Below are 138,475 nucleotides of genomic sequence, written 5' to 3'. Positions count from 1 at the left end.
ATTTTTCTACCTTCGTAATAGAAAATCAGGAAGGAGCAAAAATAAGAAACCTGAGAAGAAAAAAAAGGGAAATCTAATTGAACATATCATCTTGACATAACCCATGTCTTTCCAGAACTGTCCTGGTTCCAGGCTATTGAGAGATCTGTGTGAATATCGACTATAATGCTGATTGTTTTTATTTATACGGTAAACAACAGCTGGACCAGATCTCTATTAGAACCTTTTTTGGTGTCAGGAAGGTTTCCGCAAAAGAAAGTCTTTAAACGTTTTAAATAACTCCTCGTACCTGTGGCAGCCCTGCGACCGGTACAATGGTAAAAATTGATTGGTTTTTCCCTTGGCATCGATTGGTTTTAGCGCTGGCGATTTTTCCGGTTTTATTACGGCTCTGATTGACTTGTCTTTCGTCCGAGCAAAAATCAGCAAATAATTTTGAAATTGGCAGTATAAATTGTAAACTTCCCAAAAGTACGAGATTTGTGATTCTTGTTTAGAACCACCTGTTTTTACTAGACACGAATCAATCTCTCTATGCAGCTAACAAGAGAAAGAAAACTCTTTTCAAGAAACAGTCTTTGAGCTAAATTGTGAGCCACAAAAAAGCGGCTATAGGTACCTATAAAAAGTGCGTATTTCAGGAACAATCTTGTACCTATTCTTTGGATACTTTTTCTTCTGTATTGATTAGTTCTTTTCAAAAATTTTCCACTGCGTTTGAACCAGCCTTTAATACAAATGGCGAGGTTTGTCCATAAAGTTGAGGTCCCCTGGACTAGTGTTATTTTTATAATATTTGTAGTGGAAGTGTATTTAAATTTTTGTGCTTTTCTTTCTTTTTCTTTTATATACTCCGTCTTTTCCGTTTTTGACGGGTAATGAATTAACAATAATAATGAGTGTTTCTTTTATCTATATCTTAGCATTTTAAAATCAAATAACATGATTAGGATACTGGCATAGCCAGAGATAGGGTTTGCGAGGGAGGAGGGGGACAGGAAACCCAACATTAAATTATGGAAAAAAAAGTATTGTGGCTTGGTTTCAAGGTGCAATACAACGTTAATCTCGGCCTATCAAAGACGGACGAATCAAAAGAGTAAAACATAGGCAAGATGTTATAGCAAATATTTATATAATGAATGATGTATGACATTAAGACAAGAATAAAATTATTTTCTGATTTTTATCTTATTGCTTTCGCTGGTTTTCTGCTAGCTAAGGAAAACAGTAAGTACTATGCCTTTACGTTTTATGCATATCGACATTCCGTCTTAAGTGCGGGTGGAATTTAAAAAAGAACCGTCAATACGTATCTTTTTTATTTACATTTTTAATATTATTAAATGCTCATCAATTTTGGTTGCTTATCTTAATCATTCTAGTTCTGAAGTTTTATCAATAGATCAACCACTTCACCTTTTTCCTAAACATTTCCTTGTTTTATTTTTCATGCAAATATATCTTTTTGATTTGCCTAAAATAAGAGACGTGGCCCTTATTCCTAATGACCAGATTTTTACTTTCAGTACTAAGTTCTTATTTTTGCTTTACGCAAAACACAGCATACATCTTAAAAGGTTATTCTTTATAGTTGTAATAAAAGATACGTTTGAAAAATACGACAAAATAGAAATACAGTGAAAGGAGTCTTCGATCCTAAATTACTAGTTTAAGGTAGGGTGGTGCCAATTCATGAAAATTTGGGAGGGGGCAACGTACTTGACAAAATCCTGGGCATAATTTTGTTGTTGTTTCGACCTTTTCAATGGAAATACAAAAAAAAGTATTTCGATAAAAATGACACTAAGTTATTTTTACAAATTTAGAGCAGGTTAACATCCGAGTGATAAGCACGAGAGATTTCAGACCCTTTGTCCATGAGGACAAGAATTCGATTCCTGGTGTCGTTCATTATTTGGTTTGAACGGGGGTCATTGGTTAGACTGTGTAGGAACCAGAGTTGACCCAGCTTTAAATGGGTACCCGGGGAAGGCAAATAGGAAGGGTATGGGAAAGCACAGGATGACTGGTTCCCAACCTTCCATTACACTTCCCGGCGGAAGGGCCATGAAATGGAGATCAGCGCCACTGGTAGGGATTGTAAAATCCAATGACATCCTATACATTTTATTTTACGAAGCTATGTAGACATGGGTAAAACCAATATAATTATTCAACATACAAAAAGAAGACGAAAAACAGGTATAAAACTAGCACAAACCAGCTTGGTTATAAAGAACCACCAACCGTTTTTTAATAAATTCGTTTGAGCATCATCATAGTTGTTAAATCCTATAGTGATGTAGTGGGTTTGATCTTAGCGGCAACGCAGTAGACCCAGAAAGATAAGAACGAAAAAATTGGCAAAACCTGATGAATGGTACAAGAAAATTGGCAAAAGATTGAGCTGTCCAAGACGAATGGTTAGAGCGCTAGACTTGATACCGTTGTTGCATGTCTTCTAACCGCATATTTCGGTTTGTTTCATCTTTGTTCATGATTACTTAATGCATTTTTTCCGTGTCTTTTTCTTTAGCTGATCAGGTTTTTTTGTCATCTTGTACAGTTAAAAAAAAAAAAAAAAAACATCCCATAGTCATGTCTAATCTAGGTCATATTTTCAAGCCAAAAAATTGCATTGTTTTAATTTCTCAAAAAAATTATGCGGCCATTTGCAATGACAAGAAAACATATTTTCAATAAAAATATGTAGCCATTTTCGAAAAAACAAAACAAACAAAAATGCAACTTTATTTCTCGCTTAAAGAGGGTAGATGTAGTAAGACTATACGATGATGTCAGTTGCAACTGGGGTTATTTACAATATCTAGTTCAAAAATAGCTTACGTCTTTTTCCAAACCAAGGTCCAAAGTAATTTTTATATGGAAATAGGCTGCAAAATCTGTCCTTTAATGACAAAACTGCTTTTAAAAATCAAGAATTATAATCCGCTCATTCAAATTATAACTCTTTGGTCACTGGTCATGCAAAAATAAAAAACTTCCCCATTGAACTCTGAATGAAAATCAGGGCTGCAACCCGGTGACAAAAGAAATCACTAGATTTTAGTGAATTTCTTCAATAATCTAGTGATTTTTGTACAAATTTAGGGTTTTTTGTTTAGGCAATATAAAAACTCACTAGAAATATTGATAAACCACTAGGGGAGGAAACTCTGATCAAGACTGAACTTAGCACAAAACAAGCTTCAGTTCTAACTTAACGAAACCGCAAGCTAAGGTCGAGCTGTAAAATGAGAAGGTGCTCCAAAAAGTGGTAACTCTTTACTCGGAGCAAAAACAAGCTAATTTCACACTGTTGGAAATGCTACTAAAGTCCAAACTTAAATTTTGTGCAGTTTTTTTTTATATGAAAAGTCTAGACATAGAAAAAGGCTAAAACTCCAACAAACTTGATTTTGCTTTATTTTTGAAGATCGATTTTTAAAAAGAGGGAAGTACCTAGCAATCTTAGGAAAACTTTAATTAAAGAGCGGGACGTTGAGGAGGGGACAGCCCCTTTCAAATACAGAATAACTTCTTTTCGTTGTAAGTTTTAATGTCACTCCTTACTTTCAGTTGAAAAAACTTGTCTTTTTTATTTCATAGCTATAAATGACTCAATGACTATCACCATCAAGTCTTCTTGACACTTCCAAATAATCACTTAGTTCCAGGGGTCCAGTTTGGGTTTTGCGTTTAGGGGGGGGGGGGGTATAAAGAACGTACCGACAAAATCGTCCAGTGTAACAAAATCACCAAATGTCGTTTTTGTTCTGCATAAACTCTAACATGTGTATCGCTATAAATGAGGCCTTGACTATCACCATTGAGTCTTCTTGAAACTTCTTCAAAATAATCACTTGGTTTTTGTTCTTTGTGCGCATCCTCTAATTTTAGTGTATTAATTTAATGTTTATAGTAAAATTAGTGTATTAAGTCATGCATGGCCCTAACCTACGATTATAGCCTCATTCGTCATGTTGGACACAAAGATTATCTCTTTAGTTTTGCAAAAAAAGGATTTCATTTAAATATTGTGGTTTTTAAAACACTTGGATGCAGCAATTTTCCTTAAATGAGCTCTTTATGAGATTAAATTTTAAAAGAAGTTTTTTCAACTAAAAGTAAGCAGCAACATTAAAACTTAAAACGAAAGAAATTACTACATATGTGAGGGGGTTCACCCTTGTCAATATCTTGTTCTTTACACTAAAGTTCGAATTTTGCTCCAATTCTTTTAGGATGACCCCTGAATCACAAAGGCCGTTTAATTAGAATAAATAGTTCTTTGAAAGCACTAAAAAACTTTAGCTTAAAGAGTGAGGTATTGACGGGGGGATGAACCCCCCTTAAATAGGGCACTAGAACTTTTAATTTCCGTTCAAATGAGCTCTTTCACAGCGCTATAGGACCTCTGGATCGATACGATCACCCCTGGAAAAAAACTTTCTTCTGATCCTTCTTCTGGCAAAAAATACAAATTCCACTCTACAGTAAGGTGCTCTGATATGCTGAATCTGACGGTATGATTTTCATTAAGGTTTTATGACTTTTACGGGGTGTTTCCCCTTTTTTCGAAAATAGGGCAAACTTTCTCAGGCTCGTAACTTTTGATGAGTAGGGATAAACTTGATGAAACTTATATATTTAAAACAAGCATAAAAACCTGATTCTTTTGATGTATCTATTGGTGTCAAAATTCCGTTTTTTAGAGTTTCGGTTACTATTGAGCCGGTTCGCTTCTTATTTACAGTTTGTTACTACGATATGTTTAATTCCACTATCCCACAAGCAGTGGAGGAGAAAAAACGACAAATCAGTACTGCCTACGATTTTCCTTGTTGGCCAAACCAGACGACTGTTTCTTATAAATAGTATAGGCTTTCAGCCATAATGACTCTAATGGTGTACTTTTTTCTGATCCGACGCCATTTTGAAAGGCTTCAGGTATTTTTCGATATTCTCTTAAATTTGTGATTAAAATATTGTTTCACTATCAAGAATAATTTTGATAAAAGTTACTTTTCCTGAATCAAATAGAAAAGGTCATTCACTGGCCAGTATTTCCAGCACACTTTTAGTTTTTGGTTACTAAGGGCCAAAGTTCTCTCTTTACTAGGTTGCAGCAACCGACGCAATCATAATAATTTGAAGAAGGCTGTCAGAGCTGATTTTGACAGATTGGCTGAAAACTTTTCTCTGATAGTGGAAGAATACCTGCGAATTAAATATTATTCGTCGACTTTTGGCCAGGTCCATTACAGTAACTGGTTTGAGTCAAGTTCATAATTACCAAATTAATCATAGATTCCTTCACTAGGGTCACTTTACTGTCGTCTGGTAATAATATCGAGCCGAGGTACCCACATTGGTAGCAGTGGTCTCCCCACCTCTGATGCTAATATTGTGCAAAGCAATATAAACACAAAACAAAATTTGGGAAGAGTTTTCACTACACAAGGATCTAGAAATAGTTATCTGATTTTAAGCCAAACTTTCTCTGCAATTTCTTTACCGATGTTCAAGTATGGTTTAAACGATCCAATGATTATGTGGCAAACATGTTCACGTATACCCAAGTTTTCTTCCCTGAAAAAACGTCCAACGAAAAATGCAAGAACGACGAATGTTATGCTTGGGATATAACACCAAAATATAATAATCAGCACGCTAATAAGAATACCAAACAGTAAACCTTGTAGAAACGCAGTATCTGTGAAACGAGCCATGGCTTCATCCTTTATGAACGAATAATCCTCGACGAACTCATAATTATCGTTGAAATATCCTATGAAACCTGCAAGTAAACACAAAACGAGATTTAATGCCAACATGTTAATCACAACATGATAATATCACAAGATAAAGTAATGTATCTTCCCCAGTGACCATAAACCTAAACCTAAAAACAATTTTTCTAGAACTATGATAACTTAAAAACTGATGATTCCGATTCATTTATCTTTTAAAATAATTTTAATATTCATAAAATTAAAACCTCTTCATATTGCAGACTAATGCATATGCAAACATTTTACCAGCATTTGGTACGAAAAAAAAAATCGTCAATGGTTCTTATTCTTCAATCATTTGGAGGTTATACTGGTGTTTCAGAAGCGACAAATTGAAATAGTGGGAACTCGATTTAGAAAGACTACATCAGTACCAACTTCTTCCTGTTTGACCATATTTTTCTGCTCTTTCTGAGTCAGAAATCTATTTCTGGATCAAACTCACAGACATCAACCAGTTCCCATGGTGTAGGTTTTTTTTATCGGGGTTGCCCCTTAAGGGTAACCTAGTAAAGAATAAACTTTAACCCTTTGTTGACGAAAATTCAAGATGCCTTCAAGAAAATGTCAAGATAGGAATAATTTCCATTTGAAGTGGATTCATTATCCGTAGCTATTATTTTTATTAATCTTAATGATAACAGTTTGCAGCTACAATAAATTTATGAGAATTTAAAAAACAACCCGAAGTCGTAGATAGATTTCGAAGGGCTTATTTGAAAGCTAATTATTATATCTACCTGCTTTTTGTAAGTAACCTAAGAATAAAAAAAAAATGCAATTTTGTCAAAAGGTTCACATACAAGATGATTTAACAAACGTTTCTTTGACAAGAGTATATAAAATACTATTAAAGAGTTCCTTCGCTGGGGTATGATGTCAAACTTGAGCGACTTCTTTACCTAATTCCCTGTGGTTCTAATTCTCTGTATGTGATTTAAGTTTCACCCCATAGGGACAATCTAGCAAAGAGAGAAGATTAGCCAATAGTAACGAAAAATTAAAAACCCTTTAAAATGGTTTTCAAGCAAGGAAGAATCATCCGATTATAGAGAAATGTATCGTAGGGAAATGTAACCCAGGTTCATTGGTTGGATCACTTAAATTTGAAATGAAGGAGCTTTATAGTAGCAACAGGTCCCCCCCCCCTCTTCATGCCATTTTTTCACCAAATGCATCCGATCAAAACTTGAGATAGCAAATTGGTTCAAAGTACTCCCAAGGTAAAATAACTAAGCCTCCATGTTTGACAATCGCCTCCCCAGCCCTAGGGGAAAGGGTTCTAAGCTATGCAAGTTGTTCATTGTTAAAACGTAATGTTTTTTATGGAACATACTTTAAAAAAGATTTTCGGAGGAGGATTATTAGATTAGAAATTGAAAGTTCTAGTTCCCTCTTAGGGCGAAAAGTGACCGGAGGGGTCCCTACGTTCCGTTCCTTAATTATTTCGATCAAAATTTTGAGTTAGTCATTTTATTCAAAATGGTCCAAAGGTCAAATGACCGTGCTTCAAGAATTGACCCCCCCTGCACTGCTCCAGGGGCAAGGACCGTAAGTTATGAAAATTGCCCATTGTTAACAATAAGATTTCTATGGAATGGGTGGTCGTATAACTTCGGAGAGAGCTCATTTGATTGGAAGTCTAAAATTACAGTTCCCTTTTTAATGGTTACGAAGTGATGAAATGGCAACCAGCCCCGCCCCCCAACCGCCTTTTCCCCAAACACATCCAATCAAACTTTTGAAATAGTTAATTTGCTTAAGAAACTTCAAAGATCAAATAAATAAAGGTCAATCACCCCTCCCCCCTTTTTTCAAAACCCGCGGGACAAGGACTTTGAATTATGGAAGTTGCCTATTGGTAACATATAATGTATTTATGGAACAGACGACAGTAAAAAAGAGGGGGGAGTAGCTGACGCTCCACGTGTTGCTGGGGCGTGCAGCGCCGCAGCAACGCGGACAGGGGTCAACTAGTATCTAATAAAATTAAATCAAGTATTTAATATATAATTATATTAATTTCTGAAGGCTCAGGAGTTCAAGATTTTATTTCACTGAAACTCTTATTTAGATTTTCAATGTTATGTTCAGGAAAATATAGTTTTAAATTGTTTAGTTTTCAGTGAAGCAAACGACGCAGTAGACCTTAGGTTTTTGCAGTTAGTGATGGGGGGGGCAGTTACCAAGCTCTTGTTTGTAGTAATTTTTGTCCGTTTTCAGTTTGATTTTTGTCTGTTTTTGTTAATTTAAGTTTTACTCGTTCTAAGATATATTTTTTCATTTAGATTAGCATCTGTTCTCTGTTTATTTGCTATGATAGTTTATTTAATTTCTATTTATTTTTGTTCCCATTTATTCTTTAACAATAATTTCTGGTCGTTTTGAGTTTAAATTATTATTCTAGTTTACTTCTGCTGGTCTCAATGTATCTTATTACTTTTTTTTTCAAAGACTTCTATTTTGAAAAGTTTTTGTTTAATTTCTGTTCAAGTCGTTTAACATTAAAGTTTCACCACTCAACAACCCTTTTAAGTAGATGTAATAGAAGATGCATGCAGTCGCAGTCACAGTTGCAAGTTGTCACAGATGTAAGCAGTCACGTTTGCAGTCGTAATCAGTCTCGATTGCATCCGTAATTGTAGTAGTAGTAGCAGAAGTGGCTCTGAAAGTTCCAAGTTAACGCCTCTAATTTCCTCAAGATATTGCAGATACGCCTTTTTTGGATACATTTTTTTTTAAACTTGGATACAGATAGTTTCTTCTGATTTAGCTCAACAATGAGATATCAGAGCGGCTATCGCTTGGTCAAGTTATTTGGAGAGTGTAGATGGGGAATCCATAGAATTAAGTAAGGAACATTGGAGCGATTTTGTGTTATTCCCTATGAGAGAAAATGATTAGGATTCGGTAAGAGAAGTTTTGTCAGAAAAAATTAGGAAAGATGTTAAGAATATGAAAGGAAGATCTGGGCCAGGAACAGGTGGAATACCAGCAGTTTTAATAAAGAGGTCACTTAGTGTGATATTGCCTGTGTTAGTTCACATATTTAATAGAATTATTAGTAATGGAGTATGGCCTATTATATGGAGGGCATCGATAATGGTACCTATATTTAAAAGAGGGAGTCCCAGGGATCATGGGAGTTATAGGCTAATAGCCTTAGCTCCTATTTTTGGCAAAATTTTAGAGACAATTTTAGATAACCGGTTAATGATTGGCTAGAGGGTTTTGAAACTATGCCAGAAGAACAGGGAGGTTTGTGAAAAAGATTATAGTAGGGGAGAGGGGGGCGAAACCGTACGGGGGCGAAACCATCCGTTGGACCTCTCATCCAAAGTCTTTGAACTAATCCATTCAGAAAATCGCCACTAGATGGCATTCATGTAGCGCACATTAGGCGGATATTTTGAATATTTGATGCCAAAGACCACTGAGATAAGAGGTAAAGAAGTTTTTATATACTCTCTGTAAATTTTGACACCTCTAGTCCTCGTCGAATATTTTTCAAGTTATTGTAGCTATAGGGTCGTAAGTTAGATGAATCATAAGAGGTATGTTTCCGGTATTTTCCTCGTAATTTTCATCAATAAATGTCTGGCGGTTTCCAAAAAAAGGTGAATTTTCAAAATGGCGTCAATAAGGGGTGACTCCGGACAGTTTTTAGGGGGCGACTCCGGACACATTTCGAGGTGTCCGGTTTCGCCCCATGCTGATGGAAGGATCTCCGAGTCTGGAATTGGAATTAGCTAGAGCTAGGAAATTACCAAGTATTTCAACTTTATTATAGACTAGGAATAGGAATTTATTAAATTCAACTTTCAAAAAACAAAAACAATATTATACCCCAACAGAGAGCAGAGCTCGTAATGATGCATTTGTAAACAGTACAAATGCATAAGAAAACACAACATCTCATCATAAAAAAAACATACAAGATAGGAGATAACAGAGGAGTTCATCTCAGCGCAAGAATACCACAACAAAATATATACTAAAATCTATTATTGATCAATCCAGACATCCGGGCAAAGAACTATTTTTGAAATATATTTTTTCAAAGAAAATCAGCTCACGAAACTTTGGGGCGTTTCTGCTAAATTAAGTTTATTTACAATATGAGGACATATAGGCTTCTCTCCATCTTTGCCATTTTAGATTTTTCTTTTACTTATGGTTCGCACGTATATTCGAAAAGGGGGTGGCCCCCCAGATCCAGAATTACTGAAGCGTGCTGTGAGACAAGTCGTAAATGAGAATTCATCTTTCCGATCAGCCGTGGAAGAATTTTCTTTGAAGAAGTCTACCCTTGTGGATGCCGTGAAACGCTACAAGAGTAAAATGCAAGATCTTGAAAAGGGTAGCCCAAGTGCAAACAGTGATAATGATAGTTTTCAGGAGAGTTCTAAGCTCGTTTTTACTCCCAAACAAGAGAGAGAACTCACTATATACCTCGAAAACTGCTCAATATTGAACCACGGACTAACTCCAAATGCAACGAGAAAGTTAGCCTACCAATGGGCAACAACTCTGAAGCTCAAATTCCCACCAAGTTGGGAGCTGAATGAAAGAGCAGGAGTCGACTGGTTCAAAGGATTTATGAAGCGTAACGCCAGTTTGCCCATTAGAAAGCCGGAAAACACAAGCCAGGCTCGTGCTGCCGGCTTCAATGCCACTGTAATTGGTGCCTTCTTCCGTAATCTTCAGGGACTGTATAGCAAGTTCCATTTTCCTCCTGGTAGGATTTGGAACTACGACGAAACAGGAGTGCCCACAGTTGTTCAGGCTCCAAAGGTGATTGCTAAAAAGGGGGCAAAACAGGTGGCACAGACCGTGTCGGCAGAAAGAGGGGAATATACCACAATGCTGTGCTTTGTGTCTGCAACTGGTCAGACTATTCAAACAGTGTTTGTTTTTCCAAGAGTCAAGGTTCCCGAGAGAATGTATCGAGATGGACCACCAGGATGTATTGGCTTAGCCCATCCCGGTGGATGGATGACCTCGGAGAATTTCCTTTGTTCATTGCAGCACTTCCAGAAAGAAGTTAAACCCAGCAAAGAGGATCCTGTTTTGCTCTTGTTCGACAATCATGAAAGCCATATTTCAATTGAAGTAGTTTCCTTGTGCAAAGATAATGGCATTCATCTTCTGACCTTTCCTCCCCATTACTCTCATCACATCCAGCCCCTTGATGTTTCGGCTTATGCACAATTCAAACATGCCACCAGGGAGTCCTTCGACACTTGGTTGCAGATAAATCCAGGTCGGAGGATTTCAATACACGAAATAGCAAAGTTGTGCAAGCAGCCTTATCTAGAAAAGCTGAACCCTCATAACATCACAGCTGGTTTCGAAAAGGCAGGAATTTGGCCTTTGAATCTGAATATCTTCACAGAAGCCAATTTTCTACCTGCTGAAGTGACAAACCGCCCTGACCCAGCAGAACAGAATCACACAGATTCTACTAAGGATGATCCTCACCCTGGTTCAGTTCATTCTTCTGCTCCTGTCTTGGTGGATCAACCAAAGGACACACCAAACCTGCCTATAACTCCTGAAAGCATAAGACCATATCCAAAAGCAAGAATGCAAATGGGTTCCCGCAAAAAGCACAAGATAGGGAAAACTAGGATTTTGACAGATACTCCAGAGAAGGAATCCCTTGAAGCAGAGGCTCAGGCAAAGCTTGACAAGAAAACTAAAAAAAGGGTTCCTAAACGTAAACCAGATGAGTCCTTGAAATCGGAGTCATTGAAGAAGTCCAAGGTTTCTTCCATTGACGAGGAGGCTGAAGATAGCATTTCAGACAAAGATATGCAGCTAATAGACGATTCGGATGATGAGTCTTTGCACATTGGAAGTGTCAGTGAACTTCAGACTAACGAAGAATTTTCTTCAGGAAATTTTGTGCTTGTGAGGTTTATGATGGGAAAGAAACCAAACTCCGCTGTTTACTATGTTGGTCAGATTGAAGAAGTGAGTGGCAGATTAGCTAAAATAAACTACCTCCGCAAATCAAGTGAAAAGTTCATCTTCCCAGAATGTCTCGATTGTGTTGAAACTGATTTTGATGATATTATTATGAGGTTGCCTACTCCTTTTACTGCAGGAGGGACAGGGCGAGCAGTCAAAGGCCTTGTATTTGGGTGTGACTTGTCTCGCTATGCCATAAAATAATGATGTGAAATGCCTTTTGAGTTCTTTTGATATTCCAGTTAATTCTGCTACTTTTATATTTTCTGAATACACTGTTTGGATCGTTAAATATAGATGTCCAAAACGCCCCTTATGTGTCCGAAGTCGCCCCACGGTAGGGGCGACTTTGGACACTTTAAGAGGTCATATGTTTTAGGGTCTCACTGAGAAACGACTTGATGGAAGTCATTGAAAAAAAAATCCTAAGAGAGATGAATAAATAAGCTTTCTGTACATGTAAGAACAAAGTTTGTATCTTTAGAAGAACATCTTATAGGGGTCAAAAACCTAAAACCGTACGGTTTCGCCCCCCTCTCCCCTACTTACGGATAGGTTTTATTTTAAGTGGATTAATTAAAAAATATGGATCAGGAAAGAATACCCTATATGTTGCATTTTTGGATTTAAGAAATGCGTTTGATAATGTTAATAGAATTCTGCTTAAAAAAGCCTCTAAATATGTATTTTGAAACTAATGCGACAGTAAGAGTACCGGGTTGGTACTTCCGAGGCCTTTTAAAGTTAAGAAAGGTGTAAGACCGGGAAGCGCCCCTTGTCACCTCGACTTTTTTGTCTTTTTATTAATGGCCCCAAAATAGGGCAGTGAATGCTACTTTTCTTCTCCCTCGGCTTTACCCTTCCTCTGGTCTTTATAATGATACTGGAATAGCTCCGCTGGCTCCTATTGTGGGTAAGAGTAATCTTTATTTAGCGCATTCTGCTTTTCTAGGTACACTTCCACCACCTCTTCAGCAATTTTTTTCACGAACAGGCTCAGGTAGGTACTCATCTTTTCTACGTAGTTCTTCTCACAGATTGACTTTACCCAAACGATCATTTACAGCAGCCCAGAGGTCTCTTGTTTATCAATCAATTGTATTATGGAACTCCATCCCTCAGGATATCCCTCTATGTCTTTAAGCAAAGGCAGTTTTTCGTCGGGTCTTTCCAGTTTAGTAATTTCTCTCTCTCTCCTTTGTTTTTATTTTCCCGGTTTTCTCTTTTCCTATTGTTTTTCCTTTTTGGAATTCTTTCCCAACTGATATATATCTCCCCTATTCTTTTTAGAATTATTTTCAGGGACCTTCTTATCTTTTAAAGTCCATTTTTATTTGTCTTTTTTCGGTTTTTTTTTCTCTGATGTTCTAGTGTCAACTTGGTCTTTCCTGTTTCTGTACTTTCTTGGTTTCTATTTGTTTCTATATGGTAATTACTACCAGTTTTTTTCTACTGTATTCTAGTGTTTATTCTCCTTCATATTTATTTCACGTGTATTGTTTGTTTTAGGGCATTATTTATGGTTCTTTTAGTGCTCTATTATTGTGGTGTATGGCCCATAACAAGCAGAGCTTCTTGGGCCGGATAACTTTTTTACGTTTGAAATAGTGTTTTAATATTAATGGAATGATTGATTGATTGATTGACATTGCTGAATTTTTAGAAAATAAAAAATGGGCTCCAACAGTGAGATTGGTAATAAAACTTTTCAGTTTTTTGGTTTGCGGATGATGACAATGCTCAAATAGCGAATTCGGCTCATGATTTACAGAAATTACTAGATCCAACAGAGGATTATCTAAAGATGCAGTGCCCCAAGTTCATTTATCCTCAGGGAAGCGATAGTGAGAATTACATTGGAATGCAAACGAAAATTTTACACAGCAAAATCTGTAGTTAGAAGCTGGAGAATAATGATTTTTATATCGATGACGGTATACGAAGTTATATATGATAATGAATAAATTCAAAGAGCTGAAGAAAATGCATCGAAAAAATATCTGAGCTAATGAAGAACTAAAATGAACAACGAAATCTGCGGTTAGAAGATATCCTAAAAACAAGGATCACAAAGAACGAAACCTATGGTTAGAAGAGAAGCAACAGTGAGAATCACAATGAATCAGCAGGAAAGTAAAAATCTATAAAATGAATAATCTTGTGATGGGTAAACAGGAAGAAGGAATTGAATTCTCGACAGATTTTCTCAGTTCAATTTTGAAAACAGATTATTCAATTTTATTTAGTTCGTTCTTCTATTAAGAATTCAATTTCTAACTCAATTTTGTTTTGAAAAAATTTTTAATTTTCTAGATCGAACATTTTAGCAGGCACATCCAGAAACACGTAAACGCAATTTCTAAGACGTTTGACTCGTGAAAGATCAAAATGTAGTGAAAGATATTTTTATAGTGAAAGATCAAACTTCGCTAGCTATTGATCTTTACACAAAGAGCAATTCCTGAGCAATTTGCTCCTTCCTTCACAGACCAATTCTAGTAAATCAAGCCATCAACCATCATATAATGTCAATTAACTGAAGTTAGCTGGATTTCAAGAGCACCAAAGTTGAAAAGTGGCACGGGTATATTTAAAATCGGTGGCAGTGGGGCCCGTTTGGCTCTGATGAGAAAGAAGAAATCAATTAAAACTTGCTTATCGGTCTCCAGTTAATAAAACTAGCTTATTGTTTATCAGTTGCATGGTAGTTTTCAAATATGAGCATAGTCAATCGATCAGTTTTAATATGGTTGGTTTCAAATGTGAAGGGATGGAATGAATGACACATGCAGGTTTTAAATGACTTGCGTGAAGAAGACATGGTTCGTTTCTCTGATCTAGCGTTTCTGCAAAGTTTACTATTTGGCATTCTCATTAGTAGTCTGGTTCTTGTATTTTTGCGCTTAATCCCGAAATCAACAGTCGTTCTGCTTGCATTTTTCATATGACGTAATACCAAAAAAACTTGAATATGCTCCAAAAAGCTGTTTTCCAAGTGGTCATTGAGTCCTTTCAGAAACACTTGAACATCGCGAAAGAAATTGCTGAAAACGCGTATTTAAAACAAAATAATTATTTCTAGATCCTTGTGCAGTGAAAACTTCATCAGATTATTCCTTTGCGTTAACCACCATTGTTTTTCTCAATACTGTTCAATAGATAGTGAAATCATAAAATCCATTCTAAATGTGCATGATTTTGCGATATCTCACATTTTCTCGGGTTGAACATCGTTAAACTCTCAATATTAACATCTGTGACGGACGGATAAGAATCAAGAGTTGAAGCAAATTTCTCAAAGATTAGAAAAGGTATAAGCATGGAATAGTCCGTTTTCGGTATATAAAAGGAGCATGGTAAAACACATAAAGGGATACCATGTAGTATATATAATTTCTAGTTTTGTAGTACAATTACATCCTATGGTAACACAGTGGACTGATGCCCTTCTAGGGTGTATTTGGATCCGATCTCCACTCAGCAAGGTTGGGCGACAGGAATGCTGCTTTTTCTTGTAAAAACAAAACAACGGGGATTCGACCCCCCTATGCGTCAGCAATGGCACTGGAAAGCCTTTATTCTGTCCTTTTTTCTTAGTGAAAATGTGATTATGAAATTAAGAAAACTCCATGTCGTTCATAAAAATTGACTTTTATTGAAAGGTATGACAATGTGTATGGCTCTTACTGAACTCTGGAAGTATGAGTGAATCTGGCAGTCATACTCTGAACCAACTCTGGCCAATTTCTACTAAGAACAATACTTCCTGCCAGCTAGTTAAAGCTTTCATAAGTGATATTAAGAAATTTAATTGAAGAATTCATAGCTTAATACACCTTAAATAACTATAAAGTCGTCTTTAATAAACCATATTCAAAATTTTTCTCTGATAAATTTGCAAAAGGAAACATCTTTCTGCCATCTAACATATATTTACAAATTTAATGTGAAGCATATAACTGAAGAAGTTGTAACTTATGCACCTTAAAACCAATATCCAAACTTTTCTGTGATATATAAACAATATATTCGACTTCGCAGGATTACGAGATGGCAGAGCGATCGTCAAATGAAAATTATCAATATTACTAGTTTAGGCTTTTAGGCTAGGTGAATGTGTAACTACCGTAGTGGTATAGTTAAGATAGTCTCTTCTAGACTCTGGAGGTATGAGTTCAAACCGCATTACTTTATGGGTTACTGACCACATACTTTTTATGCAAAGCTAATAGGAATTCACTTTATGCTCAGACCGCATTATCAAAGTTACACAAGAATATAGCATCCATTATATATGGTGTTCGTAATTTCTCAAATTGAACATTGCTCAACTTTAAAGCCTGAAATTTCTGATTGACAAGGCTCTGTCAAGATATTAGGCAAAATCAAGGCTCTAGGTAAAAAATTTTTTTACCAAGAATGTCTAAACGCTTATAATAAGCCTACCAGAGTTCAAAAGTAAGATTAAAAGCTTTTTAATGGAAAATATTGAATTAGATCCTAATTTCTTTTACCGATAGTTCTCTATGTTTTGTTTTATTAATTTACGTGTTTTTCTTTTCTTTTCCCTTCTTCTTCTTTTTTTTTCTTACCTTATATTTCTATTCTTGATGATTGAATGAATACTGTCACCCGTTACGGGCAGTGCTCTCTTAGGGTCTAGTTAGTTTATAGTGTGTGATTTTTTTTTGTTAATAAAAGAATTGAATTGAAAAAAATTGAATTAATGGTAGTTTTTGTATATGAAGTAGGAATCTGGCAAAAACACAAAGAAATAGTATTATTAATAGTTATTATTAGCTTTTCCAAAAAAATTCTAAAAAAAATTGTAGGTATTTTAATTTGTCATTTCTAAAGTACAAGCTTGACGTTAAAATCAAAGAACTTGTGTCATTCATAAAAACTTACTTTTTCGACAGATGTAACTATGATGTGACTATAGAATAAATAAGAGGCATGTTAAAGTGAACTAGGGAACGTAGGGAGACACTTTGACACGCAAATAACGTTAAAGACAAGGAAAAACAAGAGCTAAGAGCTCATATGGCACTGTGACGAGGCAAGAAGAGCTAAGAGCTAAGAGCTCATATGGCATGAGCTCTAACAAAATTCTAAGCATCAATAGATTGATTTAAAAGAAAAATCAGAGGCTTAATGCCGGTCAGGATTTAAAATAAGAGCTCTGAGTCACGATGTCCTTCTAAATATCAAAATTCATTAAGATCCGATCACCCACTCGTAAGTTATAAATACCTCATTTTTTTCTAATTTCCCCCCCCTTTAGCCCCCAGATGTTCGAATCTGGGAAAACGATTTTATCAAGTCAATTTGTGCAGTTCACTGACACGCCTACCAATTTTCATCGTCCTAGCACGTCCAGAAGCACCAATCTCGCCAAATCACTGAACCCCTTCCCCCAACACCCCCAAAGAGAGTGAATCCAGTACGGTTACGTCAATCACGTATCAAGGACATTTTCTTATTCTATCCACCAAGCATCATCCCGATTCCTCCACTCCAAGTGTTTTCCAAGATTTCCCCTTCCGATTCCCCCCAATGTCAAAAGACCTGGTCGGCTTTGAAATAAGAGCTCTGAGACATGAATTCCTTCTAAATATCAAATATCACTAAGATCCGATCACCTATTCGTAAGATAAAAATACCCCAATTTTCACATTTTCCGAGAATTCCGGTTTCCGCCTCCAACTCCCCCCAATGTCACAGGGTCTGGTCGGAATTTAAAATTAGAGCTTTAAAGCACAAGATCCTTCTAAATATCAAAATTCATTAAGATCTGATCACCCTTTCGTAAGTTACAATTACCTCCTTTTTCCAAATTACCCCCCCCCCCAACTCCACTCAAGAGAGCAGATCCGGTCCGGTTACATCAGTCGCGTATCTTAGGCAGGTTTTTATTCTTCCCATCCAGTTTCATCCTGATCTCTCCGCTTTAAGTATTTTCTAAGATTTCCGGTCCCCCCCCCCCAATGACGCTGGGTCCGGTTGAGATTTAAAACGAGAGATCTGAGTTACGAGGTCCTTCTAAATATGAAGTTTCTTGAAGATCCGATCACTCCTTCGTAAGTTAAAATTACGTTTTTTTTTAATTTTTCAGAATTAACGCCCCCCCCCCCCAATAGAGCGGATCCGTTCCAATTATATAAATCACGTATCTAAAACTTTTGCTTATTTTTCCCACCAAGTTTCATCCCGATTCCTCCAATCTAAGCGTTTTCCATGATTTTAGGTCCCCCCCAAACTCCCCCCAGTGTCACCAGATCCGGTCGGGATTTAAAATAAGAGCTTTGAGACACGATATCCTTCTAAATATTAAATTTCATTGAGATCCAATCACCCGTTCGCAAGTTAAAAATACCTCTTTTTTTCTAATTTTTCAGAATTACCCCCCCCCCCCAACTACCCCAAAGAGAGCGGATCCGTTTTGGTTATGCTAATCATGCATCTAGGACTTGTGCTTATTTTTCCCACCAAGTTTCATCCCGATCCCTCCGCTCTAAGTGTTTTCCAAGATTTTAGGTTTCCTCCTCCCAACTGCCCCCCCCCCCAATGTCACCAAATAGGGTCGGGATTTAAAATATCAAGTCTGAGACACGATATCCTTACAAACATCAAATTTCATTAAATCTGATCAACCGTTCGTAAGTTGAAAATACTTGATTTTTTCCGAATTAACGGGCCCACCACTCCCCCCCCCCCCAGATGGTCAAATCGGGAAAAAGACTATTTCTAATTCAATCTAGTCCGGTCCCAGATACGCCTGCCAAATTTCATCGTCCTAGCTTATCTGGAAGTGCCTAAAGTAGCAAAACCGGGACCGACAGACCGACAGAATTTGCAATTGCTATATGTCACTTGGTTAATACCAAGGGCCATAAAAAGGTAGAGAACTTAGATTTAGATTATAGGATAAAAGACCAGTTTCAAGAGTTATATAAAATTTGATTTCGTCATTTCTGCCGCCAAAGGATTTCGTTAAGCAATACAAACCTAGTTTTATGAATTGTCCTAATTTGTTGGTGTTATACAACGCCGTAAACAGGATTTTTCTTCGTGGGGGTGTGATTTTTTCGGGAGGGGGGAAACAAAAAAACTCTAGAAAACGCATAAAAAATTTGTTTTTGTGCATTTATAGTACGTTTTTACGAGTTTGTACAAATATTTCCAGGGGGCAAATCCCCTACCCCCTGGATACAGTTTTGGTGTCATGCAAGACAAAAAAGAGCCCCATAGCATAGTCATAAGGAAAAGTGGGAATTGTCTCTGTTTGAATGAAAAAGTATTTAACAATACTTGACAGAAAAGACGATAGAAAAGATGACATTTGACCGTTTTTTCTAATACAGAAAGGACGACCAAATGCACGCTTCGAGGAGGTGGTTAGTATTTAAAAAAAAAACAAAAGGTAATTTAAAATATGAATTAAGAAAATCAGAAAGACCAGTTAGAATCCCTACAATTAAGAGAGTGACAGGAGGCTTGAGTCCTCTTCTTATGTTACTTTAGTTCACCCCAAGATAATTGAGCATTAACAATTTGAAATCTGCAAGTTTCAAATTATTAATTCTCTTTATAGGCATTCCAAAGACCTAAGAGTCTTCGCCAACTAAGTCCAAAATGGTGTTGGGTTTAGTAGAGTATTCAAAGCTCCTCCATAAATGCATGGACTCTTTAATACATAGCATGAGTATAAATTTACAAAAATAAAACTCAAATTTTAATTCACAGCATGAAACTTGTCAATTGGGTTGAACCATTAGCAGCTCGCGTGGCAGTGATCAGTGCCGAAGCTTTCTCTTTGAGACAGGACTTGAGTTCCTATAATAAAATAAACACATTTTGTATAAATATAACAATTATTATACAATGAAATTTGCATATTATATATATTTTATATAATAAATTTATAAAATATGTTGCTGAAATTTAATCAAATATTTTTGTTACATAAATTTCATCAAATATTTTCCTAAAGTATTTTTTTTTTACTCACAACTTATTAGAACCCATTAAATAACCTTAATATAAATGCAACAAAACATCGGTCGGATATAAAAAGGCCGTATTTTCATAATTGTAAATTTTCAGAAGAGCAAAAAAAACTCAATTTTTTTATCTCCCCTCCAATAACCGTAAAACAAAGACAGCTCGATATGTAAAATCAATTCATTTCAATCCGTTTTTATTTTACAGTTATCAGAGGGGAGATAAAACACTTGTGAGGCTTTTCCGATTCTTCTGAAAATTAAATAAAAAAAACAAGTTTTTTAAAATGAAAGTAAGGAGCAACATTAAAACTTAAAACGAACAGAAATTACTCCGTATATGAAAGGGGCTTTTCCTCCTCAACGCCCCGCTCTTTACCCTAAAGTGTCTTACTGTTTTAAAAATAGAGTAAAGAGAAAGAGTCAAACTATTAAAAATAGAGTTAAGAGAAAGAGTCAAACTTTAGCGTAAAGAGCGAGGCGTTGAGGAGGAAAAGCTCCTTTCATATACGGAGTAATTTCTGTTCGTTTTAAGTTTTAATGTTGCTCCTTACTTTCATTTTAAAAAACTTGTTTTTTTTTATTTAATTTCTGGACGTTTTTGAATTAATAATTAAAATACATAAATAATTAAAACGAAATTTGCATATTAATTAATTGCAATTAATCGGAATATTTTGAGAAAAAAGGAGCGAGGGGGGAGACCTAGTTGCCCTCCAAGTTTTTGACTACTTAAAAAAGAAACTAGAACTTTTGATTTTTACAAACGTTTTCAATGGTAAAAAATATACGTAACTTACGAATTAACTTACGTAACGAACTTCTATATTCGTATGTTTTTATTGCGTATATGAGGGGGTTCAACCTTCGTCACTCTTTAACACTAAAGCTTAGATTTTAGTCTCAATTCCTTAAGAATGACCTCTGAATCACAAAGGCCGTAGAATAAATAGTTGAAATTACTAAAAATACTTCAGCGTAAAAAGTGAGGTATAACGAGGAGGTAAACCCCTCATATGCGTAAAAATTTTTGTTTGTTTTAAGTTTTAATAATGCTCCTTACTCTCAGTACAAAAAACTTTTCATATTTATTTTTTCATTGTTTTTTCAAATAATGCTAGAAAATCCTGCGCCCCTTCATTGAAATTCTCTTCCCCCATGAGAAGTTTCTCCATGGAAATATCCTCCCACGTAACCCCCCCTCAACTCTCCCCCTTAAACCAAAAAAATCCCCCTGAAAACGTCTGTACTCTTCCTAGTAACCATTACTATATGTAAACACAGGTCAAAGTTTGCAACTTGCAGCCCCTCACACGGGGACTGTGGGGGAGTAAGTCGTTCCCAAAGACATAGTTATTAGGTTTTTCGACTATGGTGAATAAAATGGCTATCTCAGAATTTTCATCTGCTGACTTTTGGGAAAAAATGAGCGTGGGAGGGGGCCTAGATGCCCTCCAATTTTTTTGGTCACTTAAAAAGGGCACTAGAACTTTTAATTTCCGTTAGAGTGAGCGCTCTCGCGACATTCTAGGACTACTCAGTCGATACGATCACCCCTGGAAAAAAGACAAATAAACACGCATCTGTGATCTGTCTTCTGGCAAAAAATGCGAAATTCCACATTTTTGTAGATAGGAGCTTGAAACTTCTACAATAAGGTTTTCTGATACGCTGAATCTGATGGTGTGATTTTCGATAAGATTGTATGACTTTTAGGGGGTGTTTTCCCCTATTTTCCAAAATGAGGCAAATTTTCTCAGGCTCGTAACTTTTGATGGGTATAACTGATCTTGATGAAACTTATATATTTAAAATCAGCATTAAAATACGATTCTTTTGATGGAACTATTGGTATCAAAATTCCATTTTTAGAGTTTCGGTTACTATTGAGCCGGGTCGCTCCTTACTACAGTTCGTTACCACGAACTGTTTGATTTACAATTATGGAGATGCGTCCTGTTGATACCCAACTGACAAAAATAACGATGCTGATCCATTACAGAAAGCATTATTCATATTGATGTTCTATTTCCTTTCAACTTTTTGTGGAGGCAAATCACATGGAAAACACCTTTCAGGGGAAAATAACAACAAATTTAAGCCAAATTTTAAAGTTTAAAAATGATTATCTGAGATATCTTCCTTGAGTTTCTATACCTCTGACATTTCCAAGTATAGCGTTTTCACGGATACCAAGGGCTACTGCAGCGAACATGGAACTACGTTGGTTTACTAATCATAAAGACCGATAATTTGAGAGTGATTTTCTTCAAACAATGTGCAACATGCAAACCTTTCACTGAAAATGTTTGAGGCCAAATGAGCTGAAGTTTTAGAGAGGTCATTGACCAAGTTTATGCTTCCAATAATACATATTCAAAATCCTTGCATGATTCCGCTTTAAATAAGGTGCAAAGAGTTTATCTTTACCTAAAATTTGGCAATTGGAGGGAGGTAGTGCTATTACAAGCACCAATAGCCCACTTCGCTTTTTTTAATATACAGATTATTATACGAATTGTTTGATGGCCTGATCCTAAGAAACAGGGCAAAGGCAATAGAAGAGTAGGGAAGGGAAGGTAAAGCCCAAAGGTATACCCAAAGATGAAAACGTATTACGGACATGTGCAAAATGTTGATCTTGGAGGCACAACAAAATATTCCAATCCTGGAATTTGGTGTATTCAATCTATGCGACATACCTGCTATAGGTGAGGCAGTTTGTTCAACCTTAGTTATCAATGAACTTTCTAGAAAAATAAACAGTTTTACCATAGGCGCAAGTTACCCTCCAATTACCTCCAAGACACGTCCCAACTCACTCAAGTTACACACCCAATACCCTCATATTCTGTTGTAATAAAAAAAATCCAAAAGACTGAAAGGGCCCAACTGACCGTAAAACCTCTATTAGTAGCTTGTACCCATGCCCCGACGGCGATATAGCCGAATTACGTCAGCCTAAAACTGAATGTAAACTTCGTTCAGTTGCAAATAAATTGTAGGCCAGACACTTGAGAGTGCAAACCGCTCTGAACTATCGTAGGGTGTTTCACTGAAGGAGCCGGACTTTGTTACCATAGTTAACCAAGTTCCGGATAACCTTAAACAATTCTCCCTGAAACTAATAATCCCTGAATGCAGTAAAACTGCTCAGTGTGGTAAGTTACGAACATTCAAAGTAGATTTCCAGACATGGAACGACCAAGAAACGTTCCTTAGAGATTCAATAAAAATTTTGTAAAAAAAAACCCTTAAAATTGAAGAATTGGTATTTTTTTTACCACGTCGCTGCTTTAACTACGACATTATTGATCAAATTGTTGCCAACTATAAGAACGATACACTGTGCTCGAAACGTGGCGCAACTGATTATATATCGACTTTTGATTCCCTGTGTCTAAGGAATGTCTTCAGTGTTGATTGTGACACTCTGGGTTTAAAATGCTTTAGCATAAAGTGCACAAACAATCACAAACCTCTAAATCCATAAGTTCAACAATTAGCCTTTACTCATGGAATATATTGGCTCATTTGTTAATAAACTCCCAGTTTTGGAGAGCCTCGACGCCAAGTTTGATTTGATGTGCCGTCAAAAATGTGGATATTTTGCCACTTGATGATACATCTTACTCTGTGCCTGTTAGGCAGCTCTGCTAGGCTAATTTTGAGCTTATCAATAACATAAGGATTTCCACAAAAAGAAAATTCTCCAAGCCTCTTGCTGCGTATCATAAAGATCTTATCAAATAATTACTCTGATCGCACAAAACCAGATTAGAATATAATTTTCATTTTTTTCCTTGTTCAGAAACGGTTTTTCCTTTGCCTTTTCTGCCGAAATTCCCGAGAATGAGTAGCATTCATATTACAACCCTATGTTCTCCGCTCCTAATCCCTTCATAGAGCGATCCTATAAAGACACCCTAGACAAGTTCCTGGCCTCTCATCTAGACGACGACTTAGCTGTTAGTACTCGTTCCATTGAAGATGCTGTTGAAAATTTTTAAATGGAAATCCCCATCCAATGATAGATCGATTTAGTGCAATCCATCAGTAACACGGTGGTAAACTCCTTAAGATTCATCTCTGCCTCCATACACGGATGATATTTACCCAGGGGATAATTCCCTTCTCGTTCTACATTGACGATCTCCCCTTCATTCCAAAAAGAAAGTAAAATCCAAGCATCCATATTCATTATTTTGTCCAATCACTGCCAATACATCCCTGAGAAAGATCTTCAAGCTGCTGCATTTCAGATAAGTCGGTAAAATCTGTTATATACCTCCACATCAGTTTTGTTTAAAGAAAGTATCAGGATATGCTGAATCTTTAAGTGTAACCGGTAATATTTTGATCAACGCTGATCCTTCTGAAAAAAGCGTTGTTCCTACTGGACATGACATTAAACGTACTTTCGAATCTCTTGTTCGTGTAGTAAAGGCTCTGTAAGCATCTAAACATTGAATAAATCCAGTTGTCATCTCTTCTCTTTGGAATTTCTGTTCCACATTATGCATCTAACCGGAGCTACTGCCTTATAAGGGCATGCCATTTGTTCCTTGTAACAGATTTGTTCCGGTTAAGAGAAGAGCCCATCAAGGGGTAGTCACAACTGCGGGATATTTAGAAATAATTAGGATGATTAGAAATTTTGAATGCATTTTCAAATTTCGTGTTAAGTTTAGATTGCAACCAATCTGTTAGCTCTTCACAAAAAAAGCAACGTAGGATGTTCCTGTTGTTAGCATGGAATAAAACTATGTCAGTTAAAGAAGGAACTAAAATTGATAAAAGCAAATAGGAAAGAAAAATCATTCAAAAATTATTTTTTGAAAAAAGTGAAATGTGCTTAAACCCTAAAAAAAAAATAGAAATAAAATCATAATAAGTCAAAATCCAAATGAACAGAAAAGGCTATGGAAGATTAAATGAAACCCGAAAACAAAGAAAAATTTACCATAAATAATGGTTGGGCTAAATTGTCCGCACTAATCAAGTTAGCTGGAAAACAAATAATAAGTTCTTAAAATAAACACGTTGATGACAATCAATTCATTTTTTTACGTTTTAGAAGGATATTTTGATCCAATTTTTTTTGAATTTTAATTATATTTCATCACATATGTAGGCTGCCCTACATATGTGATTGCTTCCATTCATAATAATTCCCATTGGCGTGAGACAGAATATTTTCAGCAGCAAACTCATTATCAGCTAAAGACGACCCAATTAGCATTAAAAAGCACATCACTCGTAAACAAGCACCATAAATAATATTTGGGCTATAATGTCCACACTAATCAAGTTTTCTGGAAAACAAATAATAATTTCTTAGAAAAAATACATTGATGACAATCAATTCATTTTCTTATGTTTTAGAAGAACTATTTTGGTCCAAGTTTTTTTTAATCATATTAAATCACATATGTAAGCTGCCCTACACATATGATTACTTCCATTCATAATAATTACCATTGGTGTGAGACTGAATAATTTCAGCAGCAAACTCATTATCAGTTAAAGACGATCTCATTAACATTAAAAAGCACATCACTCGTAAACGAGTACCATAAACGATATTTGAGAACTAATCCAGTTAGCTAGAAAACAAATAATAAGTTCTTAAAATAAATACGTTGATGACAATCAATTAATTTTTTTATGTTTTAGAAGGACTATTTTGATCCAAGGTTTTTTTTAAATCTTAATTATATTTCATCACATATGTAGGCTGCCCTACATATGTGATTGCTTCCATTCAAAATAATTACCATTGGTGTGAGACTGAATATTTTTAGCACTCTTGATGATGTCTTCATTTCTCCAATCTTCTGGCACTCATCAGCAAACTCATTATCAGTTAAAGACGACCCCATTAACATTAAAAAGCACATCACTCGTAAACGAGATATAACAGCTAAATTATCCCTTAAAATCTTTTCCCACTTGGGATCTCTAAGATTGATGCAAATAATCAGTCCATTCTCTAACGAATTTGGTAAAAATTCTGAAACTATATCTTCCAGTTTATCATTTGGTTCGACCACTTCAACTAATGTTTTTAGATGGTTATAGTTTTCTGATAGAGTTTGATTCAAAGCTAATGTCAATTCTTCTGTTACTGAAATATGACCAAGAACCTAGAATAAAAAAAAACATTGAATTATTTCAGAAATACTTGAAAAGAGACAATAGTGTGCCAATGAATTGGGTAGACCCTTCTCCTCCCCATGAACAATGTGCTAGAAGAACCCTCTTTTATGTATATTTCTGGTAAAATAAGAAGTCTTGGAAAGACTTGAGCTATGGCAATTTAAAATAAATTTAATTGGATTAATCAATAGTCTGCTAGCAACAAAACAGTTTAGGATTGGTGAGCTCATTAAGAAGTTGACAAACCTCAAAACCTGAGCCACAAACAGTCGAGCAGACATTGAGCAAATAAAAAGAAAAGTACATAAAGAATTATAGAGAAACTAAGCGTCTGATTTCTAGTTTATCAAGTTTTCTTATGGCCATCGGCAAATTATAAACTCATAAATTAGTAATAGTGTTAATTTCATAAGCTAATTTACATTCACACACAAATATTTCTAAAAAAGACAAGCACATATAGGGACTGGGACAAGTGTTCACAAATTTAGCGTTTAGAACCACTAACTTGAGTATTGTATTATTTTCAAGCTTTGGTGTCTGTGTTCAAAAAAGCACCAACACCTATAATAGAAATAGTATTCCCCAAACTTTAATAGTTGCATACATGTAGGGGCCTATAATCAGACCATGGTTGTTGCATTACTGCAGCAAGACAAACAGCAAACCACAGCGCAAAGTAACGAAAATTTTAAAAACGCCTCTTGAAAAAAAGCTGCCTATTGAGAAATTATTTTAATTAAATGCAATTCAGGAATAACGATCATTATGAAGAAATTAAAAAAAATTGTTTCCATTATTTGAATCTCATTATGCATTATAGGTTCTTTGTTAAATCATTTCAGCAGTATTGACATGGGCACCAGCAGGAGGGGGGCTAGGGAACCATTGCCCTACAAGCTGACTCTCTTTTGGCCCCTGAAGCCAAAAAAAGGAGAGCCAAAACTTATGGAATTACTTAACAAAACTGAATTCAAGGGTTTCTTTCTTATATTTGTTAAGTAGGCTATTCTTTTTTGTATTTTTTTTTTGCAATTAATTTTCTATTCCATTTTCATATAATTTTTTTTTTGCTTCACACAGCCTACTTTTTTCTTTACCTAAAAAAAAAAAAAAAAAAAAAAAAAAAAAAAAAAAAAAAAAAAAAAAAAAAAAAAAATTCTCAATGCTTTAGTATCCATCCAGGCAGAAGGCATTGAAATATTTACTATGTTTTCTGTGTTAGCAAAAGTATTGTGCTTATGAAACCATACTGTTTTACAAATGTAATTAAATAAAAAAATAAACCAGTTTGTTCAAATGAAAATACGAAGCAGCTTTAAAAATGAAGTTACTCCATACATAAGGAGACTGTCCCTTCCTCAGCTCCTTGCTCAAAAACTGTTTTTTCTAATTTAATAGGCCTTGTGTTTCAGCCAATTTTATTAACAAATTTGGAGATACTTTAGAGTAAAGAGCAAGAATTGAGAATGAAAAAGGCTCCCACACATAAAGTAGGATTTCTTTTTTATTTAAGTTTTAAAGTCGCCCCTTAGTTTCAGTAAAAAAATTATCTTTTTTTAATTTAGTTTCTGATCATTTTTCAAATCACACCCAGGCCTAATCAAGATACAATACAGGGTACTGGCCCCTAGAAAGTATGTGTTCTGAAACCCCTCTGTTAAATCGTAATTATCAATAATTATAAATTAATTAGTAGCCCTGCTTTTTCAGTTTTTCTGCTTGAAAATGAAAAAGTTGGAGCTGGTTTAATATTTGAACTTATGATTACCAGTAGTTTTGTTGAATAAGTAGCCTACTTAGTAATATTCTTACTACGGAATTTCAGGTGGACAAACAGAGGTGTTACTATTCATGTGGATGAAAATAATGTGCTCCTTCTGATCAAACAGTTACAAAAAATAAGTTACAAACAGTTACAAATACACAGTTGCAAATAAATATGCAAATTTCGTTTTAATTATTCATCTGCGGAGAGCCAAAATCAAAACATGTATTGATTCAAAAACGTTCAGAAATTAAATAACAAAAAAAGATTTTTTAACGGAAAGTAAGGAGCGACATTAAAACTTAAAACGAACAGAAATTACTTCGTATGTGAAAGAGGCTGCTTCTTCATCAACGCCCCGCTCTTTACGCTGAAGCTTTTTACTGTTTTAAAAAGTAGAGTTAAGAGAAAGAGTCAAACTTTAGCATAAAGAGCGGGGCGTTGATGAGGAAGCAGCCCCTTTCACATACGAAGTAATTTCTGTTCGTTTTAAGTTTTAATCTCGCTCCTTACTTTCCGTTAAAAAAAACTTGTTTTTATGGCACTTGGTATTAACCAATATCAAATCTTGGAAAACACTTAGAGTGGAGGGATCGGGATGAAACTTGGTGGGAAAAATAAGCACAAGTCCTAGATACATGATTGGCATAACCGGAACGGATCCGCTCTCTTTGGGGTAGTTGGGGGGGGGGGGTAATTATGAAAAATTAAAAAATGAGTATTTTTAACTTACGAATGGGTGATCGGATCTCAATGAAATTTGACATTTAGAAGGATATCGTGTATCAAAGCTCTTATTTTAAATTCCGATCAGATCTGGTGACATTGGGGGGAGTTTGGGGGGAATCTAAAATCATGGAAAACGCTTAGAGTGGAGGGATCGGGATGAAACTTGGTGGGAAAAAATAAACAGAAGTCTTAGACACGTGATCGACATAATCGGAATGGATCCGATCTATTGGGGGGGGGGTTAATTCTGAAAACTAGAAAAATGACGTATTTTTAACTTACGAAGGAGTGATCGGATCTTCATAAAACTTAATTAGAAGGACCTCGTAACTCAGATCTCTTATTTTAAATCTCAACCAGATCCAGCGTCATTGGGGGGGGGGGCAGTTGGGGGCCGGAAATCTTAGAAAATACTTAAAGCAGAGAGATCAGGATGAAACTGGACGGGAAGAATAAAAACAAGTCTAAGACACGTGACTGACATAACCGGACCGGATCCACTCTCTTTGGTGGAGTTGGGGGGGGGGGGTTGGTAATTCGGAAAAATGAGGTATTTGTAGCTTACGAACGGGTGAACAGATCTTAATGAAATTTGAAATTTAGAAGGATCTTGTGCTTTAAAGCTCTTATTTTAAATTCCGACCAGATCCTGTGACATTGGGGGGAGCTGGAGGGGGGAACCGGAATTCTTAGAAAACGTGAAAATTTGGGTATTTTTATCTCACAAATAGGTGATCGGATCTTAATGAAACTTGATATATAGAAGAATCTTATGTCCCAGATGTCCAATTTTCGACTCGAATTGGATCCGGGGACATAGGGGGTTGGAGGAGGGAAACAGAAATCTTGGAAAACGCTTATAGTGAAGAGATCGGGATGAAACTTGATGGGAAGAATAAGCATAAATTCTACATACGTGATTGAAATAATTTGAACGGATCCGTTCTCTTTGGAGGAGCTGGGGGGGGGGGGGCGGGTTAATTTGGAAGAATCAGAAAAATTGAGGTATTTTTAACTTAAGAACGGATGACCGGATCTTAATTAAATTTGATATTTAGAAGGAATTCATGTCTCAGAGCTCTTTATTTCAAATCCCGACCAGATCTTTTGACACTGGGGAGAATTGGAGGGGGAAATCGGAAATCTTGGAAAACGCTTAGAGTGGAGGAATCGGGATGAAGCTTGGTGGATAGAATAAGCAAATGTCGTAGATACGTGATTGCCGTAACCGTACTGGATTCGCTCTCTTTGGGGGACCTGGGGGGAGGGGTTCAGTGCTTTGGCGAGTTTGGTGCTTCTGGACGTGCTAAAACGATGAAAATTGGTAGGCGTGTCAGGGAGCTGCACAAATTGACTTGATAAAGTCGTTTTCCCAGACTCGACCATCTTGGGGGCTAAAGGGAGAGGAAAAATTAGAAAAAATGAGGTATTTATAACTTAAGAGTGGGTGATCGGATCTTAATGAATTTTGATATTTAGAAGGACATCATGACTCAGAGCTCTTATTTTAAATCCCGACCGGCATTAAGCCTCTGATTTTCCTTTTAAATCAATCTATTGGTTCTTAGAATTTTGTTAGAGCTCATACCATATGAGCTCTTGGCTCTCAGCTCTTCCTGCCTCGTCACAAGTGTCATATGAGCTCTTAGCTCTTGTTTTTATTTAATCTTGTACATGGCTGCCATCATAACCCCTACAATATGATTGTCTAATGACTTTAATCAACGGACCGCAGCTAAGTCAGCAAATGAAATATCCACTTAATTTATAATCCATAATTCGACCTGTTGCCATATATAGTTAAAATGTATTCAACCTGGTAAATTTGATCAGTGGTGCTGAACTGTGCTTCAGTTCAAAAATAATATAATTATATATAATTATATATATATTATTATTATATATATTATTATATATATTATATATAAAATATAATTATAAGATGACACTACAGACCGGGAAACCGGGACAAAAATGACGACCGGGACACAGGGAATATAAACGACAACCGGGACACTCAAAGAGAAATTACAGACCGGGACACTGGGACACAAATGATGACGGGACACCGAGACACAGGGAATATAAATGACGACCGGGATACTCAAAGAGAAATTACAGACTGGGAATTTAATCCTTTTGAGAGCTATAAGGTCTTCCAGACCTGTAGTGCTCTTGAGTTGATGACTACCAGTCGAACCTTCACTGCTTCTTCTCCCACTCTTTGTCAAGTTGGTTTTTGAAGGACTGGATGGAAGGAGCACTGACAGTTGAATCTTTCAGTCGATTCCAATGGTTTATGACTCTTCTCGAAAAGAATGTTTGGCGAGTTTTCGATTGGGAGCTTGACTTGGGTAGTTTCTTGGAATGTCTTCTTGTGTTGTGCTGGTTGGTACTGAGATTGCCGCCAAATATTGCTGACTTTTCGTTCTGCAGCCTGTAAGTAAGCATCATAGCGCTGCGCAAGCGTCTGTAAACCAGAGTGGGTAGTTTAAAGTGCCTGAGGGGGTCCTCATATGAGGTTTATGCTGGACTTCGTATGCATTTTGTTACTCGTCTCTGTACGTTTTCGATGAGCCTCACATCATGTCAATAAGAAGGACCAGCAAGACACATGCCAAAATAGAGATGGGGTCTGACGAGAGCCTTTTTTTAGTTTTATAAATATAGATGCCTGTCTGCTGTTGATAGTTCTTTTGAGTAGTCCAAGACTGGAGCTTGCACGGGAAACAACATGCTGGACATGGCTGTGAAATTTAAGTTTATCATCAATGATGACACCAAATCCCTTTCTTCTGCTCTGTCTTCTAGTTGCTCTCTTACTTTGGTGGTGGGGTTGTAAATCGTGTAGTTGCCATTGGTTCATTGGGCCCTAGGTGTAATACACAGCATTTTGCTACATTAAATTGGAGAAGCCAGTCTTGGGTTCAAATTTGTAAACTCCATTTCCAAACTTGTAATCCCTTGCCCTGAGGCTTCAGAGGGGAAGGGCTGACTGAACCTTTCAACAATGCTGAAAAACTTGATGTCTCGAAACTTTGTTTGGATGTTTGATTTGGGAAATAATAGGCGTGGAGGGGAGGTGTTGAACTCAAATCACTTTTTAAAAAGACCATTATAACTTCCAATTTCAATTCAAATGTAACCCATTTTAATTTTATATGACCGCCCGCTCCATAAAAACCTTACATACCTCCAGGACACAGCTTAAGCCCCTTTCCCCGGGGCTCTAGGGGGAGGGGTTTTTCATACCCTGGAGGCATTGTTATATGTTCTTTGGACTACTTTAAACAAAATAGCCATTGCACAATTTTAATCAGATACGTTTGATGAAAAGAAGGGTAGTTGGGGGAGGGAAGGGGATAGTTGACCTTCATTCCTTTTGAATCTTAAAAGGGAACTACAACTTCCAATTTCAACCAAATCAGCCACCTCTAAAGTCTAATTAACCATTCCTTCCATAAGAACCTTTAATTCCCCAGGGACACAACTTACAACCATTGTCCCAAGGTTCTGGTGGTATGTATTACCCCCTAAAACCCCTGTTACATTATCTTTGGACTATTTTGAGTAAAATGAGTGTCTCAAAATTTATATTGGATGGATCTTGGAAGAATATAATGTGTGTTTCTGAGGGGGGGGGGGTAGCTGTGCTCTCATCACTTTGACTCTTAAAAAATGGCACTAGAACTTCTCAGAACCAACCCAATTGGTTCTGTCCAAAGCATATATGACTACCCTTTCTATAAAAACCTCATGTCCCCTCAGGGTATAACTTAAAACTCTTACCCTGAGAGCTGTGGGAGGGATAGGGGTGTCTTCCTCACGAACATGGTTTCCAGACCCTTCAACTACAATGAATAGAATTGCCATCTCCAAATTTTGATTGGAGGTGTTTGAGGAAATAATGGGTGAGGGGGTTAGATATTCTCAAATCACTTTTGACTCTTAAAAAAAAAAAAACACTATAACTTCCAATTTCAAATCAAATGGGCTGGAGTTTATACAACAGCCCATTCCATAAAAACCCTATATGCCCCAAGGGCAAATACAACTGTATCTCCAGGGCTATGGGGTGCTATGTCAGCCCTAGAGGCATTGTTGTACATTTTTTGGACTATTTTGAACGAAATCGCTTTCTCAAAATTCAATGAAATGTGTTTGGTGAAAAGAGGTGTTGTCAGGGGAGGGGCTAGTTACCTTCCACCACTTTTGACTCTTGAAAGGGAACTAGAACTTCTAATCTTCAACCAAATGAGCCTCCTCTAAAGTTAAGCAGCCGTCTCTCCCATAAAAACCTTAAATGTCCATGGGCATAACTTACAACCCTCGCCCTTAGGTTCTAGTAGTTTGTTTCAACCCCAATAGCATGCTTGATGATCTTTGGAGTATTTTGAATAAAATGACTGTGACAAAATTTCTATTGGATGCATTTCGGGAAAACACAACGTGTGGGGGGGGGGAGTAGCTGCTCTTTGATTACTTTTACTCTTAATAAAGGCACTATAAATTCTGATCACCAATCCAATGAGTTCCCTTAAAAGTACATATGAACAGTCTTTCTACAAAAGTCTTAAATGCCCCCAGGGCATAACCTACAACCCTTGCCCTGAGGGCTGTAGGTGTGGGGTTTTTTCCTCAAGGACATAATTTCCAAACCCTTCAACTACGATGAACAAAACTGTTATCTCCAAATGTTGATGGGATGTCTTTGGGAAAATGATGGGTATATGGGGGGGATGGTTGCTCTCAAATCACTTTTGACTCTTAAAAAACGCACTATAGCTTCCTATTTCAAATCAAATGAGCACATCTGAAGTTTATACGACCACCCATTCAAATAAAAACCTTATATGTCCCCAGGACATGACTCATAACCCTATCCCCAGGGCACTATGGAGTTGTTTCAATTCAGGGGCAGGAGGGTTCTAGTTGCCCTCTATCACTTTTGACCCTTAAAAGGGAACTAGAACTTCCAGTTATCAACTGAATGAGCCTCTTCTATGGTTTATACAACCATCTCTTCCACAATAACCTTAAATGTCCCCAGGGCATAATTTACAAACCTTGCCTGCAGATTCTTGGGGTTTGTTTTAACCCAAACACCTTTTTTCATGATATTTGGACTATTTTGAATAAAACGGCTGCCTCAAAACTTCTATCAGATGCATTTCAGGAAAATATGAGGTATGGGTGGGGGGTATCTGCCCTCCAGTCACTTTGAATCTTAAAAAGAACACTAAAACTTCTGATTACCAATCCAATGAGACCCCTCCAAAGTTTATATATCCAATCTTTCTATAAAAACCCTATAGTTCCCCAAGGCAAAACTTACAACCCTTGCCCTCAGGGCTGTGTATGTGGGAAGGGGGTCGTCATTCTCCAAGACATAGTTTCCAGACTTTTAAACTAAATTGAACAAAATAGGTACCTCAAAATTTTGATTGGGTATTTTTGGGGGAATGGTGGGTGTGGGAGGGGGGTTAGTTGCCCTCTAATCACTTTTGACTGTTAAAAAGGCTACCAGCCACTTTAATTTCAAATCAAATGAGCATTTTTCGAAGTTTTTTAAGACAGCTCCTTCTATACAAAGTGCGCTAGTCTGAAACCAATAAATGAAAATAAATTATCCCATTATTTTTTGTTACTTAGGCAGCAATTCAATGGCTGTCTCAGAATTGCTACTGTAATCAATAGCATCTTGGTTTTCTTTGGGTCAAAATTGTAGTTCTTCCACAAAATAGAAGAAAACAACATTGTTTTACAGCACCATCTTTATGGCCACTTAAAAAGGGTCCTAACTTTTAATTTGTATTCAAATGAGCTCTCTTCTGATTTTCTAGGGCCATCAGTTTGATAAAATCACAACTGTAAAAACAAACAGAAACAATTAAACATGCATTCATGATCTTTCTTCTTGAAAAAAAATGCGAAATTCCACATTTTTGCTTGAAATTTCTACAGCAGTTTTCTCTGATATGACAAAACTAATAATTTCATTTTCACTGGTAACACTTTCTTTTTGGGGGTTTGTTTTCCCCTTTTTTTTTTACAAAATCGGGCCAAACCCTTTGCTCTCAGGCTTGTTGCTTTTAATGGAGCAAATTTAATGAATTTTATATGTTTGGAATCAGCACAAAAAGTCAATTCTGATAAACTAGCAATTCACATCAAATTCTATTTATAGAGTTATGGTTAATATCAGTCTGAGTTGCATCTTATTTACAGCTTCTTACCACAAACTCTTTTATAAAATTTTCTTATGATAAACAATTTTATTTGAACCTGTTCATTATTTTTCAGATGAATTTGAGCATTGAATGAAAGAGGGTCAATATGACAGCTAGATTATAAGTTTAGATTTAGTTTTTCTTTTAGTCTTTGGTATTTTTTTTAAGGTCTTAAAATAGAAGGGATTTCAGTTCGAGGTAGGGGGGAGATTGTCCTGTTATGAAAAAGGTATATTCTTTAGGGGCCTTAGAGGCATTTGAAAGCTGTTAATTTTAGGACAGTTAGACAAGGCTTCCAGTAATGAAATCAGAGCCTGAAATATCCCTTTGGAAGCTGCTTTTAAGTCTCTACTCCTTCTGCTGCCCACTTTATGGCTTAGGAAATTGCATAAAGGTAAGTCTACAAGTGTTTTAATCATGGGAAAAAATAATTATTTCCATAATTTTGGTATGAGCCTGATTTCCTTTTACTCTAAGTTTTTGACATAATAGATACTAAATAAATAACAGTTAAGTATATAATAGAGTAAATGGGTTGATTGCTTTGCCAGGAATCCTCATCATTTAAAATTTTGCTGAATTATGTTTCATTTTGCATTTAAAACTAAAATTCTTTCTATTTGAGAACTTTTTTTTCAAAATTAATTTTTATAAGACTTAATCCTAAGAAAAAGTATTCTAAAATATATTCCCCTACCCCACTCATCATTACTATTCTGGTGTCTGTCCCTTTCCCCTGGAAAATTTTCTGTGGGTGCCCATGAGTCTTGACAAAATCTAATTTTATCTGCGAGTGATTGCATTTATGAACAAAAACATTATTTGAAATGATTTTAAAACTGGAAAAACAATGGAAGGACAGATAATAGCATAATTTGATTTATAGAAATATCAAGCCCATTTTAGAAAAAATTTCATTGTTTCAGTATTTTCTTCGGGGTTTTTAAATATTCTAGGCCAATATATAGGACATACTGGGGGTGTGGTGCATTACAGAAAAGCAACCATGACATTTGTAAAGAACATGAAGTAATGAATCTAATTGTAACAGTTATTTTATTAGCATGTTTCCTTCATAATTCACCAACCTTTAAATATTTACCAGGGCTGCATCTGATATCATGAGAGGGGGAGGGAGTGCATTGTCAGAAAAATAGTCATGATATGTCCATTTTGAATGAATTTGGTATAAGCATAGTATTGGGGCTGTTAAGAAGGGAACATGTTAAGAAAACCACTCTATATGCAGAATAATTCTAGTTGAAACATTTTGTATGCAATTCTACTATACTTTACCCCTAACCTCCCCCCCCCCACTAATGTGCGAACATAAAGCCCAACTTATGTATTTCTATGTGTTTTTCCATTTCTTGATTTTTTCACAGTTGATTCAATTTATGGCTACACAGCTTGAAAAAAGAGTGACGCATAACAAAATTAGTGGCAGGGGGAGGGTAGCATACAGTAGAGGGTGATGTGAAGTCAAAATGTATTAGCTGCAATATTTATGCATATTATAAAGTAAGAATTGTTTTCTCAACATTTCCTTCTCAACAGCACCAATTCTAGGCTTATATAATGAGCTTAAAATGAAAAATTTAAAGGTGCTGCTTTAACTAGTTTACATATTTTCTTTATGTATGGTTATATACTTGACATTAGTTAAAAAATAAAGCAAACCCATAAAATCAGCCCTTGTGTATGTAGCCTAGGATTATAGCAGCCTGGTAAATTCAGAGCAGTTCATATTATTGACCTACAAATAAAGTGAACATACCACTTGGTGCCATGTTTAATACTCTTTCTGAAATAATAATTGCTTTTCTTGCAAATTCAATTTTAACCCTTTTTTAGACCCTTGGAAATGATAATTTCTTTCTATGGTTTTTGGGTGTAAAAAGGGTTAAAACATTGATTTAAAAAACCTGTTATTTCATTATGAAATCCATCTTGCAAAAGTTATATAATCTGCAAACACTGATTTGTCAAAATTAAGTAAGACAAAAAAAAATTGAAAACAATTTAACTAGTTTTCCATCCCTTGTATTTCTTCTGCTGGCTTTGATATTTTTCAACATAGAGGAGAAATGGCAGTTGGTATAAGCTTAGGAATCTAGCTGAACATAAGGAAATATGTTAAGAAAACAATTCTTCCTTTATAATATGCAGAGTAATCAGAGTTAACACATTTTGAAAAGGGAGAACCTTTATCTTCACTTCTTTCATTGTTGTACAATTTTTTTTTTGATAAATTTCTGAAAAATAGACATTTATCTGACCACATGTTCCATTTGTAAATACTCTATCTATGTAATTAAGCACAATCAGTGCCATATAATTATGTTCTCACATCACATGTCAATAGAATTAGCTCTGATTATTCTGCATATTATGAAGTAAGAATTTTTTGCCAACATGTTTCCATGTTTGGCTAGTGTCCAAGGCTTACACCAGCAGTTTTTAAGTTGCTTAACAGAATAATAAGAAAACTTGGAAGAATTGTTTTGTTTTTATTCAACCTAAATCTTGAAAAATCAATGTTTGTGAATTAGGTACTTCCATATTATATGGTACACATGCAAGAATTTGGATTGCAAAGATGAGAAAATAGCCAATTTTCATGGTCTTTGTACCAGACAATTAGCTTCAGCTCTGTGGAAGACTACATTGTAGCTATATTTTAATTAAATATTTAATTGGTATTTTGGTTAGGTATTTGATACAATCTATATTGTGTGGCTAATCTACCATAATTCTTTTACTTGTAGTTTTCATAATTTTGTTACTGAAGTATTATATTTTCACCATATTTTGTTTTATTTCATAAGCATTCACCAAACTTCACTTCTTGAGTGTCAACCCATTTTAATATTGAAAAGATATAGGGAAGTTATTATTTTCAAAGGCCCTAAAAGGGGCTTAAAATTGAATTTGCAAGAAAAGTAATTATTATATTCAGATAGAGCATAAAAATGGCATCAAGTGACATATTAACTTCATTTGTAGGTCAATTATATGAACTGCTCCATATTTGCTGCTAGCCCAGTCAGGGGGCTCTGGGATGGAATTACCTTAATTTGCACTTCAGAGCAAAATAAGGTCCAATCTTGGATCTTCTGTTGAGATAGCAGTTAAACATTTTACACAAAATATAAAAGAACAGGTTTGTGACTGTGTTTATGGCCCTGTGATATACCTTATGACTAAGACTGTGCTAGGGCAGTTGAAATTTAAGCCCACTTGGTAGCAGTGACCCCAGATAGGTGTGAGCAAGGGGACTATTCTTCTGAAGGTTAGATTGGACACACCCTCACAACATCTATCTCTGATAGAGTATGTGAGTTGGTTGGGTATGACAAGCAGCATCAGCATCCTAGCACAACTCTTTTATATGCATATATATTAATCACTATTTATGACACAAAGATGATGGGCAGCTCTAGTTGTATCTTGAAGTTTTGGCTTCATATTCTTTGTTGAGTCTCCTTTTAAAAACTTCAGCTGATGGTGAAGACACTGTCTCCTTACTTAAACAGTTCTAATCATTGATGAGTTTAAGAAGTCTTGTCTGATTCTACTGTTAACTCTGGGCTTATGAAGCTTCTCATTTGTACACCTTCAATCAACTGTATATCACCTTTGTAGAAAGGACCAGCAAGGCAGGTTCAAAAATCAAAAAGTAGCATCACAATCACTAGCTTCAAGAAGATTCCATGTGATTGCCTAGTAAGTGTCCTTTTAATAAGTCCAAGGCTAGAGTTTGCATTGGAAACAGTTTGCAGATAGTGTTAATGGAACTTCAAAAGATTATCTTTAGCAACTCCCAGGTTTTCCCACTGGTGCAAGTCTGGAGAGGAATGGGGGATGATGTCTAATTATTATTTGTAGTGTATTGGAGCAGAGGATTATTGTGACCAAAGAAATGGTGATGCATTTTGATGTTGAAAGAGAGAAGCCACCTATCTGCTCAGCCTGAGTGTAGTAAAGGTCAGATTGTAAATTGATGATTTATCAGGTATAGCAAATAGTTTTGAGTCATCAGCATAAAGGGTTAAGTGGTTGCTAATAGTGATGAAGACCACACTGCCTTTCCATAATAGAAATACAGAAGAGAGAATAATGAGGACTTTTTTCCTAAGACAGTGTCACTGTCTTGGGAAAAAAGTCCTCATTATTCTCTCTTCTATATTTCTAAGTGGTTGCTGACTTCAGTAATGTCATTTATGCAAGGAGAAAACAGTATGGGTCCCAAAACTATTCCCTGGGGAACATTGCTTAGAACATTACAGGGCTGAGAGAAGGTACATTTGCTATCTGTCATGAAGAGCTGTACAGTCTGAGATCTAGCCTACCCATCAGGAAGTCCATTAGCCAGTCTACTAGTTTATGCTGGATTCCTGCTGCTATTAATTTAAAACAAAGCTGATTATGTGGGAAATTGTTGAATGTTGAGAAGAATCAAATCAATAAGAAGGCTGGTAAACATATCACAGTTCATATTATTGACTTACCAATAAACTGAACATATTGCTTAATGCCTGTTTTTATGTTCTTTACAAATATTATAATCACTTCTATTGCAAATTCAAATTTAAGCACTTTATGAGCTCTTCAAAATGACAAATTTTCAATTAAAGTATGAGTTATCAGTCATTTTTGAGAAAATAATAATATGTTTTTTCAGTGCTGTTTTCTTGGCAGTTTTTGACAAAATTTTCTCAGTGCCAAAATTATTTATAGTTAGGTTAGGTCAAAAAGTGCTTAAAAAAGGCATAAATTGGTATGTTCACTTTATTGGTAAGTCAATAATATGAACTGTGATACATTTACTGGAAGGCCTTTGGGTAAAATTCTAGTTAATTGACTTCTTGCTATCTCAGAAAGGGTTTAGGTTAGGAAATAAAATTTTCAGGAATGGGTCTACAGGCTAAAGTATATCCCAGGAAGGTATTTTAAAGTACCCACCTCTACTCCTTCTCCCTCTAGAAGGCCCTAAAATATGCCTACATGACAAGTCTGAAAAAACAACATTTTACCTTAATTTTCAGTTACTTGTTGCTTTTTTGCTGCCTTTAGTTCAGAAAATGCAATTCTAGTAAAATTCTAGTTGGTTGACTTTGGGCTATCTCAGAAAGGGGTTAGGTTAAGAAACTGAAATTTTCAGGGATGGGTCTAAAGGCTAAAGTATGTCCCAGAAAGGTATTTTGAAGTTGTCTTTTCTCTGCCTTTAGTTCTGAAAATGCTATTCTTGTTATTTGAGTAGAATTTCAAGCCATATCAATGTTTTTTTTTTCAAAATTTAGGAAATGTATTTGCATATCTTTAAAACCTCACAAATTGGGATTGAGCAAAGTTGTGAAGATGAAAAAAACTTTGTTGTACTTGATTCAAACAGAAGATCTATTTTGCAAGGTTTCATTTTTATAACACACTTATTTTTAAGGTCATCAAAGGTCAGGGCCCTCTAGAGGGAGGAGTGGAGGTGGGTACCTCAAAATACCTTTCCAGGACATACTTTAGCCTTTAGACTCATCCCTGACAGTTTCATTTTCCTAACCTAACCCCCTTTCAAGATAGCCAAAAGTCAATCAACTAGAATTTTACTGGCCTTTGTCCAGTAACTGAGTAAGCCAACCTTTTTGTAAGTGTCTAGAAGGCTGGTTTCTACAGATTGTCATAGGAGAAAGCCATAATGGTAGTTTATAATCTTTTGGGACTAAGTTTAATTAGAAATCTAATGTTATATTTCTTTCTATCTATCTGATTTAGCCCATATCCTAGCCAGTGCTATATGTTTACTCAATATAGGCTAGCCTAAACATGCACTCTCCTAACCCGTTAATCCTACAATATTGTCTAAGATAATGCAGAACTAGGTATCAACTTGCATACCAGAAAACCCAAGTCTTTCATATCTTCAAAAGTAAGAAATTTCTAGACAATTGGCCTTGTTTTAAACTTTTAAATGTTTGAATATGTGTACAAACTTAGCTGCCAGGTTTTCAGCAGAAAGAATAACCCAGATAAATACAATGACTGGCCAGAAAATAGCCCAGACTAGCCCAAAGATAGTGAATGCTATTACATCCTTATTGAAGACTATTATAGCGTTATTAGCATATATAGCGTATATAGCCGAAACGAGAAAAAAAATACAATGGGCGTATAAGATATCAGGTCTTGTGAAACGAAAATTTGATGCATATTTTACTTTTGTTCAAAACTTTATATATATATATTACTGATAAAATGTAGTAATTTAATATGATTTAATATTTAGTGGATAGTTCGATATCAATATCTAAGTATTTGTTACTCTTTTCTTCCGATAACCTTTAAAATCATATCTATATCTAATTTTCTTAGATGTGAAATTTCAAATGAAATGAGAATATTGATTCTGCTTTTGCCCTCCACATTGTTGAAAATCCAGATCATATAGTTTATGAAGCAGCTTTAATATTTGAAGCAAATGGCATCCCACATTCTCTTAGAAAGGCAATTGAAAAAAAAAATCCACAAGTAGAGACCTTGCTTTAAATACAGATGTTGGAGATGTTCCTGTAAACCTAATTTCAAATAACTAAAAAGTAAAGGATTCAAATAACATTTTTCTTCAATTTAAATCATCTCTCCACATTTTAATAAAAATTCAGTCATTAGACAAGCTAAGTCAATCGCTAAGTAGAGAATTTTAGCCAATTGGAATTGATGAATAGTCTTTCATTATTCTGGCCTGGTTTTTTGGTTTGTGTGATTTAGTCTTTTTTTCTGCACAGCTGGAGCTACTTCGAAAAGTCTGGTTTATTTAGCACTCCGGGCCGAAGCCCCTGACAAAATACCTGCCTCTATCATTTTTGCTTTTTTTTCTGCTGGCTGATATTACCACCATTTTTCTCAGCTATATAATTTTTTTCGTCATATGTCAATTGTCCTTGTAGCCCTCTTTATCCTTAACAATTCACAGAACTACTATAATTTTATTTCAGCTAATATTTCAACATTTTGAAATTATGATTATCTGTAAAATTGATAAATTAAAGGAAAACTTACCAAGTTTGAAGTTTGATTGTAATTCTACTCCAAAGAAGGAGCGCCAGCGTAGCTGAGAGTTCAACTGAGATAGACGCGTGCAATCGCCTCAATTGACCAAAACCAAAACGAGTATTTTAAAGTCGTTGTAGTATGCGGTGGTTAAGCTTATGATGAAACGCTGAGAGTTCAACGGGAAGGGAAATTGGGAGGGCAGTTGAACTCTCAGCAACGCTGGTGCTCCTTCTTTGGAGTAAAATTACAATCAAACTTGGTAAGTTTTCGTTTAATTTATCAATTCTACTCAAAAAGGAGCGCCTTAGCTTCGCCTCGAGTTAAACTGAGATTTTAAAGTTCAGCTTGAGCTAAACCAACACTAATGACCAATAATAGCCCTATTCAATAAAAAAAGAGGCCGCTGTACAAAAATTCATTTATAGTAAGATAATTCCAATTTAACAGAATGCGATGAGTAACTTTAAAAGAGAGATAACTGTTTTCCACTTTCAATTGGTTTATTGTAGAACCTTGCAAACGTTTGGCATTTGTCCAGCCTGCATATCTTATGATCTGGTCCACATCAACTCCTCTTTCTTTTATATGGGACGTTGAGGCAGACCGTGTGCTATGAGCACTATAAACACTGGTATCTATACCTTCAAGAAATAACACTTCTTTTATCCATCTAGAAATAGATGACTTAGACGCAGCGGTATAAGGCTTACGATATGTAAGAAAAAGTGCGTCGTCTCTATTCAGGTATGACGTTATTCTAATATACCCAGCTAGGTGCGTCACCGGACAAAGGGACGACTCTTGAAAAGGTGGAAATTTAATTACTGATTTGTGGTTACCCGGTTTCGTTGTTTTTAATAATGCATTAATTTGAAAATCGAAACTCCCATTGCCATTATGTATCATATTATGTAGTGACAAACTGGCCAAAAACTGAACTCTTTCACAAGCCGATAAAATCAATAAAACTGCTAATTTTTGTGTTAGTGTCTTTAATTTAAGATTCTCGATATCCCAAGCTGGCAATCTAAATAAATCGAATACACATTTTACATTTCAAACACTAGAAATCTTGGGTAGACTAGGCCTTCTATTAAAGACACCTCTCATGTATTTCTTGATGATGTGATTACTGCGTAACGGAAGGCTTGGTAAAATTGCGGATAAAGCACTCTTCGCAGTATTAATAGCACTATATCCAACACCTGAGTGAAACAGTTCCATAAGAAAGGTCAAAGTCTCCGGTACAGTTGCCTCCAAGGCCTGGATTGTGTTTCTTCCACAAAATTCGATCCATTTTTCAATTTGAACCCTGTACTTGCGCTTAGTTGAATCCCGTCATCCATCTATGATAATATCGACTGTGGAAGGAGATTATCCTTGGTGGTGAAGCCCTTGCTGGAGACGACACAAGCCACTAGGCGTAACGTTTTGGACAATGGATGGTGTAAGGTCGGTTTCTGTGGAAGAGACAAAGTAAAAGTATCATTTGGTAAAAGTAGAGGACTTCCTATTAAGAGCTTTAATAGTAAGTGATACCAAACTTGTGTGGTCCAGTTTGGGAAAATCAAAATACCAGTTGCCTGATCTGTCTCTACCTTCTGAAGGGTCCTCAGAAGTAAGCTAAATGGGGGGAAAGCATAAAAGAAATGAAGCTCCCAACTCATTGCAAATGCATCTACGAAAAAAAATTCTGGATCTGGTTTCCAAAAAACAAATGGTTTAATCTGAAAATTTAATATAGTTGCAAACAGATCAATATCTATCGACTGACATACCAACGAATGCAAAATAATGAATATTCTAGAATCCAATTTCATTTTTTTTTCATCTTCAAATTTTCGAGATGCTTTGTCCGCGATATTAGCAACTCCTGGCACATGCTCTGCAGATATCCACCCTTTGCCCTGCAATACTAGCTGCCAGATCCTATTGGCAAAATAGTTGCAAAATTCATATTTTAATCCTCTAATTTTATTTATCTAAGCTACTGTGGTTATATTACCTGAGCGAAGCCGGACATGAGTGCCCTTAATATCCTGAGGAAAACACTTTAATCCCAAATAAACGGCATTCATTTCTAAAACATTGATCTCAAATCCCTTCTCTTCTGAGGACCATTCACCTGTGGCTGTTCTCATGGAATATTCATCCACGAGTGCCCAGCCTAATTTGGATGCATCACTGCACAAATATTTGTCAATTGAACTAGGCTCAATTGCTTTAGAAGCATGATTGTCAATATTCAACCACCATTGCAATTCCGAAACTACATCGGATGTTAAAGTTAGCCTAGCCGCAAAATCACCCTTCGTGTGCCTTAGTGCTTGACTTTTCAACGATTCCGCTTTCCGGTAATATAAAAGCCCTAATTCCACTGCTGGGAAGGTTGAAACAAGAACACCTAGAGTTTCGGCCAAATTTTGAATCGTAGTCGATTCTTGACGAAGAATTTTTGAAACTAAATCTAGAACCTTTTTAATTTTTCTTTCCGGTAGGAAAATACGCATTAATTGCGAATCTAGCAAAAAAAGCCAGAAACTCTATTCTTTGACTTCAAATGAGAACTGACTTCCCCGGGTGAATATAGACATTGTTTTGACATTCTAAAAATGACCTTCCCAGAAGAAGGGTATCATGTAAATAAACAATTGACAACAACTTTTTCGTCAAAGAAGGGAGAAAACAGGCTTCATAAACTTCGTAAGAACCCTTGGGGCAGAGGAAAAGCCGTTTGGCATAGATGTGAAAGTATAACAACAGTCTATTTCAGAAATAAGCCACAATTGATCATTAAAATCAACAGGGCATGAATAATAAAAATCGACAAGGTCAACAGAAGCCATATAAAAATTTTTTGTCATTAAAAGAACCGCAGACTGAACACTTTCCATTTAAAAATGGTAAAATTTAATGCTTTTGTTTAGTCTTTTAAGATTCAGAATGAACCGAGAAGACCCATCTTTCTTTTGGTCCGTAAAAACGGGAGAAACACAAAGTATTTCTTTTATTCTGAACTCGGGTACTTTAATAATAACTCCTTTATGCAATAAAATATCAACTCATTTTCGTCAGATTTCTGCCTGCATTTCTTCAGACGTAAAACTTTTGTTTTTTGTTACCAAAGCTTTTAATGGTCTTTTCTCGAATTTAATCCTATAGCCTGAAGCCACAACATTCAAAATATTCAAATCACTTGTTATTGACTGCCATTTTGAGATAAACTTACTAATTCTTCCCGCTTTAAAATTATTAACCAAATGTTTTGACTTCCTATTGAAATTTACAACAAAATCATAAAAAATCGATGCTAGGGTGTGTTAAATGGTACATACCAACTATTTGCGATTCCTTTTCTGAAAATTCTGGAATTTTTGCCTCTCCTGAAGGTCCCGGATCTGCTTTTTGCGATAAAATGGACAGGGAGCCTCGTTCTGCTATCGGCAATAACGGTAGGCCCCCTCTTGCACGGTTTTTGGTCTTCCAAATGATTTTTTCAAATCCGCCCCGGATTTGGCTTTGAACGTTGTTTTGGCAACATCTTTGCCAAAAAGAAGCTCCGTGACTTTGACTTCGGGAGCGCATAAAGCGGATGCTACCATGGGATCTGGGCTCACCTCGAATTTCATCGCATGGCGTCTTTTTAGACTTAAATCATAATTGGTGAGGCCAAGCATGTCAACTGCATCTGTTAGGTTCTTAAGAATCTTTTCTTTGATATGCTCATTTTCGAGCTCAAGAATATCATTTACTGCCTCTAAAACACAAAAGGTTGAGTGAACAATTGTCCGCTGCACATGAAGTGGCTTAGCATCCCTTTGCTTAGCACGTGCTGAGAGAATGGCCCAAATATCACTATTTACCTTGGGAACAACAATTTTATCTGTACTCGCAGGCCTAGGGTGGTGCTAAAATAAATCTTTTGGCTTCCCTATTTCCAAAGGCTCGGAGAAAGCTCTGTTTGCAACTTTGGCAAGTTTTTTTTATGGATCTTGGGACCCTCTTTGTTACCAGAACGTTCCTCAGAAATCTTTTTGAATAGAGAGTCATTTGACGTGTTTTCTTTTAATCTTTTACCTTTTCGCTTTTCCTGAGAAGCCTTCCGTTTTTTGTCATGGATTTTTGCGGGGCTCATGGAGCCAGTTCTTATGGTTCTAGAACCTATTTGTGGGCTCCAAGAGCCTTATCAAGCATGAGTTTGAAACTCTGGGCTCTGAGAGCCATTATTTGTTCTATGATCACTATCACTCTCACTTGAGAGTATTATGCGATGCGAATGAGCTTTATATCGCCTTCCACATTCATAATCTTCATCAACTAAACTGTCCAACAATCCAATCCCTATTTCACTATCACTCATTATTTAATTTGATCTGAATCAAAGCGAATGCGAACGTCAAATGGTTTTGGTTTTGGTCAATTGAGGTGATTGCACGCGTCTATCTCAGTTTAACTCGAGGCGAAGCTAAGGCGCTCCTTTTGGAGTAGAATAATACATTTTATCTTTCTGATAACAAGAGACGTAAGTCAGAAAGACGGCCTTTTAAACCGAGGAACAGCTATACACAAAACAACACAGCACAATCCTTTTTCTGTCCGCCTCTTTGCGTTTTTTTATATTCTGAAACCTTTGAAACGTCGTAAAATATATTGGTGAAATATGTAAGATACCGATAAAATACGTAAAATATCACTTAAATACTTTAACTATGTAAATGATATAAAATAGGTAAAATACCAATTTTACGGGGGTCCGTAAAATTATGGTAAGATAAGTAAAATACCAAATTTCACTGTGACCAATTTTACCTATTACAACACTAATTGTTATGCATCTCATGTAAGCCCTTACGATTGGCCATCTTGTGACTGAGCCACATTGTCGTTAAAATTGTCGAAAAAGCAAAATTTGGTATATGTGTAACACTCATAATGTATTCTGCGTGTACATCAGTTAATTGAGCAGCATTGACCTTTCAAGCCTTATGCTTGTGATTAATTTATCAGATTGAAGATTTACAACAGAATTTTCTAAAATTAGAATAGCCGGAGGTCTATAACAATAGTTTCCTTTTCCATACTTGAATCTATACGTAATATTTAAAAATGCTAAGAAATAATTCAATGTTGATTTTGACTTTCTAACAAGACAAAAACAAACACAAAGAGAGGTTTGGCTGCATTCCACTCACAATCAGCTTTTAAAAATAGCAATAGATGCCTCAACTTCTGATAGTGTGAACTCCCTTGTTACCTTTTTCCAGTTGAAGGCATACGGCTCTTGGCACTAGAGCTTTTACACAAACTTTCAATTTGGCTATTGTCTTCAAAAATTTGGATACTACTGGAACGGTTTTGATCATTTTTTTAGAATAGAAGTTATAGTATTGCATAATAGGCAGATTAATATTATTTGAAAATATTAAGGTACAGCAGTTTAGGCTTCTTGTTTATGATTAATGTAAATTTCAAAGGTATACGCGAATTTATAGAGTGGTCTCGGAGTTATCTCAGGAAATAAACAAAGTTTGATTATGCCGAAAAAGTAATAGTTTTTACGGCTCATGGTTTGGCATACAACTATGCTGTTTTCAAATAGTGGAAGAAAACCAGATTGATCTAGAAGCAGAAATAACATCTACTTCTTAGGAATTGAAAGATGAGCTCAGATAACAAAAGCAAACAGAGGTTATCTGCTGTAATAAACATTACCAAGACAGTATTTCACTGGGGATTCATACCAACGGTCTTATATTTGGGTAATTTGAATTAGAAAAGACTCAATGGCTTCTGACCTAGTTTATAAAAAGTGCATTAGACCAAAACAACTCTTTGATGGCCAACAGTTCTTAGGGCTTGTGTCATAGACTAGGCCGTAGTCTATACTACTCAGACATAGGCCAGTCTACAATATAATAGACCAATCACCAGGTTAATTGTTTTGTGGTTAGGATCTTGAGAAGGAAATATGCCAAATAAATAAAAGCAGTACATTGCCCAGTAAAATTCTAGTTAATTGACATCTCGCTATCTTAGAAAAGGTTTAGGTTAGGGAAATGAAACTTTCAGGGATGGGTCTACAGACTAAAGCATGTCCTGGGAAGGAATTTTAAAGTACCCACCTCCACTCCTTCTCCCTCTGGAGAGCTGTGAAATTTGCCTACATTACAGGTCTATACCTATTGAAATTTTGACAAAACAACATCTTACCATAATTTCAGTTACTAGTTGCTTTTTAGCTCTGCCTTTAGCTCTGAAAATGCAATTCCTGTTATTTGAGTAGAATTTTGAGCTTTGTCAATGTTTTTTCAAAATTTAGGAAATGTATTTGCATATCTTTAAAACCTTATAGAATAGAATTAAGCAAAGTTAAGAAGCTTAAAACAATTTTGTTGTACTTCAATTAAGCAGAAGATCTATTCTTTTATAACACATGTATTTTTAAAGGTCATCAAAGGCCAGGGCTGTCTAGAAAGAGAAGGAGTAGAGATAGTTGCTTCATAATACCTTCCCAGGACATACTTTAGTCTGTAGATTCATCCCTAAAAATTTCATTTTCCTAACCTAAACCCTTTCTGAGATAGCAAGAAGTCAATTAACTAGAATTTTACCCACTGCCCTAATACTGACGTATATCCTGAGAATGTATCTGAATGTCCCTAAGTACACCCATTCCCCTCTATATAGGCTAGCCTGATGCAGTTATTTTGCATTATATTTTATTTACTGTTAGCATTTGATCCCGTATTACTGTTTAAAGTATAAATCTGTGCTTACCTTACACATATCAAATTTTACCCTTGTTTATTATAATATATTTCCTAGCAAAGTTAAATTTCAATAATCTTGCAATTCCCTTTCACTTGTTCCATGCAACTTGCATACATAACATATGGTATATTAAAACCAGGTAGGCCTATATGAATGTACAACAGAGATCTTTGTTACTTTTGGTTGTCTATAATCAAATAAAATCACATAATATAACCTGCTAATGATGTATTATTTTTGAATTTCATGCTGGGAGAGGTGGGTACAGTGGCGCACTTTCAGGTCAAAGCATCATAACTTTGGCAAATATTAACATTTTTGGATGATTTTTAAACTGTTGTGCAGGCAGTTTATTATTCTACACTGGTGATTTATTTCACACTTCTTCTTTGAACCAGTTTTTGATGGAGTCTTGTTTTCTGACAGCCACTTTTTGCGCCATTGTTGCCGACTAGGCAGGAACTATGGCACACCCCATCTGGAACAGTGGTGCACCCATCTGGAACAGTGGCGCAATCAAACTGCTAAGATGAATACTTTGTTCAATGAGTAAGGAAGTAAAAAATAATGAACTGAAAATAAAAGAACAAGGCACACTAGTTAATATTATAAGCAGTCAGGTCAATGGGGAAGACCAGTTGCTCCGCCTGTCTTTCTGTGCCACCAGAAATATTCAGAGCAGGTAGTTTCATTTTGACACTCAACTTGCTGAAAGTGTAATTTTCACTGGTCCTGATGAACTTGTAGAAAGGAACCATTCTCTTAATATACATTAGCTCAATGTCAAAGTTGGACTCAGAGAGGACTTCACCCACAGAGTAAATTTTGTTCTTTTTGATCTCCCCCTCGCAAACAAGAACATAATCTCCAACATGGACTTCATTGTCACACAAAAAATCGTTTTGGTCTTCAAGGCCACAGTGGAGGCTTTCATCACTATCACAGCTACTATTGCCTTTTGTGGCAGAGTCACCAAAGTCATCATCAGACAAAGAATCAGAAAACAGGGTCTTTACATGACTGTTTCTCTTGAAATTGCTGTCAAATTTAGCAAAGTATCCAACAGCACTGCCCTTTTTCTTAGGTTGGACATCCTGTTTTTTTGGCACTGGCTTTTGGATGATGGCTTTCTTTGTCTTGGGGTTAATCTTAGAAGTCTTGGCCTTCTTCTTTGCCTCCCATTCCATGAATTCTTTCTCTAAAGCATCTTTCACTGGGGTATCCATGGCAATGATACCCCAGCCTAGACATAGAACCCCAGCCTAACCTGGGCGATTGAATTCCTAGATTAGTTCTACTTAGTGGTCTGAAGGGGGGGACAGGATGTCCCACGTTAGACTGGGACAAGATCATAAGAAATTACCCAAAATCTTTGGGGGCAGAAGCCTTAAACAGGGTGGTATGGAGGAGAAGTGTTCGCCAGTGTGTTGGTCTCAGGCAGCTTAAGGCTGTGACGAGTTTGTAGTAGTAGTAGTAGAAGTCAAAACTATCATATAGGCTACCTACCGCGTGAAGTTTATGAATTAAAAAAATTTCAGGGTGCGCCACTATACCCTCCACCAAAACGCACCACTGTAGCCGAAATGCCCTCTTTTATCCATTTTGTGAACCAAAATTTGAAATAATGACCAAGAGACAAACTATGCACTATGTTCCAGATGAACTAATATTTGCCAGAATTCAACACTATTTGTAGCCTACAAACCTTAGCAAAGTAAAAAATATTTTCCATTTGTCCAAGATTTTATTTTTCAAAGCACTTAATCACATACCTCAAAAACTGCAATCACCCCAAAAAATTGAAAATGGCTGACAATCATAGACCATGTGACTGCCCTCCTAGTGCGTATTTTTTTAGAATTTAATCTAATTACAGGTGGCAGTGGGATCAAGTGCGCCACTGTAGCACACTGCGCCACTGTACCCACCTCTCCCCTAATTATCTAGTTCAACATTACAATAATGGTACATGCTTGTTATCTGATCTAACTATTACAATTTTAGAAAATCTGGACCTAAAAAACTTAACTAAAGAAGAGAAAAATAACAAATTGCCTATACAAGAAGATTATTGGATCCATGCTCTTGATATAGCTTATCCTTTTGGACTAAATGATCAAATCTCTTACTATAGAGATATGTCTAATGTTATTGCTGATTCTATGTTCCAAGCAATTAAAAATATGTTCCAATAGAGCCAATGTAAAATCTTCAGGTTTGGAATTTTACTTTAAGGATGATGAAATAGAATTATGATGTTATAGTGATTACATGGTTAGTATGTCCCATCATCCTTAAAGCAAAATTTCAAACCTGAAGATTTCATGTCAGCTTTATCAGCACATAGTTTTAATTATCCACATCATTTTATTTTATTTGAGAATGTCTATTCGATTTCTAGGGACCAAGGTTTAAAGCAAATTTTCTAGGAAACAATTGAAATATTTGTTAAAATATCTCATTTTTCAAAATTTCATATTTGTTTTACTGTTGATTAAAAGGCTTCATCCCTATTTTGAACTGTTATATTTTTTTCATGGAAAGGCAGTGTGGTCTTCAAATTATCTATGTCAAAAACTGATGATTTTAATTTTGAAGTAGCTAATTTCCCATTCCTCAAAAGTAACATACATTCAAATATCACTTACTCAGCTTTTTATTCTCAACTATTTAGATATGCAAAAATTTGCAGTAATTACATAGATTTTAAAAATAGATGTCACATGCTTAGCCAAAATAGATGTCTTAAGAGAATAGATGTCTTAGTTGATCTTAAGAGGTTTTTCTGCCAATACAATTAGATGGCAATAGAAAAAATTTAGTTTTCTGTATAATGAGCTTTCAGGTAAATATACAAAAAGAAAGACCAAAAAATACATAAGGACATTTTAATTTAATTTCTCTTTGATTTTTCTTTGGTGGTTTTTGTATTTATACAAGGTTTCCAGACCAGCTTGAAGGGCTTTAAATTTATAATTGGTTCCAGAAACCAATAACCTCCAGCCCATAAAGTCTGTCATTGTTCCAGATTTGTATTTAGGTTTCAACCACCTTGTGGGAATCTAATATGGATAGAACTAATCTTATTTTGTAGGTATTTTGTGGATAATTCTACTAGTAGGAATGTATTTCATAAGTTTTACCTAATGTAGGATGTCATAAAAATGTTTTATGGTAGATGCTCCACCTTGCAAGGTAAGGAATCCAACACATCAAAACCCATTTAGGCAGGTGGTATTCCTCTGAGGAGTCCTAATGGGTGGTAATGATTTGGAAATATTTTGTTAGATTTTAGGTGCTTTTGCTTGAAAATTTACAAAAGCTTACATTTATTAATGATGACTTTGCATGGATTTGGATTGGACATTTTGATTTACTCTACAGTTTGGTTATATTGTTCTGTCCTAGGTAATTACCTCCAACACATTATGCATCACAAGAGGGCCAAGCTTTTCAATTAAACACAGCTACATTATACATGTGGAAAGCAGTTGAGTTTTAGCTCATTAGATAATTCTATTATTCTTTCTTCGTTTCTAATTGAAAGATATTGAATTAATTATAAGCAAGGTTCTGTTAAGCACATGTACACTAAAAAAGGTAATCAAAAGTTTTTTCATTAATCTTTTTTTAGTTTGCCAATTCCAGGATTAGATCCTACAGATTTTGATGCCCTCTTAACAGCCATGCCTAGATTTTGTAATCTGATGGAGGACAGGTGCTGATACCTTTTAATTACAGTACAAATTACAAGTGTAATTAATTTGAATGTATTTCATTCATTTTGCTCAGGATGTATAGATGCCTCTCCATTTACATGTGTAGAACCTGAGTTTGGGAAAGGGGAAGTCTTATAAACAACAGCTGCCTTCTTCCCATGCTTTTTTAAAATAACATATTTTATTGTGCAATATCCCTTTTTTGGGTAGAATTCTACATGAAGGGTTTTTCTTGATCTTGGCAAGTAGACAAGTTAGGTGAATGAAATTTTCAGGAACAAAATTAGAGCCAAATTTCTTCTGTGTATGTGTTTTCAATTAATACTGTCCGGACTGTAAGCCATATCAAAGGTTTTTGTTTTTCAAATTTAAGACACACATTTGTAACTCTTTTAAAACCATGTAAATGAGTGTTTAGAAGATTTGGTGGTCAAAACACTATATTTGAGCATTATTTGTGCTTTAAATCTATTTTTGAAAGCTTTGTCAAAGTCCATCAATGGTCAGTGCTGTTTTTACTTACACTGCATAGGATAAGAGTGAAGCATTTTGCAATTACACTACTTTCTTGTAGGGTTATATAATACATTTTGAAGTACTGCAGACATTAAATTGGCAGAGTATTATTTAACACCCCTTACAAAATTATCTGCCTCCCCCCACCCCTGATCACCAAAAATGCTTATACCTGAGGCTTGTGGTATGCAATGAAACTTTATTATTAATTTTCCTTTCAGGGTTCAGGAAAGGTGCTGAGCCAGGAATGCCTCCTCTATCTGTAATGAGGTATTTATTTCTCAGTATTTTGATTTTTGTTTAATTCTGGGAGCTTTTCTTAGCCTTTTAAAGCTATTTAGATTGTGAGTCACCAACTCTGTGTTTGGTTTGTTCCGATTGATATTTTAGGCTGGTTTCTGCCAGTCTAATTAGTACTAATAACTTTATGGTAGCTTGAAAAAATAAACACTAACTAGTAAAAAGTTGCAACCATAACTTCCAGAGACACAAATTAGGTAAGCAATTGAAAAATGGGATCATTAAATGCAAACAAAATTTAAGTATTTCAAACTCTAAAACAAGTATAAAACCAAAAGAAATCTTTAAAACACAAAATTTTTCCGCAGTGCTTTGTTAAATGAAGAAATTTGCTAGTTTTAATTTTATTTTTCATGTTTTTGTAATTCATCAACAATTTTGTTTTTTTCAGGACAGTGGGAAAACGCCCTATAATTTTCTTTTTTTTTGTCTGGGGGAAGGGGGGTAGTGGCTACATACCTTTGGTTGTCCTTTTTTGCTATTAACAGCCAACAAATTAGTTGTAGTTGTCCACTTGATACACTATGGACAAAAAAAAAAAAAAAAAAAAAAAAAAAAAAAAAAAAAAAAAAAAAAAAAAAAAAAAAAAAAAAAAAAAAAAAAAATCAAATTGATAATAGTCAACAGTCATATCATTTTCATAAACCATGATTGACCTAACTAAGCTTGAGTCAAACAAAGCTTCAAGATATTACTTGAGTTTTATGAACTAACAATTGTTAATTACCTTACCTTAATTACCTTAATTCACACTTCAGAGCAAATTAGTTGCAAGAACTGTGATGCTCCGTAGTTGATGATGGCGATAGATCTGGTTGCTGTGCTAAGGTCAAGTGACAAACCATAGGGACTAGAGAGTGCTGGAGAGATGCAATTTAAGCCCATTCGGTAACGGTGATCACATGGTAGGTATGGTTCAAGGACCATTCTCCAGCGATTTAGAGTTGGCACCACCGCGCAACAGCAACTTCGGATAGAGTGTGTGAGATGGTTGGGTATGACAAGCTGCATCATCCTCCAAGCTAACTCTCTATTGTGTTCCACGACTGTTATGGTAGTGAGGGCTGGGAGGGGTTTTCCCACTGGAATCTCCATGGTTTGGCCTCCCATTCCTTGTCGAGCCTCTTTTTGAATTCCTCGGGCAAACAACCTTGCCCGTCTCTTGGCTTAGTTGGTTCCAATCGTTCACCACTCGCTGGCTGAAAAAATCTAGTCGGACTTTGGTGTTAACGCTGGGTTTGAACAGCTTTTTGGAAAGTCTTCGTGTTTGCTTTTGGTGGGGAGAGAAAGTGAACAGCTTCTGATCCGCTTGCTGGAGGTACCCGTAGGTGAGCAGCATGTCGTTACGCCTACGCTGAAAAACGAGTGTTGAGAGGTTAACAGATTGTAATCTTCTGTAGTAGGGCTGGCTGCGTAAACTGTCGATGCATTTGGTGGCTCTCCTCTGGACTCCCTCAACAAGTTGGATGTCACTCTTGTAAAAAGGACCAGCAAGACATGTTCCGAAATCTAGGATTGGCCTGACCAGAGCTTTATATAATTTCAGAAAAACTGTGGAGGATCGACTACTGATGGTTCTTTTCAGGAGTCCCAAATTTGCATTTGCTTTCGAAACTGCTTGGGCGGTGTGCTCGTGGAATTTTAAGCTGTCATCCAACAGGACTCCCAGGTCTCTACCACTACTAGAAGTAGGAATCAAGACTGTCGATGACGTTTTGACGTCGTACATAGTGTACTGGTGCTGCAGATTACCACGGCCGAAATGAAGAGTGACGCACTTTGAGATGTTGAAGGACAGAAGCCATTTATCTGCCCATACTTGAATTTGGTTGAGATCGGCTTGTAGGCTAATGTTGTCCGCGGTACCAAATAGCTTGGAGTCGTCGGCGTAAAGAGTCAAGTGGTTTTTTGTTTCAGCTACCAGGTCATTGATATAGATGAGGAATAAGGTCGGTCCGAGCACAGTTCCTTGAGGGACGCCGCTCAGAACTTGGCAAGGTGTTGAATAGATCTTTTCTCCGTCCGTGGTAAAGAGCCGAACCTTTTGCGTTCTGCCACCAAGGAAGTCCATTAGCCAGTCGACTAGTTTTTTATCAATGCCCACAGCTGTAAGTTTGGAGCGCAAACGACTATGGGGGACTTTGTCGAAGGCTTTGGCAATGTCTAGTAGAATTAGGTCGACAGGAAATCCTCTGTCAAGAAACTGAGTAATTAGCTCATAAGTTTCGAGTAGGTTGGTTTCGACTGACTTCCTGGGAAGAAAACCATGTTGTTTGTCCGAGATAATGCTGTTGGAAACTAGGTGCTTGAGAACTGCGTCGTTGACAATTCTCTCTAAAACCTTAGCGACAGCAGACGTAAGGCTTATAGGTCTGTAGTTTTCAGCTTTAGACCGGTCACCCTTTTTGAATATGGGTGTAACATAAGCAGTCTTCCATTGTGAGGGAACAACTCTGCAATCGAGAGAAAACTGAAATAAATGGCACAAAGCGGGGGAAATCTCGGTGGCTGTTTCTTTGAGCAACCTCGGGTGGATTCCGTCGGGGCCGGCTGATTTGTTGGCATCGAGGTTTTTTAGCCTCTTTTCCACCATAGGTACAGTGATAACAACTGTACTCATGGGAGACGGTATGACGTATTTAGGAGGGGGTGGAGACTCACTATCTGGTTCTGTTGTGAAGACGGAAGCGAACTGGTTGTTTAGTAAGTTTGCTAGTTTCTGGGTGTCAGTCACTTCTCCTCCATCATCAGTAGTGAGGCGTTTAACACAGCGCCTAGCGTGGTCTTTACTAGAGACGTAATTCCAAAACTTTTTTGGGTTACTCTTGCATTCATTGGCAAGTCCAAGCTCAAAATTTTGGTATAGTTGTTTAGTTAAGTTTCGTAGTCTGTTCCGAGCTTGAACGTACTTTTCATAGTGACCAGGCTTATCTCTTTTTTTCCAGTGGCGCAATTTGCGATTTCTTTGTCTTTTAATGCTAGGGGTCATATACAGTAATGTCTTCGGTACAGGAACCAGCCTTTCTGTCGTGTTTCTACTCTGAATCTCGGTGACAGCTGTCAGGAATTTCTCCCACTGGTCGTCGACATCGCCCTGAAGTTAATTCATTAAAAAATGAAGATTTTAGCTAATTAGTTGCAAACCCTGACAAGCTTAACTGTTGCTGTGCTGCTGATTATCAATTTGCATGTTAATTTATTATAAATTATTATGCTACTACCACAACTACTAACAAATAGAAATTTCAATAAAACTATTTCCTCTTTGCTCACAGGAGCAATATAGTTTGTAAAAATATTACTAAAACTTTTTTTTAAAGAGAGTAGTAACATGCTGTTAGGTTGTTGTTCAGCCAACAAAATTTCTTAGTTATCTACTTTATCAACTGAGGGCACAAAACACATATATTTTTCAACTAAAGTTGATCTTACCATGTTCGAAAGAGATAAGGCTAGATAAGTTACTCAATTTGTGTAAACCAACAATTGTTTTTCACCTATTTCAGATTTTTTATCTTCAACTATACATCAATCTACATTACTTGGAGTTCCCCAAGGCTCTGTCTTTTGCCTTCTGTCTTTTCTAATATATATCAATCATTTTCATTAAGCTTTCTCAGTCTCATGCTTGGATATTCTTTTCTTTTCCACTATTCTTGATTATTAATCAGCTAACAGTTTTGCACTAAATATACCAAAAATATGATTAATATTAAAAAAAAATATGTCAAATTTGATAAATGCAAATCAATGCAAAGTCTCTTCTAAGCATTGTTCTAGCATCCTTCAAAGCTATTGTTCTTTATTTTGCTTATAAACGTTCAAAAATCATGTCAAAGCAAAGCAGGTCCTACAAGCAATAGGGCTTTAAAACCTTCTCTTCCCTCCACATTTTGATTTGAAAAAATCCTGAATTAAATCTGCGTTTGTTTATTTCCCTTGTTTCTTAGCAGCTAACTTTAGTTAAGTGATTTTCAACATAAGTGTCACAATATAAAAATGGTCACTTCATTTTAAGACCTAAATTTGTTTCCTCTTTCATCAGATGCTTGACAACCCTGATGCCAGACAATGATACACTGACTGGTCTTATTCTTAGATCTAAATTCGCTCCAAAGCTTACTATTGCTTGATTCTGGATATACACAAAGAACTAGTGGATAAATTTGTGTTATTATGAACACCAAAAAAAAACATTAAAATCCGCTCTTTGTTCATAAATATATTATTATCTTTGTCTCAAATTTTATTTGTTTCTTTGGTAGATATTTAATATAACATTTATTTTTTTCACATTTCATGGAAAAGGTTAAATAATTATGTAGATAATTATTAAAAGGTAGATAATTATTCTTGCTATTTATATTACCACTTCTAGGTAATTAGGTCTAGTATTTTGAGTCTTTTTTCTCCTTAGGCCTTCATTTATTAATGGGGAGATGGAGTAAATATGTCGCCATTTATTCAAAAAATAAAATGAACTTCTACTTGTTGTTTTCCAAAACAGTTAAGAATTTCACTGTTATTGAAGTAACAGTGAATAGCAGTAGAATAATAATAATAACAGTTAACGGAATTTCTCTGTTATTGAAATGTATAATAATTAAGTATACTCATTATTTATGTTGCTACATCTATGTAATTAGGTCTTGTATTTACTAGGTCTAGGTCGTCTTTCTAAGGTCTAGCATTTGGAGTCTTCTCTCATTAGACCTTCATTTAATGAGGAGGAATTTTGCAATGGGATATGGGAAACATACCTTAGGTTACATGGTTTCATGCAAAATGGGTTGCATTTGGAATGTCAAGGCATTTTCTTAGTTGTCTCCTTGGTCTATCAAGGAGTAGAGAAAAAATGTTCCCAAAAAACAATGATGGTCAGCAGTGACGTCATTTTCATCAACAAGAGTTGATGAGAATTTCACTAAAAATTTTGAGTCGCTATTTTCTGTTTGCTTGCAGACATGAAATTGTTGCAAAGAATTTTTTTTTCATGACACAGGAAACATGCATTTATACTGTTTTTTTATCAGCCTACAAGTTTTTCTTAGTTTTCTACTTGATCTACAAAGGACATTTAAAAAACCCAAAATCAAACAAATGAAAAACAGTGAAAATGGTTAACTTTGATATAATTTCTGTGGTTGAGAGAAGGGAATAAAGGGCATTTTGAAAACAAAACAAAAACCTAAACAGCTTTACATCCAAATAAAATGGGAGTGGGAAGATCAGAACAACCAATAGAGCTTGCTTGGTCAAATTGGGGGGGGAGATGGGGTTGTTGTCAATTAAAATTACCAAAAAAATATATCATATAATACCTTTTAAAATACTGCAGATGTCCAGTAATTTCTGAAATCTCACTGCTTGCAGTTGAATTGGTCATTTTTTTTATGACTTAATACATATTCCTTGAAGACTTCACTGCCTTTTCGTGACGAGCATAGTAGTTGAATTTTGTATAGCCCTACATGTGCTTTATTCTGAGAACTGGAGAAAAAAATTCGCCTCCTTCTCCCAGCTAAAGAAATATCACATAACAGTTTTGGAATACTGTAAATGACCTGCTATTTTCAAATATTCATTGATTTCTGTTGAACTGGTAACTTTTTATGATTTTTTTTTGCTTAATTCACGCAGAATTCACTACCCTTTCATGACAAACTTAAAAGATTAAAAAAAAAAAAATACACTATTTTAGAAAAGCTATTAATTGACCAAATCAATTAACTCTATAAAATGACAAGTATGCAGAAGTGGAAATGAATACTTGTTTTTTTTTATTATATTGTGCCAATCATTGGCGAATTTGTTCTGTATTTGGATAATTTTAAGTAAGTACTTTGTAATTAAAACTATTTCTATGTTGTTAACTGATTTGGGTCATGAGCAGTTCAATACCAAACAAATTTATCAACCTCGTTTATCCCTTAGAAATGATATGGAATTGTTAACAAAATCAGTATTTCTTTATTAGTGCTTCAAATAGCTTTACTAAATGCGTATACTCCTTAGATTAATTTGACTGTTCCTTTGGATATTTTGTAGATTTTATTCTTTATATTATATATATTTTATTCTTTAGATTTTATTAGAGACTTCAGATTTTATTCTTGGCATGGCAGAGTGTAAATTTAGTAATGCTTTATTTTCAGCTTACTTTGGGGATGAATCAACTAAAATGATGAAGCCTAGCAGAGACGTCTGACAACACTGTGTAGTCATTTTTGTTACGGAATGGATTTTAATAAAATCTTTTGCCAGAATTAACCAATCCACATATATACAAGGGCAGAGAATTTTTTTTTTTTTACCAAAAAATGGTTGATAGAGAATTAATTAGTTTCTATATATGAACATAACACTGTCATAATGATAAAGTATCAGGAAATCACAAAAATAACATAATAGAAGCGGAACGTATTTAAACCAATATTGAAAGAATACAGAATAAAGCGAACAAAACAATGGAACAAGTAACCATATGTTTTATCTAAAAATAAAAAAAAACAGAAGAAAATACAATGTAAAGAACTCAAATAAAGTAGGTGCAACATAGACATAACTGCAAAAACAGTTGAGAAGTAGGATTACAATACGAAAACAGAATCAAACAGTGCTGCTTAGGGCTTAAATTCAGTTTAAGACGTATCGCTGGCACACCTTTCATGCTTCTATTTATGCCTATGTTTTTATTTGATGTCTATGTTTTAAATGTCGTTAATGAGGTTTATGACCTTAAGACAGGTGGGCCTTTCTCTTTAGTTATTCAGTACATTCCAGACTGTATAATGCACGTCCTCTTAGATGGCAATATGTCTATTTTTTTTATGTTTATATTTGACGTCTATGTTTTTAAATGAGATTTTTTTACCTTAAGAAAGGCATGTCTTTCTCTTTAGTTATTCAGTGCATTGTAAGTTGCATAATGTACGTTTTCTAAAATGGACAAACAATTTATTTATATGTTGAAGTTTAACAATAAATACATCTAAGAAATTTTGATTCTGCATTCGCATCCCCCTACTTGAAAACAAACAATTCAAAGGGTGGAAAGCTTTCCCATATTCGAGAAGCGAATTGCACTTTTCGGGGTAACAAAAAGACATTCGCACTCTTACTAATTAATGAAAGCTTGAGTTTAACAAAATATCAAATATAAAAAATTGAAGTAAAAAAATGCATTTTCGTTTTATGGCACAAAAAAAACAGATCAATTTAAAAACTAGAGGATCCAGGTGCTTAATACCGACTCTGCAGGTTGGCATTGTGAATATCTTTAAAAATGAGCTTATTTTTTATGAGTTCTGATATTTAAGTTTATTTCATAAGTGAATAAATGAAAGTAATGGGGTGTTGAAAAGAAAAGAAGTGTAGAGAACAATGGTATATTTTGTATCAGCAGATTGTTTGGAACAGCTACATTTTAAAAACCTGACAAACCACATTTATGTAGCTGGTGATCTAAATAATCAGTCAAAGTCCCAAAACGAAAGGAACGTTCATTTAACCATGAATGATAATTTTAGCCTCAATACATTTTTTATCAGTGGATTCTTATTTATCTTATCAGTTATTAATTAATTAATGCTTCTATTTTTTCAAGGTTATAATTTTCCCATTTTTATGTATTAAATGTAGGTTTATTTGAAATTCATCATAATGAACAAGTGTAGGGCTGTTTAATTTTTTTTTTATAACACACGGCACCTTTTTGCAAAATATTTGGTACTAGCTATTGTTGTTCATATAGCAAGATATGTTCTATAAGTAAATGGGATATATTTAATATCTTTTGTATTACCTTGATTCCCAGCTTTCTCTTTTTCCCCCACTCTCCCACAAAAACAGAGAAGAAAATGGGGAAAAGAAATTATAAGAGAAATCATACAAAGATCGATAATTTCAGGGGAACAGGGCAAAATACACAAAGTCAACAAGTCTGACTGAAAAAATTGTTTCGCGGACATGGGGCTTTAGTAAGACACAATTTCTAATCTTCTTGGTCATTTGTTGTAAAATCAAAGCTTTACTTTAATTCTAATTAGAAGAAAGGCCGTTGAAAATCATTTCACAAACAGAGATCAACAATTTTCAAATTCATTTATTATTAAATATGCAGTGAATACTTTTAGTTTCATTATAGTATAACCAGTAGTAAATGTTCTTGTTTATATATCAAACACATGCATGGAGAAAGAGTTCAACACAGAAAAAAACGACTACGCCCCCCGTCCTGATATTAGAGCTTGAAAGCTGTCTTTAGTGGGATAACCTGAGATTTTGTAGATATGCATCAATATCTCAACATTTATACTGAAATAATAAAAAAGGTACAATACTGGACACTCTCTCAAGTGAAACTGTCTAATTCCTCCTGCTTAGTTTCCTTCTGGCCATATATATATATATATATATATATATATATATATATATATATATATATATATATATATATATATATATATATATATGCAAATTGGAATTATCTCATTGCTTTAATAGTTAAGACTGTAATTCAGTCAAGATGTATATTAAGAATCATTTTCTTATGCTACTTGAACTTTTTCCATACAAAAAAGAAGCAAATTTAGTTAACGTGAAGACAGAATTACACGACCTAATTGTCACATGAAACTTTTATAGTAATTGATTCCTTACAGATATCATAAAGAATCAGATTTCACTATTCCCTTTTTTTTGGTTTAACTAGCCATTATCCTTCTTCAACTTTTTTTTTTATAGTAAAACCTAAAATATTCTATACAAAAGACTTCATTGTTCTTTACTAAAATATCTACATAATACACTTAACACAGATCTTTAATTGACAATTAGAAAAACATTCCTTAGCAGATTTACGAGTGCCAATCACCTTTTCCATTTTATCTGATGGATTAAAACATCAGAGTAAAATCTAAAAAAGGTATATAGAATTGCCATGCACATGTACCAACCTTCACACATACCAAATATCATAAGTATGTACAACATTCACTTGCAGAAGTAATACTTGACACTTTAAAGGGATGAGAGCGATTTCTGTATCAAAGCTACAAATTTAGGTTGTAGAGGAGAAATCTTATTGGTACACTGTGAAAAATGTACAGCTGCTTTCATGATCTATCAGTTTATAATATTTTTTCGGAGTTTACTACCATCGCCCTTTAAGAAAGAAGGAGTTTGGTTCTGCCAGGCCTGATTTGGCTGACTTGGACTGCTACTCTGATTCAATTTTCTTTGACTTCTTAATATTGTTGAACCTTTGGTAGGCCTCTTCGGAGAGTCCAAAAATATTCATCAGTCTAACCCCTTATCGAAAGGTCAGCCTTCCTTCTGTCCGCAAGCATCAACATTGATCATCCTCATTATAACACGGCAAGCTAGAATATGTAAATTTAAAACTTCATCCTCAGTCGAAAGTTTATGCCAATGTGCTTGTAGCTAGCATGGGCAGATTTTTTTTTTTTTTTGGGGGGGGGGGGGGTAGCAAACATAATTCAATACTTTTATATTTTTGGCACGATATATACTTGTGAGCCAGTTCAATTTCTTTAGCATCATGAAAATCGTCTTTCTAATCTGAGTCTGCCTTTCCTAAATTATCAATATACGGTTTTTCTTTACCAGTCACAGGACTTGCCCTTTTTTCTTCTGATTTTTCCCCTTTTGTTTTGAAAACAGAAACATAATCATATCTTAAATAAGAAGAGGGAATAATAACTTTTATCACGCTTGAATAAAAAAGGATGTTATTTTAAAAATTCAGGGTGTTGGTGCTGCTGTGAAATTGTCGTCCGTATTGCCTAAATAGTCCTCAATAAACCGATTTCAAGTAATTTCTAAAATTCCGCTGAGGAATAAATATGGCATTGACCAACTACGAGGTTTAGAGATCCCCAACTTGTGTATAATTTAGGTGAACTTAGAGTAGGATAAAATGATCGCATATCGGATACTGATCCAGACTAGAGTCCGACTATTTCGTACGATGGCATCAGCAAATGACAGGCTTGCATGTCAGCAACAATAGAAATAAGTTGAGTTCGGATATATGGTTCCACTTCTTCTTGGTTCTTTTATGTATGCGATTTCATATATTTTCAAGGAGTTCTAAAAAAAAAGCCAAAGTCTTTTTAATTGAAGAACCTGAGGTTCCAATGATAAAGCTGAGTTTAGACAAGGGTAATATTTGTATATCGAAAGTATCGATAATTTTCGAGACAATAGAACGTATCGATACTTTAGTTGAAGTTCCTTTTTTATTGTCCTTTTTAATTTTTTATATTAGTCTTTTTGGTTTTATTGAGTTTTACTTGTTTTTATCTTTTTACCATGTTATGACCAATCTCAGTATGAATAATGAATATATATTTTTATTCTGACCATTTTAGTTTTTACGTTATTTTGCCAGTCTTTTACTTTTAGTTCTTATTTATCGACCCAGAAATTCGAATTCGACCCTTCCAGGCTTTTGATAGTAATTTTTTAGAATGAGTATCTTATCTAGTCACAAAATTATTTGTTTCTTAAAATTTTGTATTTTCATAAAACGTTTTATTCAGTATTTAATTATTTCAACATTATCATACACAATAATTTCACAAACAGTCACAAAACAATTATTTTGATGAAAAAAACAAAGCCTTCAAAAAAAAAAAAAAAAAAAAAAAAAAGGGAAACTTTGTTTCTTCAAGAATAAAAAAGTATAATAAAAATATGTAGGTCGAATAAGACCTCATAAATTCTGGACAAACTACAATGTTGCCATCCATAGAATTACCACCACAATAATAATGGCCTGCCAAAATAAGACACCAACTTTGTAACTTTGTATTCTGCGAAGCAACATCAAACAATAAACTTAGGAAATCAGAAAGATGGCCAGGCAACTACTTGGGCTTTATGGTACCAGGAGCTTTTCTTTTTTTCTTGATTTGAAATCGATGCGTCTATCAACGGACAATTTATAATATTTCAAAACAGTTGATAAGCTGTCATGACGTACAATCTTGCGACAATCAATGAGACGTTAAATATTTTATCAGGGTCAAATGGACGGGGATTTATGCCAATCATATTCGTCTTTTCTGGCGCAAAGATTTCAGCGATCGATACTATTGTAGTTGTATAAATACTAGTTTTATGCATCGCTAAAATACTTCAGTGCCAGAAAAAATGAAAGCAAGCCAAACGACTGCTAAAGTGAAATAGCGAGTGCATTACTCGGCTAGGATAGACGTCTGTCAGTTCTAAAAGGTGAATTCGAAAATGTCTTAAGATTTACTTAAGTTTAGACATGACACACTTTAGTAGACAGGGTTTTATGATGCATGCATTCAGGGGCGTCAATTGAGTGGAGACCCTCGATTCCCCCTCTAGATTTTAAAAAAACATACCCCCACCCCTACATTTTCGTGGCACAACTGCATGTTTTCGCCGTCCAAACTAGAAATAGCTAAAAATAATTTTACGAATAATTACATCTACAAGAGCTAACAATAAATTGTTGTTGGAGAAAATTGTTGATGAATTATATGATAAGGATAACATTATGAACTGACACAATATGGTAATATCAAATCAGTTTATATAATCAAAACTTCAATAATGTCCATTATTTAGAACTACAAACCGTTTCAGGTTATGAAATAAATATTAGAAACTGAATAAACAAATTTGTAATAAAACTCCAATTTCTGAATTTGACTTTTGCTCCAAGAACTTCAGTGCGCGTAAATTCATGCATATAGTACCCAGTAAATCGTTCTAAGGTGTACGGTAATGAGCCACTAGTGACCCCACGAAAATGTTCCAGTGAGAAGCTTTAAGGAAAACTGAGCAACGACTTCAACTATTAACGAAAAACTCATTAATTATAGTTTATCCCAAGAGGCTCCAAGTCCATCAAGTGTGCCGTTAAAAGTAATAAAGACGATTGAATAGGAGTTAATGTGGTCTCATTACCTTTAGAAGCCTTAAGGAAAAGTCATTAATTATAATTTCCCAGGAGGCTCCAAGTACATCAAGTGAGCCTTTAAAAGTAATAGAAATAATTCAAAAGGAGTTAATGTGGTTTCATTAGCTGTTGAAGCTTTAAGGAAAACCCATTAAAGCTTTAAAGAAAATTGAGCAACGACTACAACAATTAACGAAAAACCCATTAATCATAATTTCCCAAAAGGCTCCAAGTACATTAAGTGAGCCTTTAAAAGTAAAAAAGACAATTCAAACGCAGTTTATCAGGTCTCATTCGGTTGTATACTTTCTGACTATTACCTGGCTCTTGTTTTGTGACACCAGCTCAAAATTGTTAGATACCATTGAAACGACAGAAACAGGCCTATAATTAATTGAACTTTTTGTACAAAACGAAATAGAAAAAGTCTGGCACCCTCTGCAGGTTCAATGATTCTACTGTATCGATTGTTGCCTTCTGGGAAATTACCAAATATATCAAATAATTTCGGTGCTTAGTGTGTATTGGCTTTGGAAAAGCGATAAAGAGGAAAAAGATTAGGACAAATTAAAACGCGTGGCAATCACCTGATCAAAATTTACATTAAAAACAACGGACAAATTTCAATAGTAGTTTAGGTGGTCTCATTGGGCTGGCTGCTTTCCGACTGTTGATTGGCTCTTGTCTTGCGACGACAGCTCCTCTTGTGTTCTTTCTGCCAATGGACTTGCTGACATTCAATTGAACAATAAGCCGTGTTCCAACAACAGTGGTATATTGCTTCTGCTTCACAATTGTAGCACTAAAAAGAATACGACTGTAAGTTTAAGGTGCATTATAGCAACAAGAGTGATCTGTCACAATGAACACCGATAATTACAACGAAGCAACAGACATCTGCATACCAACTGAAATGTACGGATAAAATCTGTGGCAAGATTTTGACGTTGGTCAAGAGACGTCCGTCAAGGCGTAAGGATGGATTTTGAGCGTAATATTAATACAAAATTAACATTTCTCTTCATGAATTTATGAATTTGAAGAGATTCCAGCTAGCTTTTGTCTTTTGTAATTTATTTTGGAATATCTTATAGAATATTTGTTTGAATTTGGCGTATTATTTGAACTTCATTTAAAATTCAACTCTAAATCTTTTCACGAATTTGAGCCAACAAATTTCATTAATCAACCAGGCATGTGCAGAGAGATATCCAGAAAAATTATTTTTTAATAAACTGCAAATCCCAGATGTTCCCTCGTTCCTTTCGATCCAAGATACAAAAAAAACAGGTTTTTCGGCACAGGTTAGGATCCTGTTAGGACTAATTTAATTAAAAACGAATCGGCTGAAAAGCCAAGGATTGTGTACTTAGGTGGATTCACAATTCTTTTCACGCCAACTTATATATAACTTTCTGTAAGCAACGCTAACACATAAAGTGCCCTTGAAAAAACGAAGAATTGTTCCAAAAAAAATGTTTCTAGAATTGTCAATAACTCTTCGAAAAAGCCATTTCCGGTGGCCCAACAAAGAACGCAACAGGCCGAAGATATTATTGTAAAAGCAGCACAATAATTCAGAACTAATGTGCTTGTAAAGGCAAAAGTTTAGGTTTCTTGGAAGAAAAACAAACCGCAAGATATTGTATCAAATATACACAGAGCCATCCGCCTTTGTGACGTAAACAGAGTAACTCTTTCAAAATTCCTGATCTTCGAACTGAGCGAGGTTCCTTAGTTCCAGGAGAGGTCACTGAAAAACCAGTATCTAAGACAAATAAGGCTTGTTTTACTGTTGAAGACCTGAAGCGTCATTTGGATTGTTTCAAGTTAATGAAAATGAAGTCACTGTTTCAAAGCCACCCAAACCAACCTATGTTTGCTATATCAACACATAGTCAAGCTCTACTCAGTGATTCTTAGGATTTGTAAAAAAAAAAAAAAAAAAAAAAAAAAAAAAAAAAAAAAAAAAAAAAAAAAAAAAAAAAAAAAAAAAAACATCACTTACACACATAAGAGGGAATTACGTTTTTTCACATTTCTAACATACCTTAAGGTATATGCTCCTTCTGAAACAAGCCATTTTACGTTTCTAATATACCTTAAGGTATATGCTCCTTCTGAAACAAGCCATTTTACATTTCTAATATACCTTAAGGTATATGTTCCTTCTGAAACACGTGATTTTACATTTCTAACATACCTTAAGGCATATGCTCTCTCTGAAACAAGCCATTTTACATTTCTAATACACCTAAAGGTATATGCTCCCTCTGAAACAAGCGATTCATATCATATTCATTTAATGATATATTAAAACCGTATAAAAGCAGAAAATACCAAAAAATGCACAGGGAGAATAAAATTTGACCCACTAAAAAAAAAAATAGAGCTAACCAAAGCAAAATCACGAATTGAAAACTAATCCAACCACGACATTGTACCACAACAAACGACGTCGTAGAGTCTGGAAATGCATTGATATAGTACATAAAAGTTTTTTTATTTATTGACGAACGTACTATCACTGAAAGTTCTGTAGTTACTTGGCAAATCTTTGTCTCGCCAAAACCTAGACAAGCCGCAGATTAAACAGGACTGCCTTCGAAGGGTATGTGGGTCGACTTGCTGGTAGATTATAAAAGGAAAACCACTCAACAAAGACTGGTGAGTGACAAAGCCTGTAGCTGTTCCCCTTAGTCAGGCGCTTAATAGAACGACCAACTCAGATATGAAAAGGGAGTCCGCTACTCAGTATTGTGCAGATAGGGACTTTTCAGATGTAAACACAGACAGTCTTTACGCTTTTTAAATTCCAAACTGATCGTTGCAGTGAGAGGATCATCTTAAAAAGTTCGCGCAAATTCTCATCAACTATTCAATTAGTTTTCTTTTATCAAACAGTTCGTGGTAACGAGCGTTAAAACGTAATGGTAAGGAGCGACCCGGCTCAATAGTAAACAAAACTCTAAAAAATGGAATTTTGATACCAATAGCTACATCAAAAGAATCGCATTTTAATGCTGGTTTTAAATATATAAGTTTCATCAAGTTTAGTCTTACCCATCAAAAGTTACGAGCCTAAGAAAATTTGCGTTATTTTAGAAAATAGGGGGAAACACCCCCTAAAAGTCATAGAATCTTAACGAAAATCACACCATCAGATTCAGCGTATCAGAAAACCCTACTGTAGAAGTTTCGAGCTCCTATCTACAAAAATGTGGAATTTTGCATTTTTTGCCAGAAGGCAGATCACGGATGCGTGTTTATTTGTTATTTTGTTTGTTTTTTTTCCCCAGGGGTGATCGTATCGACCCAGTTGTCCTAGAATGTTGCAAGAGGGCTCATTCTAACGGAAATGAAAAGTTCTAGTGCCCTTTTTAAGTGACCAAAAAAATTGGAGGGCACCTAGGCCCCCTCCCACGCTAATTATTTTACCAAAGTCAACGGATCAAAATTCTGAGATAGCCATTTTATTCAGCGTAGTCGAAAAACCTTATAACTATGTCTTTGGGGACGACTTACTCCCCCACAGTCCCCGTGGGAGGGGCAACAAGTTACAAACTTTGACCTGTGCTTACATATAGTAATGGTTATTGGGAAGTATACAGGCGTTTTCAGGAGGATTTTTTTGGTTGGGGGGAGAGGTTGAGAAGAGGGGGATATGCTGGGGGAACTTTCCATCGAGAATTTGTCATGGGAGAAGAAAATTTCCATGAAGGGAGAGCAGGATTTACTAGCATTATTTAAAAAAAAAACAATTAAAAAATAAATGTGAAAAAGCTTTTTCAGCTGGAAGTAAGGAACAGCAATAAAACTTAAAACAAACAGAAATTATTACCCATATGAGGGGCTCACCTCCTTCTAATACCTCGCTCTTTACGCTAAAGTATTTTTAGTAATTTCAACTATTTATTCTACGGCTTTTGTGATTCAGGGGTCATTCTTAATGAATTGGGATAAAATTTAAGCTTTAGTGTAAAGAGCGAGGCACTGACGATGTGGCGAATCCCCTCATATATGTAATAAAAACATGAGAATACAAAAGTTCTTTACGTAAGCTAATTTATAAGTTACGTCAAATCAAATCTTTACTAATAGAGTCAAAGAGTCAAATCTTTTACTAATAAAAAGATTCGTAAAAAATTAAAAGTTCTAGTTGCCTTTTTAATTAACCAAAAAATCGGGGGGCAACTAGGCTTCGTCCCCCGCTCTTTTTTTCTCAAAACCATTCGATCAAAATTATGAGAAAGCCATTTAGCCAAAAAAAAAAAAAAAAAAAAAAAAAAAAAAAATGCAAATTTCGTTTTGATTATTCCTCTGCGGAGAGCCAAAATCAAAACATGCATTGATTCAAAAACGTTAAGAAATTAAATAAAAAAAACAAGTTTTTTTAACTGAAAGTAAGGAGCGACATTAAAACTTAAAACGCACAGAAGTTACTTCGTATATGAAAGAGGTACGCTAAAGTTTTTTACTGTTTTAAAAAGAAGAATTGAGAGAAAGAGTCAAACTTTAGCGTAAAGAACGGGGCGCTGATGAGGAAGCAGCCTCTTTCATATACGAAGTAATTTCTGTGCGTTTTAAGTTTTAATGTCGCTCCTTACTTTCAGTTAAAAAAAACTTGTTTTTTTATTTAATTGTTCTTTAAATACTAAATAGGAATATTCAACTTTTACTTTAAAAAAAGAAAAAAAAGGAAAAAGAAGACATCAGGCTATCCATAAGAAAATTGATTTTCCTTGTTGTGAACAGTTGGGGGCTGTAAGTTTTCTGTGTAGGGTTTTCGATAATGACAACACCAGTGGTAAATTTTAATTTTCATCCGACAGCATTTTCCAGGATTTTCAGGTCATTTTATGAAATTCCTTTAAGTTTATTTTTGCAATAAACTCTTACTATTAGGAATAATCGAAATAATAGTTAACGCTCTGAATTAGCTACAAATATAAATTATTTCTCTCTAAACAGTTTATTTTTAAGCGCATTTTTAAAATTTTTTGTTACTATTGGCCGTGGTTCGTTCTTTACTAGGTTGCAGCTATCGCTGCAATCACGATAAGAATCAAAAGCATTCTATTAAAAACCAATAAGTAACTTGCACTCACCCGGCGACGTTTTACAGGGTTGAACAAGAGCTAAGAGCTCATATGACACTTGTGACGAGGCGAGAAGAGCTAAGAGCCAAGAGATCATATGGTATGAGCAACAAAATTCTATGAATCAATAGATTGGTTTAAAGAGGAAAATAAGAGGCTTAATGCCGGTCAGGATTTAAAATAAGAGCTCTAAATAATAAAATAAATAAAATAAGAGTCACGATGTCCTTCTAAATATCAAAATTCATTAAGATCCGATCACCCGCTCGTAAGTTATAAATACCTAATTTTTTATAATTTTTCCTCTCCCTTTAGCCCCCCAGATGGTCGAATCTAGGAAAAAGACTTTATCAAGTCAAATTGTGCAGCTCCCTGACACGCCTATCAATTTTCATCGTCCTAGCACGTCCAGAAGCACCAAACTCGCCAAATCACTGAACCCCTCCCCCAACTCCCCCAAAGAGCGAATCCAGTACAATTCTGTCAATCACGTATCAAGGACATTTGTTTATTCTATCCACCAAGCTTCATCCCGATTCCTACACTCCAAGTGTTTTTCCAAGATTTCCCCTCCAACTCCCCCCAATGTCAAACGATCTGGTCGGGATTTGAAATAAGAGCTCTGAGACATGAATTCTTTCTAAAAATCAAATTTCATTAAGATCCGATCATCTATTCGTAAGATAAAAATATCCCAATTTTCACGTTTTCCAAGAATTCCGGTTTCTCCCTCCAACTCCCCCCAACGTCACAGGATACGGTCGGAATTTAAAATAACAACTTTAAAGCACAAGATCTTTCTAAATATCAAATTTCATTAAGATCTGGTCACCCTTTCGTAAGTTACAAATACCTCAATTTTCAAAATTACCCCCCCCCCCCTCCAATTCCACCAAAGAGAGCAGATCCGGTCCGGTTATGTCAGTCAGGTATCTTAGACAGGTTTTTATTCTTCCCATCCAGTTTCATCCCGATCTCACCGCTTTAAGTATTTTCTAAGATTTCCGGTACCCCCCCCCCCCCCAATTACGCTTGGTCCGGTTGAGATTTAAAATAAGAGATCTGAGTTACGAGGTCCTTCTAAGTATGAAGTTTCATGAAGATCCGATCACTCCTTCGTAAGTTAAAAATACGTCATTTTTTCTTATTTTTCAGAATTACCCCCCCCCCCCCCCAACAGATCGGATCCGTTCCAATTATGTAAATCACGTAAGTAAGACTTCTGCTTATTTTCCCCACCAAGTTGCATCCTGATCCCTCCAATCTAAGCGTTTTCCATGATTTTAGGTTCCCCCACCCCAAACTTCCCCCAACGTCACCAGATCCAGTCAGGAATTAAAATAAGAGCTTTGAGACACGATATCCTTCTAAATATCAAATTTTATTGAGATCCGATAACCCGTTCGTAAGTTAAAAATACCTCATTTTTTCTAATTTTTCAGAATTAACCCCTCCCCCAACTACCCCAAAGGGAGCGGATCCGTTCCGGTTATGTCAATCATGTATCTAGGACTCCCGACCCCTCCACTCTAAGTGTTTTTCAAGTTTTAGGTTTCCCCCTCCCAACTCCCCCCCCCCAATGTCACCAGATCTGGTCGGGTTTAAAATAAGAGCTCTGAGCCACGATATCCTTCTAAATACCAAATTTCATTGAGATCCGATCACCTGTTCGTAAGTTAAAAATACCTCTTTTTTTCTAATTTTTCAGAAATACCCCCCCCCCAAACTATCCCAAAGAGAGCGGATCCGTTCCGTTTATGTCAATCATGTATCTAGCACTTGTTTTTATTTTTCCCACCAAGTTTCATCCCGATCCCTCCACTCTAAGTGTTTTCCAAGTTTTAGGTTTCCCCCTCCCAATGTCACCAGATCCGGTCGAGATTTAGAATAAGAGCTCTAAGACACGATATCCTTCTAAACATCAAATTTCACTGAGATCCGATCACCCGTTCGTAAGTTAAAAATACCTCATTTTTTCTAATTTTTCAGAATTACCCCCCCCCCCCCCAACTACCCCAAAGAGAGCGGATCGGTTCCTATTATGTCAATCATGTATCTGGGACTTGTGGTTATTTTTCCCATCAAGTTTCATCCCGATCCCTCCACTCTAAGTGTTTTCCAAGATTTTAGTTTTCCCCCCTCCAACTCCCCCCAATGTCATCAGATCCGGTCAGGATTTAAAATAAGAGCTCTGAGACACAATATCATTCTAAACATCAAATTTCATTAAGATCCCATCATCCATTCATAAGTTAAAAATACTTCATTTTTTCTATTTTTTCCGAATTAACCGGCCCCCCACTCCCCCCCCCCCAGATGGCCAAATTGGGAAAACGACTATTTCTAATTTAAGCTGGTCCCGTCCCTGATACGCCTGCCAAATTTCATAGCTTACCTGGAAGTGCCTAAAGTAGCAAAACCGGGACCGACAGACAGACAGACAGACCGACAGAATTGGCGATTGCTATATGTCACTTGGTTAATACCAAGTGCCATAAAAAAGAATGAAAGAGAAGAATATAATAGGCTTCAACTTACCCACTGTCTTTTCTTTGTTTCAGTTATTTCGATTTTGTGGCGCTCAATGAGATCTTTAATTTCATTTTCATATCTGCTTTTCAGCCTAGCTATTTCCTCCTTCAACTCGGACTGGGTCTTATCATTTGTAGAGTCTCGTCGGGTCTAGAGAATTCATAAAATAATTAAAAAAGAAAATAAAGCAGAAATTGCTTCGAACTATGGTAATTTATCCGCTATTAAGCACGCTATTCGTTTGCCGAATCGACTGACTTTGTAGAAAAAAAAACGGAGAAAAGGGACAGGAGAAACTGATGTTCCTTTTTTTGACAGGTTGTACTAATTATTTGATACTAATAAAGTTTTTCTTGGAAATTCAAGTTTCGACAACGTTTTCTGTAGTTCAGAAAACTTTGATAAAAATGATTAAATACAAAGTTTTAAGTATTTAAAAAACAATGAGTATTTAATACTCAGCTTAAAGCTTAAAAAAGCTTAAAGTAAAATTATAAATAAAAAAGCTAATAAAGCTTAAAGTAAAATCAAAGCTTAAAGTAAAATTGTTTATCACATCTCATATTTAATATTACGTGCCAAATCAATTGTAATACAAATAATTAAAGACGAATCCCTAAGCTTGCCCTCTGCATGTGCTATAAGCGATTGAAACGAAACACAATTTACAAACAGCTGCATGAGATAACCTCTAACACAACGTTTTTCTCCGTCTTCTCCTGTGGGAGACGTTTACATGTGCCACTAGTGCATTAAATGAAGCATGATATGTCATGAGAGTCCAGGGACTTTAATATATATATTTTTTTAAGTTTGTTGACGGTAATCGCATTTTTAATCTAAAAGCACAGCAGCGCTCCAGTTTGAAAATCCAGGTTCATTCATTACCTTGATCATTCATGGTCAAGGTAATAAATAAATATCGCCACTGTTTCTGTTTTTCAGAAAAAAACTGGTAAAAAAAAAGAAAAAAAGAAGAACAGAACAGAAACATGTTTGTCAAAAAAAAGGTGACCTGTTTCAGCTTTCTATTCTGTTTTTTTTTTTTTTGAAAAACAAAAACGGCATAACTTTTCGCTTAACTTCCTCTTTTTTAAGATGTCACCCTGTCACCTATACAAAGCCAAGATAGTCTCTGTGAGAGGTAAGGCTGGGCTAACTTTTTCAGAACTGTATAAAAATGATTATTTTCACTTCTTGATGATAGCATATCAACCTAGGGCCAAAATAAGGTAGATAGTCATACAATAAGGGTAATTCAAATAGTCTTTCAGTTCTGCGAGCCATTTGAGGGCAATTGGAGTCGTAGAAATGATTAAAAAAATTATGACCAACCATGTCTACACGACTTATAGCCAAGTGGATGACTGAGACTGTCCATACAATATCGAGCTTTGCCTACTGAGCAAAGTCCATGGGAATTCCAATGAGGGTGACTAAAATTTTTGGGTTGTCTCATGGGTGACAATATCCATTGTACTTGTATGCAAACGGGTGACTGAGCCAGTATAGGCAATCTATACTGGATTTTATGCTTTCAAGGTTGCCTTTTTTGAGTAGCAAATATTCAAAAAAGAGTGTTAAGACTGAAAAAAAAAGACAAAAAGATCTTTTGTCTCTTGTAGATGCCTGCTCGTGCATGAATCACTCAGAAAAAATATATGTTTCTGGAGGGGACTGACAAATAATAACAATAGCATCATTACTCTGATATTAGCTAGATTAATTCATAGTTTTATTCAACCTCTGTTGAAATTAGTTTTTGGGGAGACTTTATTTTAACTAATCTAGATTAAATTATTTGTTTATACTATTATTTTTGATTATTTATATATCTATAAAAATTAGTACGTTTGCGCTAATAAATTTAGATTAGATTAGTTTAGATGAGGTTGTGACCCAAACTTTTCTGCCCTATAGAGGATATTTTCCTTTTTATCTAATTTGTCACCAATTCAGTCAGTGGCGTAGCCTTACAGGGCCTTCTGAACTTAATATTAATATTAAATAAAAAAAAAGTTTTTTTTCAACTGAAAGTAAGGAGCGACATTAAAACTTAAAAAGAACAGAAATTACTTCGTATATGAAAGGGGCTGATTCCTCATCAACGCCCCTCTCTTTACGGTAAAGTTTGACTCTTTCTCTCACCTCTACTTTTTAAAACAGAAAAAACTTTAGCGCAAATAGCGAGGCGTGTTAAAGTTTTTAAAAGCCCCGCTCTTTAAGCTAAAGTTTTTTGCTGTTTTAAAAAGTAGAGTTAAGAGAAAGAGTCAAACTTTAGCGTAAAGAGCGGGGCGTTGAGGAGGAAACGCCCCTTTCATATACGGAGTAATTTCTGTTCGTTTTAAGTTTTAATGTCGCTCCTTACTTTCAGTTAAAAAAACTTGTTTCTTTTATTTAATAACACTGAAGAACAGCTTGAAATACCATCATTGGTATATTTATTTATTTTTATTCATATTTATCTTTAATTTGGTTGAATTAACCTTTTATATTAATATTAATAAAATTAATATTAATTTCATAATAACAAAATAATAATTTCATATTAACCAAACTAATCTTTATATTTAATAATAAGTTAGATACTATCCTACTTCATAAAAAAATATATAAACAAATTTAATGTACGGTTAGAGGAATATTTTTCATATATAAGGTGAAAATATTTTAAAGTTTTCTCAATGAATGTAGCCATTTTAAAAATACTCCTTGCTGTAACACATATGCTTTTTCAGTCACGAATGGCAACGGCAATAATTGATCCAAAATGTTTCGCCCACAACGAAGAGTTTCCGAGACCTAGGCAGTCCATTTTAATGTTCAATAGCATTTGAACCATACACAATCATATTTAAATACCTTACCACTACAAAGAACACAAATCTAAAATATTAAGTTATTAGTGTTTACTTGAGATTAGAACAGTTTTCTCTTCGGCCAGTGTTTAATACATTTTTTTCTTTTTTTTTTGCTTTGTTTTGCGCAATAACATTAAGCGTAGAACACATTACAAGATAATAGCTTACCTTCGCAAGTTCTTGTGACGTGGATGTAACTAAATCTTCCGACCCAGCCTACAAAAATAACAAATAAAACAACAATCAAACACGAAACTAATATAATACATAAATAACAACTAAAACACAAATAATATTAGGTAAAATAAAGATGAATTATTTAAGACAGTGAAACTACTACTACTACTACTAACAACTCACTACAGCACCAAGCCGCCTGAGCCCGAAACAGCTACACACGTTGCTCCCCCATCCTAATCTCTTCAAATCCTTCCTTTCTTTCCCTAAGACAGTGAAAGTTTTTTTCTAAATGAATATTTCGACTCTATATCTAAGAGCCGTCGTCAGCAAAGCGCAGACAAATATAAAATAAGAGTTACAGTAAATGCATGACTAATAAAACTAAAAAAAGAAAAGAAAGAAAGATCCTCCAGAGCCATTGCTGGCGCATAGGGCGTCGAATCGACGTTTCAGTTGACATACTACAATTGACTAAAACATAACATTAAAACAGTCCTAGAATAAGCACTTCAAGGAATTCAACCAGGATTGAAAAAAAAAGCACGAAACAAGACAATTCGTTCAGATAAAAACAAATCGGGACGTTGTGTTATAACACAACCCTTGCGTTTTTTGGCAGCTAGCTTTTAAGGTCTTTTTGATACAAGCTCCTTGGTATTAACTATTGGTTTTGTCATTCAATATGTTAAATCCCTTTTAATTAAATTTGTGTATAATGCGTTGAATGAATATTCTCCCAGATTTTTATTTAGAGAAGTATGTATAGGCCCAACTGGCCCGTGGCGCTGACGTCTATCAAGCGTAGGGTGATTTTTCCTCTCTTGCAGGGGATGAACGTTGTCTAGCCAGTCTGATCTGAAGCTGTTGGGTGAGGATCTCAGAAAAGGGAACAACAATGACACCTAGACACTGCCAAGGACGTCTTTTCGACTAGGAGAAAAAAGGAATACACAAGCTTTACCTAAAATTATCACGCCCGATGTAGAATCAATAACCCAGTGCCAATTTGTGTTCTTTTATAGAGGGAGAGGGGGGGGGGGGGTAAAGGGAATGGGCCTTTATGGCCTAAGGCTCGACTTAGTTTTATGAGTCCGCTCATAATAATATAAATAATGATATTAACATTTATCATAATTTTCCAACACAGCCTAGTATTTAATGGCAAATAAGGTAATTAAATGGTATATACTCAACTGGTAATTAATAATAGACAAATTAATTCATCAGCAATTACTTGTTGATAGGATCAAATGAAGCATAGTATTTGCCACCATTTTCCATACAACTTGGTTACTTCAAAAAGCATGTTTTTGCAAATAATGCATTTTGTTTGGTAGCTTAAATGTTACGTATGGTTTATCCAAATTATACTAAACAATTTTGTCCCATTGTTCATTGATCGAAATTCTAAATATTGCATAAATGAAAATAAAGACTTAATCTCAATGAATTAAGACAAGGTCCAACACATGAAAGGCAGTTTCGTGTGCCCTGCCCCTGGATTAAAAAACCTTCTTTCGTATTTTTTTCATTAAAAATCGCTTGTTTTGGGGATTTTCATTAAAAATTGGTATTTTCGTAGGAGAAATCAGATCAAAGATAACAGTAGAAAAAACATTTAAATTAAAGCAATAAGAAAATACTTAGATATCAGAAGAAGACTATCAAAGACCCCTATGAAAACAAAACCTATATTATAAGCATTTACGTAATTTAATAATCAGCTAAGGGTCTTTTGTGGTGCCAACTTTTGAAAAAGCAAACAGTACCTAGGATTTGGATTCAATAGAGATGGGAAAGAAAGGAGTCAAATAGCCAAATCACAGGACTTCATGTAACATTTCACGGTTCGAAGGTTCGGGTTCGGGTTCGAGTCCCTTCCTTATGAAAAAAACTGTTACACAAAATTTACTTAGTATTAAAATCCAAACTTTGAAAATTGTAGTATCTTAGGAGATGAAAATATAAAATGGAATAAGAAGAAGAGATGAAAAAAGAGAAGCTCTTTTCATGTCTGATTACTTCTTTAGAAAAAAAGAAAGCTATTAGAAGAGTTCCAAAGACCAAGTCATAGAGAATAATCATTATAAAATGTACTAACTGAGTAACTCACTAACTGACTCAACTAACTGTATCTCTAGTATCTGTACCTGGTATCTCTCACTAACTGACTCAAAATAGTGTTGACGCACACCTCCAAGCCATATAATATTCCATATAATTTTTTTACATGTATATTTAATATAATAATTATATAATAAATATAATATACATATTAATATTAAATATAATATAAATTCAAATATTTATATTTAAATATATAGTATATATAATAAATATAATGATTTGATATGTATAATATACCATGTATATATATTTAATATTCCATGGGCAAATTGTTCCAATCACCTTTTCTAATACTGTTCGGTAACTGATATTTACCGTTAAAACTACTTTTATTACAAAAATGTAAGAGAAGGTCTTTGGTTTCGAGTCCGACGTTCAGTGTTAGGAGCTTAACCATGATTCCGCTTAAGAACGCCACGAGGAATTTTCTCCAGTACTGTGATGAGGGATGACTCCCATGAGTTTACTTTTCGCTAGGACGTAAATGTGAGTATTTCTTGCTTTCCTCTTTTGATAGCTTTTAAAAACATTTTCTTAGATCCCATTAATCAATTGATTTAAATAAAATATTTACGAAAAAAGTTATTAAGTCTTCGTCCCTTGCAAGGCTCAATGGGAGGTAAAAAATGCAGCTAACGAAATAAATACAACTATCTAAATTTTATTGATACCTAATAATATAAACTACAGATAAGAGGCGCATCATATAGAAACACAGACCAACTATAAGTTCAAGAGAATAAAGGACGAAAGGAAGAAAAGAAAGAAAGAAAAAGAAAAAGAGTTGAAAGAGAAAGAAAAAAGTTAACTTTTAAAAGGTACAAAAGAGCGATACCTATAAGTTAGCTCGGGTAGTTCGATAATTTGTGACCCAGTTTAAGGTTTTAAATCAAAATTGAGGTAAATTAAAGACGAAGTGAAAGGTATTTCTATTTAATAAATATTTCAGAGACAAGAAGAATCAGTATCAATAAAAAGAGGAGTCTACTTAAGCGCTGCTAAACTGCCCCTATGTTAGATTACAAATATCTAAGAGAAGCCCTTTAATTTTGAATAGGCCTTTCCACATTGGTAGTTTCACTACTTAATCACATCTTCAGGTACTTTCACTGACTGAAATTTGTCGTAATTAATTATTATTGTTATTATTTTGTTGTTCATGGATGCTAATTACTGAAATTTGTTCATTAAAATTCGAATATCTGTTGATCAAAATCCGATTTTGACTAAATGTTGACTGTAACCAATTAATCTTCACAGCTACTTTAGTACATAATACATAAACTCAGGCGGCTAAAATTATATCTTAATTTCAAAACCAAGTACAATGTTATAATATTTCAGAATTATACGCAAAAATAAAAAATTCTTTGGTACCCCACACGATATATCAAGATTGTTACGAGTCATACATTATATTCCACACAATTTACCGATTTATTTGTTGTTTTTTCTACATTGTAAACAAGACCTCCTAACTTAGAGATGTAAAAAAAAATAAAAGAAGCAAAAAAAAAGGGTCAAAGTTTTACGTTTCAAAGTTTCTAATTAATTTGAAATCCGAGCACAAAATTTTAAATTTACCCACGATTTTTTTTTTAATTTATCTATGAAACAAAAGTTAATCACCAAGTAGGTATCCTTTTTGATTATTCTTTCCCACTTTATTATTATTACAAAATTAAATTATTACAAACTTAATTTGTAGGTTTCAAAAGAGGACCAACAAAAATTCTCTTGCTTCAAGCAAACTCTCATCCTTGGTAAATATTCTAAGTTATTCTGCTTTTCATTTAGTGTTAATTGCCAATATTCTCTTAATGTAAAAGCTCGCATTTTTCTAATTTATTTTTAGCTGCTTTAATCTCATTTGGAGTATAAGTATTTCGTTTTAAAATTCATGCAACAAGTTTTTAACTCCCTTATCTCCACAATTTATCGGTAAAAAAGGTCATTAAGCTAAGATATCATTTAATTAGGACGTTAAAAAAACACACACACACAAAAAAATGCTGATAGCTGGTTCCTCTGAAAGCAAGAAACGCTTACCCTTGAGTCACTCACTGGGACAACCTTCTTCTTCTTCTTTGGTACCTTAACCTCGTCGTCTAGTTCCACTATATATTCAGCAATTGATTCCCGTTTGATCTTCTTGGGCGGCACTTTTCGGACTGACATAACTGGAGATGGAGTGGGAGCTGGAGAACTGGAGATCTTTTCTTTCTTAGGAGCCTTCGGCTTTTTTGAGGGTGTTTTGTTGTTTATTGTCAGAGACAGCGATGGTAAAGGGGGACTAAGATCCAAGTTTTTCAATTCCTCCTATAAATATGAGCTTACGAGCCAAAATTCACGACTTGAGCCAAATTTCGCTTAGCGATTCACGTCACTATCCCAATGAAAAAATATAGGCGAATATTCGGTTCGCTTTATTTAGAACCGTAGTAGAATAAACGATAATTTCTTAAACAGGATTAATTTTCTTCTCTTTTACAGCTCTTACTCTAATACTTTGTTTTTTCTTTTTTTTTTAAAGTCTAATTAAATGTAAGCATAAAGAATTAATTCAGTTACTCAAAAAATCAACAGTTACTCAATTGGCTGAAAAAAAGTTATGCTAAAGCCAATATTTTTGTCTTATTTTTATGAAATTTCCTTAAGAACCACCTAAATTCGATTCAATATAGCTTTTATGTTAAAATCTAAATTCCAAAATTTTTTAAGTAAACCGATTGGAATTCTTATAATGAAAGGAAAAAAAAAAAAAAAAAACAGCAAATATAGAAGAAATCGCAGGGCAAACCTCATTGCAAGCTAAAAATAATTACACTTCAGTATATGAAACATAAACATCAGGGATATATTTAAGGGGTGGAGCAAGGACCCGAACAAAAGTTTCGTGACACGTGTTTCAGTTCAATATAAATGCAGAGTTACCATATAATTCTTCTACGTTTAGTTTTGTCGACAAATTCATCAACCCTAAACACATATTCCTTAGTGACTGCCTGATCAATATATATTTCCGTTTGTTAGTTGGCAAAAAGCAAATCAATCTTTAAAAAGAAAATTAAAGCAAAATACAGTAAAGTCTTTTTATTGTTCGTTTTTTTGTAATTAATGTAATTGGTAAAAAAAATGGTGTCAAAAAACTTCGAGAAGTCAATTAAGCTGATAAGCTAAAGGAACAATGCAGAAACATTTTAGCTTTCATAACTGATCATTATGTCGTCATGGGAGTCAAGCTGTTCAGAGGCCAAGTCTATGATTTCTAGAATCTAGTCATTGCACCCGACTGAATCTTAACTTACGTTCACCAAGATGTTCTCACAAACAAAAATTTCTACAAAATTTTGTCTAAAATATTGGTTTCTTCACGACAACAGCCTTTCTTTCCTTAGCCTCGTTCCTCCCCCATTCCTTAGACACTGTCTTTAGTCGCGCAATACTTCTACCAAATTTTTGCGGCAAAAACAAATTATAGGATTTTCTAAAATTATTGAATAGAATATTAGTTTGGCTCCAATTCTTGGAAGTGAAATGCAAAATACACTTTAAAATAAAGGAAAAAAATGGTATTCGTATTCAACCTTAGCAGTGGTGTAACATAGATTTTTTTTTCCAAAAAACATCTAAACATTTGTTCAATTACGTTTTACCGTTCATTTTGAATATCTTTTATTGAGCTTTTAATTCAGTTTTTATTTCAGTATTCAGTTCTCCCTTCCGTTGATGACCATTAAAATTCTTTTACGTTCGACAGAAAAGTTTGATTTTTCAATAGAAGCGATTTTTCTTTATAATTTTTTATAAGCAATAGATTTTTTGGCATGAAAAATTAAATGGGGCGGTGCTATAGCCAAGTTACAATAGTGCTAACTATTGACTATGGTAAAAAGAGGCAGATCGACCCTGGGGGGGGGGGGTATTAAAAATTAGTTGATGATTTGAATAAGAAGTACTCAGAAATTCGGAAATTTTAGGATTTGGGGAGAGGCAGGCTGACGCCCAACAGTGATATTTACCCTCGCATCTTGGAACGTCCAACAGAAATATTTATTCATTATTACTACAACTCAGAAAGCTTTCCGATTTTCGATTTTTCGATTTTCCGAGTCGATTTTCACTTCTGGGGGATACAACTTGTAAAGCTGTTATTTAGTAGATCTGTCCTTTGAAAATCTGAAGAGCATACTCGAGTATACATCATCAGTTTGATGGGTGATTCTAAATATGTTCATCAACCTACAAAACTGTAAACTTGGAAAATTTAAACTAAGCATTCACCAAATATAAGGTAATTACGAAGGATTTCAAGTAACAGAAGTAAATGTCCGTCGACAGCTTATATAATTATTCAGTATCAAGAGGTGAACAGAAATGTATGATAAAGGACATGCATACATTTTTGTTTGGAGACAACTGATTTTTGTTTGAGTAATAACTACTTTATGTTGTAAAGGCTAGAGTAAAGAATGAAAAACAGACATCCATCAGACGAACAGCAGAAATCTGCATAAATGAAGCTGAGATTCAGCTTTATCCATTCACCAAGTTATATTTTTAGAATTTGCTTTGTATTTCTTTAGACTGAAAAACAAGCTGAAAAGTTTTTCAGGAACATGTAGAACTAAGAAAATTTTCCCTGTTTAAAGCAAGTCAAGATAACTCTAAATCAGTATATGGATATACCTGAAAGTAACGAGTCAAATGATAGATATATAAAAGTAAAAATAATAGATGTATAAAATAATAGATGAATAAAAGTTACAGCTGTAGATTTCTTACAAAATTACAAATTTTTCAGGGAAACCAAACTAGAATGTTCTGTTTCTTTAGTTGGTACACTCTAGGGTGTATTGATGTACTATTGACCTGTTCGGGTGGCTCTTTTAATAATTCGATTTTACTTAGTATCTCTTAGATGGATTTCATTCTTCTACATACCTATTTTCTTTAATTTAAAATATTTATTCTATTCCCCAGTCCTCCTCTGCACACTCATATTTTTCCTCCCTCAGGTGGCGAATACGCCACCTGAGGCCAAAAACCGCGCACGCTCTTCCTTGAACTGCAGTCCATTCAAAGCTTCACTCTTTACCATCTCCCAGGAAGGGACTACGATACCACACCAAAGATCATTGCACCCACTCTTATCAACAGTAGGTCTAAGACCCTGATTAAAAAAAAAAATGTCATTTTGCCTTTGACTACTACGACCTTTTCCCATCCTATTCGGGACGACCTTTTTAGAAAATAACGTGAAGGTATAGGTTTTCAATATACTTTGAAATTGCAACTTTTACAACTGGACTTACAACTATATTGCGAAATTTTTTACAACTATAGCATCCCTCAAGTGTTCAATGTAGAGTTTTCCCTAAAATTTTCACGGATAAAACCCCAGAATAATTAGCAAAGGAGAGAGTAGTTTTCTCCATTAGTCTTCAAAATATTTCATTTAGCGTGTCCAACACAATAAGCCAAAAAGAAAGTCACTGTCATTGCAATAGCCCAGAAGTTCAGTTTTGGCATGCTTTCAATGGTTAATTTGCTTTTGGTTTCGTCGTAAAACGCGAAAAGGCGTTTTACGTTTAATCTCGTTTATACGAGAGACTTTTCATTGGTTGGTCCTATTCATTCTGGTTTTCATTAGCTCAAACAGGTAATGTACAAATGAAAATGAGGGTTTTGTTAATCTAAGAAAATGTGCTTTATAATAACATTTTATTGATACAATTGACAGTACAATCAAGCGGTGAGGAGTGAGCGGAAAACCCATATTAACGCAAAATGGCCTATGGGTTCTTATCCATAAGTTTAAGAGATCTTTGACCAGAATTAGCCTTTTGTTTGTGGGTAATTCTAGGAGGGTAGCTTATCCTATAATCGCAAAGCTTTAGTTGTAAAGGATTTGGGCGATCTTAGAAATTATTCCAGATTGATCGAGTGGGCTAAAAACAGTGAGGGTAACTAAAGAACAATTCAGACAAGTGATTGTTCAGTGGCAAGTAGTTGACAGTGATTGTGACAAATGAATAATGCACACAGCTCACAACACTTTCATGTGTGATAGAATAAAAGAATCACCTCTTCTTCATCAGAAGGAATTGGTTCATCGTCGCCATCGGGTTCTGTAGGTTCAGTGGGCGCCTTGACAAGCATCTCTTGGTGTAATTTCAATTCCTGATATGCCTTCGTCCACAACGCCGTCTTTTTTATCTGGAATAAAAGTCACAAAAGATTTTAATACATTCTTAAAGTGATGGAACAGCTTTACAAGAACTATACCCTTCAGCTAAAAAAAAGGGTAAAGGTAAAGAATACGGCACTATACCCTTAAAGTTCAAACTGGAGGTGCTCATCTCCGTTTCAAGGTCTTTCAGCCAGGAAGTGCAATGGGGGGGGGGGGGTTTAGAGACCATCCCGTGCTTTCGCGCACCCTTCCTACTTACCCCCCTCCCCCCGGATTTCTCTAGGTACGCATTTAGAGCTGGGTGACAACTCTGGGTGAGCTTACAGAGTCACGCTACTGACCACCCGTCAAAAACAAAATAAGCAGCCATGCCAGGAGTCGAACCCTTTTTTCATGTCCCCTTCCGTATCTCCGTTTTTCCAGCACGTTCTATGAAAAGCCCAAATAAAATAAAACGTGCATTTGGTCGATTTGGCTCCAGACTAGGGAATTTATCCCGCTAAATAATGAATAGCTCACAAAAAAATTGAACATCATCTAGCACATTCACAAAAGAAAACAGAATAAAATATACAAAGATTAGAAAGTTCATGCTATCCAAAACGAATATGCAAAAATTTGGGGAAAATACACATTACAATTTTGTGTCTGATGAAATATGGGTTTGACCCAGTTCGATCAAAGCCGTCATGAACAAAAATAAAAGTTCTAGGAAGTAGAATAACTAGTTTGCTCCTCCCTTTAATTTAACAAAGACAAGGATCTCCTTAATTGTCCAAATTCTTGACTTTTCCTAGCTTCATCATACAATGTTTAGTGAAGTTAATGAAACATTTACAGGGTTAAAGAGACGAGCAGTCATTGGAGTAAAGATAGAGCCTCTGAGACATAAACGCAACAGTGAGATGACAGCTCACCAGGATGTTTTTTTTTCTTAAGCGGAATGGTCTTAACAATTCAGATACGTCAGTATATACATAAACAAAACTCATATAAAAAAGGAAGAAATCTTCTGCCCTAGACATTAATCCGATGGATACCCCTCCTCCTCCGAGAAAAGATTGAAACAAGAATCCCAAACGCAAGATTTTTCAATCTATATTGACCTACTCCCCATCTACCATAAAAATTCGCTGAGAACAATCAAACCTGTTCACACTTATGTATATTCACATGTACCTGTAAAGAGGGTGAGGAAATCCCTTAGAGGCATTGAAAAACAGTGGTCTATAAACTATTTTTCCCAATTTCACCCCCCCCCCATAAATCTACTCTAGTCCTCATTTCTCTCTGAATCAGACCCGTGGGCAATAATATTTATACACATCCCTTCCATCAAAAGAGACCGCTACCCCCCTTCGTAATAGAACAGTGGCTAAAACTGAACATTTTTCTATTCTTTTCAACATTAAAATGTATTTCATAAATGGATCCACGTTTTTGTAATATGCAAAGAAATTAGCCTAAATAGAGTAAGCTACTGGAATTATACCTCAGCGACCGCAGTTTATGAGCAAAACCAAGAACAAATCTATATCCGTTTAAAATCGTTAAAAGTACTAAGCAGTCGTCTAATTGTTATTATTATTTCATGCCCAAATCTACAGGCTCAAAGCTCTAAAAAAGGAACAATGAAAATAAAATAAAATACCTTCTACTCATACTACTTGATGTACTATTAATACAAGATACTATTAACACACCTTAATACAAGCTTAATAGTATATTACTATTTGTAGGGTAACCAAGCGACCGTAGTTGATGAGTAAAATAAAGTAATGACCTATATTGCTTACGATGTTACAAGTGGCAGGTTGACAGTTGCAACGTGAAACTTTAAAAAAGAGCAAAAAACATCTAAATATACAAAACAGACTCACTTTTAAACTTGGAAGATCTGCGTCTATAGGTCGAATGTTACTATGGTCAATGGTGGCTCTTTCATGTTGACCTCCAAAGAACCTCACATCATACGAGTTTTGTATCTTCTTTATCACCTGCAAATGCAAAGTACACTTTAATTCAAGAACAAATCATGTCACAGAGGTAGAATACAACTCACAAACAAATAGTCAGTTTATTCAATTCCGGCTTAAACCCGTGTTTTTAACTAGTGCAATCTTGGTGCTCTCATGTTGACCACATGTAAAACCTGATGCAACCTCAGTAAAGGGTGCCATCCGGTAAGAAAAATCATTATATTTCAGGGATTTTTTGGATGATTTAGTAATTTCTTTCAATATTTTACTGATGTATGTGCTGATTTAGTGGATTTTGTGTTTAGACAATATAAAAAATCACTAGAAATAGTGATAAATCACTAAGAATGGCAACCCTGACCTCAGTGCTCTCCAGTTCTCAAATTGATCAAGCATAATCTGCACTCTTTGTGATACAGCAGTAGTACGACCTATACAGTTTTGTATACTATTGGAAACCTTCATGATATTTATGTCTTTACATGCCAATGCTGCTATCTACGAAGCTCCGAAGGGCTATCCTGAATAAGTGACTTCCCTAAACTATTTTTGGTTTAATCTAAAACTGTTAACTAAATTAATCTAATTGAATGGAAAAGCATTTATTGTGACGTCGGCGAAGGAATCAGAAATTGCGATTTTTGAAAGAATATCAGAACATTTTTTTTTTGGTAAAAGAGCCTTTTTAGCAACAAATGGGGTGGTGGTGCAGAGACGAAGTATAGAGACCCCCTCCTACTTATACGTGCCCTTTGAAAGGAATTTCATGAATTAGACGATCTATGCTCTCAATAATACAGCAGTGAAGCTTTACTGAAACACTTTTATGATATTTTTATCTCCCTTTTTCGTATATAGGATAAAAGATATAAAAATTGACCAAAGATGGCTGTAGCAATTCAAAAGGTGGTAGGGTCTGATCTTACCACCCAACGGGATGGTGCTATATGACAGGGTTTCCGGAAATATGACCAGAGATAGGGCAAAGACTGACCAAAAATCACGTGTCGTCAGAAGTCATTCTACGGTCGTCACAAGCCATCAGGGTTTTTGTTTGGGTGAAGGTGGCGGTATTTTAGTTTTTTTTTTTTGGGGGGGGGGGTCCAAAAAACTTTAGAAAATTCATCAAATATTTGTTTATACACATTTTACAGTTTTACGAATTGGAAAAGTTCGGAGGGAGTTCAAAACCCCTACCGCCCTGGATACGGCCTTGCCTTCATCGGATTCCCGCTAAAACTAAAGCGAGTAAGTATATTAGTCATCATAAATTTACCCGGAGGGTGGAAAAACTAAAAATGTATTTAGATTTTTCGACTTATATTATGAAGCAGTTGTCAGTAAAAGGGATTAAAGTGTTAGGCATCGAAAAAATATTGATTTCAAAGGCTCTGATTTCGGACTATTTCTTTTAGTGAGAAAACAGAACAACACGTATTCTGGAAAAAAAAATTAAACATACAAAAGGCCCAATATCATAAGAAAAATTGAATCAAAAGCGAACCTATAAAACTTGTGTTGTTTTAAGGAGGTTAAGTGTCCAAAATCTAATCTCCAAATCTAACGAATTCCTCTGTAAACTATTGAACTTTTTTTTTTCTTAAATAAGAACTGCTCAAAGACAGGGATCTTACTTGAAGATTAGAAATCTAACTCACCTTAGCTGGCCAAAAGGAATATCCTTTTTGTTTTGCAAAAACAAGGTCATGCTTGGGATAGCATGGCTCACAGAACCAATCTTTTGTTTTCATTTCATTTGAAACCTGGTAGCAAAATCGACATTGTCTGATCTCGTTTATGTCATAAGCACAGTCCCGAATCATAGCTCTAGCTGCATCGGCAAAAATCGAATTCACTACAGAAATAAATTATATTATGTATATAACTTGTCACAGTAGACAAACACAGTCTGTATATAGATTAATCGTATCAAATTCTAATATAAACAGAAATATGATGTATTCTTACGCTAATTCTAGCCAATATCTTTTTTGTCCCTTTTCAACTAAAGATTAATTTCTTGAATTAAGTACAGAGGTGGACCCAAAACTTGGCAATAAACATTATTCATTTAAAGAATTTTTTTTTCTTCTTAAGAAGTAAAATTTATTCTAATAGATGTATCTACACCGAAATGAAAAAAATTAAACACAATTTTTCTAACAACCACAATTGTGCTTTATCGAAGTTTTTTTTTTTTTTAACATAAGGGTGCGATGAAATTTTCTAAAAGTAATTCAATAAAAAATGACTTTTTCTTACATCAATATTTTGTGCGTAGAGTTTTGAAATTGGCTTTAGCGAAGACATCAAAAGCTGATTTACGAAACTTCAACGAATTCGTCAGCTTTAAAAAACGTTACAAAAAAAACTAATACTGCTATGGTAAATCTATAAAGGTTTTGAATTTAGCGCATAAGACTAAATAAGAAAATTTGGTAAAATTCGGGCGAGCTATTTTTTGCTATCTTGGAAAGTGGTTAGGTTGGGAAAATGAAACTTTCAGTAATGAATCCAATAAGGTATTGCCAAGCTACTATGTTACTAACTTAAGACTTAGGTCTTCCCGCGCTAGCTGGCACATAAGGCGACAACGGTGCATCTCCATGACGACCTCTCTTGTGTTTTTTAACAAAGTTCTTCCAACGACGATCCCAAAAGCGCAGCATCCTTCTCAAGGCATTCGCTTAGTGTTGCCTCCTGTCGCCCGCGTCTTCTGATGCTGGGGAAGAGCCAACACCACACATCATAGGGTAGGCGGCCCTCACCCATCCGCACCATATGACCCCAATAATGCAATCGGTTAGTCGTAATTCTATCGACCACGAGGAGCTTCTTTGTCTTTTCACGTACAAAGGCGTTAGTGATCTTATCAGTCCACTGGATACCGAAGATACGCCGAACACAGATGTTCTTAAAACCCCGGATTTGCTTTTCATTCATCTTGGCCTCGCCACAACCTATGCAAGTCGTATATTAGACAGGACTACCTTTGAAGGGTATGTGGGCTTACTTGCTGGTATATTATAAAGGGAAAACCACTCAATAAAGAATGGTGGGTGACAAAGCCTGTTGCTGTTTCACCTAGTCAGGCGCTAAATACAACGACAGAATACAACTCAGATAAAGAAGGGAAGTCCGCTTCTCAGTATAGTACAGTTAGGGATTTCTCATATGAAAACCCAGACCGTCTTTACTCTGTTTAAATTCCAAATCGATCGCTGTAATGAGAGGATCATCTCCAAAAGTTCACACAGATTCTCATTAACTCGTTTTCTTTCATTGTTTTATAAATACTAAATTGGAATATTCAAATTTTACTATAAAAGAATGGAGAGGGAGTGGAGGTAGGTACTTCAAAATACCATACCAGGACATACTTTAGTCTGTATCTCCATCCCGAAAGATTCATTTTGCTAACTTAACCACTTTCCAAGATAGCGAAAAGTAGCTCGTATAGAATTTCACCGAAAAATTATTTTCTAACTTCTTTCGAAAATTTATTCTCCTTCTCCTGAAATACAAATAAGATGACACTTCAATGCAGTAATGATAATTACACTAAGGAACTATCTTCAGGTTGAGGACTCAAATATGTAATCTTAATAACAAATATTATCTCTCCACTGCCCATATTCGCAATTGCATAACTGTATTTGTAAGTCTTTCTTTTTAACCTAAAATTTTAAAAACTGAACGAGAAAGGTTTCCTAGAAAAAACAAAAAACTAGATAAGTGACATTTCATGACATCTGAAATCTAATCGTATTTTTTATTTATTATTTAAAACCACATTAGTAGACTCGTAAACTAGTTTTATAGTTCGAACACCCAGATTTGGAACAGAGAAACTAAGAATTACCCCAAAAATTTACGGGCGATATAAGTCTCTGATATTTCGAATTAAGCATAAGGGGTCATATTAACAGAAACTCCAATTCACGAAAATGTAAGGGATAGGGTCTGTCTTTTTCTAAATGAAGATAAAAACAAGTATTTTTCAAAATATAAGGGAGGGGGGGGCAATTTGGCTTTTCTTAATGAAAATACAAAAAGTTATATTTTTTGAAAATCTAATCGAGCATTAGCCCCCCCCCCCAAATTAGCGCTTCTGTACATTAGAATAAAAATATACTTTTTCGGGCAAAAGTAGCTATTCCTAGCGATATACAACGCTGTTAGCTTAGAAAGATTGTTTAAAAAATGGATCCAGATGCCATTAATTCCTAATTTCCAACTGGAAATAAACTTTACATATTTATTATTATTATTGAGTTTATAGTACATTTCGTAGTAGGATCATGGTTGCCAGAAGAAATTACTCAGTAAATACTTGGCTTTAGCAAGTCACTACAAGCATTGATTTAGAAAATCGTTAATACTATGCAGCTAATTGGCAAGAATAATAAATAAAATAAATACAGAACAAATAAAATCAAGGAGATACGTCCTTAAAAAAATTCACATGAAATATTTCTAACTATCTTTGGTCCCGTCCGTCACAGAGACGGAAAAAGATGAATCTTGCGGCCTATTTGAACTGCGAAACTCAAAATAACATGCAAGCAACACAAACTATCCATCTCCCCTATCAAACCCTAACCCTTCTACCTCTCTTCGATCTTGAAGAAAGTTGCTAATGATTTCCCATCTTAATCCCAGAGTCATTATGATTACATATGGAAGTAACATATCTATGCATAGGGGTTGGGGGGGGGGACGTGGACAGATTTCAAATGAGATTCTGTTTCCAATGCGGCTAAGTATAACATTTCTCCGATAAGTACTATGTGGCTCCAATCGCTGCAATATTGAATCTATGTGGCATTTACGAGGTATATAGCCTGGCATAAATAAAATTGATGACGATGAAAATTTTTGTTCTTAGAATTCATCAAGTAAGAAAACAAATAAGCCTTTTCTTTCAAGTTGTTTCTAAATTAATCAAAAAAAGATTGATAATTTGTTTTGAAACTGCACATACAAAAATATGATCATATTTATCTAGGGTCATTCAATGTTTTTTTTTTCAAATTTGTTAAGTAGTTTTTGATTATTGTTCCATTGTAGCCATTACATAACCGAGAAGCGTATATATTCATATGATTTTTTGTCTTCAAATTTTGGTAAAAGAGGCCCAAACCCAAAACAGAATCCGAGACAGAAACAGAGTACCTGCCGAGAAAGCAAATCACAACAACGTCAAGGTTTATATATCCGCAAGCATCACATATACATCTAGGTTCACTCAAGCGACTCCTCAGGCTTTCTTCACCGCATTTCACTCAGGCGGTGTTTATGATACACGGTTTTCAAAACAGAAGTTAATTTCAATTATGAAACGTATCCAATAGATAATTTCGAAGACCACACTGCCTTTCTATGGCGATAAGTAAAAGTTCAAATAGGGTTAAATCCTTTTATTAGACAGTAACAGTTCACAAGAAATACTGGATATTTTGGTCACACTGGCAGTGACCGTCATCAGTAGAGATATTGCGTTTTGAAAATTAAATAATTGTTTCGTTACATCTACGTGTTTTAAAATACAACTCCTCTAATATTGAGCACAAGCGGTAAAATTAGGCATGGTATCAAATCTCTAATAGCCAATCAAAAGCAAGATTTTGACCTCGGCATTTCAACATTTTAACTTTTTGCCACATAAGCTATTTTGATAACATGGACCTGAAAGTAAACAATAAGCAGCAAACGTTTTCTAGCAATAAACCTTTAGCTTTTTTTAATTTGTAAACTCTATAAAATAGGTAAACTTTTTCTATTTGTACCTATATTTACCTATAAACCATTTTTAAAAAGGTAAGACTTTTTTCTTAAATGTTTTTGCATCAAAGCACCCTTAACTTTGAGTAGGGACAAGAATATTCCTTTGAACTAAGGATTAACAAAAAACTTATTGCCTTTAAAAACTTGCTATTTATATCATACATCTAATACTTTTCAAATTTAATTTGACCATTTATATACTAAAATACTCCTGACACATTGCCCATACTTGAGTACATTCGGAAAAATTCATAGTTCCTAAGCCTTTCCCCTTTTTCCTAGCAGAAGAATAGCGCTATAAAATCAGAACAAACATTTATTTTTTTCAGAAAAATAGCGATATAAAGTCAAAACTACTGCCGAAGAATAGCACTAAAAAATCAAAATCAGTCCTTGTTTACAGAAGAATAAAGCTATAAGATCAAAACTAGCAGAAGAATAGAGTTAAAAAATCAAAACTAGCAACAAATCTTTTTTCAAAATTACTGCTAATTATTTTGTGGGCCAAGTGAATTCAAGTACTGAACGGTTCAAATGTCAAAATAACCTGAAAATTGTCATAGTTCTCACCTCCATGGTAAACAGCGGCGTTATGCATCACAGTCTGAACATCGTGTAAGAAATCAGTCAAATTTTCATACCGCCTTAAAACAGCCTTCCTTTTAATATCATGAAGCTCCATCGGAGTTTTTAAGAGTAGTTTAACTCGAAGGTAATCGTCTTCACTTGGGAATGAATCTAAAAATACATAATACACATTCAATCCAGTAAATGAACATTAATTTTTTTTAAATGGGAAAATATGTATCATTGCTAAGGTAAACAAGATAATGGATAGTGATATTGGGTTAGGTTTGTCAAATTTAAGAATGACATTGACTTCCCATCCCCCCTTTTTTTATTTGCAAAAAGAATTTCATACGACTAGTTTAAAACATAATTACGATTATAGAACATATAACCAGAAAAAAGCGAATTATATAGGAATTGTATGGGAAAATAAGGGACCGGGAGTAGAGTCGCAAAATAACAGTATGTCGGGAGAAAGGGTCGGGCCCAAATCCCCCCCCCCACTTGTGCTCAGACCGGTTCTCACGATCATTTTAAAGATATACAAAACAAATTGTCTAACCCAATTCTAGGTTATGAAGTTTTAAATTATTTAATTATAAAAAATTAATTAAATATGCAAGAATTAGCAGATCTGTGACTTGTACAAGCATTCAAACTGCAAAAATACTAAGTACTTTTGAATTTTCTAAAAGAGGAAAACAGCAAACCAATCTCATGGTGGCTTCCTCCCACGTTTGCAAGTACGGTTTATGCAGATATATTTTCGCATCTATATTCCATAATGAGACATTATTTAAAATGCGTCTTAGTGATCTTTTAACAATATTAACAGAATTACCAGAGGGATCTAACCCATGCAGCTGACTTCTTTACACTCATTGATTACTGCTGCAAAAATAAATCCTCTAAATTGTTTAAAATCTGTAAATCTAAGCTCAAACCAGTAGTGCAGCGAAGTGACCTAACATCCTAAGAAAATTTGAACTTGCATAGCTCTTAAAATAATTACACTTTTTAACAGTTTCATTTGGTGGTAATTGGTGGATATCATTTGGTGGATAATTAGCCAGAGATAGTCTCAGCGCCACTAGCAGATCATTTGACGAGTTCCTCCGCTTCATCACCATCATTAAGAATTGCAAATACTCGGGATAATTTGCCTGAGACACGCTCAACGCCACTAGTAGATTAGTTTGACAAGTCCCTCCCTTTCTTCACCGTCATTAAAAATTGTAAAAACTCGGGATAATCTGCCAGAGACTGGCTCAACACCACTAGCAGATCAGTTTGACAAGTTCCTCCGTCACCACACTAAGAATTGCAAATACTCGGGATAATTTGCCTGAAACACGCTCAACGTCACTAGCAAATCAGTTTGACAAGTCCCTCCCTTTCTTCAGCATCATTGAGAATTGCAAATACCCGAGATAATTTGCCAGAGACAGGCTCAACACCATGGTAGATCAGTTTGACAAGTTCCTCCGTTTCATCGCGGTCATTAAGAATTGCGAATACCTGGGTTAATTTTTCAGAGACACGCTCAACGCCATTAGCAGCAGTTTAACGAGTCCCTCCGTTTCATCGCCATCATTAAGAATTGCAAATACTTTTGTCACTAAATTTTGGAGGAATTTGTATTTTAGAATATTGGCTCTGCATATAATTACTTGTCATCCATTCAGAACAGGGGCGTAACTTTCAATGGGGCAGGGGGAGCAACTGCCCCTCCCAGAACTCATTTTGCCCCCCCCCCCCTATCTGAAATTTAGTTTCTCCAAAAATCTTGTCAAAACTAAGATAGCCTGCATAATTCCAGCATCCACAGAAATAGGTCAGTTATCTTTAGTGCATCTTTACCTTTATGGTACACTATGGCTAATTTTTCATTTTTTATTGTCATTTTCACTTGATTCTGGATAATTGGCTTTGGCTTTGCCCCCCTCCGATTTTGACGAAACAATTTTGAAGAAAAAAGAAAATAACAATATTAATAACAATAACAAAGAACTGAAATTAGAAAATTGATTTAAAATCAAGAAAGAATAAAGTTTGAAGATAAACTCAAGTTTCTCATATTCAATCGAATCATCAAACAAAATCAAAATTAAATCAAGAAAAAAAGAATCTGCTTATTAATCAAATTCTAAAATAAGATTTTTAAAAGCATCGGTTGCAACTTTAAATAAGAAGCGCTAGACATCGCAGCGTTGTCAATTTCAAACATTTTATTTCTTCATTTCCTCTTTTGTTCCTCCCGCTCATATTAGCAATTCAGTCTGCACCTCCTATGCGAATATTGTTCTCCTTGTTAGCTAGACAAAGAGTGGAACAGCAATTAAACTGAACATAGAATGTTGTTTTTTTTCAATTTTCATCTGCTTTTGACAAGATTGACGTCTATTTGAATATTAACAAATGAGAAGATCTATCTTGTAATTTCTATAATTAACACTTGTCAATTCTTCTGTTGTTTTTACGCCTCTTGTTATTTTCTTCATTTTCAAACTTCAAGTTGATTTATTTGAAAAGAGCTGAGGAACAAATCTAAAGAAATGGTTAGCCAAGGAAGTCCTGGCAGCTTGTGTGGCTAAAATAATAAACAAAATTCAGCATAAAATGAAAAAACAAATTAAATTTAAAGTAAATAAAAGAAAAAATACAGAGTTATTCAGCCGTTGAAACCCTATCTTAACATGACAATATTATGTCTTTACTAGCAGAGATGACTAAAAACACGCGCACAAATCAAAACGATCCAAAAAAGGGGAAAAAAAAAATGCTAGAAAAAAATTGCTGGCAACTTGTGTGGTTAAAATAATAAACAAAATTCAGCATAAATAGAAAAAATAAATGTGAAATAAAAAAGAAATTAAGTTAATCAGCTGTTAAAACCCTATCTTAACATGACAATATTATGTCTTCAGTAGCAGAGATGAATAACACACGCGCACAAATCAAAACGATCCAAAAAAGGGAAAAATAATGCTAGAACCACTGAAACCTTGCAAAAACCGTCCAAAAGCGTCCAAAAAGTACAAGATCTGCAGAGTTTCTAACAACCACTAAATAGCAAAACAAAACTATTTAAGAGAGCATAGGGGATTGTTAATACTATTAATAGCCTAACATTCCTTAAGGCTTAAATTACCTGTGCTTCTAAAAGATATAGTTTATAATAGGATGGTTTTTTAAGTAAAAAGGAGAAGATACTTTGGACATCTGGAAACAGCTTCTTAGTAGTATTGGTTTGTGCAAAGCTTGATTTCTTTTAAATCTACGGAGATTTACGATTAAAAAAACTGTACGGTTTAAAAAGGGGAAGATAGTTTGAGCCACTGGAAACGGCCACTTAAGAGATATGATTTGTGCAAAGCCTGATTTCCTAGGAATATATGGAGACCTCTGGCTTAAAAAATGAACAGTTTAAAAAGGAGAAAATACTTGGGACCACTTAGGAGATAAGATTTGTGCAAGGCCTGATTTCCATGAAATGTATCAAGACTTAAAGTTTAAAAAATAAAGATACTTTGGGCCAGTGGAAAGAACCAATCAGGAGATGTGATTTGTGCCAAACCCGATTTTCTTGAACTACAGAGACTGTATAACTACGAACATTCATCCCTGTCTTTACCGCAGCTTTCCCTGTCCTTGTGATTTCATTAATGTTCAGACGGTTGCATGTTATACAAATGATATGTTACCAAAAGTTGCACTTTTTGGGCATCTATCTGGAGCTGAACTGTAAAGCACAATATTCACAAACAGAAGTCATAAGAAAAGAAGTTATTGATATTGAAAATTCGTTTCCAATTCAATAATATGATGCTTTTCATAAAACTAACTCGGAATCCAATAACATCACTTGCTTCGACATCACAGAATTTGTCCACCTTGAATCGCTATTACCATGTAATCCAAGCATTGATAGCTTTTTAGATTTAAATACCTATATAAGATACAAATAGTTACAAAACTATAAACAGTAAAAGCTTTTTAATTAGTATAAAGTTTCAGTTTATTGGATAAGTGACCAATAGCTGATTTTCAACCATTTTGTACCATAGGATTTCTCAAAACCTGAATTTTATTCTCTATAAACAAATAACAGAATCTGGCAACAATCAATACAATGAAGATACTTCACCATAACGAAATGTGTTGACGATAGGCCTTTCGCTAGCATGAAGTAACTTTATTCTTATATAGTCTACTCACATCAGACAAAGGCGGTTTTCCCTTCAGTACTAAATTCCTAATTACTAATATTCCCGGAATTAATTAAGTAATAATACTTAATTACTAATATTCCCGTCTAACTTCCTCACACTGTGCAACTAGGCCCGTGTTTTAACTCTAATTATTTCCAATAAAGCTCAAAGTTATTTTTAACACAATTATCCAGCTTACGGTTCGTTAAGGCGGTCTTTTCTTTTTGTTTACTGTTTATTAATTGTTTCAGACAGTATTTCTGAGGAAATGCAGGTCTATACCTTTTTCTAGTTTTTCTCTATGGCTACTGGCATGGTGGTATTACGAAGCAACGTTTGTGTACGCAATTGTTTCCACCAAGGCTGCCAGTATTTTCACAAAACGAAGGATTTTCAACAGGAAACTAAGAATATAGAAAACCAAGAATTTTCTCTAGAATCTTGAAATTCTAGAAAACCAATAAATTTTCTATTGTAGAAAACTAAGGTTATTCCCCAGAGTCTTCAAATTTCAGTCTTAGGCTTGAAATGTCGGGAAAAGTATAACCCAAAAAAGTAAGTAGAGCATATTTATCTTTATTCTTTAATATCTTGGGATTAATTCTCAAACTCTGAGATATTTTGGAATTATTTGCGGAAAATCTTTTAGATTAGGCTGTACATCAACCACAACTCAATTCATACATGATTAGGGCACAATAAACCATCTCAATAGCAAATTGACTCTATAGCTAAACAGACTAAGCAAGAAACCAACCAGGTTACTTCGACATGAAACTGAAAGAAGGTTGACAATGTTGTAACCAGGCTGGTCACCACCCCAAAAAAAATCAGCTATCCCTTAACCTTCGTCAATATTGAGAAGAAATACAAGAATAAAGAGATTAAAAGACCAGAACGAGACATTTCTCCTTCCATGAAGAGTTGTCTCATACAAGAATGGAACTCAAGGATATTTTTGCAAGCGAGTTTTCGGATCGCTAATTCTCAGTGGCAGCTGTAGTTCTCTCTAGCGGAAGGTATAACCGGATCTCTCTCCTGAGGTTAATTTGAATTTAACGTCTATTGATCATTTTATTTTTTGGTCTTTTTAAGATTCTTCCGTTTTTAAATTACAGTAATCAGTTCTTTAATTAATTAATAAATTATTATGCATTAATTAATTGATTAATTATTATATAATAATCATTTACTAATTAGTTTCTCTATTAATTAGAAAAAATCTTTACAAAGTTCGTAGAAACTTGGAAATAAACTTTTTACTAATCAATTAATTTTATTAACTTTTATTTCTTCAATTAATTTACTGTTTTTAGAATTATGGACTACGCTCTGATCAGCCCCAGCACATCGTGAAATCTGTAAATTAGTGCATTTTCTGTAACTGTTATGTTTAATCCGTGTCTTTTTTCCTGTTTGTTTTTGATTTTGTACACCGTTATTTATTGTAATGCAGGTAACAATGAAATTATTATATCGTTTTGTACGGTAATGCGGAGACCATGCGACAAGGCCATATTTTTGCCTTATCCTATACATCTGTGGATTGGTAAGGGGTAAGTCTCACTGTTTCAACAAGTCAAACTACATTAAAAGAGGAGTGTCAAATAGTTCATAACTTACTTGGAGATTTCTTAGTGGACTTATCTACTTTTGAAATATCTATAGGTGGTATCGCCAGATCTCTTTGCATCACTGGGTATGGCAGCTACAAAGGAAAGTAAAGATTATTTTTATTTGCAAAAATCTTAAAATAATTTTCTGATTTAAAAATAATAAATCTGGGATTCTATTAGACAATTTAATATTAACTTATGATTGTTCATTTCTGAAAATTTCGACAGATAATTAAAACGAATTATTCCCCAAAGCAAAACCCTTCCCCAAAGCGAAAGTTGTGTTTTAACATTACAGAGACTAATATTAAGTTATAAATCCATATAAATGTAAACTATAATCTGGTTAACCTGCCGACAAGCATACACAACCAAAAAAAGATCCTTCCCCAAAAAACGATGAGCTCCACGCCAAACACCAAACTCAAATAAGATGTACCCCTCACAAAAAAGAGTCTCAACAACAAATACAATTTTTTCATGTTCCTAACTCAGTGTTTTTTGTTTCTTTTTCCAATCTTCAAGATACCCTTGGCGTAATTATCCTTGATTTATTAACCTTGGTCCATTTACTAAGTAAAATCTCATTCTATGCGCAATACAGACTGAGTATCGTTGATGTATACCTGTAATATAACCGGGCCCTTGGTGCAAAAAGTAGGGTAGCCAAGTAGCACTTGGCAGTTTTCAAATTTATTGGCAGATTTTGTTTGAAAATAGCATTTTTATATATAAAAACAATTTTTGTGGATTTCCCCAAAAATCTGTCTTCTCGAACAAAAATCTGTTCCCCAAAAATCCCCTTTCATTCAGGGTTCCCACCCCTGGTGATTTCTCACTATTGACGATCCGCCCCTAATAACTTTCATTTGAACGTTTATATTTGGTGTGATTTTAATCATCAATGCAAAGAGGGTTATTTTAGACAGATGGACCGTGAGTTATTTTTTTTTTCTATTCTGTTTCTATTTTCGCAGGATGCAGAGAGAGAAGGAGAGAATTTCGTGATAAATTTAGAAATAGTTTTATCTTTCAGCTATAGATTAGATGAACATACTGCTCGTGACCTTTTTTATGCTCTTTCAATATATAACCGTTATTAATTTCTGAGTTTTACTCAGACACTAAATGCACTTTTTTAGATGATACCTCTTTCTCTTATTTTCTGTATTTTAGTTTGAGTCATATTTTCGTTTACTCTAGGTTTTGAGATATTAATACTTTAGAAACAAATGTTGTGCAATTAAGATATTAATCTTAAATACACAATAAATGAATGCATGATAAATTAAAGGGTATTTATGTATTATACCACCAACACTCAAGTTTATACTGAGTAAAAGTCGAGAACAAACTGGTTTTATCTGTCAGTATTAAGAAACAATTAGTTTACACTCAGTGAAAAACAAGAGGCGGGTGACAGAATATATTGGAATTACATAATTTGGGTTATATATTTGCACATTAGAGGGGTGGTTAGGCTAGTTTAGGTCAGTTCAGCCCTACACCTCCCCCCCCAAATGTGCAAATAAATAGGCCAAATTTTTTTCTAAAGTATTATATTTGCTCGTCTTTAAGTGTTTTTCATTAGGATTAGCCTAACTTCACTTCTTGAATGTTGGCGGTATAATACCTAAGCACAGATTAAAGGAATTGATCTTTTTGCCAGGAATCTTCACCATTTAAAAATTGCTGAATTTTTCTTCATTTGGTATTTAAAATTAAGTACATTTATTTTTCCTTGAGAACTGAATTTTGCATATAACCCTTTATCTTCAAATATATTCCCCTCTTCCTTCCTAACCATTGCTACTCTGGTGCACTCATCCCAGCAATATTTTGGTGGGCTTCCATGCTTGATTGAGTGGTTCAACTGCAGTCTAGAATAAATTTACGGTCTAGGAAAGCTGTTAAGTAAGTGGACGAAATTTAAAAAAATAGATATTCTGCTTAAATTAGGGCATTGATTTTTTTTTTTTTTATTACTAGGCCTACCTCCACAACTTCTAATGCTTGAGCAATTATTAACCCTGTATAAAGGCGTATCCTGAGATAAAAATAACAGAATTAAAGAAAATTGCAGTAGAATTGGATTTGCCATTCAAAACTTTTCCTAAATATAGCCCTCTTGCCGTAAAAATTGCTGCTCTTCCCCTCTTGATGAGAGAAAAATTAAGCTATAGATTATATTCACATTTGGGGATAGTTGATTAAAAGGGAAGTTACCATAAACATGATTCGTAAAAAAAAACTGTATATTATAGCCAAAAGTAAAAATTCGGTTACTATTTCCAGATTGTTTTCTTGTTAAGTTTTATGTTATTTTCAGACTTTGTTTACGAACAGTTGGGTCTTTATTTCTTACTCTTCTACCTGATATCTTTGTTTGAAGATTGATCAAACAGTTCGTAGTAAAGAACTGTAAGTAACTCAACCCAACAGGAACCAAAACTCTAAAAAGAGTAAATACAAAACGAAAAAAGAGCTATTTTCGCTTTTGATAATTTTTTTTACCAGGTGATGTATCTCTTCTGAAATGTCTCTTTTCACGAGATGTATGTATATCTTTTCTTCTGCAAGAAGAGATGTATCTCTTCTCATGCTGCTACTTCTTCAAACCAAAAGCTCATTAAGTTTCAATGTTGCTATGTGAAAATTTACTTTTAAGTCTTTGTTATCCATCGTCCTTGTGGACAAGTTTTTACTTACTCCAGTTCTCTTCAACTGAAAGTGTATATTTGTCCAAATCTTTTACAAATAGCCAAATTCTCTCTAAACAGTTTATTCGTCAGTTGAGAAAATCTTAAATGGGCCAGTAGCTATCAATACGTATATACAGTTAAAGCAGGTAATGGAAAAACTGGAACAAGAAAGATTAGAGTTTAATACTCTGTTTGTTTTAAAGATTGATCTCTGTTTTGGGGATTAGATTAGGGCAAAACTAATATCACAGCTTCATAATGCATGTGACTGCCAGGCTGCCAATCATTATTGTTCTCCCAGAAAATCAAATGGTGCTTTTTTTAGTAGTAGCAAAGTGATCAATGGCATGCAGTTAGGTATGCACAATTTTTTTTTAATAACAATAGCATGGGAGTGTACAACTCCATCCATAACGTAACAGCAACTAGACCTACGTTGCCTGAGCAACGTTAAGTGTTTGTGCGGCTTCGCCCAAAAAAGTGTTGCGGGAGCAAGACTTTGGTTTTGTTTCTTTGTTATCGGTTAAACGCTGAAATTGTCAGCCTATCGAAGCTTTTAAAACGTTACGTTCAAAGAAGAACACGATCAGTAATCACATGATCAAAAACTATTCCTCAGCGTTGAAAAAACAACAATAACAAAAGAATATCGAAAAAGGGGACTAAATTGACTTTGCAGCCAGTTGAACTTTATCCTTTTCAATCGTAGACATCGTGACGGATGAAAGCTTAGAACAATATATTATATAATCCAGTTGGTATTATAAGGCTATCTGTAACTTTTCAGGATCAAAATACCATAAATGACATTATTAATTATGAAGAAACTACTATGACATATTTTTTATCAACTCATCACGAGCTATCGATAATACCGAAAAAAGGGACTAAATTGACTTTGCAGCCAGTTGAACGTTATCCTTATCAATCGTAGATATCGCGACGGATGAAAACTTGAAACAATATCTTATATGGTCTAGTTGGTATCATAAAGCTATCCGTAACTTTTCAGGATCAAAATACCATAGATGACATTCTATTAATTATTACGAAACTGCCTCGTTGTTTTACGTTATCGTTTGTACCTGTTGCGTAAACACTTAATCCTAGGTTACAGTGAGTATGGGTAGGCTACACCAACTAGCAAAAGTTACAAACTCCTCTTCACTAAAGATGATTGTAGCCTAACAGACGATTGTTACTTAAAAGTCCCCTACATGTCTTACCACTGGAACAAACTCGGTCTTACCATCAAATACACTGGAAACAAATAATAGGTACACCAAATAGCAAAATTTGCAAACCCCTCACCGCCGAAGATGATTATGAGCTAACAGCCGACCTTTCCTTACAAGTCCTCTACATGTCTCACAATTGGTATTGGTCTATTTTTGGTTTCAGTGTGTACCCTACTACTGAAGTTGTCAACCCCTTGAAACTTTCAAACTGGTATATCTCATGAAGGAATTTTTGTACCAAAAAATGGATGGCATTTCACCACTTAGAAAGGAGAAAAGGATAAGCTCCAATTTCTTTAGCAATGACAGAACTTTTAAAGTTTAAGAGGTACATCTGATAACATTTCTCTACCTCAATCCCAAGTCCGAAAAAAACAAATGATAAACCCAGCCGAAATCACGGCAGCACTTTCGGACCCGTGGGAAAATGCCGGTTTTTTGCTTCTGTAAATTTTTCTATTTATCACTCAAAGAAGATATATCGGCTGTGGGGCCGGGTAACTGTCGCACATGTTTAACACTTATAGATTTTAGTCCATCTTCAACTTGAAAGTGGTGCCTGCCTGCTTGCCTGCTATAACGGAGCTTTCCACTCGAAAGCAGAAACATGGTTTGATGAAACGAAAGCTTAGCTGCACAACTTCAGATACTTCTTTCTGACATAGGCTACATAACACCACTTCACTTCGCACACCATAGGCTCTGGCTCGTGGATAAGCAAAAACCATCCTTTTTGGCCCCAGGCAAGAGTTCTGCGGAGCTTTCCAAAATGTAATGCCATATTCATCAATCCGGCCAGAGGTCCACACTTTCCGTAAAAATCGCACAGGTTAGACCCTTACCAGTTTCCAGGAATAAGCCGACATCGGTGGCATAGAAAAAAAAAAAAAAAAAAAAAAAAAAAAAAAAAAAAAAAACACGGGATAAAACCAAAGTGTTGCTCTCGCAACACAAAAGCTATATGCAGTATGATTCAGACTTTTTAATAAGCTCTGGAATAAGCTATAGTAGTATTAGAGTATATATGATACAGTACTCTCGATAGTACATATAAAATTATGGAGCAGGATATTTAAGATTACTATATGGCTTGCTGCTAAATTAGATTACATTGTTAATTGTTATTCAGAAAACTATTGATATTTCTAGTTGCAAGCTATACTAAGTTACATTTGTTACTTTTCTGCAAATTTTACGTCTAAAAATACTTTTTGCTCAAAGCAAAGCTTACAAAACAGTTGTGCTGCTTAGGTATTGGCAGCTTTTGAAATTCTGCTCCTGGCAGCTTTGGAGCTTTTTGCACACCTGAACCGGGCTACCTTAGAAGATCCTTGTCAACGTTTGTCGAAAAGTATACAACCAAAAAAAAAATTGCCCCCCCCCCCAAAAAAAAAAAAACAATAAAGAGCCAAACGCCCGTCACCAACATAAATTAAATAAAATATCTCCCCAAAAATTTTGAAAAGAATAGAATTGATTTTTTTTTATATTCCCGTCCAGCTTTTTAATATTATTTACGATACCTTTAACGTTTTTCTTCAATTCCGTGTTGATCCATTTTCTAATTAAGTCTCATTCTGTGTGTAATATAGCTTCCTCTTCATTCCATCATTTTTTAATACCAGCGACCGTCATCATTTTTTTTTTTTTTTTTTTTTTATTTATTTATTTTTTTTTTTTTTTTTAGTTATATCATTTCATAGGATAAACAAACGCTTTCCAAAGAAAAAAAATATTCCGAAGAGTTTTCAAATATTTAAATTATTTGCCTTAGCATTATTTACTACTGATGTCATTTATTATCTTGGCATGTGATATTATCAATCTTAAACATCTCAAGCTTTTTTGGTATGAAGATGAAAGTAAAAAAGAATATAAGGGGGAGGGGGGAGTAAGTTGAAGTAGGACAGTTTTCAGCATTCTTGCAATTTAATCACACGAATTGTAATAGTTTATCTAAACTCCCATTGATGGTTTTCTAGCGTAGTGGCAACTATGTCTGCCTTTCGCGCTGTATATTGCCAACTGGATATTTTTTTTTAATTAAAGCTGGTTAAACTGCGATTTTACCCAAAAATACTCAAATTCGAAATAAAAAGTCAGCATCATAGAGGGAAAAAAGCAGTGGAGATGGGTACTTAAAAATGCTCTCATACAGTAAACAATGGCTTGCCCTTGTGAAAGCCATAGCCAAACTCTCCTTGTGATTTTAAAAGAAGGGTTGCCCTCTCTCAGAAATTATGTGTAGCAGTTGGTGCTTGCCAAGCGTGGCGAAACTGTGCCAAGCGTGGTGAAACTGTGCAGCACACGTGGCGTTCCGAGACGTACACCAGGTGGCGTGAAATCAGCACCCCTTCGATTTAAAAAAAAAGTAGAAGAGCCTTATAAATAAAGCTTTTAGGAATAAGCTTAATTCAAATCCCGAAGATTTGTGAAAGTTTCATTTATGCAGTTCAACTACTTACCTGTAAATGTTAAAGAAATTCTTTCCAGAAAGTGACTGTTTACCATAGATTTTCCTAATCACTTCCTAATTCCAAATTCCTAATTCCTAGTTACGAACTTAGTCTAATGGCATAATTGAAGTGAAGGATGAAAGAGCTTTGTTGCATTGAAGAGTGAAAGAGATTTTTAGTGATATTTACATAGCATGCGCAGTAGCACTCGCATTAATACATGCATATAAATAGACTTTGGCCAAAACCACCATTCTCGGAATTACGGTATACGATAAACAAACCAACCCAACAAAACTACCAACCAAATTGATTACGAGGATTTAAGGGCGGAAGAGTAAGAATAGATCACAAAGAAATTATATCATACGAGTTGAATGTCGATCAAGTCAGTGAATGAGCACGTCCTATCAGACAGAAGCGAAGCCATATTGGCAATTAAGAGTAAAGAAAACAGAATTTGGATACTAGGCTATCAAACAGAATGACCATCCACAGTCCAGGGTTTCTCCGCGGTCACGGGTCTCCGTTAACTCAATTGACTCGAGGGCTCTTAATAAATACTAAAGCCGTTGGGTTACCAACTTAACACACACCCCCCTCAACCCCCAAAAAAGTTAAAAATATTCACTTTTTGGTTAGAAAATGCCAAAAAAGAAGATTTCTTTCAGTTTGACCCTCCTTTCAGTTTACTTGGAAATATGATGACTCCCTCTCCTGACAATGTAATCCTGGGTGTACCCAAGTCTTATATTAACATATAAATACAACAGGAATTCATTACCGAAGTGCATACATCTTTGGGATCTGGTCAGTGGTGTGACTATAATATTAACTGTCGTGATTAAGGGTGTGCAGTCAATACGTCTTTAGTGCCTGAGCCTCAACCTGGAATACAAGTCTACCTCGCTATAAATTACATCTATAATATTTCATCTGGATTGTGAATATCAAGGAGAGAAACCATATACTTACTCGGCCAATCAGGCGGTAGTGTACGTAATTTAATAACCGGTTCAGCATTTTACGCTTAATACTACACTCTTCTTTTGTCTTCTTTTCCTAGAAAGAGAGGAGAAAACTATAGACAAGTTCAAGGTCAAACTTTTAAATTCCTTATTCCTCAAGGAAACCTTATAAATTTCTCCAAACCTATATATTATAAAAACTTATTACTCATGTCCTTTCTGTTAAATGCCCTCGTCTTGTTCCAGTGTTTTATTATTGTATGTGTTTTAGTATTTTGTAAAACTCCACTGTTTATTATTGTCTTGTATGGCCCACTACAAGCCAATCTTTTTGGGGCAAGCAACAGCTTTACATTTGTAATATTTTTTTTTACAATTAATAAAATGATTGATGACTGATTGATTTCGAAAAATACTGAGCACCTACTACCGATATGCATAACTTTTGCTGGGACTTCCACCAAGGTCCTCTAACACGGAGATCTTATCGATACACGGAATCTTTAATCCATCAACAAAGGAGATCAATCTAGAATAGAAAGCTTCAACGCAATCTCTCAACTCAACACCGCTGACTCCCCAGTTTATGTAATTTGACTATTGTGATTAATTTTTGGGGTTACATATGTTTTTCTTCTTTTTTTTTTCACTTGGTACCCCAATTTTTCTCTCATTTTTATTGTACACGAGCATATACCTTACTTCCCGTTAAAAAAAACTTGTTTTTTTTTTAATTTAATTTCTGAACGTTTTTGAATCAATGCATGTTTTGAAATTGGCTCTCCGCAGATGAATAATTAAAACGAAATTTCCATATTTATTTTTTTTAGCTAATTGGCTTTCTCGTAGTTCTGATCCAGTGATTTTGAGAAAAAAAGGAGCGGGGGAGGAGGCCTAGTTGCCCTCCGATTTTTTGGTTACTTAAAAAGGCAACTAGAACTTTTAATTTTTTACGAATGTTTATTAGTAAAATATATACGTAACTTACAAATTAGCTTACGTAACGAACTTCTGTATTCTCATGTTTTTATTACGTATATGACGGGATTCACCCCCTCGTCAGTGCCTCGCTCTTTACACTAAAGCTTAAATCTTGTCCCAATTTCTTAAGAATTACCCCTGAATCACAAAAGCCGTAGAATAAACAGTTTGAATAGTTGAAATTACTAAAAATCCTTTAGCGTAAAGAGCGAGGTATTAGGAGGAGGTGAGCCCATCATAGACGTAATAATTTCTGTTCGTTTTAAGTTATAGTGCTTCTCCTTACTTTCAGTTGAAAAAACTTTTTAATATTTATTTTTTCATTGTTTTTTATTTTAATAATGCTAGAAAATCCTGCTCTCCCTTCATGAAACCTTTCTTCCCCCATGACAAATTCCTCAAAGGAAAGTTACCCAACATATCCCCCTCTTCTCAACCCCCCCCCCCCTCAACCTAAAAATTCCCCAGAAAACGCCCGTACTCTTCCAAATAACCATTATTGTATGTAAGCACTGGTCAAAGTTTGTAACTTGTGGCCCCTCCATGGGGACTGTGGGGGAGTAAGTCGTCCCCAAAGACATAGTTATAAGGTTTTTTGACTACGCTGAATAAAATGGCTATCTCAGAATTTGGATCCTGTGACTTTGGGAAAATAATTAGCGTGGGAGGGGGCCTAGGTGCCATCCAATTTTTTTGGTCACTTAAAAAGGGCAATAGAACTTTTCATTTTCGTTAGAATGAGCTCTCTCGCAAGATTCTCGGACCACTGGGTCGATACGATCACCCCTGTAAAAAAAAAAAATATAAATAAATAAACACGCATTCGTGATCTGCCTTCTGGCAAAAAATACAAAATTCCACATTTTTGTAGATAGGAGCTTGAAACTATTTTCAAATATCAAGTAATGTTAACGGTAAGCAATCAGTATTGATAAGCTAAATAGTTACTAGACCTGTATAATTATCACTATATGTCTTCTTTTGAGCAAAAAATGAAAAAAAAATTCCAATCTGAAGAATTGAGCAAACAAAAAAATGTCAACTACTTTTGCACTTAATATTTTAAATAATAGTATATTATAAATAGTATATAATCAAACAGTTCGTGGTAACGAACTGTAGTAAGGAGCGACCCGGCTCAATAGAAACCAAAACTCTAAAAAATGGAATTTTGATACCAATAGCTACATCAAAAGAATCGCATTTTAATGCTGGTTTTAAATATATAAGTTTCATCAAGTTTAGTCTTACCCATCAAAAGTTACGAGCCTGAGAAAATTTGCGTTATTTTAGAAAATAGGGGGAAACGCCCCCTAAAAGTCATAGAATCTTAACGAAAATCACACCATCAGATTCAGCGTATCATAGAACCCTACTGTAGAAGTTTCGAGCTCCTATCTACAAAAATGTGGAATTTTGCATTTTTTGCCAGAAGGCAGATCACGGATGCGTGTTTATTTGTTTTTTGTTTTTGTTTTTTTTTTCCCAGGGGTGATCGTATCGACCCAGTTGTCCTAGAATGTTGCAAGAGGGCTCATTCTAACGGAAATGAAAAGTTCTAGTGCCCTTTTTAAGTGACCAAAAAAATTGGAGGGCACCTAGGCCCCCTCCCACGCTAATTATTTTCCCAAAGTCAACGGATCAAAATTCTGAGATAGCCATTTTATTCAGCGTAGTCGAAAAACCTTATAACTATGTCTTTGGGGACGACTTACTCCCCTACAGTCCCCTTAGGAGGGGCAACAAGTTACAAACTTTGACCTGTGCTTACATATAGTAATGATTATTGGGAAGTATACAGGCGTTTTCAGGAGGATTTTTTTGGTTTGGGGGAGGGGTTGAGAAGAGGGGGATATGCTGGGGGAACTTTCCTTCGAGAATTTGTAATGGGAGAAGAAAATTTCCATGAAGGGAGAGCAGGATTTACTAGCATTATTTAAAAAAAACAGTTAAAAAATAAAAGTGAAAAAGCTTTTTCAGCTGGAAGTAAGGAACAGCAATAAAACTTAAAACAAACAGAAATTATTACCCATATGAGGGGCTCACCTCCTTCTAATACCTCGCTCTTTACGCTAAAGTATTTTCAGTAATTTCAACTACTTATTCTACGGCTTTTGTGATTCAGGGGGTCATTCTTAATGAATTGGGATAAAATTTAAGCTTTAGTGTAAAGAGCGAGGTACTGACGATGGGGCGAATCCCGTCATATATGTAATAAAAATATGAGAATACCAAAGTTCCTTACGTAAGCTAATTTATAAGTTACGTAAATCTTTTACCAATAAAAAGATTCGTAAAAAATTAAAAGTTCTAGTTGCCTTTTTAATTAACCAAAAAATCGGGGGGCAACTAGGCTTCGTCCCCCGCTCTTTTTTTCTCAAAATCATTCGATCAAAATTATGAGAAAGCCATTGAGCCAAAAAAAAAAATATGCAAATTTCGTATTGATTATTCCTCTGCGGAGAGCCGAAATCAAAACATGCATTGATTCAAAAACGTTCAGAAATTAAATAAAAAAAACAAGTTTTTTTAACTGAAAGTAAGGAGCGACATTAAAACTTAAAACGCACAGAAATTACTTCGTATATGAAAGAGGCTGCTTCCTCATCAACGCCCCGCTCTTTACGCTAAAGTTTTTTACTGTTTTAAAAAGAAGAATTGAGAGAAAGAGTAAAACTTTAGCGTAAAGAGCGGGGCGTGAAATACGGTCAGTCAGCCAGGTACCCAGAACAATCCGTAGGCAATTTCTCTCAAAGAGAAATTACAGACCGGGACACAAATGACGATCGGGACAGAGGGAATATAAATGACGACCGGGACACTCAAAGAGAAATTACAGACTGGGATACCAGCGCACAAATGACGACCGGGACACAGGGAATATAAATGAAGACCAGGACCCAGGTATTTAAGAATATCGTTCAAAGACAAATTTTTAATTGTAAGAAGATCGTTGTAAGAGAAATTTCTAATTATAAAATGACTGAAGAATCTACAATGGCAACACCCGAGGAAGCTGCTCAAAACGAATGTATTCAAGCCAAAGTAGCTGAGTTGGTAAAGTGTTATGTTTCAGGTTCTAGGTCCGAGAGGCTCCAGGTTTGAACCTTGGCTTTAGCATTAATACAAAAGAAGAAAAAAACTAAAAACGGTAAAAACTACAAAAAAACTAAAAAGAAAATACTAAAAAACTAAAAAAGCTAAAAAACTAAAAAAAAACAAAAAAAGGTAAAAAACTAAAAACTAAAAAAGAAAAAAAACTAAAAAAAAACTAAAAAAAAAGGTAAAAGCTACAAAAAAAACTAAAAAAAAGTAAAAACTGAAAAAAAAAAAAAAAGGAAAAAAAAACTGAAAAATAAAGGAGAAAAAGAAAACTAAAAGCCGGGACACAGGGAATATAAATGACGACCGGGACACTCAAAGAGAAATTACAGACTGGGATACTGGGACACAAATAACGACCGGGAGATATAAATTACGACCGGGACACTCAAAGATAAATTACAGACCGGGACACAGGGAATATAAATGACGAACGGGACGCTCAAAGAGAAATTACAGACTGGGACACTGGGACACAAATGACGACCGGGATACTGGGAATATAAATGACGACCGGGACACAGGGAATGTTTGATTAGCAATCACCATCAACAAATCTCAAGGGCAATCATTAGAATAATGAGGTATAGATCTGAATACGGATTGCTTTTCCCATGGACAATTTTATGTTGCATGTTCAAGAGTCGGTAAACCTGACAATCTATTTATATGCACAGACAATGGGGCATCGAAGAATGTTATATATTCGCAAGTTTTACGTAGTTAAAAACAAAATTATCTATAACGAAAAGAGAAATCTTTTCTCTTTTATCTATATTCACAGGTGGGACACAGGGACACAACTGCAATGGCGCGTAACGACTTACGCGCGCGGCGGGGCTTGGGGGGGGTCACTAAGTGCCCCCAACAGCTAGTATATATATATATATATATATAATATTTAAACAAAAATAACATTTTTTCCACTCAGAAGAATTGAGTAAACGAAAAAAGTCAACTACTTTTACTCTGAGTATTATAAACAATAGTATGCCTTTTACATACATTTATTTCTGATACAACGGATCAACACACGACTGCTTGTGGCACTAGTGTTTTGTGCTCCCGTAGAGCAATCTCACGTCATTAAAGTAAATGTTTTATTGTTTCCAATGGAAAGAGACAGGTAGTTTTTAAGTTTTGGAAACTGGCGTTAGTGTTGAGAAAAACACAAACGCCATCTACCATTTAGCGTTTTTTGGCATCGTTCCAGTGTAATAGATAAAGTAAAAATAGTTATAAGCAGCAAAAATATTATAATAATAAGCGCCTGAACTCGTTTTATGACGTCAACTCGTTGCCACAGAGTAGGTTTAATTCGAATCCCTTGGAATCGAAGGAAACCTCTTTCTCCATTGTTCTGTGGCAATTACTCATTTTATGAGAAAAACGCAATTACGAAGATTGAAAAAAATTCCAAGAAACGCAAACACTGTGTCGCGCAGGTGACTTTTTTGTCAACATTAGTACCAGTTTCCACTCTTAAAAGTTACCTATACTATTTACCCCAATGGTGGCACGCGATTGGCCGACTACGTAATCTTTAAAGACACTTAAAATGTAAACGGAATACGATCACTTACAAGACATTTGGGACACTCAAATTTGTCAAGAAATACAACCGTGCCCTCTGTATTCTTGTACGTCGACGGAAGGCAGTTGCCATGGTATACTCGATGACATCCTTGACAACAGTAGACTGGTCCAGATTGATGACATTCAAAACAATACCAATCGTGAACGTCCGGAGATTGCTCAGCTTCCTTTAGAATATTACAGATATACGTATATTATAAATAATAGATATAAGTAGGAATACATTAAATAGAACGTATACAGAGAAATGGAAACAAATATATACATAGAATATTTATACAAAAAAATATATAGGATATATCCATAGAGAGGAATAGAAATAATATAGACAGAAATCAAATAAATAGAAATAGATTTAATAGATGAAATATGTCAATACAGAGTAAATAACAATATGTATACAGAAATGAGATAAATTGAGAGAACTAAAAGAAATTGAGAAAGAAAAAAACATTTACACCCTGAATAATTTGTCTAAAAATAAGAGGAAAAAGTAAATACAATTAGGACCCTAATGAGAATCTCGCCCTAATAAGAAAATATCCTGATTGAAAGCAGAACTTTTGCTTTTCTCCTTTCCATTTTATGTGAGTTGTTTTATTTGGGGCATTACACCAGTAATCAACTACGAGCGGGGGGAGGAGGAGCGATTATAAGATCAGACCTAAAAAAGTTATATAAAACAGGAAAACCAATCAATAGAACATTCTAGGGCTAGTGAATTGCTCATTATCCCATTCGTAATTCTTGAGGTGATACATTGCTTTTAGGACAGTCTACAGAATATGTTTAGAGAATATGTTTAGAGAATATGTTTACAGAATATGTTTATAGAATATGTTTACAGAATATGTTTAGAGAATATGTTTAGAGAATATGTTTACAGAATATGTCTACAGAATATGTTTACAGAATAAGTTTACCGAATATGTTTACAGAATATGCTTACAGAATATGTTTACAGAATTTGTTTATAAAACATGTCTGTAATTCCAAAAATTACAAGGCTGGATAGATGAAAGTTTTAGATACAAAGAAGTATGAAAAACAAGAAAAAAACAAATAAATGACAGTAAAATTAGTAAAATAGTTAAATTAAATAGTAAATAGTAAAAAAGTAAAATTAAATAGTTGAGAAAACGAGGGTAATATCAGCCAGTAGACAGAAAAGAAGCGAAAATGACAAAAGCATATATTTCGGCATGGACCTCTGTCAAGCCGTCTTCCGTGAAAAAAAAAACCTTTGGAAGCAACACAATGGAATAAGCTTGAATTAATTTTGTTTTGTCATTTTCACTTCTTTTCTGTCGACTGTCTGTTTATTACCCTCATTTTCTTAACTGTTTAATTTTACTAGTCATTTTTTATTTTTTATTCTTTGTCGTACGTCATGCATAGCCAGTGAGTTCTTATAATGATACAAAGAATTGCCCCTGATATTTCTCCGCGTTCTATACACCTTATTGCAACCAATTACAATCGAGTTTTGTCAGTAATTCTTAGCAAAAATTCAGCAATATTTTCTTAGTCTGCTTCTTCTAAAGTAAATGATCTCGATATTTTTTCCATCCGATTTCATGGCATAAAGCCTTGCAGCCTATGATATTATGAAGGCAAACATTGTGGTAAAATCTGAATAATAGGGTAGAACAGCAGCTAATCAAAAATAGTATAAAATCAGTAACATTTTCCAAGTCTGCTTCTTCTAAAGCAAATGATCTCGACATTTTTTCCATCCAATTTCATGGCATAAAACCTTGCAGCCTACGATATCATGAAGGCTAGCATTGTGGTAAAATCTGAATAGTAGGGTAGAACAGTAGCTAATCAAGATTAGTATAAATTCAGCAATATTTTCTAAGTCTGCTTCTTCTAAAGTAAATGATCTCGGCATTTTTTCCATCCCATTCCATGGCATAAAACCTTGCAGCCTATGCTATCATGATTATGCCCGAGTCGCTGAGAACATGTAAAATTTGTTTATTGGATAAGTAGCCAAACGAGGTCAAAACGCATTTTCTTTTTTTTTAGTATGAAACTATTTATTTACCTCCATATTTGGCATTCTATAAGAGTCCTGATCAAATTTGCCTCCTTTCTTCTCACAAATAAGCAGACCATCAGCAACTAACATATCCAGATGTGTTCTGACATCCTCTAAAAGAATAAAGCAAATAATACCTTTATTTTTCTAAGCATAGATCAGAGCAGTATATGTTTTAGACACAGTGTAGAGCTGCGCAAGTTGAAGGCCACAGCCACCCCAAAAATAAATTTTGAATGAGAGGGAGGGTCTAAGCAACCCCCCCCCCGCCACCATAAGATATATTATGAGTTCTAAAGGATATATCGGTGTTCAGTTTTAGAGCACTGGAATCGGACTAAGCTAAATTTGATGAGCCCCAGCCCCTTTTGGAAAATTTAAAAAGATTCAATACCTTAAACATCATTTCGTGTCGACTGAGTGTCTCAAAAGTAAAGGGTTTATTAGCAAATTATCCAAGGAGGCAAATTATTATTGAAAATTATTGAGAATATCTATGATATGATTATAGAATTTGATAGAAAATACAAAGCAATTCTGTCGGCAAAGTTTCCAATCAAAGCGGGTTGCACCACAGGAAATTCCAAGAGCTGTCAAATTGATCAAATGACATTTCTTTTGAGGCGCATTTTGGGCATTTTCCTGGCGGGTATACTAGAACGTTCTTAGGGACAACCCTGAATTTTAATAAGAAAATTCTACTCCGTTTGATGGAAAAGCAAAACTTAAACTTATTAATGATATAAGTTTCTTTAAAACTAAATATATCTGTCTCGAGCACAATCTCCAATCAACTTTAAACTAATCCAATCAATTTAATTCTTTCTTTTATCAATTCTAAATAGTTTGGTCACACAAGCTAAAAAAGCTTATAATGGACGAGATAGGCTGATTCTTTATGGTAAAAATAAAAGAAACAAGTTTTTTCAACTGAAAGTAAGGAGCGACATTAAAACTTAAAACGAACAGAAATTGCTTCGTATATGAAAGGGGCTGCTTCCTCATCAGCGCCCCGCTCTTTACGCAAAAGTTTGACTCTTTCTCTCAACTCTTCTTTTTAAAACAGTAAAAAACTTTAGCGTAAAGAGCGCGGCGTTGATGAGGAAGCAGCCCCTTTCATATACGAAGCAATTTCTGTTCGTTTTAAGTTTTAATGTCGCTCCTTACTTTCAGTTGAAAAAAATTGTTTTTTTTTATTTAATTTCTGAACGTTTTTGAATCAATGCATGTTTTGATTTTGGCTCTCCGCAGAGAAATAATTATAACGAAATTTGCATTTTTTTTGGGGGGGGGGGGGGCTAAATGGCTTTCTCATAATTTTGATCGAGTGATTTTGAGAAAAAAAGAGCGGGGGAGGAAGCCTAGTTGCCCTCCAATTTTTTGGTTAATAAAAAAGGAAACTAGAACTTTTAATTTTTTACGAATCTTTTTATTGGTGAAAGATATACGTAACTTATAAACTAGCTTACGAAAAAATGAGCCCTCTTGCGACATTCTAGGACCACTTGGTCGATACGATGACCCCTGGGGAAAAAAAACAAACAAACAAATAAACACGCACCCGTGACTTGTCTTCTGGCAAAAAATACAAAATTCCACTTTTTGTAGATAGGAGCTTGAAACTTCTACAGTTTGGTTTTCTGATACGCTGAATCTGATGGTGTCCTTTTCGTTAAGATCCTACGACTTTTAGGGGGTGTTTCCCCCTATTTTCCTAAATGAGGCAAATTTTCTCAGGCTCGTAAATTTTGATGGGTAAGACTAAACTTGATGAAACTTATATATTTAAAATCAGCATTAAAATGCGATTCTTTTGATGTAGCTATCGAAATCAAAATTCAATTTTTTAGAGTTTTGGTTACTATTGAGCCGGGTCGCTCCTTATTACAGTTCGTTACCACGAACTGTTTGATATATTATAAAAATTATTTGTCCTAACAAAACTTCCGCAAAAAAAAAATTGCTGGTTTAAACTTGGCAAACTTGGTTTAGAAACCTAAATAATATTTCAAATCCCGCTATTAAAGTCCTTTGTCATCTTATGTTAAGCCCTTCGATAGAAAAAGTTCGATAACATTATTATTGTTTGTCTATGGGAACTATTTATTTAACAACTTGAGCAGAACAGACTTTACTGACATTTACTGAATTTACTGAACAGACGAACAGAAATTACTCCGTATATGAAACGAGTTGTCCCCTCCGCACTCCCTCGCTCTTTACGCTAAAGCTTTAAATTGTTTTAAAAAGTAGAATTGTGGCAGAGTCAAACTTTAGCGTAAAGAGCGAGGGATTGCGGAGGGGACAACTCATTTCATATACGGTGTAATTTCTGTTCGTTTTGACTTTTAATGTCGCTCCTTACTTTCAGCTAAAAAAATTAGTTTTTTTTTATTTAATTTCTGAACGTTTTTGAATTAATGCATGTTTGGTGTTGGCTCTCCGCACATAAATTTTTAAAATGAAATTTGTATATTAATTCTTTTTTTGGCTAAATGGCTTTCTCTTAGTTTTGATCAGACGATTTTGAGAAATAAGGGCTGGAGAAGGAGGCCTAGTTGCCCTCCAATTTTTCGGTTACTTAAAAAGGCAACTAGAACTTTTAATTTTTAACGAACGTTTTTATTAGTAAAAAATATAAGTAACTTAAGAATTAACTTACGTAACAAACTTTCATAACCTTATATTTTTATTATGTATACGAGGGGATTTGTACCCTCGTTAATACCTCGCTCTTTACTCTAAATCGTAAGTTTTGTCCCAATTCTTTAAGAATGACCCCTTAAAGATTAAATAGTTGAAATTACTAAAAATACTTTAGCATAAAGAGCAAGGTATTTATCTCCTCCTAAATACCTTGCTCTTTATGCTAAAGTATTTTTAGAACCCCTCATATGCGTAATAATCTCTGTTCGTTTTAAGTTTCAATGCTACTTCTTCCTTTCATTTGAAAAAACGTTTTCATGTTTATTTTTCATCGTTTTCTTATAGTAATGCTAGAGAATCCTGCGCCCTTGTCATTGAATTTTTCTTCCCCATGACAGATTTCTCCAAAGAAAGATCCTCCAACATAGCCCCCTCTCCTCAGCCCCACCCCCAAACAAAATAAAATCCCCCTGAAAACGTCTGTACACTTCCCAATAACCATTACTATATGTAAACACTGGTCAAAGTTTGTAACTTGCAGCCCCTCCCCCAGGTATTGTGGGGGAGTAAGTCATCCCCAAAGACATAGTTATTATGGTTTTCGACTATGCTGAACAAAATGGCTATCTCAAAATTTTGATCCGTTGACTTTGGGAAAAAATGAGCGTGGGAAGGGGCCTAGATGCCCTCCAATTTTTTTGGTCACTTAAAAAGGGCACTAGAACTTTTCATTTCCGTTAGAATGAGCCCTCTTGCGACATTCTAGGACCACTTGGTCGATACGATGACCCCTGGGAAAAAAAAATAAAAATAAAAATAAACACGCACCCGTGATTTGTCTTCTGGCAAAAAATACAAAATTCCACATTTTTGTAGATAGGAGCTTGAAACTTCTACAGTATGGTTCTCTGATACGCTGAATCTGATGGTGTCATTTTCGTTAAGATCCTACGACTTTTAGGGGGTGTTTTCCCCTATTTTCCTAAATAAGGCAAATTTTCTCAGGCTCGTAACTTTTGATGGGTAAGACTAAACTTGATGAAACTTATATATTTAAAATCAACAATAAAATGCGATTCTTTTGATGTAGAAATTGATATCTAAATTCAATTTTTTAGAGTTTTGGTTACTATTGAGCCGGGTCGCTCCTTACTACAGTTCGTTACCACGAACTGTTTGATTGGCTGATTCATAATTTGTGACAATGCGTACTGGCGTACCGCCTAGAGCTTCCTTCACGTACTTTAAACTTTCAATAAAAAGCACTTTTAATTCCCTTTTTAGTTTAGAATTCATTACTGAAAATACACGGTTAATCCAACCCTATTTTACACAAGAAGAAAAGTTTAGACATCTAAAAAAAACAGTATGTTATATATGTCTTTAAAACACAAATATTTTTGCTTAGTGACTAGGGAAATGACTTAGTTTTAGGATAAGCTTAAAAGAAGAAAAAAGCTGATTAAGTGTTAGAACTACTTTAATATTCAGTATATAAACATATATTGAAAAATTTCATCCGGAAGATAAAATATATCAAAATATATGTCGAAGAAGGAAGAGATGGACCCTATTTATTAAGCTTAAAACGGGTCACATATTGAAAAGGCCTGTAGTTGTGTTGAAGAGTAAAGTGGGAGCCGTACTACGTGATAGTAAAACTTGAAACTTATATCGTTTTTGGCAAGAAATTTTTAAACTATAAACTGTAAATGAAAAATGAATCAGTGCTTCATGAGCTTCGAGGCACTGGGCACTCCAATGTGTAATAACTATGACTTCAAACTTGGGAGCTATTTTTGGTGGTCACTCGTTTTTTAAGAATTGAGTGTCCAGCATAAGTCTCATTCGGAAGGGGCGAGGAGTGGGCAGTTGCTCCCCAATAGTTTTGACAAAATATATTCTATTAAATTAACCTAAAAATGATAATTGGTGAGAAATTGGTTTAAGTTAATACAGGTTCATTTATTTGTGTGTTTGTTCACATTTTATTACTAATGAGAAAAGGGAATGCTTAATAGGAAACTTAAAATACTATTAAATGACAGCGAAATGCAAATTCACAACAAGAAAGAAGAACGGTTACGGGGGATGAATTTTTTTCTTTGCCATAGTCTTGATCCAGATAGTCCCAGAGAAAAAATTAACATTTTCTATAAGTATTAGTATATCCTCCCCTCAACGTCTGGGGAAATCAATGCCCAAAACACATTTTCTCTTCAATCCACTGTTGGAAAATTCTTGAAAATCCCCAGCAATATCTGTATCGGCATGCAAGAATGTAGGTTACAGCGTAGAGCAAGCATACATAGGAGACAGAATGGTTACCTAATATGACAGCATAGTACCACCTTGAAAAAAAGAAAAATAGTTGCAAAAGTGGACTTCCGTCAAATTCCCCCCCCCCCCCTCGCATCACAAATATTCTGACATTCCCTATCTCATATGGTATGAACCTGTGTACACTGTGTACAGATATAGGGTTTTGAAATTTTGAGAAGTAGGTGTTGCTTAAATATAAATAATATTGGAAAGTTCGTCCGGGTAGGTATGAGATATCGTGAAGATTTTCTTAAATAGTTAGTTTTAGTGCCTTTTCAGTCTATGTTTTGTGGCTGTATTTTTTCGCTTGTTTTGTGTATGTCACCATGGCCCAATTGGGCTTTCATGTGAATAATTCTATCTAATCTATCTATAAGCTGCTATGTAAAGATTAGCATTAAAGATCATTAAAATATCTTACCTTCACTCATTTCATGCTGTTTCAGAAGAGTTTTACTAATCTGTTCAATGCCAACACCTTGTTTTCTAAGGCCAGCAATAGCATCCCAGAACCACTGAGCAATATGACTTGTGCTTTGTCTACGAATCACAGGATCCATATTTCTCCTTTCAATAGAAGTTCAGATTTCTAAAAGATTTTTCAACTGATTAACATTTCAAAGAAGAACTTTCAGCCACTCATAAGAATTATCTTGTTTGGATAGAAGTCAGCTGACTTCAAGAACTATCATGATTGGCTAAAATGCATATACTCTCTTATTTTCCTACGAAGTTTTAAAAAGAGGGTTGTACTCCACTCAAACCTCTTTAAGTCGTTATGAGGGTAGTATGTCAGTGTGTGAATTTGAGTGAACATCCCCTTTTCCTTTGCAAGAAGAGTCATTTTGGCTTTTCTCTTGATTTTTTTTTGTAGGAAATAACTATAAAAGAATCAATAATCCCAAGAACAACCAATTGGGATGCCCTTAAATAGCATAAAACTTGCTTCAGTATCCAAAACAGGATAATTGGGGTCATTTGGCATTAGGCATTAAAGACAATGACAAATATTACATGTTTCTTTTGTAAACAAAAAATAGAGAAAACGTCTGTATAATATGTGTTGTGTGCAAAAAACAGAGAAAACAAACTAAGACAAACTTAACCAACAAAATGGCAAAAATTTGAATATCAAAAACAAGCAAGTGGTCAAGTTTTTTTTTATGTGTAAACGAGTCAATAGCCTGACAACATAAATTACTGATAGAGTTAAATTTGAGAGATTTATAAATCCACGATAAAAATATATATTATTGCATAAAAGCCATTTGAAGTCAGGTTAACAGTATTAGAAATTTTTTTTTTACAGCAAACTGTCTTTTGCAAAAACATCATGAATACTAGACTTCTAATTCTATGAGAGTCCAAATACTGTTTTCTTTTCAGTATTTAGAATTACATTTACTTGTATCCAAATACTAAGCTTGGGTCTGCTGTGCCTGTTGTCTCCTTAATACACTTCTCTTGTAAACATGTTTTCAGCTTTCAGCTCTAATTAATACCCCTGTATCTCCTCATTAAAATTATATTTCTTTTTGGTCGTTACAGGTTTGGCTTCGGCACCAAAAAAATTTCCTCTCTGATGCACTGATAAGGATTTAAGGTAGGCTAACCTAGACTATGACATAGTGCTGTAAACAATGCAGATATCAAATGTATAATTTTTTGCTGGCCATTGTTTTCTAATGTGAGTGAAAATCATGAATTTAATATAATAATATGTTCATGAAATTTCGTGATATATTAGGAGTGTCACTGGCATATCATAATATGATGAATATATATTTTCATGATATACATTAATGATATTTCATACAAACAATATTTTATCATATAATGATGTATATATATATTCTACATTTCTAAAATCTAGATTCTCGCTTTGAACTGTAACAGAAAAACAAATTTTTAGATCCGAATCCTAAATCCTCCTGTAAGCTTCCAACCTTTTCTTGACATCTATAAATCCAAACACCAGACTCTTGTTTGCAATTATGAAATTTGTGATCCAAACAAAAATCCAGTTGTTGATTATGAATAAAAATCAAAAATTAGAAAGTAAATGGAAATCAAATTTAACCATCAAACTCTCAATCAAATAGCCTCTGTTTAAGAATGTCCACACATGAGGACAATCATAAACCAATATGCTATTTGCAACCAAAATACTTCTTAAGCACAGTCAGGGTAGAGTGAAGTGTCAGTCACTGACATGCCACCTTAATTAAGGTTCTATCTTAAGCGCACGGATAACTCACAAGAATGGAAACTACACCTATTCTCAAAGGTTATAATAGGGATGTGGCTGAGAACTACAGACCTATTAGTATAGCATCAGCTGTGGGTAAAGTATTGGAAAGTTTTATGAATTCAGCTGTAACTAAGCACCTAGTTTTTAATGAGATGCTCACCTCAAAAGAGCATAGCTTTAGACAAGGAAAATTAACTGAAACTAGCCTCTTAGACGCCTACAAATATGTAACTGAACTTGTTGATCAAAGAGTGGATGTAGATGTTGTGCTTCTTGACTTTGCCCAGGCATTTGATAAAGTCCATCCCAAAAGACTGGAAATAAAGCTGCATGCTATTGGTATTAATTCAGCTGCAACCAGCTAGATAATGGCCTTCATGACAAACAGGAAGCAAGTGGTCAAGGTTCATGGTGATGGAGGCCAATCTTTCTTCTCTGAAACTGCAACAGTCGCCAGTGGAGTTCAACAAGGTACTGTGCTTGGGCCAACGTTGTTCAATATCTATATTAATAACGCCTCATATGTACTTCTTACAAAAGACAAAGGGGAGACATGATTATGACTAAGCAATTATTAACCAGAAACAATCCTCCTTCTTACCTCCGACTAGAAACCCTGCAGAGGACTACAGGCCACTCATTGAAAATATTCAAGAGGAGAGCCCAGACACATACAGCAAACCACTTCTTCTGATATAGAATTGTGTCATTCTGGAATTCTTTAAATGATGAGATGGCAACAGCCCCTACCACCAATGTGTTCAAATGTGCAGTTGATTGTGAATGGCTGAATCAACCATGAAAAACAAAATGGGATGCTGCCAATTGGAATCAATGTCATCACTCACCAGCAATGTCATAGTATTTACCTTAGTTACTGGACAATGCAATTCAAGGTAGCATCGAGTCTTTCTGTAATTAAAATAGGCTACTTTACTCTAATTTTAAGAACCCATGTCAAAAATAGGAGAGTATTTTCCGAGATCAGGATTAACCTTCACATGTATGTCCAAGATTTGTTTCCAGTGTATTTGAAATGATCAGCATTTTATACATTTTTAGTGTTCAGGCTAATAATGGTCTAATTAAGAAAATCTTAACAAATTCAAAGATGAAACAATTCAATTTATAGTAGGCTATAATAGTAGATTTTACTGTAGCCTTTAACAGATTGTAATAGGTCTGGGTGGTTGGTTAAAACACACCTAATTGATACTAACAATTATGTCTCCAATCTTCTGGTCCAGTGGCACCCTGTTGACATTATACTACTGGATCTGGCAAAGGCATTTGACAAAGTATGCTGTAAAACACTCCAAATCAACCTTCAAGTTATTTGGGTGAACGAGGGTGTGGTAGAGTGGGCAAATCAATTTTTAACAGATAGGAAAGAGACAGTTAAAATATTTGAAAGGGATAGAAAGACGTTTTTCTCTGAGGTGGCTGCTGTTGGAAGTGGTGTGCCCCAGGGCACAGTATTAAATCCAACTCTATTCAAATATATATATATATATATATATATATATATATATATATATATATATATATATATATATATATATATATATATATATATATATATATATATATATATATATATATATATATATATATATATATATATAATCGACGATTCCCTGTGTCGCCGTCGTCATTTATATATCCCCCTGTGCCCCCCGGCGTCCCCTTTGCAGTTGCGTCCCTGTGTCCCGGTCGTCATTTGTGTCCCGGTGTCCCAGTCTTTGATTTCTCTTTGAGTGTCCCGGGCGTCATTTATATTCCTTGTGTCCCGGTGTCCCGGTCGTTATTTGTGTCCCGGTCTGTATATACATTCGTTTTTGAATTGGTCTTTTTTCTAGTTTTTAGTTTTTCACCTTTTTTTAGTTTTTTTTAAGTTATACCTCATGATTCTAATGATTGCCCTTGAGCTTTGTTGATGGTGATTGCTAATCGAACATTCCTTGTGTCCCCGTCGTCATTTATATTCCCTGTGTCCCGGTCGTCATTTGTATCCCGTTGTCCCGGTCTGTATATACATTCGTTTTTTTAGTTTTGTTTTTCTCCTTTCTTTTTCATTTTTTCCTTTTTTCTTTTTTAGTTTTTTTAGTTTTTTAGCTTTTTTAGTTTTTTTTATTAGTATTTAGTTTTTTTTTCTTTTTAGTTTTTTTGTAGTTTTTACCTTTCTTTAAGTTTTTTTTTTACTTATGTCCTGGTCGTCATTTACACTCCCTGTGTCCCGGTCGTCATTTGTGTCCCGGTGCTTTGTTGATGGTGATTGCTTATCGAACATTCCTTGTGTCCCGGTCGCTTTCTCTTTGAGTGTCGTCATTTATATTCCCTATGTGCCGGTGTCCCGGTCGTCATTTGTGTCCCGGTCTGTAATTTCGTCAGTCGAAAACATGACGTCAGTCAACACACAAACATGACGTCACCCAACAGACCCACACACACACAGACAACTTATTTTTATATATATACTAGCTGTTGGGGTGGCGCTTCGCGCCACCCCAACACCTAGTTGGTGGGGGCGCTTCGCGCCCCCCCCAAGCCCCCCCGCGCGCGTAAGTCGTTACGCGCCATAATAGTTACGCGCCATTGTAGTTGTGTCCCTATGTCCCACCTGTGAATATAGATAGATATATATATATGGTTTTAACTACGTAAAACTTGCGAATATACAACATTCTTTGCTGTCCCATTGTCTTTGCATATAAATAGATTGTCAGGTTTACCGACTCTTGAACATGCAACATATAATGGTCCATGGGAAAACAATCTGTATTCAGATCTATACCTCATGATTCTAATGATTGCCCTTGAGCTTTGTTGATGGTGATTGCTAATCGACCATTCCCTGTCCCGGTGTCCCGGCCGTCATTTACATCCCCCTGTTTCCCCCGGTGTCCCCGTTGTAGTTGTGTCCCTGTGTCCCGGTCGTCATTTATATTCCCTGTGTCCCGGGTCCCGGTCGTCATTTGTATCCCGGTGTCCCGGTCTGTATATACATTCGTTTTTTAGTTTTGTTTTTCTCCTTTATTTTTTTCCTTTTTTTTTCTTTTTTAGCTTATTTAGATTTTTAGATTTTTTAGTTTTTTTATTAGTTTTTAGTTTTTTTTTCTTTTTAGTTTTTTTGTCCCGGTCGTCATTTATATCCCCCTGTTTCCCCCGGTGTCCCCGTTGTAGTTGTGTCCCTGTGTCCCGGTCGTCATTTATATTCCCTGTGTCCCGGTCGTCATTTGTATCCCGGTGTACCGGAGTTGTGTCCCTGTGTCCCGGTCGTCATTTATATTCCCTGTGTCCCGGGTCCCGGTCGTCATTTGTATCCCGGTGTCCCGGTCTGTATATACATTCGTTTTTTAGTTTTGTTTTTCTCCTTTATTATTTTCCTTTTTTTTTCTTTTTTAGCTTATTTAGATTTTTAGATTTTTTAGTTTTTTTATTAGTTTTTAGTTTTTTTTTCTTTTTAGTTTTTTTGTCCCGGTCGTCATTTATATCCCCCTGTTTCCCCCGGGTCGTCATTTATACTCCCTGTGTCCCGGTGCTTTGTTGATTGCTAATCGAACATTCCTTTTGTCCTGGTCGCTTTCTCTTTGAGTGTCGTCATTTATTTTTTTCTTTTTTAGTTCTTTTAGTTTTTACCTTTTTTAGTTTTTTTTAGTTTTTAGTTTTTTTAGTTTTTTACCTTTTTTTAGTTTTTTTAGTTTTTTTTAGTTTTTTAGCTTTTTTATTTTTTTTATTAGTTTTTAGTTTTTTTGTAGTTTTTGCCTTTTTTTTAGTTTTTTTAGTTTTTTAGCTTTTTTATTAGTTTTTAGTTTTTTTTGTAGTTTTTGCCTTTTTTTAGTTTTTTTAGTTTTTTAGCTTTTTTATTTTTTTTATTAGTTTTTAGTTTTTTTTGTAGTTTTTGCCTTTTTTTCTCTTTGAGTGTCGTCATTTATTAGTTTTTTTCCTTTTTTTTTTAGTTTTTTATTGGTTTTTACCTTTATTTTAGCTTATTTTTCAGTTTTTTTCCTTTTTTTTAGTTTTTTTTATTTTTTATTTTTTTTAGTTTTTTACCTTTTTTTAGTTTTTTTAGTTTTTTAGCTTTTTACTTTTTTTATTAGTTTTTAGTTTTTTTTGTAGTTTTTGCCTTTTTTTAGTTTTTTCAGTTTTTTTTTTAGTTTTTTATTGGTTTTTACCTTTATAGTTTTTTTAGTTTTTTAGCTTTTTTATTTTTTTTATTAGATTTTAGTTTTTTTTGTAGTTTTTGCCTTTTTTTAGTTTTTTCAGTTTTGACGTCACCTGATCCAGTTTTTTCAGGTGACGTCACCTGACACATCCATCCATCCATCCACAGACAACTTATTTTTATATATATAGATAGATATTTTTTTATTAGTTTTTAGTTTTTTTTTGTAGTTTTTGCCTTTTTTTTCTCTTTGAGTGTCGTCATTTATTAGTTTTTTCCTTTTTTTTTAGTTTTTTATTGGTTTTTACCTTTATTTTAGCTTATTTTTCAGTTTTTTCCTTTTTTTTAGTTTTTTTTATTTTTTATTTTTTTTAGTTTTTTACCTTTTTTTAGTTTTTTTAGTTTTTTAGCTTTTTTACTTTTTTTTATTAGTTTTTAGTTTTTTTTGTAGTTTTTGCCTTTTTTTAGTTTTTTCAGTTTTTTTTTTAGTTTTTTATTGGTTTTTACCTTTATAGTTTTTTTAGTTTTTTAGCTTTTTTATTTTTTTTATTAGTTTTTAGTTTTTTTTGTAGTTTTTGCCTTTTTTTAGTTTTTTCAGTTTTGACGTCACCTGATCCAGTTTTTTCAGGTGACGTCACCTGACACATCCATCCATCCATCCACAGACAACTTATTTTTATATATATAGACTAGCTGTTGGGGTGGCGCTTCGCGCCACCCCAACACTTAGTTGGTGGGGCGCTTCGCGCCCCCCCGAAGCCCCCCCGCGCGCGTAAGTCGTTACGCGCCATATTAGTTACGCGCCATTGTAGCTGTGTCCCTGTGTCCCACCTGTGAATAGAGATAGATATAAATATATATTTTTAACTACGTAAAACATGCGAATATACAACATTCTTCGCTGTCCCATTGTCTGTGCATATAAATAGCATTTATATTCCCTGTGTCCCGGTCGTCATTTGAGTCCTGGTGTCCCTGTTTGTATTTTCTCTTTGAGTGTCCCGGTAAGCCTGTTTTCTTGCTGTTCTTGTGATTCCTCGGCACGCTTTCTTTTCTTACTTTCTCTATCAGCAGCAAGTTTTTTAGCATAGACTCTTTGAGCAGCTTCCTCGGCTGTTGCCATTGTAGGTTCTTCAGTCATTTTACAATTAAACATTTTTCCGTGAACGCATGTCTTAAATACCATTAATGACGTCACCGTCATAGCAAAAATGACGAAAACTAACTTCATGACGTCAGTCGACACAGAAACATGACGTCACCTGATCCACAGACAGACAGACAACTTATTTATATATATATAGAAATAGAAGATATATATATCTATACTAGCTGTTGGGGAGGCGCTTCGCGCCCCCCCCAAGCCGCCCCGCGCGCGTAAGTCGTTACGCGCCATATTAGTTACGCGCCATTGTAGTTGTGTCCCTGTGTGCCACCTGTGAATATAGATAGATTTATATATGTGTTTCAAACTACGTAAAAATTGCGAATATACAACATCCTTGGCTTTCCCACTACTGGGAGCTTTCCGTTCCAATTGTCAGCAATTGATCTGAAAATGTTTGACCAGAGTCATCGTTTTGCAATCGGACACGCATATTTGTAGTTAATTTTAATATTTTTGCGTGTGCCCATAAATTAGAATTTTTAGGCAAGCATTCATTTTGTCTGCAGGAGTTAAACTACGTAAAAATTGCGAATATACAACATTCTTGACTTTCCCATTGTCTGTGCATATACAAAGCCATATGTACTAATAATGACGTCATATGCAAACTCTCTTTTTACAAACAAACAAACATGCATACACACAACTCGTTTTTATATAGATAGATAGATAGATAGATACAATACAAATTAACTGCGTAAAACTTGGGAATATACAACATTCTTCGCTGTCCGATTGTCGCTGCATATAAATAGATTGTCAGGTTTACCGACCCTCGAACATGCAACGTACAATGGTCCATGGGAAAAACAATCAGTATTAAGATCTATACCACATTTTTCTAATGATTGACCTTGAGCTTTGTTAATGGTGATTGCAAATGCTAATCGAACTGGGAATTGCAATCTTTTAAATTGAAAAGGCAGATCCGTTGGAATCATGGGAATGGGAGGAATAAGAACAGCCTCACCCTCAAAAGGCCCTGTCAAGATTGTGGTCTCTATTAGGTTTTCCATTGTTTTTTTACGGCAAGTCGCGTGCCATTGCAAAGCTTTGGTGGGTTGATATTTCTTAAAAGTATTATTGGTACGCCTATTTTTAGTTGTAGCACGTGTGGTGGAAACCCTGAAAGATCTATGGAATTTAAAAATTCAGACGGATAATTAACTGCTTCATTTGGTTCCAAAACTGTGTCGACTGACTTGTAAAGGACTGCCTGGTCTCGAATCTTGGTCAAAACAATATTGTTGATTTCGTGGACGTCTATATTTTTGGGTGCGAGAATCGCTCTTTCACTTAGCCATTTATTATTTTTATAATTTTTTAGAATATTCGGAAATACTTTTTCAATCAATTCATTTTTGGACGTCACTAAATTACAGAAATCAGCAGATAGTTATATACGTCCTGAAATTGAGTCTACTGGGACCTTTCCGTTTCCAATTGCCAGCAATTGATCTGAAAATGTTTGACCAGAGTCATCGTTTTGCAATCGGACACGCATATTTGTAGTTAATTTTAATATTTTTACGTGTGCCCATAAATTAGAATTTTTCAGGAAAGCATTCATTTCCTCTGCAGGAGTTGATCTAGGTATTATAGGTAATGTTTGCCTGAAATCTCCCGCAAGCAATATTAATGTGCTGCCAAAGGGTTTCGACTTCCCTCTCAAATCTTTCAAGCATTGATCCAGAGCCTCGAGCGATTTTTTGTGCGCCATTGTGCACTCATCCCAAATAATAAGTTTGCATTGCTGCAATACTTTACCCATCCCAGATGATTTGGAAATATTGCACGTGGGAGTTTCTGTAGAATACAAATTCAGAGGCAATTTCAAAGCGGAATGAGCAGTTCTTCCACCAGGCAGCAATGTTGCGGCTATTCCGGACGACGCAATTGCCAACGCTATATCATTTTTTTGATCGAATTGACGCCAGAATCAGTTTTATCACAAACGTTTTACCAGTACCTCCTGTCGCATCCAAAAAGAAAATTTCTCCAACGTTGTTATCGATACAATGCATTATCGTATCATAAATGTCTTTTTGTTCCGACGTTAACTTGGAAATGTTATTTTGTACATACGACAATAGATCACTCGTACTGTAACTTTGGTCACGATCCAATTCTACACATGTCGAAACAGCAGCGATACGGTTAGGTGAAGGCATTCCCAAATACTGAAGAGGTTTGTTTGCCATACGTACGCACAAATCTTCTATAATCACTAAAGTGTAGTTATAAATTTCTGATGTAAAATCAAAAGTCATATCTGACGTCTCTAACTGTTTTCGATGGAGTATATCTTCGGACATTTTTGACTTATATTTTTCCCATAACTCTGTAGGAGCTGATGGAGAGCAAGTTGTTAAAATGATGCCAAACAATGCATGAATTTGACTTGGGGTTGACGTTTCGCACGCGTCATTGATGCAGTTATCCCAGTGTTGGTCATTCTCCAATAAATTCAGAGCTTGGCATGCACTACGGTAAGTGTCATGTATAGTACCGTTTACAGTTCTCAAATACTCAAAGGATGTCGGACCGGGTACATTCACCAAAAGCAGGCGTAGAAAGAAGCATTCATGTTGATTGGGGTGAACGGCGTAGAGTCTTCCTATCGTGGTATCTTTGAAGATGGTAGGTTGGCCGTCGACTGACTGGCTTCACTATGAAATACATATCGCCGAACCTTTGTTTTTTTAACTAAAATCTGGTAGGCATTGATGACCTTATCCAAGTCAAAATCCCAAACCCAATCATCATCGCTATCATTTTCAGTTTTGATATGTTTTGACTCTCGCTGTCCAGGTGGATCTTCATCTAACTGCGCGGTTTTGCGTTCTTTAGCCTCAAGCCTGTTTCCTTGCTGTTCTTTTGATTCCTCGGCACGCTTTCTTTTCTGACTTTCTCTATCGGCAGCAAGTTTTTTGGCATAGACTCTTTGAGCATCTTCATCGGCTTTTGACATTGTAAGTTCATCAGTCATTTTAAACTTAAACATTAATAGATTTCTACGTGAACATATACGTCTTAAATATCTTTAATGACGTCACCGTCATAGCAAAAATGACGACAGTAAAATGATGCCAAACAATGCACGAATTTGACTTGGGGTTGACGTTTCGCACGCGTCATTGATGCAGTTATCCCAGTGTTGGTCATTCTCCAATAAATTTAGAGCTTGGCATGCACTACGGTAAGTGTTATGTATAGTACCGTTTACAGTTTTCAAAGACTCAAAGGATGTTGGACCGGGTACATTCACCAAAAGCAGGCGTAGAAAGAAGCATTCATGTTGATTGGGGTTGAACGGTGTAGAGAAGAAGCATTCATGTTGATTGGGGTGAACAGTGTAGAGTCTTCCTATCGTGGTATCTTTGAAGATGGTAGGTTGGCCGTCGACTGACTGGCTTCACTATGAAATACATATCGCCGAACCTTTGTTTTTTTTAACTAAAATCTGGTAGGCATTGATGACCTTATCCAAGTCAAAATCCCAAACCCAATCATCATCGATATCATTTTCAGTTTTGATATGTTTTGACTCTGGCTGTCCAGGTGGATCTTCATCTACCTGCGCGGTTTTGCGTTCTTTAGCCTCAAGCCTGTTTCCTTGCTGTTCTTTTGATTCCTCGGCACGCTTTCTTTTCTGACTTTCTCTATCAGCAGCAAGTTTTTTGGCATAGACTCTTTGAGCATCTTCATCGGCTTTTGCCATTGTAAGTTCATCAGTCATTTTAAACTTGAACATTAATAGATTTCTACGTGAACATATATGTCTTAAATATCTTTAATGACGTCACCGTCATAGCAAAAATGACGACAACTAACTTTATGAGGTCAGTCGACACAGAAACATGACGTCACCTGACAGACAGACAGACAACTTATTTTTATATATATCTATCTATATAAAAATAAGTTGTCTGTCTGTCTGTGGATCAGCGTAACGACTTACGCGCGCGGGGGGGGGGGGGGCTTGGGGGCTTGGAACTTACAATGGCAAAAGCCGATGAAGATGCTCAAAGAGTCTAAGCCAAAAAACTTGCTGCTGATAGAGAAAGTCAGAAAAGAAAGCGTGCCGAGGAATCAAAAGAACAGCAAGGAAACAGGCTTGAGGCTGATAGAGAAAGAAAGAACAGAAAGCATGCCGAGGAATCAAAAGAACAGCAAGGAAAAAGGCTTGAGGCTGATAGAGAAAGAAAGAACAGAAAGCGTGCCGAGGAACTACCAGAGCAACGCGAAAGCAGACTTGCTACTAAAAGAGAAAGTGAAAAGAGAAGGCGTGCTGAGGAATTACAAGAACAGCAAGAAATCAGGCTTGCTGCTGATAGAGAAAGTAAGAAAAGAAAGCATAACGAGGAATCACAAGAACAGCAAGAAATCAGGCTTGCTGCTGATAGAGGAAGTAAGAAAAGAAAGCGTGCCGAGGAATCAGAGCAACCTGAAAGTTATCGCCTGGCATTCAGGTACAGCCCAGTCAATGATTATAGCTTGAGTAGATGTGTTCAAATCGGGACAATGTCTAAAATTTGTCCCTATTGCAAGGCCTTGAAATTCAATGGTGAAACAATGGGAATGTGTCGCGCCTCAGGAAAAGTTAAACTTCCTCTATTGGCTGCACCACCAGAGCCATTGAAGACTTTCCTTACTGGAACTACGTCAGAATCTCAGCGTTTTTTGTCACAAATCAGAAAATACAACTCATGTTTCCAAATGTCGTCGTTTGGAGCCCAAATCGAAAATCCAGATCAATTTATGTCTAATTTCAAAGTAAAAGGGCAAATTTATCATAGAGCAGGGTCCCTTCTACCATTCTCAGGCGAGAATCATAAATTTTTACAATTGTACTTCATCAGTGATAGAAATTCTGAATTGAATGCACGTTGCGAAATTTCTCCCAACGTTGAAAGGTCAATCGTTTCCCAATTGCAACATCTTTTCCACGAAAATAATAATTTAGTGCGTCTGTTCAAAACAGCCATCGATTTGATGCCTACTGATACGCATAAAATTGTTATTTCTGCTGACTAAACGCCCCATGGCCAACATGTTCGTAGATACAATGTTCCAACTATCGACGAAGTGGCAATCGTTATGGTCGGTGATCAGTTTTACCTCGAGATATTATTCTTCATAAGCGAAACGCTCAGTTGTTAAGAATTGCTGAAACTCATCGATGCTACGATGCCCTACAATATCCTATCATTTTTTGGGATGGAGCCGACGGCTATCACTTTAATATTAAATTGATGAATCCAGCCACTAACAAAGGAATGAATAAGAAATGCAGTGCAATATTATTCCTATAGGCTAATGATTCGGCAGGATGAAGAAAATTATATTTTAAAATGCCTTGAATTGTTTCACTAATTTGCTGTTGATATGTATGCTAAAATTGAATCAGAACGTTTGCTATATATCCGCCTGAATCAGACCAAGCTCCGCTCTGAACAATACATTCATTTGCGAGATGCAGTTATAAATGATGGTAATACCACAAACGTTGGAAGATTAACAATTTTACCTTCATCATATGCTGGCAGTCCCCATCATATGCATGAATATGCTCAAGATGCTATTGCGTATGTTCGTCTCTATGGTCATCCAGATTTATTTATTACATTTACATGTAATCAATCTTGGGACGAGATACTGCAGCTTTTATTTCAAGGACAATCGGCGGTTCATAGGCATGACATTACGGCCCGTGTCTTCCGGCAAAAGTTGAAATCACTGATAAACTACATAGTAAAACTTGAAGTGTTTGGGTCAATGCGATGCTGGATGTACTCAGTGGAATGGCAAAAACGAGGTTTGCCACACGCACATATACTAATCTGGCTACATAAAAAAAAAAACAATGGAAAACCTAATAGAGGCCACAATCTTGACAGGGCCTTTTGAGGGTGAGGCTGTTCTTATTCCTTGCATTCCCATGATTCCAACGGATCTGCCTTTTCAATTTAAAAAAAAATTGCATTTCCCAATTCGATTAGTATTTGCAATCACCATTAACAAAGCTCAAGGTCAATTATTAGAAAAATGTGGTATAGATCTTAATACTGATTGTTTTTCCCATGGACAATTGTACGTTGCATGTTCGAGGGTCGGTAAATCTGACAATCTATTTATATGCAGCGACAATTGGACAGCGAAGAATGTTGTATATTCGCAAGTTTTACGCAGTTAATTTGTATTGTATCTATCTATCTATCTATATAAAAACGAGTTCTGTGTATGCATGTTTATTTGTTTGTAAAAAGAGCATTTGCATATGACGTCATTATTCGTACATACGGCTTTGTATATGCACAGACAATGGGAAAGCCAAGAATGTTGTATATTCGCAATTTTTACGTAGTTTAACTCCTGCAGACGAAATGAATGCTTGCCTGAAAAATTCTAATTTATGGGCACACCTAAAAATATTCAAATTAACTACAAATATGCGTGTCCGATTGCAAAACCATGACTCTGGTCAAACATTTTCAGATCAATTGCTGGCAATTGGAAACGGAACGCTCCCAGTAGACTCAATTTCAGGACGTATACAACTACCTGCTGATTTCTGTAATTTAGTGAGGTCCAAAAATGAATTGATTGAAAAAGTATTTCCGAATATTCTAAAAACTTATAAAAATAATAAATGGCTAAGTGAAAGACCGATTCTCGCACCCAAAAATATAGACGTCCACGAAATCAACAATATTGTTTTGACCAAGATTCGAGACCAGGCAGTCCTTTACAAGTCAGTCGACACAGTTTTGGAACCAAATGAAGTGGTTAATTATCCATCTGAATTTTTAAATTCCATAGATCCTTCAGGGTTTCCACCACACGTGCTACAACTAAAAATAGGCGTACCAATAATACTTTTAAGAAATATCAACCCACCAAAGCTTTGCAATGGCACGCGACTTGCCGTAAAAAAAAAACCAATGGAAAACCTAATAGAGGCCACAATCTTGACAGGGCCTTTTGAGGGTGAGGCTGTTCTTATTCCTCGCATTCCCATGATTCCAACGGATCTGCCTTTTCAATTTAAAAGATTGCAATTCCCAATTCGATTAGCATTTGCAATCACCATTAACATAGCTCAAGGTCAATCATTAGAAAAATGTGGTATAGATCTTAATACTGATTGTTTTTCCCATGGACAATTGTACGTTGCATGTTCGAGGGTCGGTAAACCTGACAATCTATTTATATGCAGCGACAATTGGACAGCAAAGAATGTTGTATATTCGCAAGTTTTACGCAGTTAATTTGTATTGTATCTATCTATCTATCTATCTATATAAAAACGAGTTGTGTGTATGCATGTTTGTTTGTTTGTAAAAAGAGCGTTTGCATATGACGTCATTATTAGTACATACGGCTTTGTATATGCACAGACAATGGGAAAGCCAAGAATGTTGTATATTCGCAATTTTTATGTAGTTTGAAACACATATTTAATCTAACTATATTCACAGGTGGGACACAGGGACACAACTACAATGGCGCGTAACTAATATGGCGTGTAACGACTTACGCGTGCGGGGGGGGGGGCTTGGGGGGGGGGCGCGAAGCGCCCCACCAACTAGGTGTTGGGGTGGCGCGAAGCGCCACCCCAACAGCTAGTATATATATAAAAATAAGTTGTCTGTCGAGTGACGTCATGTCATCATGTCGTCATGAAGTTAGTTGTCGTCATGTTTGTTATGACGATGACGTCATTAAAGGTATTTAAGAAAATCGTTCAAAGACAAATTTTTAATTGCAAGAAGATTGTGGATGGAAAAATGTTTAATTGTAAAATGACTGAAGAACCTACAATGGCAACAGCCAAGGAAGCTGCTCAAAGAGTCTATGCAAAAAACTTGCAGCTGAAACTTGCAGGGAATAAACCAATGAAATTATTAAATAAAATAAATAAGAAAAGGGCAAGGGAAAGTAAGAAAAGGAAGTGTGCCGAGGAATCACAAGAACAGCAAGAAAACAGGCTTGCAGCTGATAGAGAAAGTAAGAAAACAAAGCATGCCAAGGAATCACAAGAACAGCAAGAAAACAGGCTTGCAGCTAAAGAACGCAAAACCGCGCAGTTAGATGAAAATCCACCCGGACAGCAAGAGTCAAAACATATCAAAACTGAAAATGATAGTGATGATGATTGGGTTTGGGATTTTGACTTGGATAAGGTCATCAATGCCTACCAGATTTTAGTTAAAAAGCAAAGGTTTGGCAATATGTATTTCATAGTGACGCTGAAAGTTAAAGAAGAAAAAAAAAACTGAAAAAAGGTAAAAAACTAAAAAGAAAACTAAAAAGAAAAAACACTCAAAGAGAAATTACAGACCGGGACACAAATGACAACCAGGACAGAGGGAATATAAATGACGACCAGGACACTCAAAGAGAAATTACAGACTGGGATACCAGGACACAAATGATGACTGGGACACAGGGAATATAAATGAAGACCAGGACATGGGTATTTAAGAAAATTGTTCAAAGACAAATTTTTAATTGTAAGAAGATCATTGAAAGAGAAATTTTTAATTGTCCCCACCAAGAAGCGCCCCCACCAACTAGGTGTTGGGGTGGCACAAAGCGCCACCCCAACAGCTAGTATATATAAATATATATATATATATATATATATATATATATATATATATATATATATATATATATATATATATATATATATATATATATATATATATATATATATATAAATGATGTTCTACATAAATGATGTTCTACAAATCCTTAATAGCAAAGTAAGCCTCTATGCTGATGACTTGAAATTTATTGGTTGTGAAGACATAGCAGAAAATATTGAGTCAACATAACTGGACTTTGATGCATTCACTCACTGGACTAATATTTGGAAGCTTGAATTCAATGCAGCAAAATGTAAGACTCTTGACCTTGGGAATAAAAAACCATGCACTCAGTAACATACAGATTGTAGTGATGGGTCCAGTATAGCTATTCCCAGCAGCCATGTGGAGAGAGATCTTGGTGTCCTGGTAGATGATGAGTCAAAGTCCCATATTCATGCACAAGCAACTATTGCACAGGCTAATCAGACACTTGGCTTAATCTGAAGAATGGTCACTAGAAGATCTTCAACTGTTATGACTAAGCTATATAAGAGTCTAGTTTGACTAAGGCTAGAGTTTGGAATATATGTTGCATGCCCAACCAAGACTAATTAAGCAGCAATGGAATCAGTACAGAGGAGGGCAACAAAATGTATTAAAGACCTCTAAGATGTCCCATATCTACCCTATCTATGTCAGCTCAGAATACCATCTCTAACATATATATGCAGACAAGGCAATGTGATAACAGCATACAAGCTTCTAAATACTGAGGATATCATTCTCAACCCTTTCAAACTGGACAATTCAAGGAGAGCTCATGGCCACCCTCATAAGCTTTTCCGGAAACAAGCAAATACCAGATTGAGGAACAAAATTCTTCTCAAATGGAGTTGTCAGTTTGTAGAACTCCCTCATTGAAGAAACAGTGACCTCTACCTGCATAGATGGTTAAAATCATCAGCATACAGGGAGTGGCTCAATAAACCCCCTGGACCAATGCTTGGGACCTCAGAGAGTATAAACTATCATCACTGAAGCTGGTGGACACAGGATTCATTTTATTACTAGCAAGTGTGATTTAAGATAATAGAATGCATAAGAAGTATAATAGATTTTATTGTTCAAGTGGTGATTAGCAGTTTAACTACTGAGTATCTTACCATATATTTGTCTTTTAGCTAGCAAGGTCATCTAAACACCAACAGATTGACCCCTCAAAAAATATCTAAAATCCAGAATTTAACTGATCTTTTTATATATGGATGGAATAGTAAATTGGATCCTAATCTTTAGCTGCTCCAAATAAACTTGAGGTATGTATATACAGTGCCTGCATTTGGGGGTGACAAGTGGTAGGACCTCATTAAGCCACAACACTTACATGGCAAAATATGTCAAAATTCTAATCTCACAAATGATTTTGTGACTTTGCAAAAGCCTCACAGAAAAAGCCACAGAATGTATGGCTGGGAATTCTAAGTGAACTAGATTAATCCTAGATCATCTATGTCTAGACAACTACTGTTACAAGAAAAATTTGGTGCTTGGCTAGACAAGTTACAGCTAAGCATCCAGTTCTTCTAGAACTCAAAGTCAAGGATTTTTTATTATAACCAATCAGAATGTGTCAAGTTCCACTATTTTAATCATCTATGTTTACATTTTTAAACTGAAATTTAATTTGCATTTTCTCATTAATTGTTTTTTGTTTTTTAGGCAAACATGCTGCAGGTAAGACAACCAGTACTGGGACACTTTGGTCACTCTGCCTATTCTGATACAGAATCTTTGATTGGATTACAACATGGGCAAAACTGGGACAAAAGACTTTAATCTTGGATAACCAATCTATACATTTTTCTGGGTTGCTTCCAAAAAACCTGTTGTCTTTTGGCCCAGTATTGAACATGTTGCAATCTAACCAAAGATTCTGTCCTAGAATAGGCAGAGTGATTGAAGTGTCCCAGTACTGGTTGTCTTACCCTACCAAACATTATAGTGAAGCACACCAAGGGAATTGTTTGGCATGTCTTATCCATTATCTTGTGACAGTAAAACAAAAAATACAATTTTGAAGGTTTTACCCCCATAAACCCTCTTGATTGGCTAAAAGTGACAACTGTAATCTATTTGGAACTATAGTTGTAGTTTTAGCTATGCACTGAATTCTTCATGGGAATGATAGTTTCCTAGATGTTGATTTCTGGCCAGACATGTCTAGACATGAGATCCTAGCTAGACATGAATTTGAACACTGATTTAAATCCTTTTGGCCCTGGTTACCAGAAAATTGTATTTTTCTTTTATTTCTTTAGTTAATTTAATTTAACCTACCCTGGGACTCCTTGTGGTACCCTATCCCCCATTTTTATTCTACTTTATAATCTTCAGTTTTTCTATTTAGTATAATATTATTCTCCCAGATGGATTGATAAATGGATAGACTATTGTACAGTTTAGCAGCTTATCTCTAGGCTAAATACTGTTGTCATGTCAAAACCACAACATTCCTGCTGAACACTAGGAATCATATTGTTACTGCTCCTGCTGGAGGCTACATTATAAGTGCTCCTCCTATATTATGACCATGATCTCAGGCCCTGCACAGTGGTGGCTGCACTAGGCCCTGCAAACCAATATGGCAATTTCTGGGTATACAGGCTAGAGTGCTTAAGCTAAACTTCATTTGGTGCTAGAGTTGTAGAGTCAGGTGAATGAAACTTCAATGAATTGGCTGAAATATTAAATGAAAAAATTAACTGCACCTAGGCTAGTCCAACTGCTTTCTTTAAAATGTTACAGAAATTTGGTCCAGAAAGCAACTAGCTGATTTACCAATGCCTAAGTAGGCTACTAGATTGACCCATGCATGTCTGGGTTCTTTAATGCGTTACAGTTATAGAAAGGCAATGAGCGTCCTAAGAGTTTTAAATAGACCTAGTATTTCACCCCCCTTCAATGTACTGATAAAAACTTTGAGACATGTGTTAGGCCTATTGATTCAAACTGGTTCGGTTTTAGAACAGAAGTTCAAAAGAAATCAACTTACTTCAACTTTGAAATTAGGACAATTGAACAGAATAATTTATTTTTAACTTTTCCTAGTTTGCATTCTTTTACCTTTTTTACAATTAAAATATAAAAAGGTAAACACTTGTTTTATTTTTAACAGAGCAATCTAGATAAAGATTATGATTGAATAGATGGCGTCATTAATTGTTTGCCTAAGGCACAGATAAAAAAATGAGCTATAATATGCTGCCTCTTTTTAAGAAAGGTTATAAGAAGTGACACGAAATCTTCAGGCCTATCATGGGAAATATGGTGATTAGCTTATTTTCTAAGGTTTTGAAATTTAGGTTAATACATGGGTCTGAAAATAAGGATATACTTAGCCTGGTCCTGAGCCCTGTGTCTATGGAATGAAGTTGCGTGGCTCAATTCAACGAGACGTCTTATTTCGCGCAGTAATATTCGTTTTACCAGGATCTGTGATATACTGCACAGTCAGTTTACTAGAATCTGTTACCGATTCGAAGCAGGGATCTAGAACGACAGAAACTATGTGTACCCAGGTTGTCTGAATCGCGTATCTATATTACTATAAAAACAGCTTGAGTATTAGAGTTGAATTATTGAGAGTTTCTGGGGGTTAATTTAGTCCATAATTTTCTACAAGAATATAAGACGTTGGACCAAATTGACTCACCATTGACTGACCAAATTAAGGTGAATTTACAGACGAGCACATAAACACAATAATACTTCAAACAACCGAGAAAAATTATTACTTTACCAAAAAAGAAAAAAAGCTATTTTCTCTGTATTTCACTAGTTATTGTAAATTAAATTCATTTCTATTTAAAACTGATAAAAGAAATTGTTCAGTTTGTGAATTTAGTGATGGAGAGACTTGGTATCATTTTTTTTTTGGGGGGGGGGGGTTCAAGACTTATGAAAAGGACAACATTGAGATGCAAGTCAAATCACAAAAGTTTTTGCTTCTCCTTAAAGTTTAAGTTTTTGGTTCTCATATTAAAGTTCTCTTATATATTAAAAAAGTTAATTTGTTTTAATAAATCAATTTTATTTTACATGCCAATAGTGGC

At 35.2% G+C, this 138,475-nt stretch overlaps 3 protein-coding genes and 1 long non-coding RNA gene across 5 annotated transcripts; 2 read left to right on the top strand and 2 right to left on the bottom strand.

The window, feature by feature from the left end:
- Nucleotides 1-19,442: 19,442 nt before the first annotated feature.
- On the bottom strand, nt 19,443-40,669 carry LOC136027540 (uncharacterized). Its single transcript, XM_065704888.1, has 3 exons — nt 40,553-40,669; nt 25,552-25,920; nt 19,443-19,607 (listed from the first exon to the last, which is right to left on the bottom strand). The coding sequence occupies exons 1-3, from the start codon at nt 40,571-40,573 to the stop codon at nt 19,512-19,514; spliced, it is 486 nt and encodes a 161-aa protein (XP_065560960.1). The 5' UTR covers nt 40,574-40,669; the 3' UTR covers nt 19,443-19,511.
- Nucleotides 40,670-47,280: 6,611 nt separating this feature from the next.
- LOC136027539 (uncharacterized) lies at nt 47,281-59,279 on the top strand. Its single transcript, XR_010617626.1, has 3 exons — nt 47,281-47,395; nt 52,935-52,983; nt 59,169-59,279. It is a non-coding gene; the product is annotated as an uncharacterized LOC136027539 (long non-coding RNA).
- A 2,436-nt stretch (nt 59,280-61,715) lies between these two features.
- LOC136027538 (zinc finger MYND domain-containing protein 11-like) lies at nt 61,716-137,541 on the bottom strand. 2 transcript variants are annotated; one of them, XM_065704887.1, is made up of 15 exons: nt 137,416-137,541; nt 118,604-118,771; nt 113,221-113,327; nt 111,158-111,337; nt 105,499-105,585; nt 98,135-98,219; nt 92,301-92,468; nt 87,602-87,798; nt 85,845-85,961; nt 83,859-83,990; nt 79,821-80,090; nt 75,633-75,680; nt 72,610-72,753; nt 65,560-65,774; nt 61,716-62,396 (listed from the first exon to the last, which is right to left on the bottom strand). In XM_065704887.1, the coding sequence occupies exons 2-14, from the start codon at nt 118,740-118,742 to the stop codon at nt 65,607-65,609; spliced, it is 1,842 nt and encodes a 613-aa protein (XP_065560959.1). In that variant the 5' UTR covers nt 118,743-118,771; nt 137,416-137,541; the 3' UTR covers nt 61,716-62,396; nt 65,560-65,606. The 2 variants fall into 2 exon arrangements, with proteins under 2 accessions (XP_065560959.1, XP_065560957.1); XM_065704885.1 differs by lacking the exon at nt 61,716-62,396 and having other exon boundaries at nt 63,833-65,774.
- Nucleotides 120,445-120,798, top strand: LOC136027757 (uncharacterized). The gene has a single exon (XM_065705216.1). The coding sequence runs from the start codon at nt 120,445-120,447 to the stop codon at nt 120,796-120,798; it is 354 nt and encodes a 117-aa protein (XP_065561288.1).
- Nucleotides 137,542-138,475: the final 934 nt, after the last annotated feature.

This window comes from Artemia franciscana, chromosome 5 (assembly GCF_032884065.1).
Source record: "Artemia franciscana chromosome 5, ASM3288406v1, whole genome shotgun sequence".
Lineage (NCBI taxonomy): Eukaryota > Metazoa > Arthropoda > Branchiopoda > Anostraca > Artemiidae > Artemia > Artemia franciscana.
Note: the sequence above shows the minus strand (reverse complement) of the source record. Positions and strands in the feature narration are given on the sequence as shown.

Excerpts from the sequence above, each read along its gene's own strand:
- LOC136027540 (XM_065704888.1), bottom strand. The coding sequence starts at position 40,573 with ATGAAAGACTTGGGTTTTCTG. Across the intron at positions 25,921-40,552 it reads TGAAAGACTTGGGTTTTCTG|GTTCTTGGTCATATTTCAGT; the intron begins GTATGCAAGTTG and ends TTTTTATTCTAG. Across the intron at positions 19,608-25,551 it reads TATTCAGTCTCACACCAATG|GAACTCAAGTCCTGTCTCAA; the intron begins GTAATTATTTTG and ends ATTTTATTATAG.
- LOC136027538 (XM_065704887.1), bottom strand. The coding sequence starts at position 118,742 with ATGGATCCTGTGATTCGTAGACAAAGCACAAGTCATATTGCTCAGTGG. Across the intron at positions 87,799-92,300 it reads CGCCGCTGTTTACCATGGAG|TGAATTCGATTTTTGCCGAT; the intron begins GTGAGAACTATG and ends TTATTTCTGTAG. Across the intron at positions 72,754-75,632 it reads CGTCACAAGAACTTGCGAAG|ACCCGACGAGACTCTACAAA; the intron begins GTAAGCTATTAT and ends TGAATTCTCTAG.
- LOC136027757 (XM_065705216.1), top strand. The coding sequence starts at position 120,445 with ATGGAAACTACACCTATTCTCAAAGGTTATAATAGGGATGTGGCTGAG.